Here is a 144,179-nt window from a genome sequence, read left to right as displayed (position 1 = left end):
ATGCGTACACGCCTACACAGCTTAGTAAAAGGGCCCCTCAGTAATCAAATCCAGATTTCCTGCATGGCACTGACACTGAGCCATCACAAATTCCATTTTAGGGAAGCCACTTTGTTAAATGAGATCTTTTATGCTAGAATTTCGAAATTAAGCGCATTACTATGTTCATTTCTTGTCACTAGATCATGCTAGCCTGCACCTTTTAAGACCTCATTATCTCTTATCAATATAATGGGTCATTCTGTTTGATAACCATAGAAGATGAAAGTGAGCAGCTTCTAACAGAAATAGTGTAGTGATTTCCAAACCCTTTGGATATGGAGAAAAAAATATGACATTCACTCAGGGTAGGCAATACGCCCTAGTACTACTAAGCATTTTCCCCATAAACCAAGCTCCAAAATGAAGATTCCTTTTCTGATTTCTGTCTACAGGAAACATTTAAAAGTAGGGTTGAAAATTGAGAACAATACACTTACAGGCTGATTGAAACCCCTTCTGACTGCACATATTTCACCTACTGAGGACTGGCCACTGACAAGTTGGCAACTCATAAAATGTTACTTTCCATAGAGGTTCCTTAAAGACAGAAATCATTTAAAACAGCTCTTTCATAAATAAGATAAGCTCAATGGCTACCTCCAAAATAGCAGAAAATAACATTAGGAAACTCATTGCATAAGGGAAAGAGGAACCCGAACTATAGCTGCATAATGCAAGGTTCTATTTTGGAGTCGCCGACCAGGAAAGGGATCTAGGCATCATTGTTGAAGATACATTGAAACCCTCTGCTCAGTGTGGCAGTGGCTAAGAAATCAAATAGAATGTTAGGTATTATTAGGAAAGGAATGAAAAACAAAAATAAGGATGTTAGAATGCCTCCATGGTGCAACCACACCTCGAATATTGTGTGCAATTCTGGTCACAGTATCTCAAAAAAGATATAGTGGAATTAAAAAAGGTACAGAGAAGGACGACAAAAATGATAAAGGGGATGGGACAACTTCCCTATGAGGAAAGGCTAAAGCGGCTAAGGCTCTTCAGCTTGGAGAAAAGATGGTTGAGGGGAGATATGATAGAGGTTTATAAAAATACTGAGTGGAGTGGAATGGGTAGATGTGAATCGCTTGTTTACTCTTTCCAAAAATACTAGGGGGCACGCAATGAAGCTACAAAGTAGTAAATTTAAAACCAATATTTCTTCATTCAATGTGTAATTAAACTCTGGAATTTGTTGCCAGAGAATGTAGTAAAAGCAGTTAGCTTAGCAGTGTTTAAAAAAAAGGTTTGGATAGCTTACTAAAAGAAAAGTCTATAAGCCATTATTAAAATGGACTTGAGGAAAATTCACTGCTTATTTCTAGGATAAGCAGCATAAAATGTATTGCACTTTTTTGGGATCTTGTCAGGTACTTGTAACCTGGAATGGGCGCTGTTGGAAACAGGATGCTGGGCTTGATGGACCTGTGGTCTGTCCCAGTATGGCAATACTTACGTACTTAAATTCTTTATTATTATTTTTATTATTTTGATAACAATTTTAAATTATCTCACTTGCAAAGATTCTACTAGCTACTTAGAATCACAAAAATGTAATTAATTTTACCAGAGATTATAAAATATCTGCATGAATATGTATTTTTAACAAAACATAACCCCCAGCAACATTAATTCTAATAAAGAAAACTCAGGAGGGAATTCATCAAGCAGTATTAGGGCCTTAAGTCGTGTTATTTGGGCATTAGCCCAACTTAAACAGCCCTAATGCTGCTTAACCAAAAATATCGCAGTGATATTTAAGTTGCTGCGAGTTACGTAGTAATGAAAAACAAAATATGCAAATGAATGTTTTGCATCTCATTACTATTCAAATATCATAACACGACTTGCGGTGATGCACTGCATGTCACGTTAGGATCCAGAAATCATAGTAAAATAACCCCAGCTTTCATCATTTCCTGTCTGGCGGGACCAGGCAGATGGAAGCCTGCAGGGCCGGCGCAGGCAGCAATAACTGAATCACTGCAGGTGCTGGGGACGCATGTAAGGTACTACTACTACTACTATTTAACATTTCTAAAGCGCTACTAGGGTTACGCAGTGCTGTACAAGTTAAAATAGAAGGACAGTCCCTGCTCAAAGAGCTTACAATCTAATGGACAAATGTACAGTCAGTCAAGTAGGGGCAGTCAAATTGGGGCAGTCTAGATTTCCTGAAAGGCATAAAGGTTAGGTGCCAAAGGCAACATTGAAGAGGTGGGCTTTGAGCAAGGATTTGAAGATGGGTAGGGAGGGGGAGGGACGGGGGGGTTCAATGACGGGCAGGCAGATGCCAAGGCGCTGTGGAGAAGGAGAGATGTTGATGTGGGGTAGGTGAAAAAAATCTATATATTTTTAAATATCTCCGGGGGGGGGGGGGGGGGAGGCGTAGAGTGCCGTGCCATGGAAGGGCCATCTAAATTAGCTCTGGGCCCATAAAAAATACTGGGTCTGGATATGCCAGTGTCTGAAATAGGTCTAAATAAGGACATACTTTTTTTTAGAAATGGATGTTTCTTCCCCTTCAGTAATCACGCTTGGATATCCAGATTTCAGGCCCTCCCTAGTTCTGCCCAAAACACACCCACAACACACCCCTCTTGCTATCTGGACATACTGCACTGTTGGACCTCCCTTTTCTGCCTTTGCAAAATTGGTACTTGGACGTTTCAAGCACATGGACATCCATTTCAGCCTTTTTGAGACATCCATATACTTACAAAATAAGCACTAAAGGGATCAAATATATAGAAAATTCCTGAGTAGGTGTGAAGGAAAGTTCATAGCACTGTAAGTCTAATAAAGTCTCAGTGGCGTTCCTCGCTCAGCTGCCACCCGGGGCGGTTCGCTGCTGCGCACACCCCCTTCTCCGGGTGCAGCGTCATCTGTCCTCCCCCGGGTGCAGCATTCCCCCAGTGCATCACCGTTCCCCCCAGCACATCACCTCCAAGCCCCCCCCACACGGGTGCATTCTTCTTACCTGCTGGGGTGCTGGGAGAAGCTGCGTTGCTGTCGACTGCGCAGGTTCCCTGCTCCCTCTGCCCCAGAACAGGAAGTAACAGCAGAGGGAGCAGGGAATCGGCGGAGCCGACAGCCACGCAGCTGCTCCCTGCACTCCTCCTGTAGTGTGCACCCGGGGCAGACTGCCCCCACCGCCCTGCCCTCGGTATGCCACTGTAAAGTCTGTTTCTAATTGAGTTGCAAAACAGGCTCAAGAATGGCAAAGCACTATGTATATTTATCAAATAAAAATAATGACTGATATTAGTCCAATATTTTTATGGTTTATGCTCATGATGAAAATAGAATACAACTTAAAAAAAAACCTGCTATGAATGTAGCTAGGAATACAAATTATCCAGTTAAGGGAATTTAGAACTATTTGTTCAGTCAGAAGTGTAAACTGAGCTTTCACATTTAGAAGCGTACCAGAACACAATATCATTTATATATTCATCTTATATTGTCTAGGGAAATTGCTGAGAAAAGAACATTTTGTTTTGTGAAAGAAAGCATGGGATACTCCTACTCCTTGTAAATTTGTATGCTTCCAGATACAATATATTGAGTCAAACTGCTTCCCCAGCATCTTTTCTTCTTGTGTAAAAATAGATTAACACAATTCTACAACACCTTCAAGGAGGCTGATATACTAAAGGGAACAAAATTTGACAATTATTCATGCAGAAAAATGCAAATAATGCGCATTGGGGCCCTTTTACTAAAAAGAGTGCTAAGCCCTAGCACATTTTCCCCATGATTCTATAAAGGTCGCCAAAAATTGCACGCACAATTTTAGATGCGTTCCCGATTTGTGCGTGCAATTTAATAGAATGAGCCAATTAGTGTCAATAATTGGCTTTTTATGAAGCAATTATTGGCACTAAGTAGATTTAATTGGGACCAATGTGCATAAAGTTAGGCGCAGGAGCCATACCTAAATTTTATGCACGGTCCAAAAGAGGGGTTGAGTAAATGGGAGGTTCAAGGGCATTTCAGGGTGGAACAGGGGTGTGTTAGTCATGAGCTTCTGTTGGTGCGGCTTCGCTCGTTTGGAATTTCAGGTTGTGTTTTGGCCTAGTCTTTTCTGATGGACCATTCTTTTCAGGTGGTGCAACATACTTCCGTTTCTCAGTGGGCGCCTGTGGTGTCTGGTGTGCCACAGGGGTGTTGCTTATCGGCATTGTTGTTTAATTTGTTTGTGTGTCCTGTGTGTCAGGTGTTTGCTGACCTTGGTGTCAGCTATCGTCTATATGCAGATGATGGAGGAGATTGTTGACTTGGTAGAGTATTGTTTTCGGAAGGTGAGAATGGACTGCCTCTAAATGTGGCTAAAATGCAAATTTTATGGCTCTCCTGATTTGGTGAGCCATGTCCAGTTGCTGGGCTTACCTTGGAGTCCGTTTTTGTTTCAGTGGTCTCTAAACTTCATAGTTTGGATGTACTCCTGGATACGAGGTTGTCTCTTAAACAACAGGTAGCTTTGGTGGTTAGGACTGTTTTTTTCAAATTGCGATTGGTGTCTAGTCTTCGGAATTTCTTCTCCCTAGAGAATTTTTCTACTGTGCAACAGAGTTCCTTCATTTTGTCAGGCTTACCTTAGGCATGGCTTATAGAATATTGTTTACATGGGTATTTTTCAGCACCGATTTTTTTTTAGGTGCCATATATAGAATCTAGCCCTTAGAGCATGAAGAACAGACTACTGCAAAACACATTAAAGCATTTTGTGATATTTTGCCTGGATGTGCACACTAATCCCCGGATTCTATATAGGCCACCCAGTGGTGTGCTGGTAAATTTTTAACAACAGGCTCTCTCCTTGGTCCACCTCTGCGCCCCCCCCTGTCCACCTCTGCGCCCCCCCCCCCCCGTCCACCTTGCACCCCCCCCCCCAAAAAAAAAAGAAATTTGCACAGCTGGCTATATCCGGGGAGAGTGTGCTATCAAACAATCCTTACATCCAAATTTACCTTCTTTTAATGTAAAAAAAAAAAAAAAAAAATCCTTTATCCTCCATCTTTTAAGACACTGCCTACCTGCTGGATAGTGATTGCACAAGGAAAGCTAAATCAAAATAACCTGGCTGTTCCTTATCTAGGCCGTAGTATTACCATATTGAAAATGTGACCATACCAAGCCACAAAACAACCTTTTATGGTAGATAGTGTTCACAATGAGCTCCTTTTATTACCGACCAGACAGAGATAAGAGTTTTCAGTTTTGGCACAGTATAAGTTATCACAAGAACAAAATATAAGAAAACCAATATGGGCTGCATTAGGGGCTTATATAGCCCATTTATGTAAAAACAAAAGAAATCTGCATGAAACAAAATTCATGCAGATTTCTTTTGTTTATACATAAATGGGCTATATAAGCCCCTAATGCAGCCCATATTGGTTTTCTTATATTTTGTTCTTGTGATAACTTATACTGTGCCAAAACTGAAAACTCTTATCTCTGTCTGGTCGGTAATAAAACCACTTCCCCCTGAAACATGTTCAAAACAGAATAATCCATTTATGTATCTAAAAGGTAAACTTCTTCAAAACAGATGAAGATCTGATTCCATGTGTGCCCCAAATGAAAGGAGAGTTTAATTCTACTTCCATTTAATTTCAATATTCCATCAACTTTATAGATTACAACAACAGTTAAGACGAACCCAGCAGGAAACAGGATATCCTCACTGAAATTTGGCCATGCATGCCCATTGCCATTGTCCTCTTTCTCCCATCCAGATTAGTGCTCTATCTTGCCCCCCCCCCCCCCGGGCCTCCCTTCCTTTTCACACTTTATGATCCCCCCCTCCCCCCTGGGCCCAGCTGCAGCTTGCTGCTCTTGTCATAGTAGCACTAGCAGCAGCAGCAGAAAATAGAATGAAAAATGTTTTTAAAAGTTAATTTAAATAAATAAATATTAGATCGCTGCGGGGCCTACCTGGCTGGAATGGAAGTGATTCACAGTGAAGATCCAAGATTCTTCTGCGACGATAGAAGACTGGTGGCCAGCAGCGGCAGGGGTGTGAGGAGACAGAGACACGGAGACAGAGTGCACTAGCAGTGCAGTGCAGGAAGCAGAAGGCGCCAAACATCTGCAGGACTCAGGACAGAGCCGTTACCCAAGTAAGAGAAGGGCGCACTCACTGGCGCGCAGGCAGTGTTGCCAGGTGGAAAATTTTTTTCCCACCCAATCCAGCACAAAAACCGCCCAAAACCCGCCCAAACTCAAACCCCACCCCTGACACCCCCACCCCCGCGTCATCACCCCCACCGTCATCAACCCCGCCCCCGCCGTCACCGGCCCCGCCTCCCCCGTCATCGGCCCCGCCTCCCACATCATCGGCCCCGCCTCCTACGTCACTAACCCCACCCAAAACGTTACTAACCCTGCCCCAAAACGTCACTAACCCCACCCCCCGTGGCCGAAAAAGCCGCCCAAAAAACCGCCCTGAAGCCCAAAAAGCAGCCCAAAAAAACGCAACCCGCCGCGGGCAAAAATTTCCCGTGGCGGGTCGCGGAAAACCGGCCAATTGGGCGGTAAAACCACCCACCTGGCAACACTGCGCGCAGGGTGCCGCAGGGGGAGGAAGCCGGCGTCATCATCATCATGGGCGGGACTCGAAGACCGGAGAGGCGGGGAGAGAGCGAAAGCAGCTACAGAGGGAGGAAGCGGCACTGGCAGAGGCGGAGAGAGTTCGAGTCAAAACCGCTGGGAGGAGGCAAGTGAGCGGAGGCAGGTAGGTAGGTCAACTTAAGGTGCGCGCCGGTGCAGCACAGATGGAGCAGAAGTTAGGACACCCCCCCCCCCCCCCCCATATTGGTTTGCGCTTTCACCCGGGGCGGTCCGCCCCCACTGGAACCAGCCCAATGCAGTACGAGGAGCCCTCCCACGTTGGGAAAAAAAAACTTTCTCGTCCCTGCTGACAACAACCGGCTCGCAAAACTGCTCAAAAATTAACAACCGGCTCTGCAGAGCCGGTGCGAGCCGGCTCCAGCACACCACTGAGGCCACCCAAATTTGGGCATGTATCCCAGATGCATGCACAAACTAATTAGTCAATTAGGTGCTAACAATCAATTATGAGGTTTAATTGGAGTTAATTGGCACCAATTTGGATTTGCAGGTGCATCTGCCCTAGTCACTATTTTATAACATCCATGCCTAGATTTCATAGCGTGCAACTCAAAAGGGAGCATGGGCAGTTGAGGGGCATTCCCAGAAATAAGGTGAGATGTTATAGAATGCTTAGATTTGTGTGCCCAACTGCCATCAGTTTGGCACGAGGATTTACCCCAGGTTTCAGCAGGCCTAGGTCCTGACGTCCAAAGTTAGGTACCGGAATCCGCTCCAAGTACTAATCTATAAAGGTTGCTTAGCGCTAAGTGACCTTTATATAATGATGCTGAATGTGGATCTTAATGTCACCTAACTTTTGGTGTCATGTACTAAATCCAGCCCTGAGCCTGCATTAACTATTTTTCAGAAATAATTTTTTAGAGGTGTGTCATTTGCACATTTCAATGATTTAGCAGCCTTTAACATGCCTGCCAAGTCTCCCACATTCAGCAGGAGACTCCCACTTTTGCATGTCATCAGCAGCCTTCCCTTCCATTGGCAGCAGGAGACACACCAATAACATGTCATGTCCTGCTGCCTCAGGATCAGCCTCATGATAAGAGCTTTATAATCTCACAGCTCTTATTGCAAGACTGATCCCATGGCAGCAGGAAATGATGTAATATTAAGGCATCGCCTGTAGCCATGAGAAACTGCAGGAAGAGAAGGCTGTGGAATTGAGGTGTGCCACAGAGTAGAGCCTAGAGGCAGAGTAGGCAGGGCAAGGCAGGGGCAGACTGACCATTCAGGCAACCGGTCAGTGCCTGAGGGCCCATAGGCTCCACCTTCTCCCCACCGCCGCACACTACAGCCCACCGAGCCTCAGTGGGCCCTCCCTGAACCCACCTTGCATGGCCCTGGTGGTCTAGTGGCCTCTGTGAGGGCAGTAAAGGACAACACTCTTTTTTGCCCACTGCCGCTATTCTGCCTGGCATTGCACCACCTTGTTTTAAAAATAACTGTCGAGACTCCCTGCGGCAGTCTCATGAGACTGTCTAGACCCTGAGACTACAGCGGGAAGTCTCGGCATCCATTTTGAAAACATGGCAGTACTGGACAGAATGGTGGTAGTGGGACGGAAAGAGTGGGATTCTTTCCTGCCTCCAAAGAAGCCACTAGACCACCAGGGCCCTTCAAGGTAGGACTGTAATGTGTGAGAGGGGGCAGCAGCTGCAGCAGTGGGGGGGGGGGGGGGGGCGGCAGTAGTGTGGCGGTGGGGGAGCGGTGCGCCCAATAACCTTTACTGCCCGGGGACCCAGATCACTGTCAGTGCACCCCTGGGGCTAGGGCAGGACTGGGCACATTGGGACGGGGCTGGGGCTTGTCCTAAAATCTTCCTCTCAAAAATTGAGCCCCCTGGCAGCGGTGCTGTTGCTAGTATAAACTGTTTCTCAGGCATCATCCATAATTATTTTCTGAGCTCTTTTCATCAGTTCTCTGGTGTAGCAGTTTCAGCCTAACCTCTTAAGTGATCGCTTGAGTGCAGTCTTTCACACTGAACATGATGCAGCTTTTCTGAAGTTTCATTGCACTTTGCTACTTGAAATTCATTCTGAAACAAAGAAAAAAAGCCTTTTGTTTATATGGGTCACTTTCCTATGGTCTTTAGAGTACTTGTCGCTAATATGCTCACAGCTATGATTCAGTGTTTTGCTTTGTTTTGGGTTTTTTTTTTCTTTTAGCATGAAAGACATTGTTACATATAGAGTAATTTCAGACTTAAGATTACTATAGTAAAAACCAAAATGCCAGTGTTCAAAATATTTGCAAACACAAGCCCCCTAATTCTATAAAGTTGGAAGCCCAACTTTGCAACTATCATGCAAAGTTGCACACGGAAGTTGTAGAATAAAGGCAGTTGCGTGCATAACTTAAGTAGCTAGCAAGCTAATAATTGCCATTAATTACCAATTAGTGGCTACAGTTGGTGTTAATTGGCATTAATTAGACCTTACATGTATAACTTTCCCTAGTGGGTGTTCTATAAATGGAGTGTGCAAATTCCAGAGCATGCAACTGCAAGGGGGGGAGGGGGATGAGCCATTTAGATTGTAAGCTCCTTGAGCAGGGACTGTCCTTCTATATTAAACTGTACAGCGCTGTGTAACCCTAGTAGCGCTTTAGAAATGTTAAGTAGTAGTAGGAGGAGCATGGGCGGGTCCCTATTATTTTCTCTTTTACCACAACAGGACTTTTCAGTCTGTTTGAACTGCATAACTTGATTCCTTCACTGCTCTTTCAGTCTCGTGAGGAAAAAAAGTGCGTGTTTGGGAAATACACGGTTCAAACTTAAGACCTACATAGCACAGGAAGAAAACAGAAGAACTGTTATGTATGTAGTGCCAGCAGCAAGTCTCTGGACAAGGTGGGGAGGGGGGGGGGGAGAATGCATATGGGAGAAGAGTCAGAGGGACACATTTAGGGTCAACGGGGGCCACCACTGGTCCGAAGGCCTTGCAATGACCAACACTTTTTTTTAGTGTTTTGCATTTTCTGCAGCTGTCCTTTGTTGTCTTCCAGAAGCTGCTACCCTAGGCAACTGCTTAATCTTGTCTAATGGTTGAGTCAGCCTTGGAAGGGAAGGATGAGTCTAGAGCGGTAAAAGCACAGCAAAGAACAATTAATCTGTTCTAATCCAGCCCCTCCCCTCCTATCCTGCGCTGAGGAAGAAAAGAGGGGCTGCTGTAATCCAGCCCCATCCCTTCTGTTGTTTTCCTTACAGATCCTTCCCCTTCCCCCCCCCCCCCTCAATCAACGAGGGAGTCTCAGAACCAAACCCTGGCATCAACTGTGAACCCCTCATCCTTAGAAAGGGGTTGCACCTGGTATGCTGTGAGCATTGATTATGAAACAAATCATTCTAACCTGTTTAAGAGGAAGCAATTAGAAGACATCAACACTGTTTTTCACTATTATTTATTAAAATAGTAGGTTTTAGTCTACTAAGTAATGGGCTTCTTCTATAGGTAAAAACCATTTAAGCAAAAAAGCAGTGTTGGTTTGTCAACAAATAATTTGAATCAACACATTTTATTATGAGATTTTGGTGAGCAATGGTGAAAAATCAGCTCACAAATACTGTAGATTAGAATGCTCACAAACATGCTAGATCGTCAAATGAAATTAGTGCTCAGACAAGGGTCTTCCAAATAACAGCCATCTAGCAATGGAAAATATTTTGGGGGTTATGCCTGAACCAGCAGTAAATGTTGGGTATTGCTTATTCCCTTTATCATAGGAACCAACTTCTTGAAACAACGAAAAATCTCTCTCTGGACCCAGTTACGGAGTTTGTCTAATACTGGGGGTGCACAAACACCCACTGCACATACTGTGCTAGTGCCTAAGGGGTCCTTTTACTAGCAGCGGGAGCCGTGTTTCCCATGTGCCAGGGCCCTTTTTACCTCAGCAGGTAAAAAGCCCCTCCCTCCCAAATGGCCATACGGTAAGATAATTCTTACTGCACGGCTATGCGGTGGGGAGCACTTACTGCCACCCATTGAGGTGGCGGTAAGGGCTCCCACGGTAACCTGGCGATAACCGGGCAGCACACGGCGATGCCCGATTATTGTCGGATTAGTGCTGCGCTAGACAAAAACAAATTCTGGGGAGTGCCCTGGCGGTAGCTCAGTTTTAGCATGCGGTAAGCCCATGTCGGGCTTACTGCCGCTTTGTAAAAGGGCCCCTAAGTCTGTTACAGAAAATATTTTCCTTAAAAGTAAGTAAAAAACAAACAAACACAATAAAGTATGTTTTGGGAGCATCTTACCCTGGTGTTTGGATTGATCTCTTGAAGTTCCTTTTCCACTTTTTAGTGTTGTTGCCTTAAAAGTAAGTGACACATTTTGTTTGATAGTAACTGTTGTTATTTCTCAGTAGTTTTGTGCACAAACATAATTTCTGTAATATTTTTAACAAATGTTTTAATTAATATGCCAGCTGGTATATATGATTTTGTTACCACTGAACAGATCACATGTCAGGCATACAATATATTTTTAACAACATTGAGCGACATACATTTAAAGTTGCTACTTCTGTACCTTTTAAAATAAATTGCAATATGATATGTGATCTGAAAATACATCTCTGATTATGCCTGTTACATCACCAGATTAAAATGTACCAGAAAATGTGAGAAACATGTTTAATTTTCAATCTGCACACAACAAGTATATAAAGTGGCTAGATACTGTAATTCCAGCTCATTCTGTCCCCATGAGTTAACTCAGGGGGTCTTTTACTAAAGCCGCAGTAGTGTTTTTAGCTCTTGGTAGAAATCAGCCAGTGGTAAACGCTGAGACACCCATTATATTCCTACCGCAGCTTAGTAAAAGACCCCCTTATTCAATATACATGTTCAATAGAAAAGAATCCTAGTCATACCATTTTTATTAAATATTTCTGTTTATTAATATTTTCAAGTTGTGTTATGACAATAATGCCACAAAATGGAAAATATGGAGAAAAAGGGCAACATGTGGAAAGCCGTGTATACTAATGTCCATAGATTGGGAAATAATGTTTCGATCTATAGGCTGTGATGACACAGACTGATTTGGATTTAATGGTAACCATGGACAAAGGCCAACCAAATTTTAGTTTTGGTTATGATTACGCTGCCGAAACCAGCCCCAAATCCTTTTTCTGCCCAGTTTCAGTTTTACCCAAAAGGTTATTTTAATTTTTGGTCATGTTTTCGGTTTCTGTCAAAAATGGTCATGTGTTTTCGGTGAAAGCCAAAAATTTGTGCTTTGGCCCATTAGTCTCCCTCATTCCCCCTTCACCCCAAACAGGTGTTGCCCCTCCTCCTGGGCCCCCTATTTTAACAATCCCTGCAGGAGCAATCCCCAGACACTCCTGCCCATTTTGGCTGTTCTTTCAAAATGGCTGCCATGACTGGGGCATTACTCCTGCTCTGACTACACCACTAGACCACTGGGGATTCTAAGGTAGCCCTGGGAGTGGGGGGGGGGGGGGGGGTCTACTCTTTGTATTCATTTTTGTACTATGATTGTAAGTAATGCAGCTATGATCTTGCACAATAGTTTATATGATAGAGTGCTCCAAATAAATGCTTTGATATAAAAATTTGGTAGAAAGGAATTAGCTTCTCTGTAGAGTTATGATGTCAACTGTCACTCCGAGTATGGCGCAAAGTCAGCCACTGTGAAAACACTGTGAGGCATATTTTCAAAGCACTTAGCCTTCCAAAGTTCCATAGGTTTCTATGGAACTTTGGAAGGCTAAGTGCTTTGAAAATATGCCTCTGTGTCTTTTATTTTCAGTTTTCAATAGCTGCTGTCCACGTGTGTGGAGACTATTTTGTTTGGAGGGTAAATATGGTCTTTCATAATTTAAATTATATTCTGGCTTGGATACTGTAGGTTTAGCAGACAGCTGCAAACTGCAAGCTCTGATAATCCCCACTGGCTACCTGTTATGCATCAGGAGTCTCTATAATGAGAAACCGAATTTGTTGGTTGTCAGAGCTTATATATTTATTTATTTTATTTGTTGCATTTGTACCCCACATTTTCCCACCTATTTGCAGGCTCAGTGTGGCTACTCCTTAAGATTATTTCTGATAAAATTATTATTAAAAATGCTACTACTACTACTACTAATCATTTCTATAGCGCTACTAGACGTACGCAGCACTGTACACTTGAACATGAAGAGACAGTCCCTGCTCGACAGAGCTTACAATCTAATTAGGACAGACAAACAAGAGATAAGGGAATATTAAAGTGAGGATAATAAAATAAGGGTTCTGAACAAGTGAATAAGGGTTAGGAGTTAAAAGCAGCATCAAAAAGTTGGGCTTTTTAGCTTAGATTTGAAGACGGCCAGAGATGGAGCTTGACGTACCGGCTCAGAAAGTCTATTCCAGGCATAAGGTGCAGCAAGATAAAAGGAACGGAGTCTGGAATTAGCAGTGGAGGAGAAGGGTGCAGATAAGAGAGATTTACCCAGTGAACAGAGTTCCCGGGGAGGAATGTAGGGAGAGATGAGAGTGGAGAGGTACTGAGGAGCTGCAGAGTGAATGCACTTATAGGTCAATAAGAGGAGTTTGAACTGTATGCGGAAACGGATAGGAAGCCAGTGAAGTGACTTGAAGAGAGGGCTAATATGAGCATAACGACACTGGTGGAATGTTAGTCGTGCAACAGAATTTTGAAGTGCTCAAAAAGGTCTTAAATTAAAAAGAAATATTGTATGTAAATCCTCCAAAAGGGGAGGAGAGTGCTTCATATGCCTTTTTATGGACCAAACGTGTTAAAAAATTACAATTAAGTAAAAAATGTGTAATAATGGTAGCAATCAATAGAGTATCATATGCCCACCTAGAATTGATAAAAGATCTTCAATCATCAATGTTCCAAACACCCAAAAAATGCTAAAAAGTTTGAAAAACTCTGTGGAGCTTATTTTCAAAGCATATGGATGTCTCAAAATGCCCATATGGATGTCCATGAGCTTGAAACATCCAAATCCCAATTTTGGAAAGGCAGAAAAGGGACGTCCAACACTGTAGTACTTCCAAATAGCAAGGGGGCATGTTGTAGGTATGTTTTGGGTGGGACTAGGGAGGGCCCAAAATTAGGACGTCCAATAGCATTAATTGAATGGGAAGAAATGTCCAGCCTAAAAAGAAGGACCTTTTTATTTAGACCTGTTTCAGTCACTTCCTTGGTACAAATAAGTGCTCTGATTGAACAGCTGACCACTGGAGGGATTAAGGCATGATCCCTTGAGAATCACCCAGTGGTTGCTATCCCCCTCTCTCTCCTCTGAAAGTGAAACTGAAAGGGGCTACCAGTGCAGCGGACTGTAAATCAAGGGACCTAGGTTCAAATCACAGTTTAACTCTTTAATTTTTTTTTAAATATTGTGAGTCCTACAGAAATAGAAAAGTACCTACTGCACCTAAATTCAGTGGTGGTGGCCCTAACATTAGGCCAACTGAGGCTGGGGCCTCAAGTGGCACTCTTTATGAAGCGGCATCTCCTTCCTCCCTTCCTCAACTCCCCTCCCTGAGCCTACTTTCTTTTTTTGTTTTTCAAAAGTCGGCGGTGGCAGGAATCCCGTAACTATACGCTGCCCTGCTCCCAGCTTCAGCTTCTCCTCTATACTGTTTCCCGCCTCTCTAACATAACTTCCTGTTTCCTCAGAGGCGGGTCACAGCAGTACAGAGAAACCGGTGCCGGCAGCAGGGCAGCGCGTAGGATCGCTGCCGCTAATGACGTTTCAAACCAGCAAAAATAGAAGGTATGCTCAAAGAGGGGAGGTTAAGGAAGGAAGTGTTGGGGGGGGGGGGGAGAGTTAGTAGAGTGTGGAAAGATGTTGGACTGGGGGGGCACCATCTCATCCCTGCCTCAGGTGGCAGATTGCCTTGGGCCACCGCTGACTAAATATATAAGCCACCTTCAAGTCTTGCAAGGTTCCGCGTTAGGAGTTACGGATCAAGAAAGGGATCTGGGTGTCGTCGTCGATGATACGCTGAAACCTTCTGCTCAGTGTGCTGCTGCGGCTAGGAAAGCGAATAGAATGTTGGGTGTTATTAAGAAGGGTATGGAGTCCAGGTGTGCGGATGTTATAATGCCGTTGTATCGCTCCATGGTGCGACCGCACCTGGAGTATTGTGTTCAGTACTGGTCTCCGTATCTCAAAAAAGATATAGTAGAATTGGAAAAGGTACAGCGAAAGGCGACGAAAATGATAGTGGGGATGGGACGACTTTCCTATGAAGAGAGGCTGAGAAGGCTAGGGCTTTTCAGCTTGGAGAAGAGACGGCTGAGGGGAGATATGATAGACGTGTATAAAATAATGAGTGGAATGGATCGGGTGGATGTGAAGCGACTGTTCACGCTATCCAAAAATACTAGGACTAGAGGGCATGAGTTGAAGCTACAGTGTGATAAATTTAAAACGAATCGGAGAAAATTTTTCTTCACCCAACGTGTAATTAGACTCTGGAATTCATTGCCGGAGAACGTGGTACGGGCGGTTAGCTTGACGGAGTTTAAAAAGGGGTTAGATAGATTCCTAAAGGACAAGTCCATAGACCGCTATTAAATGGACTGGAAAAATTCCTCATTTTTAGGTATAACTTGTCTGGAATGTTTTTACGTTTGGGGAGCGTGCCAGGTGCCCTTGACCTGGATTGGCCACTGTCGGTGACAGGATGCTGGGCTAGATGGACCTTTGGTCTTTCCCAGTATGGCACTACTTATGTACTTATGTACTTATGTACTTTTCTGTTCCTGGAGGACTCACAATTACAAAATAGAAGAGTTAAAGTGTGACTTGAACCTGAGTCCCTTTGTTTAAAGTCCACTGCATTATCCACTAGACTACTCCTCTATTCGACAAATATATCTGTGTTGCCATTCTTCTAAGAATGCTGCCAGACATCCTTGTTCTTGCTTTTTTGCCATTCAGCCATTCATATGTTGGACATTCCAGTTTGTAAAATGGCTGTTCATGCTAGATATCCTCAGCAAACGGCTGCCCATTTCACGTATTTTTGAACAGGAAATACTGATATATTTCCTTTTAGAAAATACATGTGAGATAGACATTCGTTTTGGATGTTACGAACTGGCCATCTCTGTTCTCACTTGGATGTCCTTTCAAAAATGCCCCTCCATGTGTTCCTGCATCCATTTAATGCATTTCAATGATGCAGCAGTGACATCGTCAGCATCAGGTTAATGCAAAAAGCGGTATAAGAATCTCTTAAAAGCATTCATTGAATAAAAATGAGTAAAAACCTTTAAAATATGGTAATTTGAATGATAGCATAGCAGGATGATAGAACATGGTTTAAAGTTACTGGTCATGCACGCCTTGAGACAGCTCCAAGCAGCGAAACTCTGGCCATAGTCGCTGTGATTGACCGACCACATACACGTTTTTGCTCACCTGCAATTTGAAGCTTAAGGTAAGTAGTTCTTTTACTTCTTTCTGTGGATCCATTAATTGTCATTTTTGTGATGTTTAGCAATTTTGAACCAAATAATTAAGGGTTTTTTATGCCGATGAAGAGAGGTAATCCATATATTTTCCTCCACCTTTGTTTTTGAAAACACTGATTTTGCTTGGAGGTTGGGTTGGGTTCAGAAGCTTTTTCCCTTTTCTTATTAAGGTTCTATTGCACTTCACAGGATTATAGTCTTGTTAAAGTACTTTGCTATTTATGTCAGAGAGATAATTTTGTATAGTAATTTGAAAGATAGCCACACATAAAACAGCACAGACAACATATATGAAGAAATCTAAAAATCATGTGCAGAACTGCTTATACAAACAAACAAGATCACTGACATAAAAATATAAAAGCCCCACCTATAAACATAATAAAAATTCTACAAAATTGAATTAAAATTATGTACGATCATAGCAACTAACAACAATTCAGAAACAAGCATATTAACAATCTGACTCATATGTGATCATGAATATATAAATATGAAAAGGTATGCTCATGTGTGGCTCTATTTATAAGGTGATGTGCAATTGTCAATAGCATACTTGATACTGCAGAAAAAAAAAAAACCCCTGAAAGGTCCAATTCTTGATTTAGTCTATTTGGTGAAACTATATTGAATCTAAATATAAATGTTTATTCTTCCTGTAAAGGTAGTCTGTCAATATCTCCTCCTCTCCATGACTGAATATCTTTACTGATCACCTTGAAATATAATTGATCAAATGTGTGTTTGTTCTTGATACAATGTTCTAGTACTGGTTTGTCCATCACCTTGCAATTTATTGCACTCCTGTGTTTGATTCTGGTTGTAATCTGCCTTTTGGTCTTACAAACATATAGTAATTTATATGCACATGTTGCTAAATAAATAACATTTTTTGATTTGCAGTTAAAGGAATGTCTCAGTGCATAATTTTCACCTGTCATGGTTTGCTGGAATGATTTTCTTTTCCAATTAACAAACCATGTGGAGGATTGCCACAGGGACTGTTCTGGTTCCTTTCATAACATAGTTGGTAGGAAAGGCTGATGGGGGCCAGCAGGTCTTTTAAATATTTGTCTTTTGCAATCCACCATCAGCTCTTAGAAAAATGGCTGATACCTTGAATGATGTGCCAATATTTGCTCAAAATACAGATGATATCTCATGAAAAATGATCATAATGAAAGATGCATACCAATTTTTCACTCTTAGGGGGTCTTTAAAACTTAGCTCGAGTTATTCACAGCAGGGCCCATAGGAATAAAATGGGCTCTGCTGCAGATAACTCGAGCTAAGCTTTAGTAAAAGATCCCCTTAAGGCCCTGTTTCCTAAGGTGGGCTAATATTTTTAGTGCACGCTAAATGCTAGACAGGCTCATTTTCAAAGCACTTAGCCTCCCAAAGTTCCATAGAAACCTATGGAACTTAGCCTCCCAAAGTGCTTTGAAAATATGCCTCAGAGTCACCCATATGTTCCTCTGGGCGACTTAGCATTTAACGTGTGCTAATCATTAGCGTACACTAAAAATGCTAGCGTGCCCTTAGTATGGCTTAGTAAACAGAGCCCTTATAATGCACTGGAAAACAAACAAAGCAGAACAGTATGTGGAAAAAACCAAAATTTTATTGTTGAATGAAATTAAGAAGCCCAACATAGGCCGTGTTTCGCCCAACTGGGCTGCATCAGGGGCCATAAGACAAACAAATGTACAACAATTAAAAACAAATATACAGTTTAACATATAGTGATAACAAAAACTAATTGAAAAACATCCATAATTTAAAACATATGGTGTCCAAATTTGGGCATGATGCCAAGATGTATGTGCAGATTAATTGGTTCATGAGCTCTTAACACAATCAATTATTGATGTTAATTGGCTCTATTCTATAAGGTAGGACGCCTAACTCCCATGGAAGGGCATTTTCAATATGACGTCTAAATCCAACTTTGGATGTTCTGCTCAAAACGTACAGAATCGGAATAGTAAATATAGCCATTTTCAGAACAGCAACATTTTTTTTAAAATGGCCACTTGCTAGATGTTTTTGTGCTCTGTGCGTTTATCTTTCTGGTCCATTTTTTAATAAAAAACATCCAAGTGAAAAACACACAAAATCAAGCCATTGGCATGTAGGACGAGCCATCATTCTTAGTAGACTGGCCACACACACATCCCAGCAGAGCAGTGGGGCACCCTAGGGGGCACTGCAGTAGACTTCACCTAAGAGCTCCCAGGTACACATCTCACAGTTGCTGTCTTATATTGTAGAGTGAGCCCTCCAAAAACCTACTGTACCCAACTGTACAGCGTTACAATAGCCCTTATGGCTGCAGGTGTCACCTATATATGGGTACAGTAGGTTTTGGGTGGGTTTTAGAGGTCTCACACTTTCCACCACAAGTGTAGCAGTTAGAGTGGGATATGGGCCTGGGTTCCCATCTTTACAGTGTTCTGCATTGATCACTAGGCTACTACAGGGACCTGCTTGCTGCTTTAATAGGATTGACCATAACATCTGAAGCAGTCTTAGAGGCTGGTATGTAAAGGTGGGCCATTCCTTTATTTCTCCAGTGGTCATCACACTTTCCACCACAAGTGTAGCAGTTAGAGTGGGATATGGGCCTGGGTTCCCATCTTTAGTGTTCTGCATTGATCACTAGGCTACTACAGGGACCTGCTTGCTGCTTTAATAGGATTGACCATAACATCTGAAGCAGTCTTAGAGGCTGGTAAGTAAAGGTGGGCCATTCCTTTATTTCTCCAGTGGTCATCTAGTCATTTAGGACACTTTTTGTGGCCTAGTCATTATTAAAACAAGTCTAGCTCAAAACGTCTTAGTTTTAGTCCTGGACATATTTATTTTTTTCCATTATGGGTGAAAAATATCTAGGTCTTAGGAATGTCCAAATCCCACCCTTAACACAACTTCAACATGCCCCCTTGAGATCTGGATGCACTGCAGACAAACTGCATAGAAAAACATCTGGAAAATGGGTTTTGAAAATACTGATTTGGATGTTTTGGTGAGAAAAATGTCCAAATACTGCTTTATGCCACATTTAGTAATTTTTGGCTTTTGAACATGAGCCCTATAGCATGAACCTCAAAAGGGAGTGTAGACATGGGAGGGCCATGGGCTTGTCAGGGCATTTCAAAAAGATATGTGGGTAGTTACAGAACACCAAGTAAGTGCACTTAACTTGGTTGCCAGCATTTATACCGTTTCAGCAGGTGTAAGTCTGGCACCTAACATAGCCGCTGAGAGGGGGGGGGCAGGGGGAACAAAATTCCCCAGGCCTGGGCCTCCAAGGGGGGCCTGGCGCCGCAGTCCCACCCACCCTCCATCGTTGACCGTCTGCCACCGGGCCGGGCCCCCTGCAATGAAATCACAGCACCTCTTACCTCCATGTGAAAGCGCTGCAGGCAGCAGGGCAGCAAATCACCTCACTTCGGGTGTCCTTCCCTCCCTGTGTCCCGCCCTCGTCTGACGTAACTTCCGCGAGGGCGAGACACAAGGAGGGAAGGAGGGCCAAAGGGAGGCAATCTGCTGCCCTGCTGCCTGCAGCGCTTTCACACAGAGGTGAGAGGCGCTGTGATTTCAATGCTGGGGGCCCGGCCCGGTGGCGGACGGAGGGGGGGCGGTGGCGGTGAGCTTGGAGGGGGGTGGAGGGGGGAGCGGCGACCTCGGGGGTGGAGGAGGGAGTGGCGGGGGGGGGGCAGCCTTGCCCTGGGCCCAGTCCAGTCTCTCAGCGGCCCTGGCACCTAAGTTAGGCATGGTAATCAGCGCACACCCTTTATAGAGCTGTGTTTAGCACCGATTGTTTCCAGTGCCAAATTTTGAGCATCATTTGTAGAATTTCCTCCACACTGTACTTTCCTTTGCAAAGAGAGCACACTCTCGATGAAATTTGTTCTGGAGGGAGAAAAAAAACCTGAAAAAAATAGTACAACAATTTTTGGCTGCCCATCCCTATTAATTATACTAACTAATTTTCAAATCTCAGTATAGAAGGTCAGTTTAATAAATTCAATAAAATGATGGCATTTATTTACTCGCTGCTTCTGCTATTCTCCTGACAATCATTTGCACGGTGGAAAAAATAGTTTGTTTTGTTACTTGTCAAGTGTCCCTTAACCTATTGCAAAACATTTCTTCATTAAATCAATATCTGGGACACCATGTATCTCTCCATCCTCCTACACTCTGATGGAACTGAGACATAATCATTCCTCTTCCTGGCTATGAATCCATTTTCCAGTATTGCAGACCTCTACTTTAGCATTGTACTTAAATGTTTGAGTGCTCAAAAGGTTTACATTTTCTGCAAGTATTATTAGAAACAGACCTAGCCATAATAAATACATAAATAAAATGAATGTACTTACTATGGAATCCCAGGAAACTGTGTCATGCCAAATGATTTTAGTACTCTTCAATGCCTCTGAAATTTGTATTTGTTACTCAGATTTTATCCACTTGTGTTCCATGGGTAGACTAGAACACTTAAGTGGTGGATCAGTCCATCTAGATTAGGGTGGGGTAACCACAATCCTCGAGGGCCACAACCCAGTCAGGTTTTCAAGATTTCCAAAATGAATATGTATGAGATTGATCTGTATGTATGCTTCCATTGTTGGCAAATAGATTTCTACTACTACTGCTTAGCATTTCTATAGCTTGAATTGTATACGGTAGCGGATCGGGAGCCAGTGAAGCGACTTGAGGAGAGGGGTGATATGAGAGTATCGGTTCACGCGGTAGATAAGACGTGCGGCGGAATTTTGGATAGATTGAAGGGGAGATAGGTGGCTAAGCGGGAGACCAGCGAGGAGAAGGTTGCAATAGTCAAGACGAGAGGTAACGAGCGAGTGGACGAGGGTTCGGGTGGTCTGTTCAGAGAGGAATGGGCGAATTTTGCTAATATTATAGAGGAAGAAGCGACAGGTCTTGGCTGTCTGTTGGATATGGGCAGAGAAGGAGAGGGAGGAGTCGAAAATGACTCCGAGATTGCGGGCTGAAGAGACGGAGAGGATGAGGGCGTTGTCAACAGAGACGGAAAGTGGGGGAAGAGGAGGGTTTGGGTGGAAAGACAAGGAGCTCAGTCTTTGCCATGTTCAATTTCAGATGCCGGTTGGACATCCAGGCAGCGATGTCTGAGAGGCAGGCCGAAACTTTGGTCTGGGTTTCAACTGTGATGTCGGGAGTGGAGAGGTAAAGCTGGGTGTCATCGGCATAGAGATGGTACTAGGAACCATGTGATGAGATCAGCGAACCCAGGGAAGAGGTGTATATCGAGAAAAGAAGTGGTCCAAGGACAGATCCTTGAGGAACCCCAACAGAGAGCGGGACGGGGGTGGAAGAAGAGCCATTAGAAAATACTCTGAAGGTGCGTTGGGAAAGATACGAGGAGAACCAGGAGAGGACGGAGCCCTGGAACCCGAATGAGGACAGTGTGTCAAGAAGTAAATTATACTCATTGTGGAAATCTTGAAAACCCCATTGGGTTGTGGTTCTCAAGGGACTGTGGTTGCTCACACTTGGGGCCCTGTTTACTAAGCCACACTAGAGGCATGCTAACCATGTAGATACCTATAATATTCCTATGGGCGTCTACATGGTTAGTGCATGCTAATTTTTAGAACATGCTAAAAATGCTAGCACATCATAGTAAACAGGGCCCTTGATCTACAGACACAATAACTATTCTTAAATTGAGTAGATCTTGTTTGAGTTTTGCATAAAGGCCAACTATTACCTTTGTAGTAATTTGTGATGTGCTGAATATCTTTCTGTTCAGCTAGTGTCCCGGTCATACCACAGAGAAGGGCCAAAGGGAGGTCGTTTTTAAAATCTTTTTGACTAGTCCTCAGTATAAACTTACTACTACTACTTATCATTTCTATAGCGCTACTAGACGTACGCAGCACTGTACACTTGAACATGAAGAGACAGTCCCTGCTCAACAGAGCTTACAATCTAATTAGGACAGACAAACAGGACAAACAAGAGATAAGGGAATTACTAAGGTGGGGATGATAAAATAAGGGTTCTGAACAAGTGAATAAGGGTTAGGAGTTAAAAGCAGCATCAAAAAGGTGGGCTTTTAGCTTAAATTTGAAGACGGCCAGAGATGGAGCTTGACGTACCAGCTCAGGAAGTCTATTCCAGGCATAAGGTGCAGCAAGATAAAAGGAACGGAGTCTGGAGTTAGCAGTGGAGGAGAAGGGTGCAGATAAGAGAGATTTACCCAGTGAACGGAGTTCCAGGGGAGGAATGTAGGGAGAGATGAGAGTGGAGATATACTGAGGAGCTGCAGAGTGAATGCACTTATAGGTCAATAAGAGGAGTAAACTTCTATCACAAAGCAGTGTGACATTTGTTGTCCCTGATTTTACCAATTGAAATCAGTGCTCCTGGTCCCATAATGTACCAGAATGAGGCTTGTCAAAAATCCAGGACTGGTCAAAAACTTCCCTCTTGGAACTGGGTAACTGGGCAGTTCTATCAATAAACCATCTTGAGACTTTAGTCTCAGAGATGGTTTGTTATTGGAATGCTGTGTTTGTGGAAGTAGTTGATTGGTCACCCTTTTTACTACTAACTCAGAGGGTGGTGGACATACATCAACTTAGTTTAATAAGGTTCTCCTCCTCCTGAAGTGCCACTTGGAGGGGAGGCGGTAGAACTAGTCTTCCAAAAAGTGAGCTCTTTATAAAATATAAGGTAGGGATTATAAATTAACTGTTTCAGAAACAGAGGGGTCCTTTTACTAAGGTGTGCCCAAAAGTGGCCTGCGCTGGTATAGGCGCATGTTTTAGATGCAAGCTGGTCCATTTCCTGAGTGCGCCTGGAAGAAAGAGGATTTTTTTTTATGTGCCAGAAAATGGGCATACGACAAAATGAAAACCATCGAGCGTCCATTTTCGGCCTGAGACCTTAACACCACTCATTGACTTAGCGGTAAGGTCTCACATGCTAACCGGGCGGTAAGCGTGCAGTGCACCAAATGCCGATTACCACTGGGTAAGGGCCCTGCGGTAGAAAATAGAAAATATTTTCTACCAAATGTTTTGGATGTGCACCAAAAATGGAATTACCACCCAGGGCACACAGTAGCTGGGCGGTAGTGCCAATTTGAAGTGTGTAGGACATGCGTAGACGTCTACGTGCCTTTGTAAAAGGGCCCCAGAATGAAGTGTGTTGTCTCTCAATTTACTCTAGTGACCAATGCTTCAAAAATAATTGTTCCAGGTTTTTCACAGATGTATGACCCTTAACTTAGTAAGATGACATGGCAGAAAAAGACCAAAATGTTCCACCCAATATGCCCAGAAGCAAGTTGTCTACTTGAACAGATACACAGGGACATTTATTTATTTATTGCATTTGTACCCCACATTTTCCCACCTATTTGTAGGCTCAATGTGAACCCCAATCCAGACTCCCTTCCTTCCTATTCCTCATCTAAACTATTATATTAGTACTACTAATGTTTAGTTTTGCAGCTGCCACAGGTTGCTTTCTAGTGATTCCTGATAGGTCCACTGGCTTTAGGATTACAACTGCCCCTCCATGTAGGAAATCCACTGGTTCTATGGTTGCAGCTGCCACTCTGTGCAGTTCACAACCTCTCCATGTGGTTGGCGTGAGGGACATAGGATGCCAGATAAGTTGAAGCCTGATAATTTTGCTGAATATTTAATTATGAAGATTTCAGTTCTTCATGATAACTTGGTTATCCTGGTCCCCCTGTATGCGGTAGAGGTGAAGGGAAGGATGCATGTGGTTTATAGCCAAGGGGCAGCCTTTGGGGAATGTGGAGTCAAGTGCAGTGGCAGCTCATTGTGGGGCTTCATTTGCATATATATGGGGCATAAAAGAACTAAATATGTATTTATTTATTTGGATGTATCTTACAACTTTCTAGTAGTAGTTCAAGGCAAGTTACATTTAGGTATAACAGGTACTGAATTTATTGAATTACTGAGTTACATGGTAAAGAACTTCATGATGTTTTTCACCCAAAATGAACCACATTACAATAAGTACTTTAGACCTTATTCAAAAGGGACAACCCCCATTCTGTGCCCACGGAGAAAATCATTATTGAACAAGTTTCTGTGGCAGTTCTGTTTTCTATGAGCTTGCAACGCACACGCCTCTCCCTATGCCACCTGTCAGCTACTCCAGTCCAGCTCCATGCTGGAGGCTGGAACGAAGTTTCCATCCCAGGTAGCCAAAGATTCTAGGTAAACATTTGCACTGCTGGCCCTACAGACACATTTCCTCTACTTTCCCTATGCAGGTGAGAACACAGAATCCAATGGAGAGCTGGGAACCAGCAGGCATCAGGAGGAAAAAGGTGAATCGTTGGCTGCTGAGGGCTCACAAGAGGGCACTGTGAGAGAACAGCATGCCAAGGATTTGCAATTGGGGGCAAGTGATTTACTACCCCCCCCCCCCCCCCCCCATCCTTCATATGTGGTCAAATGTAGGCCATCTTCCAATATTCCAGAACTCTACTTTGGCATTATACTAATATGTTTGATTGCTCAAAAGGTTCACATTTTCTAAGGTATTATTAGAACAGAGTTAGCCATAATGAAAACATAAATAAATAATATAAACAACGTACCAAGAGACTAGGTACAAACAGCAAGTTAACTTAGCTCTTGCTATGTATGTTTTGCACTTGCATCTAGGCACAACAGAATTATTTATTTTTCTATATCACACTTGTGCCCATTTATCTCTATTTAAAGTATAATGGAATAGGATTCTAAAAGTGAGCATTCTGCTGATTTTCAAGCCTTTGGTACAGGTCATAGATTATTATTATATCTCTAGATTGTTTCCATCTGTAGCACTGCCTGAAGCAAACATTCTCTTCTGAGAAATTTAAGATTGCGCAGAACCAAATGGAAACAATTTGTCAAAATTAGATGAGATCTTTATGGCACCTACCACCTTTTAGTGTTTATCCCCCTAGCTATCTGTGGTTCAATGTGTATTTCTTTAAATACTGAGTGACACAAATGTGTTTATATATGTGCTAATTTCTTTCCATTGCTTTCTTCTAAAATTAGGATTTTGCAATATTTACAACCAAAAGATATTCAAATATTCTGAACTAGACAAGCAAAAAAACAATTTTTAAAAATATTTTCCTAATGATAAAGATTTGAAATATAAGAACATATTTAAGATGTCATACATAAGTACATAAGTATTGTCACACTGGGACAGACCAAAGGCCCATAAAGCCCAGCATCCTGTTTCCAACAATGGCCAATCCAGGTCACAAATACCTGGCAAGATCCCAAAAAAGCTCAATACATTTTATGCTGCTTATCCCAGAAAGAAGCAGTGGATTTTCCCCAAGTCAATTTAATAATGGTCTATGGACTTTTCCTTTAGGAAGCCGTCCAGACCTGTTTTAAACCCCGCTAAGCTAATCTCCTTTACCACATTCTTTGGCAACGAATTCCAGAGTATAATTACACGTTGAGTGAAGGACATTTTCTCCAATTCATATTAAATTTACTACTTTGTAGCTTCATCGCATGCCCCCTAGTCCTAGTATTTTTGGAAAGAGTAAACAAACAATTCACGTCTAGCCATTCCACTCTACTCATTATTTTATAAACCTCTATCATATCTCCCCTCAGCCATCTTTTCTCCAAGCTGAAGAGCCCTAGAAGCTTCAGCCTTTCCTCATAGGGAAGTCATCCCATCCCCTTTATCATTTTTGTTGCCCTTCTCTGTACCTTTTCTAATTCCACTATATCTTTTTTTGAATTGCGGTGACCAGAATTGAACACAATATTCGAGATGCGGTCACACTATGGACCGATAAAAAGGCATTATAACGTCCTTACTTTTGTTTTCCATTCCTTTCCTAATAATTCCTAACATTCTATTAGCTTTCTTAGCCACCGCAGCACACTGAGCAGAGGGTTCCAACGTATCATCAACAATGACACCAAGATCTCTTTCCTGGTTGGTGACTCCTAACGTGGAACCTTGCATTTCATAGCTATAGTTCAGGTTCCTCTTTCTCACATGCATCACCTTGCACTTGCTCACATTAAATGTCATCTACCATTTAGACGCCCAGTCTCATAAGGTCCTCTTGTACTTTTTCACTATCCTCTCGCAATTTAACAACTTTGAATAACTATCAGGCTTATTTTCAAAATCGCAAGATGGGCGTCCTCACAGGTATAATGGAAAGCCGATTTTGGGCGTCCCCAACTGCTTTCCGTTGTGGGGATGACCAAAGTTCTCGGAGGCATAGCGAAGGTGGGACTTGGGCGTGCCTAACACATGGGCGTCTTCGACCCATAATGGAAAAAAAAGGGCGTCACTGACGAACACTTGGATGACTTTACCTGGTCCTTTTTTTCTTAGGACCAAGCCACAAATAGGTCAGATGACCACTGGAGGGAATCGGGGATGACCTCCCCTTACTCCCCCAGTGGTCACTAACCCCCTCCCTCCCTCAAAAGAATTGTAAAAAATATTTTTTGCCAGCCTCAAATATCATACCCAGCTCCATGACAGCAGTATGCAGGTCCCTGGAGCAGTTTTAGTGGGTGCAGTGCACTTCAGGCAGGCGGACCCAGGCCCATCCCCCCCCCCACCTGTTACCCTTGTGGTGGTAAATATGAGCCCTCCAAAACCCACCACAAACCCACATGTAGGTGCCCCCCCTTCACCTGTAAGGGCTATGGTAGTGGTGTACAGTTGTGGGTAGTGGGTTTTGGGGGGCTCAGCACCCAGGTAAGGGAGCTATGTACCTGGGAGCTTTTTCTGAAGTCAACTGCAGTGCCCCCTAGGGTGCCCGGTTGGTGTCCTGGCATGTCAGAGGGACCAGTGCACTACGAATTTTGGCTCCTTCCACGACCAAAGGGCTTGCATTTGGTCGTTTCTGAGATGGGCGTCCTTAGTTTCCATTATCGCCGAAAATCAGAAACAACCAAGTCTAAGGACGACCATCTCTAGGAACGACCTAAATTTCAAGATTTGGGCATCCCCGACCGTATTATTGAAATGAAAGATGGATGCCACATCACATCCGCTAAACTTGTCTATTTAAATGGGATGTTTCCGTATACCACCATTTTGCCATAGTTGCATCATTTACATTGGCCGACTACACGGCTATTTTTTGCAGTGCATCCGAATAATCGAAGGAAAGCTTTTCCATCTTTCCTTTTTTTCATTTTATTTTACATTAGTTTCTTTATCCAATCGATTTATTAATCAGCGTCTTCAATTCAGTATTTACTAAAAAAATTTTAGGCACCACCGTTATTTTAACATCAGCTGTTTATCTGTTGGTATCACAGTGTTTATATATATATATATATATATATATATATATATATATATATATATATATAATGCATTCTCTTTTTGTGCCACATTCATTCATTATGCCTATTCTATTTAGCAAGTTTATATGTTTTTACCGTAATCCTTATCGCATTGACACACATTATTTTGCAACGTTTTTTGTCGCCTTTTTAAAAAATAGATGATGTAAACTGTCACGTCTGTGGCCGTGACCACCCTCATACTTACCCTGTTTCTGGGAGTCAGTGGCTGTGCTGGCTTCTGCTTGTCTCTGTGTCAGTTTCTCTCTGGCTCTGTGTGCTGATTGCCTTACTGGACCTCACCTGTGTGGGCTATGCCTTTTCCAAGATGGCTGCCGCCTCCTCTGTGCCAGCTTCCAAGATGGCTCCTGCTTGTCTTTCCTGTGGGCTCACTTCCTATGTGTGTCAAGCCTCTCTTTGGGGTCAGTGTACTTCCTGCTTCTGTCCTACTGCTGGTGACTCATCAGTGAGAGCCTTCATAAGGAAGTGCTGGGCTTGCAATCAGGGCCTTTGCATGAAGTGTTATGCTCTTAGGCCAGGTCAGATTAGTAAGTGTCTGCTGCACTACTGCTTAGCCTCTCTCTGGGTTCCAGCCCAGCTTCCTTCTGTGTCTGTGTCTGTTGTCTTTCCGTGGGGGGTCTTCCCTGCCTCTGTTCCTGGCTTACTCTGTGTTTGGGGGTGAAGCCTCTGTCTGTGTTTGTTCTCTGTCTGCATGTGAAGCCTAGGTGTGTGGAGCGGCTGTGGCTTCAGACCCTTGGCTTGATATTCCTGGTTTACTCTGTTTGCTCTGCTGCCGGCCAAAGACCCTTGGCCTGTTCTTCCTGGTTTACTCTGTTCGCTCTGTTGCCTATCCTGCCTTGCCTAGTCTGTGTGCTTACCCTGTTTGTATATCCTGAGTCCTACCTTGCCTAGTCTGTGTGCTTACCCTGCTTGTATTTCCTGAGTGTATATCCTGAATCCTGTCTCTGTCTAGCTAGTGTTTATTGCCAGGGCGTGGTCCCTGTTTCCTGCTGCTTCCTAGCTAGTGGGTTTACCCGCTGGGTATTCCCTGATCCCCAGTCTGCCTTGCTGGCATGTTGCCCTAGTCTTTGCTCCTGCTAGTCTTCGTTTGTCTTGTCTCCTTGGTCTGCCTTCTGGTTCTTGCTAGTGGCGGTGCAGCAGCTCCCTGTCTGAGTTTAGTTCCTAGTCTAGTCTCCCTCGTGTTTCCTAGACCCAGGGTGGGTCCTCTGGTTCTCCAGTTCCGGCCCTGTCCTACAAGTCCTGCCGGCCACCTGCACGCTAGAGCTCAACTCTAGCGGAACGGTGGCCAAGCGCAGGTGAAGCGGATCCTGTCCTGCCGGTTCCAGTTGCCTACTTCCAATCCCGAGTTCTAGTCCTGTTCTTCTGTATGTCCGGTTCCAAGATGGTCTTGCCTGCCTCTGCCGCTCCTCGGCAGGGGCCCAAGGGCTCACGATTCCCAGTGCGGCCCCGAGGACCTGACAGCATACCAAGGGCCTCGAGACCGCGACATAAACATCCCTTTGACTGTTCAGAATGTTACGCCAATTTTCTAGCTTTAGGCATCGCTGTGATTTAGATACCTTAATTCACTTACCAGCATCAAATATCTACTCTTTACAGTGCACGTTTTTAATATATATATTTTTGGTGCTCATTGTTCCACATGGGTTTTATTTTTCATTCATTTTCTTTTGCATTTTTCTTTTTTGATGTCCAATAGTTTTTACCACCTTTTTATTACTCATTTTATTTTATTTACTCAAATGTTTTTTGGCGCCTTTTTAAAAAAAATAGATACTATGATTTACAATGTTTTTGGCGCCTTTTTAATTAACGACATTCACTCATATGACATCTCAGTACCACCGACATTATAAATGCACTACTTTTTTTAGCCTTTTATATTATTAGGTATTAAAAGTTTTCTTTTTTTGGTCAGATTTGTTATCACTTACTTATACCATATTCTCGTATGAAATACTCACTGCTTCTTAGCCTGGCTATTTACCCATATCGCAATAAGATATATGCATTTATTCATCTATTATTTATTTATTCATCTACTATGTTAAGTTACTATGTTAATTCAGATTTCTGAAGAACTTCAGCACTAGATCCTCACAACAATTTATCCGGTCTTCAAGTCATACTTTACAACATCAAAGGTACCGATTATTTAATTGTTTTTTTTTGCACATTCACAGTCCATTTATCTCTTTTGGTTATCATATAATCTTTATTTCATTTTATTACATTTTTTTATTTTTATTCCCTATTGTACTTTCATAAAAATCTTTTTAATAAAAATTTGTTTAAAAAAATTTCATTAGCGATTCATTTTTTTAAGAAACATTTCATTACCGATTCATATTTATACATAATATGATTTACTTGTTGTCATTTTATCAAATTTCACCAATGTCATTGTATTCAATGTTTTATGTTTTACATCATTTGTTTCATATATATGTATGCCAGTAGTTTTAACCCTTAATGTTACATCATGTATTTATATATGTTTTTTAATCAGTATGATCCACTGTATAACCCAGCTTAGTGTTTAACTCTCTTTACAATATTTATTTATTTATTTGTTGCATTTGTATCCCACATTTTCCCACCTATTTGCAGGCTCAATGTGGCTTACATTATGCCGTAGTGGCGATCGCCATTATCAGAATGAGAAATACTACTACTACTACTTAACATTTCTAAAGCGCTACTAGGGTTACGCAGCGCTGTACAATTTAACATAGAGGGACAGTCCCTGCTCAAAGAGCTTACAATCTAAAAGACAAGTGAACAGTCAGTCCGATAGGGGCAGTCAAATTGGGGCAGTCTGGATTTCCTGAACGGTAAGAGTTAGGTGCCGAACGCAGCATTGAAGAGGTGGGCTTTAAGCAAAGACTTGAAGATGGGCAGGGAGGGGGCTTGGCGTAAGGGCTCAGAAAGGTTGTTCCAAGCATAGGGTGAGGCGAGGCAGAATGAGCAGAGCCTGGAGTTGGCGGTGGTGGAGAAGGGTACTGAGAGGAGGGATCTGTCCTGTGAATGGAGGTTTCGGGCAGGAACGTAAGGGGAGATGAGGGTAGAAAGGTAGTAAGGGGCAGCAGACTGAGTGCATTTCTAGGTAAGAAGGAGAAGCTTGAATTGAATGCGGTATCTGATTGGAAGCCAGTGAAGTGACCTGAGGAGAGGGGTGATATGAGTATATCGGTTCTGGCAGAATATAAGACATGCAGCAGAGTTCTGAACAGATTGAAGGGGGGATAGATGGCTAAGTGGGAGGCCGGTAAGGAGTAAGTTGCAGTTGTCAAGGCAAGAGGTAATAAGAGCGTGGACGAGAGTTCGGGTGGTGTGTTCAGAGAGGAAAGGGCGTATTTTGCTGATGTTAAAGAGGAAGAAGCGACAGGTCTTGGCTATCTGCTGGATATGCGCAGAGAAGGAGAGGGAGGAGTCAAAGATGACTCCGAGGTTGCGGGCAGATGAGACGGGGAGGATGAGGGTGTTATCAACTGAGATAGAAAGTGGAGGAAGAGGAGAAGTGGGTTTTGGTGGAAAGACGATGAGCTCGGTCTTGGACATGTTCAGTTTCAGGTGGCGGTTGGACATCTAGCAGCAATGTCGGATAAGCAGGCTGATACCTTTGCCTGGGTCTCCGCGGTGATGTCTGGTGTGGAGAGATACAGCTGGGTGTCATCAGCATAGAGATGATACTGGAAACCATGAGATGAGATCAGGGAGCCCAGGGAAGAGGTGTAGATTGAGAAGAGTGGTATTGCATTAAAGTTTGTAATGGTGTCACACTATGCATTCATTCCACATTTGGCTCACTATTCAATTATATATATATATATATATATATATATATATATATATATATATATATATATATATATATATGTTTAATTTCATACATTTATTATATGTGTTTATATTTGTGTATATCCGTTTTTTTTTGTAGATTGATCAGGACCCCTGAGGCAGGTCTTCGGGCTGAAACACGGCCCTGTCAGGCCATCATTACCCTTTACAATAAAGCATCTTTTATCCTCCTTGGACTTACCTCACTGGTTTCTTTTGTTTCTCTTGTAAATAATGTAACATAAGGTGAACAGAGTGATTATAAAGCAGCAGCGTTTTCACGGCCAGGTCTCCAGAAGAATCCATTGCAAAACGGATTGCCGTCTGGACTGAGGCCAATGTTACACGATCCGATACATCACGTTGTGAGTTGCAGGATAGCTCCAATGCCTAATGACAGGATTGATTATGATGCAGTGTGAAGAGAAGCATTGCCTCAACGCTGTGTAAATCTGACGCTGTGGAAAGAATCACCAAAAAGTATTTAAGCTAAGTGCGATTTTGATTTATGCATGTTTTGATGGTTTTTTTTTTTTTTCATTTATAAAATTTTTATTGATCAAACAGATTTACAACATTCAAGAACCTCAGGTTCCTTCAACAATTCAACTTATAAATATACGAACATTTTTCAACACGTCTCTTTTTTCCCCCCCCCCTTGCCCCCTCCCCTCCCCTTCCCCCCCCTTCTCTATTTCTTTAGTTTATCCCACCCTCCTCATTAAATTTCCCTTCAACCAGAAAGAAGAAACTTTTCCAAACGTACCCATTCCTCTGCATTAGGATTATAGCGCCCTTTGCGTTTATCTGTCAACTTTTCCATAGCTGCCATCAATCTAAATTTCTCTACTCATTCTGTCTTTGTGGGTCCCCTAGTTTGTTTCCATTTTAGTGCCACCATTGTTTTTGCAGCGGCCAGACCCATACGCAATATTCTGTTTTGCCATTTCTTCCGCCCTCTGTTTCCCCATCCTAGAAGACACCATTTTGGATCACGGGGGAACACTGTACCCAACATCTTAGTTAATGAGTTTATCACTTCTTTCCAGAACACCTGCAGGACTGGGCAGTCCCACCATATATGAAAATAGGTGCCTTTCTCTTTCTCACACCTCCAACATGTGTCTGAGGCATTGGGAAACATTGCCTTTATTTTATCCGGCGTGTAATACCATCTACTCAATATTTTGTAAGCATTTTCTTTGATAAGAACACAAATGGATGCTCTCTTAACTTCCATACATATTTTCTGCCATTCTGCTTCTGTAAATTCGGTCTCGAGATCTCGCTCCCATGCATACATAAATGGCAACTTTACAAAATCCCGTCCCTTGATATAGTCGTAAAGTTTGGTGATCCCTTTCCCTCTCAGGTCTATATCCCCCCACAAATTTTCAAACTTTTCACTTTTAATTGGGCCCTCTTTCATCCCCTTCTCTTTTATAATATAATCTTTCACTTGAAGGTATGCATACATGTCCGTCTCAGGCAAGTCAAATTCCCTTCTAATATCCGCAAAGTTTTTAATTGAACCATTGTCTAGGAAATCCCGGAATCTAATCAAGCCCTTTTGGAACCATGTGGAAAATGTCCTACCGTCCCTCCCTCCTGGAAATCCAGGTTCCTGGGTAATCCAAGCATAAGTAGATCTGTGCTGTGTTCCCCGTAACCGTTTCTTGAGCATTCCCCACAACATAAGCAGGTGTGAAACAAAAGGGTTTAATGCCATCTTCCTATAATTAACTTCTGGGGTAGAACCCCATAGAAGGGCATCAAGCCGCCCCCCCTGAACAAAAATCTGTTCCAACCTTGTGATAGGCGACAGATCCACTTTGCTCCAAACACTAATTTGTTTCAGTTGAGCTGCCCAATAATACCAAAAAATATTTGGCATACCTCTCCCTCCTTGCTCCACTGCCCTCCATAGTGTCCTCCGTGAAAGTCTAGCTCGCTGCCCTCCCCACACAAACCCACCCAACTCTGTTTGTATCTTTTGAAGCTCCCCCTTTGGGACTGGGATTGGTAGGGTTTGGAACAAAAACAATAATCTAGGTAGAATGTTCATCTTTATGGCTGCTATCCTGCCCCACCATGACAGCCAGCTCATCTTCCATCTATTTAGATCCTTTCGTATTTCTCTGATCAGGGGAACATAATTCAACACAAATAAGCTATCTAAGTCACATGGAATCCAAATACCCAAGTATTTAAAACTAGTGTTTACTACCCGGAATGCAAAATGTCTTCCCATTTGTTCTTTTTCATGTTCTGATATTGTTATTCCCATTATTTCAGATTTGTCGAAGTTTACTTTGAATCCCGACAATGCTCCAAATGCATCTAATTCCCTCATAATTATAGGTAATGTCAGCAATGGTGCTCCCACATAAAATAAGATGTCATCTGCAAATAATGCTATTTTATGATCCCTCCCCCCCATCCTAACCCCTTTAACATCCCTTAATTCTCTAATTCTTTGGGCCAGCGGCTCTATCGAGATCGCAAATAGTAGTGGGGATAAGGGGCACCCCTGCCTAGTTCCCCTTTGAATAGCAAATTGACTTGACCAGCCCCCGTTTACTTTGATCTTTGCCACCGGAGTGGAGTATAGGCCTTTTACCCATCCCACGAAAACACTACCCAATCCCATCTCCAGCATTACTTCCCATAAATACTCCCATTCAACCCGATCAAACGCTTTTTCAGCGTCGACCGTAAGGAGTGCGAGGGAGTCTCCCCTTTTCTGTGCCCCCCAGGTGAGATTTAGGGTGCGTCTAATGTTGTCTGCTACCTGTCGTCGTGCTATGAAGCCTGATTGGTCTTCGTGTATCAGGGAGGGGAGTATCTCCTTCAGCCTCTCAGCCATAATTTTCGCTAGGATCTTAACATCTATATTAATGAGGGAGATTGGTCTGTAGGACCCGCATACTGTTGGATCTCGGCCAGGCTTTAACAACACTGAGATCCCTGCTTCTCGCATACTAAGTGGTGGGTTGCCCTCTACGAAGCAAGCATTCCCTATCCTCACCAATAACAGCCCTAACTCCTGTTGGAAAACTTTATAAAATTTTGCCGTGTACCCATCTAAACCAGGTGATTTCCCTCCCTTTAGGCCTTTTATGACAGACAGTACTTCTTGTAAGTCAATTGGTGCTTCCAGAGCCTCCCTTTGCTCTGGTGTAATCCTCTGCAATTCTAAGTCCTGCAAATATTCTTGTAGTACATCTTTCTGGTGCTCTTTTCCTTTAGTGTACAATTTTGTATAGTATTTCACAAATTGCTCTCTAATGTCTTCATCCCTATAAAACATTGCATCTTTTGCTCCTTTTATTTTAACAATTGTGTTTTTCACCCTTTTCTCACGCAGCCTCCTAGCGAGCATGCTTCCCGCCCTATTGCTAAATTCAAAAAATCGCTGTTGTATCAAGCGTCTCTGAAATTCCATCTTTTTCATCTGTATAGTTTGTAACTCTGATCTCCACTTAAGGAGTTCCTGTAACTGTTGTGTGCCCCCTTCCCGTTGGTGCCTGGCTTCTTGCCTCACCAATTCTCTACGCACCTCCATTTCATGCTGTTCCCGTGTCCTTTTCTGATATGCTCCCTTTCGAATAAGATGTCCCCTGATCACCGCCTTCAAGGCATCCCATAAGGTCCCCTCCCTCACCTCCCCATTGTCATTGATTTCTAGATATTCTTTAATCGCTGTTCGAATCTCCTGACAATCCCCCTCCTGATCCAATAAGGTCTCATTAAGCCGCCAGACCTGTCCACCAACTCGGTGGCCCATGCCCCCCAATGAGATCCATACTGGGGCATGGTCAGATGCATGTATACTTTCAATTTCTGCATTGTTCACCACTCCCCATAGCTCCCTACTACACCATATCGCATCAATCCTTGAGTAAGAGCTTTGGGCATGTGAATAATGAGTGAATGTTTTTTTGGGCTGGATGGTGGAGTCGCCATACATCAATTAGATCTAATTCCCTCATCAATTTTAGTAGTAGGCGCCTACTATTCCCTCCCCCTCCCATCCGTCCTTTGGAATGATCCATTTCATCAACCGGAAAATTAAAGTCCCCCCCCCCAAAATGACCTTGCCTTCCACAAAGTTCGCCAACTCTGCTCTGATATGTTCATAAAACTTTCCCTGACCTACATTAGGGGCATAAACATTTATTAATGTGAGCGGACCCCTATTAGTCTTCCCCTTAATTGCAATACATCTTCCTTCTCCATCTCTATAGATGGCCTCTTTAACAAATTGCAAGTGTTCTTTCACGTAAATGACCAAACCTCCTGTTTTACTCCCTCTGGGATCAGCCAATGTAAAGCCTTCTCCTATACCCTTATTCAAAATTAATGGCGTGTCCTGTGTCCTAACATGGGTTTCTTGCAACATAGTAATATCCCATTTCATTCTACGCAATTCTCTAAAGATAATACTTCTCTTTTTTGGGCAGTTTAAACCATTAATATTCCACGATCCCACTTTTAACCCCCCTCCCGTCCCTCCCCCCCTCCCCAGAACCCCCCCTCCCCCCTCCCCCCATTGGGCCTGTCCCGTACCTGGCTGCCACCCTCTCCAGCCAGTTTGCCCTTAAGGAAGTGAATCCCCCCCAGATCCGGGCCAAGCAGCCTTTAAAGTGAAACCACTCTCTAATCAGCACTCCCCTCATTTTTCCACTCTAAACATTTTCCCCTCATGCCAGTGTCACAATTGTTCCCCCCTTCCTTCCCCTTCCAGCTTTCCCTCTATGCAAAATTATGTCCTGAAAGTCCGTACTCTATACTGTTCAGGTTCCATCTTCAGTCTCAAGGTCCTGTCGCTCCGCACTCTGTGAAAGGCGCTCCCACCGCCCCTGCACCTTCTGCCAGCCATTCTGCTCCTTTCTGACTGGGCTTCGTTGTTGCTGCTGCTGCTGTGTCCCAGCAGCCTCTTTCGGGAGGTCTGTACAGCCCATTTCACTCAGTACTTTCCAGGCCCCCACATGCGAATGTAGCCTCCGGGTGATGTTGCCAGCTGTTATTTGTATTCCAAACGGGTGCAACCACCGGTACCGCAACCCTGCTTTCTGTAAATAAGTCGTGACTTCTTTAAAATCTCTGCGCCTTTGCAATGTTTTTCGCGCCAAGTCCTGAAAGACTGTAATTTTCCCTGATTTCCACTCGACTACTCCCATGGCTCTCGCTTTCCGCCATATTGCCTCTTTAGTTGGAAATTTGTGGAAACAAGCTATTATGTCTCTCGGTATTCCACCTCTCTGCGGGCCTAAACTTCTATGTGCCCTTTCTATTTCCACCGTCTCCATTTCCACGGCCTCGCTAGAGCTACTGCCTTGTTGGAACAGGAATGTACAGAAATCTTTAACTGTTTGTACAGCGTCTTTAAATTGGTCTTCCTCTGGTATTCCCTTAAAGCGCAAGTTGCATCGTCGTGTGCGATTTTCCAGATCTTCCAATATTGCCTCCATCTCTTTTGTTGTTTGTTTCTCTGCTTTTAGGGACTTCTGGAGCTCTGTCACCTCTTCCGTTAAGGCCTCCGCCTTTTCCTCCGTCTCTGCCAGCCTGTTCCCGATCTCCAGTGCTTTTTTTGTAGAAAAAAAGGTGCCGGTACTCATTGTGGGCGGGGTCACCACACATGGCACCGCCCCATTATAGCCACACCCACATTAGCCACACTCCTTTTACCAGCCATGGCGCATATAAACAGACATCATTGAAAATATTATACTAGTATAGGAGAAAAAATAAATTTTTTTTTTTTCATTATAAATAATTTCTGTAAGCTCTTACAGCTCCGGTATACCCAGTGCAAAATAAGACAAATTCCAAACACTAAAATGAAAATAAAATGATTTTTTCTACCTTTGTTGTCTGGTGACTTTGTTTTTCTATCCATATTGGTCCCAGTCTCTGATTCTGCTGCTCTCTATCTGTTCTCTTAACTCCGTTTCCAGGGCTTTCTTTCCATTTATTTCTTTACTTTCCTCCTTTCTTCTTCTTTTGTTGCCCTGCATCCATAAGTAAAAGCTGGGTCCTCCTCCATGGAATTGACTGGAGGAGGTATAACATGGATCCAGCTTTTGCCTATTTTCTCCATCCATGTGCAGTTTTTCTCCTCTTCCCTTTCCCTCATCTCCATCCATGTGCATCTTCTTTTTTCTTTCCTCCCCTCCATTCATGTCCAGCACTTCTCCTCTCTCTTCCCCTCCATCCATGTCCAGCATTTCTCATCTCTCTTCCCTCCTCTATATCCATATAAAGCAATAATTCTCTCTCCCCTCTCCTCCATCCAAGTCAGCATTTCTCCTCTCTCCTAGCCAACTCCTCCATCCATGTCCAGCAATTCTCCTCTATCTCCTGCTCTCCTCTCCATCCATTTCTAGCATTTCTCCTCTCTCTCCTCTCATCCATGTCCAGCAATTCTCTCTTCCCTGTCCAGCGATTCTCCTCTCTCCCCTCCATGTCCAGCAATTCTCTCTTCCCTGTCCTCCCCTCCCCGTCCAGCAATTCTCCTCTCTCCCCTCCATGTCCAGCAATTCTCTCTTGCCTGCCCTCCCCTCCATGATCAGCAATTATCTCATCCCTGCCCTCCCATCAATGTCCAGCAATTCTCTCTACCCTGCCCTTCCCATGTCCAGCAATTCTCTCTCCCTTGCCCTTCCCTCCCATCCCATGTCCAGCAATTCTCTCTCCCCTGCCCTTCCCTCCCATCCCATGTCCAGCAATTCTCTCTCCCCTGCTCTTCCCTCCCATCCCATGTCCAGCAATTCTCTCTCCCCTGCTCTTCCCTCCCATCCCATGTCCAGCAATTCTCTCTACCTGCCCTTCCCATGTCCAGCAATTCTCTCTCCCTTGCCCTTCCCTCCCATCCCATCCTATGTCCAGCAATTCTCTCTCCCTTGCCCTTCCCTCCCATCCCATTGATTTCCAGCAGTTCTCTCTCCCCTGCCCTTCCCTCCCATTATTTCCAGCGATTCTCCGCCTCTCCCCTGCCCTCCCATCGACGTGCAGCGATTTTTCTGTCCCTCCCCTGCCCTCACCTCTCTCAGTCATATCCAGCGATTCTTCGTCCCTCAGCGTCCTCCTTCACTGCCTGCCAGCCAGCGTCGGACTCAGAAGCGAACGGTGCAGGCAGCGATTGGCTGACAGCGTCGTAGCTTCCCTCTGCAAGTCCCGCCTATGCGTAAACAGGAAGTTGTAGGCGGGACATGCAAAGGGAAGCTACGACGCTGCCAGCCAATCGCTGCCTGCACCGTTCGCTTCTGAGTCCGACGCTGGCTGGCAGGCAGTGAAGGAGGACGCTGAGGGACGAAGAATCGCTGGATATGAGAGAGGTGAGGGCAGGGGAGGGACGGAAAAATCGCTGCACGTCGATGGGAGGGCAGGAGAGAGGCGGAGAATCGCTGGAAGTAATGGGAGGGGAGGGGAGGAGGAGGAGAAAAAGGTGCCGGTACGCCGTACCGTTGCGTACCGGCACAAAAAAAGCACTGCCGATCTCCCGCATCTCTTCTCGCAACTCCGATACTGCAGTGTGGATACTGCGTCTCGTCGTTACCAGCTCCGTTTTGAGTTCTTTGAACCAGCGTACAAAATCTTGCTTACTGATCTCAGTATCGCTAGTCGCATACTCCTCAAGGTCTGGCTCCGAGTCATAGTCCTCAGCCGCCATCTTGGTCCCTCGTGTTACCGCTCGGGAACCTGCTGCTTTGCTCGCAGTCGGGGCCTCAGACGCAAATTTAAATTTGGCCAGTTTTTTCTTCGCTGCCATCGCTTCCGCGATTGATGTGTTTGAGGGGTTTTTCGCTTCGTTTTATCGGGGAGGTGCTGAGAATCGTCCCGGAATGGACGGAGCTCTGCAATTAGGCTTCCATCTCCAGGGGCTGACGTCACTTCCTCCCGTTTTGATGGTTTTTTTATGTTATTAAAGAGACAATTTAGTTGGAGGTTTTTCTGACCCATGATTACTTTTTGACTGGTTACAGCTGAAAGTGGTCACACTTGAAGTCTACACGGTAGTATTGTCTGTACCAGTTCAAATGACGTCTTTTCCTCCAGTTTTTGGATAATTGACACATGTACACATATGTTTCCTTGAGTTTTTTGATTACTTCACCAGTTTTTTAAAGGTATTTCTTGCTTTTTGGTTGGTGAAAAAGATCTTAATTGTGATATTTTGTCTTGAGAACATTAGTGCGTGGCCATTAATTAAAAAAAATTGGGAAATCAGCCATTTTACTGCTGTGGTAGATCATGGCCTTAGCGAGCAAAGCAAGGGCAAGCTAAGGCCACTCTTTCCTATATCTTTGTAAAAGGATCCCTTAATGTATAACAATCATTAGAGCCAAAAAACAATCCTTCAGAAAGTGGAGAAGAGAACCAACTGAAAGTAACAGGATAGATCATAAGGAATGCCAAGCCAAATGCAAAGCGGAGATAAGGAGGGCAAAAAAGGACTTTGAGAAGAAATTAGCGTTGGAAGCAAAAATACATAGTAAAAATTTTTTTAGATACATTAAAAGCAGGAAACCGGCCAAAGAGTCGGTTGGGCCGCTGGACGAAAATGGTGTTAAAGGGGCGATCAAGGAGGACAAAGCCGTAGCGGAGAAATTAAATGAATTCTTTGCTTCGGTCTTCACCGAGGAGGATTTGGGGGGGACACCGGTGCCGGAAAGAATATTTGAAGCGGGGGAGTCGGAGAAACTAAACAAATTCTCTGTAACCTTGGAGGATGTAATGGGTCAGTTCAGCAAGCTGAAGAGTAGTAAATCACCGGGACCTGATGGTATTCATCCCAGAGTATTAATAGAACTAAAAAATGAACTTGCGGAGCTACTGTTAGAAATATGCAATCTGTCCCTAAAATCGAGTGTAATACCGGAAGACTGGAGGGTAGCCAATGTTACTCCGATTTTTAAGAAGGGTTCCAGAGGAGATCCGGGAAATTATAGACCGGTGAGTCTGACGTCGGTGCCGGGCAAGATGGTGGAGGCTATTATTAAGAATAAAATTGCAGAGCATATACAAAAACATGGACTGATGAGACAAAGTCAGCACGGATTTAGTGAAGGGAAGTCTTGCCTCACCAATCTAATGCATTTTTTTGAGGGGGTAAGCAAACATGTGGACAATGGGGAGCCGGTTGATATTGTATATCTGGATTTTCAGAAGGCGTTTGACAAAGTGCCGCACGAAAGACTCCTGAAGAAATTGCAAAGTCATGGAATCGGAGGTAGGGTATTATTATGGATTAAGAACTGGTTGAAGGATAGGAAGCAGAGAGTAGGATTGCGTGGCCAGTATTCTCAGTGGAGGAGGGTAGTTAGTGGGGTCCCGCAGGGGTCTGTGCTGGGTCCGTTGCTTTTTAATGTATTTATAAATGACCTAGAGATGGGAATAACTAGTGAGGTAATTAAATTTGCCGATGACACAAAATTATTCAGGGTCGTCAAGTCGCAGGAGGAATGTGAACGATTACAGGAGGACCTTGCGAGACTGGGAGAATGGGCGTGCAAGTGGCAGATGAAGTTCAATGTTGACAAATGCAAAGTGATGCATGTGGGTAAGAGGAACCCGAATTATAGCTACGTCTTGCAAGGTTCCGCGTTAGGAGTTACGGATCTAGAAAGGGATCTGGGTGTCGTCGTCGATGATACGCTGAAACCTTCTGCTCAGTGTGCTGCTGCGGCTAGGAAAGCGAATAGAATGTTGGGTGTTATTAGGAAGGGTATGGAGTCCAGGTGTGCGGATGTTATAATGCCGTTGTATCGATCCATGGTGCGACCGCACCTGGAGTATTGTGTTCAGTACTGGTCTCCGTATCTCAAAAAAGATATAGTAGAATTGGAAAAGGTACAGCGAAGGGCGACGAAAATGATAGTGGGGATGGGATGACTTTCCTATGAAGAGAGGCTGAGAAGGCTAGGGCTTTTCAGCTTGGAGAAGAGACGGCTGAGGGGAGATATGATAGAAGTGTATAAAATAATGAGTGGAATGGATCGGGTGGATGTGAAGCGACTGTTCACGCTATCCAAAAATACTAGGACTAGAGGGCATGAGTTGAAGCTACAGTGTGGTAAATTTAAAACGAATCGGAGAAAATTTTTCTTCACCCAACGTGTAATTAGACTCTGGAATTCGTTGCCGGAGAACATGGTACGGGCGGTTAGCTTGACGGAGTTTAAAAAGGGGTTAGATAGATTCCTAAAGGACAAGTCCATAGACCGCTATTAAATGGACTTGGAAAAATTCCGCATTTTTAGGTATAACTTGTCTGGAATGTTTTTACGTTTGGGGAGCGTGCCAGGTGCCCTTGACCTGGATTGGCCACTGTCGGTGACAGGATGCTGGGCTAGATGGACCTTTGGTCTTTCCCAGTATGGCACTACTTATGTACTTATGTACTTATGTAATATGGATGCACACTCACAAATTATTTGGTTTCTCGGGGATGTATCAAAATACACACTCTGTGATCCTTCTGAACAGAGATTCTAGAAAAAAAGAAGGAAAGCAGAAGAACTGAGAGAATGGAGGTTTTGCTGGAAAATGCAACTCAATCTCTAATAGGTGTCTACTTTTCTTTCTAGAATACTACGTAGTGTAACTGTGCATAAGTGGTTAGGAGTAAACACTTACATTACAATGCTTGCACCTACATTCTGGACTTAAGCACATAAGTTATAGTATTCTATAAGTTATGAACACAAGTGTGAGCCCCTCATGCTCTGCCCATGAGAATGTCCACCCACAAACAATGCACTTTGGCAGATATCTATATAATTATAGAATAATGTATAGCCAGATTAGTGGAATTTATGCACATGTATGTCAGTATCCTGGTCATTTATGTGCATATTTGGTGCCTAAATGTTAGTGCCCATCGTAGTGGCAAAAGTTTGCTGCTGAACATAAAAAAAAATTTCCCAACCCACTTCCCATTTTTAAGTGTATAATTTATTTTGCCTGTTTTCTAGAGTTGATTGATGATCCATATGTACAACTAAACGTGGGTTTTTAAATCGCATGAGCCCTTACTGTAAGTGAACATGTGGTAATTTGACAAAATGGAATGGCATTAACCAGGGGCGTAGCTACGTGGAGCCACGGGGGCATGGGCCCCTGTAGATTTGGCCCTGGCCCTCCCCGCTGTCAACCCTCCCCCGCCACCGTCGGGTACCTTTGCTGGTGGAGGTCCCCAACCCCTGCCAGTCAAAGTCCTCTTCTCCGGCGCGGCTGCATTGCTGATCTGCAAGGGCAGGCTTCTGTTTCTGTGAGTCTGACGTCCTGCAGGACGTCACTCACAGAAACAGAAGGCTGCCCTTGCAGATCAGCAACACGGCCGCGCAGGCAGAAACAGAAGCCTACCCTTGCAGATCAGCAATGCGGCAGTGCAGAAGAGGACTGGCTGGTGGGGGTTGGGGACTCCCGCCAGCAAAGGCACCCGACGGCGGGAGAGGGTTGGCGGCGATGGGAAGAGGAGGTCGAAGGGGTTGGCGCTGGGGGGGGGGTCAAAGGTGGTGCTGGCAGTGGGGAGGTCAAAAATGGCAGGGGCGTGTCAGCGACATCAGGGGGGGGGCTAAAATGTGCCCCGCACCTTGAGCTCTGGAGCCCCCTCTCGCCTGGCTACGTCCCTGGAACCCCCCCCCCCCCCCCCCAAATAGGAAAAAGCCATTTTTTTTTTACGGCTGGGGTAGTGTGCAGGAACGTCCTGGGTGAGAATATGCTAAGGCCAGTTTTTACAGCGTACAAGGGCCCCAAAGAACTGAAAGATTATGAAAGTGAGAAAGCCTTTAAACGACTGAAATACCCTCCTAACAAGTGAGACGCAGAGCATGGCTGCTAGGTTATTTGGAAAATATTTTTAGCAGCTTTCTACAAAGAGTGAGGAGAATAATGAAGGTCTATTGAGACAGGGCTACCTTTTTTTCTTCTTTACCACCGGCGCCCAAGACAAGACCTTAAGACAGACTTCTCATCTCAACTACAACCATTACCCATCCCTCCCCCCGCGCGACGTCACTCAGAACCCGCTGCTGCCCGCCTTCTTCTGTGACGTCACCGGGAGCTCGGAAGCGCCTGCCGCCTGTGCTTATCAGCCGCGCACAGCAAGGAGGTTTGTGGCTATGGTGCGCATGCCCCATCATCAGGATGAGGAGGAAGTTAAAAAAAAACACAACTTCCTCTCGGCCGCGAAGCCGGCACCGGCAAAGGTCTGCAGTAGCAGCAAGCGGCCGTTACTTCGAGGTGCCTTGGTTTGGGCCAAGTAGGGGCTTGAGAATGAGTTCCGAACAATGGAGAAGCCGTGGCAAAGGCAGGGGCCGGGGTCGCGGAAGCCAGGGCAGGTCCTCGCAGCAGGGGGACGATGACGGTGGGGGAGGCCAACGCGTGCGGCCTCCTGCCCACCTGAAGGGCCGAGAGATCGGATTGTGGTACGCCAGGAGACAGGGCAACCGCTGCAAAGAGATGGAGAGGATGCAGGTTAGGCCACCTCTTTCCCTCTTTAACGTTTCCGACCGGCTTATGCGACGCGCCCCCCTCTCCTCACTGTGATTGAGTAGAAAGTATCCTCAAGGAACCTGGAACGTCTTTATCTGCGTGGTCTGGGTACATGCTAACAAAACAGTTCTATAGAGACAGCTTTTGAATAATTATCATTGTAGACTGTAGATGTCTTGGGGGGGGAGGGGGGTTAAAGTATCCTTTTGTCAGGGGATGAAGTTGGGTTAATTGTTTTCGTGTGATTGTTATTTTTTATCTGTAATATGTACCTGAATGCAGCTCACTTTGAGCTGCTGCTTGAAAAAGGCGTGAGCAAATCTAAAGTAAAAAAAAAAAATCTAAAATTGCATTTGAAAATTGTTTTATTTACCTTACCCTTTTTTAGTAGTAGCTCATGAAGTTACACTAAGGTATAGTAGGTTTCTTTTGAGTGTATTAGGTGTTTCCCTGTCACAGTCTGAGGGCTAGTTTTACTAAAGTAAAAAGGTCTTGTTGCATAAAATTCATGTGGTAAATAATGGTACATTAATGTGTGGGTGATGTATTAGCACCTTTTAATAAGTCTAGTTTTAAGTTTATACCTTCCTGTCTCCCAGACTCTCACCTATCCACCCCCATCCTGTTAGATTGTCACTGAAATGCTTTGATGTTTCTCTCAGATATACTGTCATTGCCCTCCTGTCTCCATGCATATAGACTGTCACTGAAATGCTTTGATGTTTCACTCATATATACTGTCATCTACCAACATTTGCTTATTTCCGATCTGACGAAGAAGGGCAGCCTTTGAAAGCTAATCAAGAAATGTATTTAAGTTATGTCCAATAAAAAAGGTATATTTTCTTTTCCATGTTTTATTTTGTTTTATTTTTATTGATTACCTTTAAAAGTGGACTAACATGGCTACTACACCTCTCTAATCAACTTTATACCTGTGACAGTGGAAGAGTAAGGTTTTTTTTTTTACTAAGTTAGAAACAGAAACATGATGGCAGAATAAAGGCCAAATGGCCCATCCAGTCTGCCCATTCTCTTAAACCCCTAACCTTTCCTTTTCCTATGCGATCCCATGTGCTTATCCCATGCCTTCTTAAATTCTGACCCAGTCCTCGACTCCACAACCTCCACTGGGAGGCCATTCCACGCTTCCACCACCTTTTCTGTGTACTTTCTTAGATTACTCCTAAGCCTGTTCCCTCTTAACTTCATCATATGCCCCCACGTTCCAGAGTTTTCCTTCAGTTGTAAAAGGCTCACTTCTTGTACATTAATGCCCTTGAGATATTTAAACGTCTCTATCATATCTCCTTTCTCCCTTCGCTATTCCAGCATATACATGTTGAGGTTCCTAAGCTTGTCCCTATATTTTTTGTGTTCAAGACTGCTTACTAATTTTGTAGCTGCCCTCTGAACCGACTCCATCCTGTTTATATCTTTCTGTAGGTGCGGTCTCCAGAACTGCACTCAGTACTCTAAATGAGGCCTCACCAGAGACTTATACAAGGGCACTATCACCTCCTTTTTCCTGCTGACATCCCTCTCCTTATGCACCCAAGCATCCTTCTGGCTTTGACCATTGCTTTTTCTACCTGTTTGGAAGCTTTAAGGTCATCAGACACAATCACCCCCAAGTCCCATTCTTCCTTTGTACACTGAAGCACTTCACCCCCTATATTATACTGCTCCCTCAGATTCTTGTGATCCAAGTGCATGACCCTGCATTTTTTAGCATTAAATCTTAGTTACCAAATATCGGTCCATTCCTCCAGCTTCGCTAGGTCCTTCCTGATGTCATTCATACCCTCCATGGTGTCCACCCTGTTGCAGAGTTTGGTAGTAAATGGGCTGAACATGTCCTTAAACGGGCCTTTCCTGCATTCTAAGCTCATTTCTAGTGTGGCTGTCAAAAAGGACTTTTAAAAAATATATATATATATATTTGTTGCATTTCTGCCCATGCAGTGATGTTAGTATTAGTGCCCAGCCATTTAAAAAAGGTAATGGTGGGGGACTTATCACATCCTATTTCTCATTTTCGATCCCTGACATGCACCTCTCAAAAATAAATGAATACTACGTGCTTAGCACGGATATCAAGACTAATGTGGAATGCTTTAATGTGTCCTGCATTAGATGTGCATTAGTGCCTAACGTAGCCTAGTAAAAGGGCCCATAAGTGACTTGCCAAGTCACAAGAAGCAACTGTGACTTTCTTGGTACTCGCCCTGCTTCTCTAACCATTAGGTTACTCTTGTATGCCAAACATGTTATATGCTCAGGCTTAGTGTCATCTGTTGGTAATCCACTGTGAGGCGCTGGGTATCACCTTGCTTACATCTCTCTCCATTAATATATTATGATCTACCAGATCAAAAGCATTGGAAAGGTCAAATTGTATTAGCAGAACCTGCTGACCATTATATGTGTTTGAATTTCTGATATGAGTATACTTAGAGCTGTTTTGGTACTATATCTACTACGAAATCCCAGTTGAGTTGAATGTAGGATACTGAAGCGATCTATTAATTGAGTAGCCATAATACCTTCGGTAACTTTCACAAATAATGGAATTGATGCAACTGACCTGCAATTTGGCACTTGACAAAGTTTGCCATTTTGATCTTTTGGTATCGGGGTAAGAATATTACCTAAGTGTGCAGGGAATGTACCAGCTCTAAAATTTTCCTCTAACCAATTTAGTAAAACTACCAATCATGCTCCTGGTCTCAGGCTGTACATGCACAGACTTCAGGACAAAATTTAAGACTTTCTTCACAATCATTTCCATAAAAGTAACTTTATGCCATGTTCTTAGGAGGTTCCAGCTGCTTCAGGACTGAAACAGCTTGTCACTGTTTGCAATGGTTTTGTATTTAATGTTGTGATTATTTGCACAGATAGTTATATTTGTTTCATTATTAGTTTATCTGTAGTATAGTTTTGAAGGTTGGTATATTAACTATCAAAATAAACTGTTGGCTGAAGTCTTCTCAAAACTTGGATGAGAGTAGCATAACATTTTTAAGGGGCCAGCCTTGAAATATTAGACCCCATTCAATTATTTTCCTTCTCTGGCAATATGCATTTTAAAAATATTTAGGACCCTGTTTACTAAGGTGCACTAGCGTTTTAGTGTACGCTAACCATGTAGACGCCCATAGGAAAATGTTATGGGCATCTACATGGTTAGTGTGCACTAATGCTCAGCGAGCACTAAAAATGCTAATGCACCTCTAGTGCAGCTTAGTAAACAAGACCCTTAATTTTTAAATTACTTAGGGCCCTGTTTACTAAACCATGTTATAGGCACGTTAGCATTTTTAGCGCGCGTTAACCGTGTACATGCCTACAATATCCCTATAGGCGCCCACACTGTTAGCGCATGCGCTGATTGTAGGCATGTTAAAACCATTAATGCGCCTTAATAAACAGGGCCCTTAAATTGCTCTCTTATTGCAAGTAATGTGCATTTATAGTGTTCTGTCGGTGATCTCTCTTACCTCGCAGGTACTGTAAAGTTGCCTTTTGATATTCATAATTCTGGTCCTGAGGTTGGCTTTGTTCACAATTAACATTTTAACTCTTTTTGATTAATCAGAGAGCTGTTGTTCATATGGACGAATCTAGAGAGGAGCACATTACGCAGCTGTTGAGCTCAGTCCAAAGTAAAAGCGATGACAGAGAGGTATCCTGGCGTTCTTCTGGAAATAAATGGTACAGCCATCCATTTTTCTCACATCTACAGATCGTGGTTATTTTGCAGTTGAAAATTATCTATATATATATAAAAGGCAACTCCAACGTTCTATGAAGCCTCCAGCCGGAAGTGTGAAGCGCCAGAGATATCCGGTTTCCCCATGAGTGAAGGAAAACAGCACAGCACGAAATCCCTCTCTCTGTAACAGTGAAGGACTCAGAGGGGGGATGGGAGAGAGACGCCCCGCACTCTCTCTGTAACACAAACACAGTACAGCAGGAAACAACACTGAAGGACTGGACTCGGAGGGAGGAGGGGAGGGAGAGAGGGCAGAGGGCAGGGACACTCCCACATGCACACTCTGAAGAAAACCTTGCTAGCCCCCCATTTAATTTGCATCAGAAACGGGGCTTTTTTACTAGTACATGATAATGCAATAAATGTGAGACATTATCTAGGATCTGTTTTTTTATTTTATTTAAAATCTGTAGTTTATTTTGTTCAAAATTATAGCAAGATGTTCAGTTAGACTCATGGACAACTGTAATTAAAGGAGTTACACTGGTTACCTATTTCACAGCGTATCAGATTTAAAATGATATGTTTGATTTTTAAAGCACTTTTTGGGTCCATTCAGAAGGGCTGCTAGATTTATTAGAGATTCCTTCTTCTACGAGAAATTTTTGTTATTATCGGACTTTAACATTAGGTTAACCGTCTATGAAAAATGTCAGATTAAAATCTATTCTTGAAAAATCATTTACTTTTCATTGGGCATGTCACTGGAACGCACTCTCCTTAAAACACAATCTTCCTACATATATTTTAGGAAGATTCTTAAGACCTATCTATTTGAGGTTAAGTCCAAGTTGGTACCATGTTCTCTTTTTTTTTTTTTTTTTTTTTTTTGTAAATTCTTCTCTTTAATGTTGAGATTTTTTTCTTATGTGAACCGCTGTGAATCCATTTTAGGAATAACGGTTGGTATATAAGAACTAGATAGAACAGAATAGTCTAACACAGCTGTGAAACTTAAGAAGGAGAACATCAAAATGGGAGTGATCTAAATCAGATGTTTTAAGGTTGCTGTCTTGTCTTACCTGAGAGCTCCCCCGATCCACCCCCCCCCCCCCCCCCCCCACAAGAGATCAGTTCTAGTTCCCTAGAAATCTGTTGGAGCATTGTTGGTTTACCTGCGGTTCACAAGAATCTTGTTCACATATACCACATATTTATTTTCCATTTACTGCAATGCTGTCTTTAAAAATTTTAATTTATAAAACTCATAGTATGGACATGGAAAGGCACAATAATATATTTTATACTGAAGACATTTTTTTTCCCCAGGAATAACTTCAGTGCACAGCCAAGAGAGAAAACATCTTCTGAGAAGACTAATCTGGATCAAGATTTAGCTTATGTTATACAAGAAAATGAGCCAAATACAGATTTAAACCAACAACTTAAAATTGAATTGCGTAAAAAAAGAACTAATTATAGATACCTTGAGATGCAGGTACTGAATACTATTTATGTACAATGTAATGTGTTAGCACAGTTCGGTGTTATTTATTTGGTAACGCTTCAATAAGAATGAACATACATTGGGGTTATAAACATGTATTCAGTGACTCTTCAAAGAAATGCAGTTCTAGAGAAGAGTTCTGAAAATTAGTTGGAAGAACTAAATTTTACATAAATGGGTGTGTGAGATGATGGGAAATGAAAGGTGTTTGTTAAAAGGTCTGGTCATAAGGGAAAGGAGATTTGCTGGTCATGTACTAAGATTTTGGTGGCTAACTAGATGGTTTAAGACAGTGATTCCCAAACTTTTTGGGTCATGGCGCTCCTAGGCTGCACATTATCCATTATCTCTCCAGTCTCCCTGCCCCATCCCCTGCCTCCAACATCATTGAGTCTTACTTTGCTGGTGGTGATGCCCAAGTCTCGCCAGCTGAAGAGGTCCACTGCCCAAGACCCAAGCTCCATGCTGGTTGTGCAACAAGCAAATCGGTGGCATGCTTCAGCCACCAACACCAATATAGCAAACTAGAACCAAGACTGAAAATGCTGCTTGACTTACAAGGCTAACAGCATAACAAATGCTTAATTATAACTAGCGATATCTTTTTTTATTTTTTCTTCTTATTAAAGAGTGCCCTCAACAAAAAACACTTTTTTAGGCCATGCATTTCTTTGCCCAGTGGTATAGCATTTCTTTCATCAGGTTTCTCTTTGTTTATATGTGTGCTATTGCCTATCTAAATGGTGCTATTCCTTAAATAAATAAATCAAAACGTGAACTTATCTTCTGAACGTTTTTTTCAACATGGACAATGTCTCCTCGCTAGTCACTTCACTCTCCTCCGCCACTTTCTCTGTCTGATTAATTGGCTTCCCCTGAAAACGCCCGACACCGCGGGTTTCAAAAACGTCTTTCATCAGGGACTTGGTGTGAAGCCATCTTTTCTTCAACAATACGTGCCTTTCAATAGTTGTGGCTTGATGAGAAAATATGCCGAGGCTCCCTGAGAGTTCGCTGCAACACACAGTTTGGGAACCACTGGGTTAGGATATATAATAAAGGCAAAAGAGATGGAGAAAATAAAAAATAGTTTGCAGAGATGAAATAAAATGGTCAAGATCCAGAAAAGCTGGCAGAGAAAAAATATAACTGGAGATTACTGATGCACCACTGTTGACAGTTTTAATATTGAAGGTGGCATTTGATGATGAAAGCTTTGAAATAGTTGTGCAAAATGATTAGTTAAGGAGTTGTACAGTTTGGACATGTTTGTTCTAAAGGCATTATTTGAACCAATGTTTTTTCTGATTTCATTAATAATATAATATTCTTGTAAGTTTTGTCAGTGGACTGAAATATATAGTAACCATTCACCTGCTGAAAATTGGAAACTGATACTTTTTCTGTCTTGACATCCTCAGCAGAAAGGTATAAAGGTGACTGATAAGCAATTTCACCATTGTTCTTTTTCTCACTAACAAGATCTAGCAGTACTTGAACTAAAATTCTAAAACATTTCATTTTTGTAAAGCAAAAATAATGAAAAACCATATATATTGGAACAAGAAACATAAGACCAGACTAGCATGTAATTTTAAGAGTGCTGCTATGCCAAACATCAACTGGGGCCTATGTTTCAGTAAAGTGATATAAAGTCCTTCCTTGTTCTGTTATCACTTTTTCATATTTATAGATCAGGCATATATAGTTTTATGAAGTATTAATAGATAACTCATCAGTATTCTTCCAGTTAATAATCTTCTTTAGAGCTAATTTAAGCAAAAGATCAAACAAATTAACATGACTTTTAGACAGTTGAAAAGTCTTCACCAAAGAATGGCAAATCACTACATTATAGGTTAAGAGACCAATAATTTGGAAAATGGCCTGCAATCTGTGCCAGATACCAGGCCAGTAGAGTGTCAGGGTATAACAATAAAATTATCATTTTCAAAAAGGTCCCTTTTTTGTGGTTACAAGACCAACAGTTGGCACTGCTAGTATTGTTAATCCAAAATGCCTTAATCAGTGTCCAAAAGGCCCTATGCAAGCAGTACTTTAATTTGAATTTTCTGTTTCTAATGCCATACACTACTGATGTAACTCATACTGCTGGAAGTCTAGTAGTTACTTTAGTTATATGCCAGATTTTACAAGGCATACATTTTTATTATCTACCAGATACGCATGAACCAACAAAATTATGATTCTAAACCCCTCCTCCGATTTGATTATTCATCTTCGGTTGTGTCCTGAATTGTCAAATTCCTCGACAAGTGATTGGGTTTAGGAGCAGAATTGTGGATTCTGTCTCTAAATGTTTATAATAAACTGCATTACAAAGGAACCAAGGTACAGAAGCTCATAAAATAGTGCTTTAAAGAATAAGGGCCCTGTTTACTAAGGCACACTGGTGTTTTTAGTGCGCGCTATAAATTAGCGCATTCTAATGCTAGAGACACCTATATTTTCCTGAGTGTCTCTAGTGTTAGGCACGTTGACATTTTTAGTGCGTGCTACAGTGTGGCTTAGTAAACAGGGCCCTAAGAGTATTATAAAAACTTGCATTTGTTTTAAGTATGTGACAAATTTAGAAACTTGAATTTTCATTTGCTTTCAGAAATTTCGAGAAAAACTCCCTTCATTCTTCATGAGAAAGGTAATATTAATCTGTGGTGGGGTTTTTTTTTTTTTTTTTAAATCAGTAGGACAGTTTTTTCATTGGTTAGAAGTTTTAACAAGGCTTGATAAATTTATTTCTACAGATGATCTGATTTTTGAATCAGAGGAATCTTTGTATTGAATGCTGCCATTCCCTTAAAAGCAGGCTTTTTTGGGATTTTAAACAAAAATCTAATTTTGTTGACCTATAATTGTGGTTAAAATACTAATCCAATCAAGGACTTAGTTGTTACAACTTTTGGAACCTTGCTGGCCAGTTTACTCATCCAAATTGTTTTTAGATTTTTTTAAAATTGAAACAAAACAAGAATAAATCTCTTTGGGCATCTCTAGTGTTTAGTGCCCGCTAAAAATGCTACCACGCCTTTGTAAAAGACCCTCTGAAACACCCTTTAATAAATCCTGAGCTATGGTCATATAAAAGTCAATGCTACATTTGAGATATTTGAAATGGCAATAAAAATAAAATCTACCCTGCTTTTCATTATCAGACCTCTTAAAAGGTCATCGGCTCATTTGTTCCATGTTGGTTTTATACTTGTTCTAACAGTGTTTCACTACCTACTAGTTGGCTTCAATATTTAACTAAATGTCTTTATTTAATAGGAGCTGGTACATTTGATAAATAACAATCAAGTAGTTGTCATAAGTGGAGAAACTGGTTGTGGGAAAACTACACAAGTTACTCAGTTTATTTTGGATGATTTTATTGAGAGTGGAAAAGGTTCTGCCTGTCGTATAGTGTGTACTCAACCAAGGAGAATCAGTGCTATTTCAGTAAGTTTTATTTAGAATTTTGCCGTACTTCCCCTTTATTTATTGTGACATATTTTAGTTTGGTAACATTCTTTGCATGAAGAAAACATGGCAATATGCTACTAAATATTTAATAGAAAAATGGTTATTTCCTTTGACACCAAGGTAGCAGAGCGAGTAGCAGCAGAAAGGGCGGAAGTTTGTGGCAATGGAAACAGCACAGGATACCAGATCCGTCTGGAGAGGCAAGTAATGGTGATTTTATGTAGTTCTATCAGGGCAGCCTACCAGAATTTTGTAGTGACTAATTTATAAGTACATTAATTCAAATACAGGAGATACGCGAGGATAAACTGGAGCAAATTTTACATAAATAAAAATATATTACTCCATAACTCAAAACCATGCCATAAAAAGATTTTTAATTATACATCATGTAGATAATAAATTATTACACCAAACACACTCAAGCCTTTCATTCATACCATTCAGACCACATAATCCAGTACAAAAAAATAATAAAAAGATCACAAAATCTTAATGAGTCCAATGTTAACTTGCCTATAAGTTTAAAATTTTAACTTATGGGCTAATTATGAAGATAACCCAACTCCATTGAGGTAACCTTGTCAAAAGATACATAGTCTGTTGAAATCACCACAACATAATCCCTTCAACTCATTGGGTATTTCTCTTGAGCACATTTTAAAGCAGCTGGACTCAGTATATCATTCTGTATAACTCCAAAGAAACGTAAGGTCTTTAAAACCATTGTTGTTATCTGGTCACATGGTGTGTAAATTCCAGTCGGCCTACAGACTGCCAGTAGTGAAGCTCAATTGTTCCCCCTCAAAGAGTATAGACATAGAGCCTTACTTAGGCCACTATCGCTCTTACCAGTGATTGTCTTCACACATCCTTGAGATACCACTGTGAACACAAACTCCTTATGGTGGCTAAAATAAGTAGTAAGTTCGCAGTGGGATCTCAAGGCTATGTGAATGCAGTCACTGGTAAGAGCGATAGTGGCCTAAGTAAGGCTCTATATCTATATTCTTTGAGGCTTTGGAATGACCCAGAAATGACATACTGAGACGTTCTATATTTTAATTTATTAGGTGGTACGTTTTGCGTGTGTCCAGCTTTCATTAGGACTTTAGTGGTTCACATATTTACTTTTTGAGATTTTTTTTTGCACAGATATATGTAGTATTCTCTCTGATCAAATTTTGGATGTTTCATATATTAATTTATAAGTAGGGATTTAAGAAATTCTGTTTGCTGCTGCAAATTCTTGGGAAGTCAGGTCAGAGAGAAAGTATGAAGATATGCTTCACCTAAAAAGAGAAGGAGAATCTTAGTTTGAAGCCTCTAGCTCAGAAAAGACTGGACATGCTGGGTTGAAAAGTAACTCATGGCCACCTCTTGATGAAAAGAATTATCTGCCAAGTTTGCTTGTATTTATTTAGGACTTCTTTTACAAAGCTGCACTAGTGATTCCTTGTCAACAAATGAGACGAAGCCCATAGGGATTGATGGGCTTTCTCTCATTTGCCGCTCAGGAATTGCTAACGCGGCTTTGTAAAAGAAGCCCTCAATGTCCAAATGCTTAAAGAACAAGCAAGTAAACAAACTTTTGAAAAGATATATAGATATGTCTACATATACAAAGTAGATACTTTATTTGAAGCCACTGATTTTTTTTTCCTTTTTTTCAAAATTAAACTCACATATGTTACAGGAAAACTTGAAAAACAAACATCCTGTGGGTTTTTTTTTCCTTTTATATATTTTCAGAGAATTAATGCTGCTCTTTCATGTAAAACATGCCTATATTTTCTTACAGAATGTTCAATACTACTATCATTATAATTATTACTTAAATTATTCACAAAACTTTTTACCATGGCAATGTGCATTTTTCCTAAACTTTAGGATGATTTTTTTTTGTCCAGTTTTGAAGGAAAAACTTTGCTCAGGTACACAGGTATTACTGTACTGTGGAAAGCTTGTTCAAACGCTTCCCCCCCCCCCCCCCCCCCCCCCCCCCCCCCCCCCCCAACAGTTTAGGTAAAAGTCCATGGAGGAGGAGAGGTTGATTTGGGTCAGGGGAGAGAAGTATACGCTTCAGTTTCATCATACTATAAATTCCTAATTCACTTGAAATACAATTTTAATATACAGCTTGAATATGTTTTCCCCTAGAAAACTAACAAAATAAAACATGGAAAAGAAAATAAGATGATACCTTTTTTATTGGACATAATTTAATACATTTCTTGATTAGCTTTCGAAGGTTGAATATATTTCCTGACACATCAAGGGAATTGCAGACTGGGAGGTGTGAAGTCTTGGCTTTTAAGCCAGGAATCATTGCCCCAGATGGGACCTTCCTAGCACGATTCCCTTGTAAGTGTTTTATTTTCCTTATTACTTATTTGTTTGAACCTAAGAAATTATAAGAGTTTGTGAAAACAGATGAATCCTCTGCAGCAACTTCCTTCAGTTACCACTGTACCGGCTGCAATAACCAATTAACCTTCCTCCCTCAGAAAATGTGAAGTGTAAGATTAACCATTTTGAGTTTCTTATTTTCTTTAAGATTGTGTTTTCCTGATCTTGGATCTTCCAATTGTGGACAATTATGTAAATATATATTGTTGAGAGAAAATGTTTTCCTTTTTATATTAATTTCTGTATTTCCTTAATTTATGTGATAAATGTGAATGTAATTAAGTAAAATGATAAAATAAAAGAAATGTATTAAGTTATGTCCAATAAAAAAGGTATCTTCTTATTTTCTTTTCCATGTTTTATTTTGTTTGATTTCTATTGATAACCTTTAAGAGTGGACTAACACGGCTACCACACCTCTCTACCCTAGAAAACTAAATGCATATGAAAGGTATTAGAAACTGGGGCCATGCACTCACCTATTCTGGAAGGTGGCCTCTCATAACCTCCGACCAGTGGGTTCTCCAAAAAGTGCGGTGCGGATACACCCTGAATTTGATCTCCACCCCACCAAATTGCCCACCGGGAGTTCAATCCTTCAGCTCCCACCACAGGCAGGTACTTGCAGAGGAACTCTCCGCCCTTCTCAGCGCCAATGCGGTCGAGCCCATCCCGATACTGCCAGCTCACAGACAGTATCTGCGATTCCATCGGGGACACGTCACTTCCAGTATTGTGTGCTGCCCTTTGGACTTGCCTCTGCTCTACGGGTATTCACAAAGTGACTCGTAGTGGTTGCGGCGTACCTTTGCAAGCTGGGGGTGCATGTGTTCCCTTATCTCGATGATTGGCTGGTGAAGAGCACCTCAGAGGTGGGAGCTCTTCGGTCCATGCAGTGTACTATTCAACTCTTTGAGCTGCTGGGGTTTGTAATAAATTACCTGAAGTCCCATCTCCAGCCAGTCCAATCTCTGGAATTCATAGGAGCTCTGCTGAACTCTGAGACGGCTCATGCCTACCTCCCCGAGGCGAGGGCCCAGAACCTTCTGTCCCTCGCCTCCCAGGCCAGAACGTCCCAGCAGATCACAGCTCGGCAGATGTTCAGACTCCTGGGCCATATGGCCTCTACAGTCCATGTGACTCCCATGGCCCGTCTTCACATGAGATCGGCTCAATGGACCCTAGCTTCCCAGTGGTGTCAAGCCACCGGGAATCTAGAAGATGCCACCCGCCTGTCCATCAGTTGCTGCAGTTCGCTGTTCTGGTGGATGATTCGGTCCAATTTGACCTTGGGATGCCCATTTCAAATTCCTCAGCCCACAAAAGTGCTGACGATGGATGCATCTCTCCTGGGGTGGGGGGCCCATGTCGATGGGCTGCACACCCAAGGGGTGTGGTCCCTCCAGGAAGCAGGTCTCCAGATCAATCTCCTGGAGCTCCAAGCGGTCTGGAACGCGCTGAAGGCTTTCAGGGATTGGCTGTCCTCCCAAATTATCCAAATCCGGACAGACAACCAGGTTGCGATGTATTACATCAACAAGCAGGGGGGCACCGGATCTCGCCCCCTGTGTCAGGAAGCCGTCGGGATGTGGTACTGGGCACGCCAGCACGGCATGCTTCTCCAGGCCACGTACCTGGCAGGCGTAAACAACTGTCTGGCCGACGGGCTGAGCAGACTCATGCAACCGCACGAGTGGTCACTCCATTCCAGAGTGGTACGCAAGCTCTTCCGAGAGTGGGGCACTCCCTCGGTGGACCTTTTCGCCTCCCACACCAATCCACAAGCTGCCTCAGTTCTGTTCCAGACTTCAGGCACACGGCAGACTAGCGTCGGATGCCTTTCTCCTCCATTGGGGAAGGGCCTCCTGTATGCGTATCCTCCTATACCTTTGGTGGGGAAGACCTTACTGAAGCTCAAGCAGGACCGCGGCACCATGATTCTGATAGCGCCCTTTTGGCCCCGTCAGATCTGGTTCCCTCTTCTTCTGGAGTTGTCCTCCGAAGAACCGTGGAGATTGGAGTGTTTTCCAACCCTCATTTTGCAGAACGACGGAGCGCTTCTGCACCCCAACCTTCAGTCTCTTGGCTGTCACGGCCTGGATGTTGAGGGCGTAGATTTTGCTACCTTGGGTCTGTCTGAAGGTGTCTCCCGTGTCTTGCTTGCTTCTAGGAAGGATTCCACTAAGAAGAGTTACTTTTTCAAGTGGAGAAGGTTTGTCGTTTGGTGTGAGAGCAAGGCCCTAGAACCTCGCTCTTGTCCTGCACAGACCCTGCTTGAATACCTTCTACACTTACCCGAGTCGGGTCTCAAGACCAACTCAGTAAGGAATCACCTTAGTGCAATTAGTGCTTACCATCATCGTGTAGAGGGTAAAGCCATCTCTGGACAGCCTTTAGTCCTTCGATTCATGAGAGGTTTGTTTTTATCAAAGCCCCCTGTCAAGCCTCCTGCAGTGTCATGGGATCTCAATGTCGTCCTCACCCAGCTGATGAAACCTCCTTTTGAGCCTCTGAACTCCTGCCATCTGAAGTACTTGACCTGGAAGGTCATTTTCTTGGTGGCAGTCACTTCAGCTCATAGGGTCAGTGAGCTTCAAGCCCTGGTAGCTCATGCTCCTTATACTAAATTCCATCATAACAGAGTAGTCCTCCGCACTCACCCTAAGTTCCTGCCAAAGGTGGTGTCGGAGTTCCATCTTAACCAGTCAATCGTCTTGCCAACATTCTTTCCCAGACCACATACCCGCCCTGCTGAACGTCAGTTGCACACATTGGACTGCAAGCGAGCATTGGCCTTCTATCTGGAGCGGACACAGCCCCACAGACAGTCCGCCCAATTGTTTGTTTCTTTCGACCCCAATAGGAAGGGGGTCGCTGTCGGGAAACGCACCATCTCCAATTGGCTAGCAGATTGCATTTCCTTCACTTACGCCCAGGCTGGGCTGACTCTTGAGGGTCATATCACGGCTCATAGTGTTAGAGCCATGGCAGCGTCAGTGGCCCACTTGAAGTCAGCCACTATTGAAGAGATTTGCAAGGCTGCGACATGGTCATCTGTCCACACATTCACATCACATTACTGCTTCCAGCAGGATACCCGACGCGACAGGCGGTTCGGGCAGTCGGTGCTGCAGCATCTGTTTGGGGCTAGAATCCAACTCCACCCTCCTGGACCCGGTTTTATTCTGTTCAGGCTGCACTCCCAGTTAGTTGTTTTTTGTAGGTCAATTTCTGTTATGTCCTCGCCGTTGCGAGGCTCAATTGACCCTGTTTGTTGTTTTGAGTGAGCCTGGGAGCTAGGGTACCCCAGTCGTGAGAACAAGCAGCCTGCTTGTCCTCGGAGAAAGCGAATGATACATACATGTAGCAGGTGTTCTCCGAGGACAGCAGGCTGATTGTTCTCATCTACCCTCCCTCCTCCCCTTTGGAGTTGCGTTTTTTCATCATTTCTTTGCTTGTCATCTAACTGAGCGGGAGCGGTCCCGCACGGGCGGGAAGATGGCCGCACATGCGCGGTGGGTGTGCCCTGCGTGCGGGACCTCCCGCGAAATTTTTCTTCTGGTTTGAGGGGCTGCCGTGGACGTCAACCCTGTCGTGAGAACAATCAGCCTGCTGTCCTCGGAGAACACCTGCTACAGGTATGTATCATTCGCTAATTCCAAAGTTGGTGCGTGCGGGGGGCGTTCCTGGCAGTAATCAGAAGCATGGTCACATTGCTTCGTGCTGCCTGGTTACTGCGGAGTTAGCGCGTGAGCCCTTACGCCAGATAGGAGGCGGTAAGGGCTCATGCGGTAAATGACAGGTGCTAATTTTGGACTTAGTGCCTGGCTATTATTGCCAGAAGTAGAAATTTGGCTTTTTGGTAGATGCACTAAGAGGTGCCCTGAGCACGCAGGAATATCACCCGTAGCGCAGGCCTCTTTTTAGTGCACTTTGTAAAAGTTCCCCATAGTGTTGAAGCTGACACTGATATCTGGTCCTGATCTACCCTGACGCAGCTATTAGCAAAATGCTGCCCACCGTCGGTGGGACCACATTAAGATTTATTTTTCTTTTCAATAAATTCTTTGTTTGAAGAAATGCATAAAAATTGATTGCAATATAAAATTTGTCTACTAAGTGGTGGATGGAAGTTTTTTAGTCTGTGAGGTGAATACCCTTTCTAGTTGCTGAGCAGAAGTTGAGGTTCTGAGGCTTTTTCTTCTGTTTTTAAGAATGTGAAAGACATTTTGGTTATCTCTATATTAATTTTGTCTAATTGTATGTCATTCAATTTTCCATTAAGAGCTTACTTTTGTTTAGTGGTATAGTATCTCATCCAGGGGGAGGGGAAGACAAAAAACACCAAGGCATAGGAGCCAGCTCTGTGGTTGCAAGTGGGTGCAGGGCACCTCCGACATTGAGCAAGCTCCTTAATGGTATCCAAGGAATGTTGGCGCTTTCTCATGGAGGAGAGAACAATAGCATAATAAAAGCCATTCTGCCACTGAACTTTCAAAGCAAATAAGACATCTTTTAAAAGGTCTAGGCTACTTAAAACATTTATTTTTTTATTCACAGTCGGTTACCAAGGAAACAGGGTTCTATCTTATACTGTACTACAGGAATCGTCCTCCAGTGGCTCCAGTCGGAACAGTAAGTGTGCTGTAACAAAAAAAAAAAAAAAAGACAAGGTGTATTATTAAAAGAAATGGAAATATTAATGTTTGCTAGAGCACTGCTATTCCACTTCTTTAAAAAAAAAAAAAAAGCACAACTTCAAGGGCCTTGTTTACTAAGGTGCATTAGCGTTTTTAATGCGCCTACAATTAGCGTGTGAGCTAACCATGTAGGCGCCTATAGGGATATTGTAGGCGTGTACATGGTTAACATCTGTTAAAGATGCTAACGTGCCTATAACGCGGCTTAGTAAACAGGGCTGCAAGTGTACTCAATTGTTGCAATGCACTGAACCAGATTTCACATATTCCCTTTCTAACTCCCTATCTCCCCAGCATGGTACCGTTACTCCCCACCCCCCCCCCCCCCCCAAAAAAAAAAAAAAAAAATTCTCTGTGAAACTTTTGTCCTTTCCATTCTGCACAGTCCTCATGTCCCTTCCCTGTGTGATTCCCTCTTAACTGCTACTCCTCCCAGAGTAATCCCTAATCTCATTCCTACCCTATCTGTATTAACATCTCCCCTGCATTATCATCTGTGCTTTCTCTTCTTCCTCCTGGCTTTGCTCTAATGTTTGAACATTCAGTGCTGGTTGGTCCCATGAGACAGCACATTTAAATAGCAAAGCAAAACCAATGAGGGAAGAGGCGGAGGCAGCGTAATGCACTATTTTCCTCCAGCTGGCTGGAAGGAGAGACAAGGATTGTCCTTGATATGCTGCTACCACAACACATCAAGGACTGTGCCATGACACACTGCCTAAGAATCAACACATTAAGGTAATAGGTAGATGTGCTTCAGTTTCCTTTACTTTTACTCCACTTTGAAATAAGATAAAAGTTTGCATATTTTCCCCTTCTATTTTAGGGACCTTTCTAGTGTTAGTCACATTGTACTGGACGAAATCCATGAAAGAAATTTGCAGTCAGATGTTCTTATGAGTATTGTTAAGGATCTCCTCACCGTTCGACCCAACCTGAAAGCGATATTAATGAGTGCTACTCTGAATGCAGAAAAGTTTTCAGAATACTTCGGTGGGTGAGGATCTTACAGTTTTCGGTTTATTTGTATTTGAAGTCTGTTGTGTTTGCTATACATATATGTATATAATTTTTGTGTTAGATTAGAAGAATATCTTATTTCACTATTGGAACATTTCCAAAAAGTTGCTCTTGGGAGCCCAAGTATTACGACTTTTTGAGGTGAATGCTAAGTGGAAGTTGGGAGCCGAAGTATGGCTATCGTATACATGAAGGCATTCTAGAAAATGTGTAGGTTTTTTTTTAAATAGTGGTAACAGTATAACTGTTTTGTATATGAATATAACATATGAACTTTTTGGGAGAGGATTTTTTATAATGTAAAGTTGAGTTTCCTCTGACTAGTGAATAAAAGATTACTTTTTTAGTGAAGTGTTCTCCATTTGCAGCTTTTATTAAAAAAAAAAAAAAAAGCTGGTAGTTTTATTTAGGGTTATTGTTCATATATCCAGTTATGGGCTTCTTTTACAAAGCCACGCTAGCAATTCCTGCACAGCAAATGAGAGGAAACTCATAGGTATTGAATGGGCTTCCTCTCATTTGCCACGCAGGAATCACTAGTGCGGCTTTGTAAAAGAAGCCCTAAGTTCATAATACAGTAAATTAAAATATAAACACAAACTGGTGTGAAACTTGGAGAAAAGAAACATGGTTTAAATTGTGTAAAATGAATAAATTCTAATAATTGCAGTAGATAGTTACACTTTTGGTTCAATTACATCAATTTCACAGATGCAGAAGATCAGTGTTATGGAGCGCTCCTATACATTATCAGTTTTGGACTAATTTTTTTGTGGTCCAATATGAGTTATTACAATCTGTAAAGGGAAATGGGACTTGATATACCGCCTTTCTGAGGTTTTTGCAACTACATTCAAAGAATCCACCCCACTTTATTTATTTATTTATTTTGAGAATCATTACACCTTTTACTAATATTTTTATTGGTACAAATGTTCATTTTGTGTTCTTTTTTTCTTTGTGTTTTTATTTTTTCTAACTGATGTTGGACTTTGAACATGAAACAAAGGAGGGGGAAGAAATTTTTTTTTAAAGCTGGTGTGTTCTAATTAATGTGTTAAGTTGGTCTTGAGCTACTGTAGCCATGGTCTCGGACCTAGCTGTCTTGATCACTGTGTCTTTTTCTTGTTGTCTTGGCTATAAACCCCAAATGAAGGAGGAAGAGTATTCAGTGGCAGAGCAGTTTCTGTGGGTTCATAGTTGTGATCTGCCATTGTCTCATTAAAGCTTCATTGGTTGGTTGATTACGAACATGTTTTATTTAAAAAATATGTTTTTTCTTCCACATTTCAAATTCATGGTAGTAGTATTACTGTAGTGATCATCAGGATTGTTAAAGCAGTGATTTTTTTTTTGTTTCAATTGTAAAATACCTCTTTAAAGTTGCATAGTTGTTATATAGAGAGAGACCTTGGCATTACTTGATTTTGTCTTTCTGTTACAGGCAACTGTCCAATGATTCACATTCCTGGATTCACCTATCCTGTTGCTGAGTATTTTTTGGAAGATATAATTAATATGATAAGGTAAATGTAGGATATTTAGTATAGGGCTCAGTATTCACAGTGATTTTAAGTGGGCCAGAGAGGCTCCGCCCACTGAGCCGCCCAACCGCTGATATTCAGCAGCACCATACTGGTCAGTACCGCTGAATATCGCCTCCGACCGCTCACCAAAAAAGTGGGCAGGTTAGGGGTGGCACTAGGGTGGAGCCCAAGGTTTTGTGGGTGCCAGAAGTATTCAGTGCCAACACCTATATCACTCAGTGGCCTAATTTAGTGAGAGGTTGCAGCAGCCATTTTTGAAGGGTACCACAAGGGGCAGGAGTGAGGGGGGCTGTGCTTCTGCCCCCAAAGACCACCATGGGCGAGGGGGAGCATTCCGGGGAAGAGACTGAATATCATGTGTGTTTGGGGGGGGGGGGGGGGTTGTGAACACACATGACAATAGTCTGACTATATTTAATTGCATGTTTTGTTTCACATTGAGAGGTAACTGCTCTTAAAATGACTTTAGAAACCTACTTTCTTGCTGTTGATTAGATTACAGCATACTAATTTTTGTTCTATTTTAATATGTTTATCAAGGATTAAAATAAAACATTTTCATGCTATGTAACATGTCTGGCTGTAGAGGAGGAGCCTTGTGGTTAGAGCACTGGGCTGACCACCAGGGAAGCCTGGTTCAAATTCTACTGCTGTTCCTTGTGACCTTGGGCAAATCACTTTAACCCTCCATTGCCTCAGGTGCAAACTTAAATTATAAGCTCTCTGGGGACAAGGAAATACCTAGTGTACCTGAATGTTATTTACCTGGTCCTGCTTCTGAACTGAATCCAAATGAATAAAATAAATTCCTTCCTTTCTTCCTGGGGATATCTGGTTATGGTGGGATATTAACATACTATCCCTGAATAGTTTGCCCATAAATATTTTTGTTTGAGCAGTGCTTGTATCAGCAGGCCTCATAAGTTCTGAAATGTTTGCAGGGAGCAAGTATGTAAATAAAGTTACCCAGATACAAGGATAGCAGCGTTGAAATAACACCTTCATGAACAGACCACTTTCTAATCAAATTTTCTGTACACTGCCATCTCAAGTGGATGGCACCTTCCAGAGTGTGGAGGGAGATCAGAGACAAGAAAAAGCTGATTACAGAAAATTTCCTAGATGCCTTGGACTGTCCACATTTGGATGAAAAGATAGCTTCAGTGTCAGAGCAGGTTAATATTTGGAATACACATTTAGCTAAGGCCCTAGAGACAATGCCACTTTTTTTTTTTTTTAAATAAGTCTTACACCCCACTCACAAATGCTCACTTTGGTTCTCTATAGAACTTTGGAACCTTAAGAGCAAATGTCGGAAACTTGAAGTAAATGAATGAGGACAGGTTAATCCATAGGAAACGCATGACAAAGTACTGCCAAGCTTTAACAGCAGCCAAATACATTATTTTTCTCAATGCATGTACCAGCTTTGACAGTTCAACAACCACTTATTCAATGTAGTAAACTGCCTACTGAAGTCCCCACAAAAGAACTAGCCGCCTCGGTGAAAACTGAACTGCAATGATTTTGCTGCTTATTTTGCTAACAAAATTGAGTCTTCACCAGGATTTACAGGCAGTCTCACTCAGTCTTCTGTCAGTTAACCAGGAGTACACAAACTTGCCCTCTCCTTAGACATATGGAATTCTCCTTACTCAATAACAGAGAAAGCCTTGACAAAATCATGAGAGGTGTTTGACAAACTTCCTGCTCTCTCAACACCTGCCTGTCAAAGAAACCACAATGGGTAAGAAGGGACCTGAAGGACAAGTCCATAGTCTGCTATTGAGATAGGCATGGGGAAACCACTGCTTGCCCTCGGATTGGTAGCATGGAATTTTGCTAGTGTTTGGGTTTGGTCTTTTTCTGCCATCATCTACTATGTTACTATGTTTCTGCCAGGTACTTGTGACCTGGATTGGCCACTGTTGGAAACAGGGCTAGATGAACCATTGGTCTGACCCAGTATGGCTATTCTCATAGGAAATTTAAGATCCTGCTAAAGACGTACTTTTTCAAAAATTTTCTTGGAGTGCGACCTTGAAGTCTGTTAATCTGATCCGATACTTGCTTTTACCCAGTGTGCAGAGTGATTTGTTCTAGTTTCTTTCTTATTTTAATTATCAGCCTTCCTTTCTATTATATAATATCTTCTCTATATATAAAAGGCACCACCAACGTTCTAAATGAAGCCTCCAGCCGGAAGTGTGAAGGGGGAGAGAGATCCGGTTTCCCCATGAGTGTCTGCCCCGCCCTCACTCTCTCTGTAACACAAACAGTGAAGGAAAACACAGCAAAGCACTCAAAACGCTCTCTCTGTAACAGTGAAGGACTCAGAGGGGGGAGGGGAGAGAGGGCAGAAGCCCTCACTATCTCTGTAACACAAACACAGCAGGAAACTTAACACTGAAGGACTCGACTCCGAGGGGGGAAGGGGACAGAAAGGACTGACAGCACAGGGGAAGGGAGAGAGGGCAGACACACACACTCCCACATGCACACAGAAGAAAACCTTGCTAGCCCCCGTTTCATTTGCATCAGAAACGGGGCTTTTTTACTAGTTTTTATATAAACCACTTTGATCTGTTTGTCAGCAAAGGCAGTATGTCAGACTTGAATAAACATAAGGCCCCAAAAATTGTGAACTCATCTCTTTCAAATGGGCAACTACCAACAGCATTAAAAAGGGCAATATATGTCCTAAAACATTTCTACTCTGTTCTGCAACATCTAAGGTTTTGCCAACCACTAACCTGTCTTGTTTATCTCAGTGCCACTGAAGTCATTTCTATATTAGAAGAATCTTCTTACCTTATCACCTTTTTTTTTTTTTTTTTTTGGAAAAGCTTTTGGCATGTTTGCAACTTCTGAAAGCTGTACAAATGCAATATTTAACAAAGGAACTTTTAATTAAAGAGAGAGAGGATGAGATTTGATATACTGTCTTTCTGTGGTTACAATCAAAATGGTTTGCATATTATATACAGGTATATATTTTGAACCTAGGGCAATGGAGGATTAAGTGACTTGCCCAGAGTCACAAGGAGCTGCAGTGGGAATTGAACTCGGGTCTCCTTATTCTCAGGCTGCTGCACTAACCGTTAGTCTACTCCTCCACAAAGTAAATACTTTGCATTGGAAGTGATTAATCACTATTTTTTTTTTGTAAGATATTTTCCAGAAAGTAAAAACCAGAGGCCACCGTGGAAAAGAGGATTTATGCAGGGACGTATGAAAAGACCAGAAGTCGAACAAAAAGAAGCTATTTATAGAGAACGTTTGCCTGACTATTTAAGGACACTTCGAGGAAAGTAGGTTTTTGTTTTGTTTATGTGCTTTGCTTTCTGTGCTGAGAATGTCCATCGTATTTTTAACTATCCTGGATTTTTAGCAGGTTAAGACTGTTTTTAGTGGTAAAGCAAACCTGGTAGTAGTAATTTAAGGGGTTCTTTTATCAAACTGCGCTAGAAAGTGGCCGGCACTTCGATTTAGTGCGTGGGTTTGCCGCATGCTCTGGCCATTTTCTAGCGCTGCTAAAAAATGTCTGCAGTTGGGGTTTAAAAAAAAAATAGTCATGCTAATTTCCCCATTAGCAAGTGACGGTTAGCACTGGGAGCCCTTACTGCTACCTATTTAGTAAGGATTTGACGTCATTCTCATCAGTGCTGAGAGGTTCTGATGCTGATGTTTCTTGGCCTTGCCCAATGCATGACATCTTTCCTTGTCAAAGCCTTTACCAATGCTAGACCTCAAGGAGTGAATCTGGGCCACGCTGCAAGAAGAGTTTGGGCACTTTCTTGACCCACGGGATGCTGGAACATTGAAGGCATTGATGTCAACCCCAGTGGAGCCTCAGTCAGTTCTGGAGGCCTATGTGACATCTGTCCTCCGCTTGTCAAAGCTGATTCTTCGAAGGGCAACGGTGTCATTGTTCCGTGTGTTGGAGGAAGAAGCTTTCTCGGAGCACAAGAGGACCTCTGTCCCGTGGCCTTCCGCCCAGAGCCTGGCCCTCAGGCTTTTGGTCCAAAGCGGGCACAGATTCAAGTCTCTTCTCAAGTCTGATTCAGATTCTCCTGGGAGCCTGATCAGGAGCCAGAGTTCCTTTCAGAGGAGAAGCCCCTTGAATGTGGTCAAACCCCACTCCACCTCATGAGGAGCGCTCCTTCACTGATTTTGTAAGGGAGATGGCTAAGTTCTTCCCAGTTCAATTGGATGTCGAAGATGAACCCAGGACAGAAATGTTGAAGATCTTGACTTTTGATGCGTCTCCAAAGGAAGGTGTGACAGTGCTCTTGTACAGTATCCTTAGGGAGGTACAGAGGAAGCAGTGCGAGATCCCCTTCTCTGTACAGTCAATTGATAAGAAGGCTGACTTTTTGTATAGAATTCAAAAGGCTCCCAGATTCTAGAAGCTCAAGCTTCCACACCACTTTATAGTAGTTGAATCTGCCCCCAGAAAAGCCAAGAGCTCCAAGACTCGCTTCGGTGCCCCCAGGAATGGAGGTTAGGAATTTGGAGTCTTTTGGGAGGAAGGTGTTTCAGAATGCTTTGCTACTCCCACCCCCACCCCATATGTTCTTATGTCTCTTCATGAGCATTCACTTGCGGAACCTAGTGCTTAATGTGACAGAATTAGCAGAGACACTACCACTTAAGAAGGCTGCAGAGCTCTGCCAATAGTAGCTAAGTAAGAGTGTAGAAAGCACATAGCTCGGGCAACCTATGATGATTTCTTTTGCGTTCATACCAGACCAGCCCAAACAAGTGGGTTAAGTCTGTCGACCAGCGGATACAAACAGAAAGAAAGTAATTCCAAGTGAAGGCGTCCAGGGCCTCCACAATAGGTGTCAGAATGTGTATACTCACTTGGCTACATGGCCTGACCTAGAACCAGCTGTTCAAGAGAAGCTGACAGTTGTCCCATTCTAGGGAGATAATCTGTTTTGATGATGGTGGTGGAGGCCACTGACCTCATCAAGAAACATAGTGATACCATGAAGTCACTTACTCGGCCTCCTGTTCCAGGAGGTTTTCAATGGGAGGGCAGCGGAGGTCCTACTACTTGCACAAATATAGGTATACTTCTCCATCTTGACCATCCCAAACAATCTAGAGTTCTTGCCCCCTGACAGAAGCAGCAAAGAACTCAAAAATCCCAGCCAGTTCCCCAGTCAGAGGTAGGAGTGGGCTTTTGACTGGCTCCAAGAGAACATAGCTGCATTCCAGATGACCTACCTCTAGGAAGGAGGCTGAATTTTTTTCCAAGCAAGGTGTGACCCCTTGTAACATCAGACCAGTTAGTTCTCAAAATAGTCCAGACAGACTTTGCCCTTCGTTGGTGGAAGAAAATTGCTCAGTGAAAGCATCAAGATTAGGCTTTTATACAATATTTGTATTCCACTGCACACCTGTTAGGCTCTGCTCGGATAACATAAGAGTACTAACCAGTTCTAGTGAAAATAAAACTCCAAGTTAAAAATAAGTTTAAAAATGTACTAAATCAAAAAAGTTTTAAAAAGATTCCTAAATTTCTGATACTTTTCACATCTAATGAATAGAGGAAGAACATTTCAGCATTTAGCTGCTTGGAATGCAAATACAGTATTATGATACAGCACTGGGAATTGCTTATGCAGGAGCTGTCTCCCTTTTACAGGTCCAATCAGTCAAACTTGTTCCACCAGGGAAAACGGATGGGATTTTACTCCAAGTACTTCTGATTCCCAAGAAAACGGGGGAATTTTGCCCCATCCTAGACCTTTAGGCTCCTTTTGGTTTCTCTTATTCAAGCAACCACAGTTAAACTTCTTCTTGGGGATGTCATTTTGATCGTGTCTCTCCTTACTAGATTCTCATCATTGGCTCCCCGTTTCAGCCTAGATCAGATAAAAAATCCTCATTCTGGTTCACCATGTTATTTTCTGTAACACTCCCTCCATACTTGGCCTGTCTCCTCTCACCTCACCTTATATTCCTTCTAGAGCTCTTTGCTCCTCCCAGGCTTCCCTTGTTTCTCTACCTCAGCCATCCTGTTTACAGCTGGACATTTCACATAGGTCCATCTTCTCTTACTCGTTTCTTTTCTTTGGATCTCCCGCCCCCTATATATATATATATATATATCTTACAAACTCCTTTCCCAAAAATTAATAAACATGGCTCATCAAGCATGGTTTCAGTCTTGCATCCATTGTTGGATAGTGGCATGGCATGGCCTGCCTCCCTCATCCTATTATCCCTCTTCTTCCTTTGCCTTGCTCATTTTTTTTTTAACCTGTTGAAACACAACTTCTTTCTTCTACCTTTTTTATGATTTGTTGTGAACTACTTTGCTGTTTGATGGACGTATATCAAATTCCATTAAAAAAAAATAAACATACAGACATCAAAGCAGATGAATCCAGAGACAAATGATTATAATCATCTACCAGCAGGTGGAGATAGAATTCAAAACTGAACTCTGATATAGGACGGTAAGCAGCTTGGTCAGACAGTATTTTACTCTATCTTATCCTGGATTCTTCTGGCAGTGGATCCTGTCCTGGTTCGCTGGTTCAGTTGAGCCCAGGGGTATTTAGGCTTGCACTGATGCCTTTTGGGGGTACACCTGATGGCGCTAGGTCCTTCTCCCCCCTCCAGCTGTGGACCTCTCCCTCCTCACAGTTTAAAAAAAGGAGAAGGCTGTACATTTAGAAGCTTTGTCTTCAGGTCACATTGGAGGGGGTGGGAGCAGTACAAAACCCAGCAATTTTCCTTATACTCAGGCACAGGATTTCACTGGGGTGAGTACACCTTTACATTTTTTTTTATATTGCCATTGGATTTTGTCACGGTTTTATTTTGCTTTCATTTTCTTACCAGCAGGGCTTGTGTTCAGCGGTTCCCGGTGTGTGCAGCACTTCAGGAGCATCGGGGAACGGCGGAGGATGAGTTGTGAGGCTGTTTTCTGTTATTCTTGTGGGCTCCGTCGATTTCCCATGCGGGTCTTGGTGTGGTTCAGTCTCCTCGTGAGGCTGCTGCAGAGTATTCGATTCTGCAGCCCCAGCAACCGTTTTTGGTTCCCGCAGAGCAGAGGCTTCATCTTTGCTGGTTCCTCCCCAGGCTTCCCTTGCAGGGTTGATTCAGAGCTTCAATTCTCTGCACCCTCTCCAGATTTGGATTCTCAAGAGCCCTTTTCTCCAGAGTTTGTGCTCCTTCTCCACCAAGCCTTTTTACGAAGCAGGCTCAGGCTCCAGCCAGGACTCCTATTATGCAGTCTGCCAAACAAAGGCATTTGGAATCCCTTACAGAGATGGATCCCATTTCTCCTCCTTCCCTGGGCCTCTCAGAGTGAGGAGTGTCTACTGTTTCTGTGCAGTCCTTGCTACCTGAGGAGATGGAAAGAGTTGCCTGTGGATGAGGCTGACTCTCTTATAGCTGTCAGGATGTTCTAAAAGGAAGAACTGCCTGCTTTTATGACTAAGGCATTTGAGGTATTGAACATTTCTTATCCCCCCTCTCAGTCTGTCTCAGCTGCCAATCCTATGATGGCTAGCACAAAAAGGCCCCCTAAGGCCTTCCCAGTCCACGTGGCTATGCAGGAGTTGATCTTGGCTCTGGGTCTCTCCGGACGCAAGCCTGAGAGTGACTAGGGCCACGATGCATCTGTATCCGATCTCTCCTGTGGAATTGGAGAATTTGCAGTTATCTAAGGTGGATGCCTTGTTGCAGCTGTTACCAAGAAGACCATTCTTCCAGTGGAAGGGGGTATTGCTCTTAAGGATGCCCAGGGTAGGAAGCTGGAGTTGTCGTTAAAACTGTCTTTTGAAATCTCTGCCCTATCTTTGCTCTGTTTGAAGGCCCAAAGAAGGGGGATGCGGCCTCTAAAGTTACGATTGCACGGTGGATCAAGGAAGGGATTTCGGGCGCCTGTATCCTTGTTGGTAAACAGCCTCTGGTTTTATTGCAGGCACATTTGAATGGAAAGGACGTAGAATCGTCAGCTGTAGAATCGTCCACTTCTTGGGCTGAATCCCTGGGGTTTTCTGTAGATGAGATCTGTAGATCTGCCACGTGTTCTTCACTGCACTTCTTTGCAAAGCATTACTGTCTTGATGTGGCTGCTAGGTTGGAGGCGTCCTTGAGTGTCAGTGCTGTCATCTGGTACTTTGATTGCCCGTCCTCCTTGAAATTTGCTTTGCTACATCCCATTTGTCTCTGGATTCATCTGCTTTGATGATAAGGAAGGAAAAATGATACCTTACCTGATAATTTTCTTTCCTTGAATCATTGCAGATGAAAGTAGAGGCCCACCCTCAGCGAGTGTTTTGTGTCCTGTTCTCATCATGTTCCTCTGTTTAGGATTGTTGGTGAAGGTTTGCATTAGTTTGGGGATTTCTATTGTGTTTGAGTCATGTTGGTGTGAGGAGGGAGCAGATTCCTGTTGGGATATTCATCCTTCTGCTTTGTTACCTAAAATACTGTCTGACTAGGCTGCTTACTGTCCTAAATCAGAGTTCAGCATTGCCCTCTATCTCCACCAGCTGGTAGACCGCTCATAACTATTTGTGTCTGGATTCATCTGCTATGATTCAAAGAAAGAAAATGATCAAGTAAGATATAATTTTTCCATAAAATTACATGTTAGCTTAACAAAAAACAAATTTGTTACTTTTAAAATTAATTCAGAATGTATGATTTATATTTTGTATAACTTTTTCTTTCAAGTGTAGACCCTAAATGGCAAGTATGATTTTTCCTACTTAGATATTAGGACACCTTAGTAAAAGGACCCCTAACGGATTTAGCAAGCACTAACCGCCATGCAGCCCATTGTATACAGTGGTGGAAATAAGTATTTGATCCCTTGCTGATTTTGTAAGTTTGCCCACTGACAAAGACATGAGCAGCCCATAATTGAAGGGTAGGTTATTGGTAACAGTGAGAGATAGCACATCACAAATTAAATCCGGAAAATCACATTGTGGAAAGTATATGAATTTATTTGCATTCTGCAGAGGGAAATAAGTATTTAATCCCTCTGGCAAACAAGACCTAATACTTGGTGGCAAAACCCTTGTTGGCAAGCACAGCGGTCAGACGTCTTCTGTAGTTGATGATGAGGTTTGCACACATGTCAGGAGGAATTTTGGTCCACTCCTCTTTGCAGATCATCTCTAAATCATTAAGAGTTCTGGGCTGTCGCTTGGCAACTCGCAGCTTCAGCTCCCTCCATAAGTTTTCAATGGGATTAAGGTCTGGTGACTGGCTAGGCCACTCCATGACCCTAATGTGCTTCTTCCTGAGCCACTCCTTTGTTGCCTTGGCTGTATGTTTTGGGTCATTGTCGTGCTGGAAGACCCAGCCACGACCCATTTTTAAGGCCCTGGCGGAGGGAAGGAGGTTGTCACTCAGAATTGTACGGTACATGGCCCCATCCATTCTCCCATTGATGCGGTGAAGTAGTCCTGTGCCCTTAGCAGAGAAACACCCCCAAAACATAACATTTCCACCTCCATGCTTGACAGTGGGGACGGTGTTCTTTGGGTCATAGGCAGCATTTCTCTTCCTTCAAACACGGCGAGTTGAGTTCATGCCAAAGAGCTCAATTTTTGTCTCATCTGACCACAGCACCTTCTCCCAATCACTCTCGGCATCATCCAGGTGTTCACTGGCAAACTTCAGACGGGCCGTCACATGTGCCTTCCGGAGCAGGGGGACCTTGCGGGCACTGCAGGATTGCAATCCGTTATGTCGTAATGTGTTACCAATGGTTTTCGTGGTGACAGTGGTCCCAGCTGCCTTGAGATCATTGACAAGTTCCCCCCTTGTAGTTGTAGGCTGATTTCTAACCTTCCTCATGATCAAGGATACCCCACGAGGTGAGATTTTGCGTGGAGCCCCAGATCTTTGTCGATTGACAGTCATTTTGTACTTCTTCCATTTTCTTACTATGGCACCAACAGTTGTCTCCTTCTCGCCCAGCGTCTTACTGATGGTTTTGTAGCCCATTCCAGCCTTGTGCAGGTGTATGATCTTGTCCCTGACATCCTTAGACAGCTCCTTGCTCTTGGCCATTTTGTAGAGGTTAGAGTCTGACTGATTCACTGAGTCTGTGGACAGGTGTCTTTCATACAGGTGACCATTGCCGACAGCTGTCTGTCATGCAGGTAACGAGTTGATTTGGAGCATCTACCTGGTCTGTAGGGGCCAGATCTCTTACTGGTTGGTGGGGGATCAAATACTTATTTCCCTCTGCAGAATGCAAATAAATTCATATACTTTCCACAATGTGATTTTCCGGATTTAATTTGTGATGTGCTATCTCTCACTGTTACCAATAACCTCTACCCTTCAATTATGGGCTGCTCATGTCTTTGTCAGTGGGCAAACTTACAAAATCAGCAAGGGATCAAATACTTATTTCCACCACTGTACCTGTGGGCTGCATGGCACTTAACACACACTAATTTGTTAGCGTGCACTAAATCCGTTAGTACAACTTAGTGAAAGGACCCTCTATTAACTCTGAATTTGCTTTCTGAATTTTTATTTAAAATTTTTATGTACTTCCTACTTTTTTCCTTAGAAACCATCGAAGCAGTACACAGTAAAACATTCTCATAATCCCAATAGAAACTGAAAACTGACATACGGTGTAAAACTCAAATCTTGTCTTTCAGACACTTGTTTTTAAAAGGTTAATTGACATTTTGACAATTTATACATTGTAAGTGATTTTTTTTTTTTTACATCTCGTCATCTTATTTGTACTAATTGCAGGTATCCCTCAAGTGCCATTGATGCACTAGAAATGATAGAGGATGAGAAGGTTGATCTTAACCTCATTGCTGCACTTATCTCTCACATTGTTCTGAAAGGAGAGGTGAGCTTTTTCTCTTGTTATATATGTTTTGTTGGTGGTTGTTGCTCTGAGGTTTTCCCTGTGACAGGTTGTCAGTATAAGAACTGATCAAGCAATAGCAAGCACTCAAGAGCCCGCATATTTGAAATGTTCTTTTTATAATGCTATTATTGTATACCGCTTTTATGACTTTCTTCCTTAAGTGGTTAATCAAATACAGTGAACCTTAAACGTGAAAAAATCTCAACCTAAATAAACTTGTTCAATGTTGCTCCTGCAAAGGGAAAAGATGAAATTATATAGGAGACAAATGCTGAATATTTTTAGTATGTGTTTCTAGGCTAAGACCATGAAATAGGGAGATAGTATTGGGAGAAAAATGACTGGATAGCAAATATGGCTTATTGGTGCTGTTTCTTTGAATCTTAGCAATTGTAATTGGTATAGGTAGTAATGTAGCTTGGGTAGTGTAGTATGTGGGACTTGGGGAGAGTCCAATAAGAAGTAGTATAAAAAGCAATACAGGAATATAGAAGAGCTAGGCTTTAAAAAGGGAGCAGATACTGACTTGAATATCAATTGTATATTTTTACAATACTGACCATTAACTAATTTGAAATTGCTTATGCTTCACCTTGATGATGTATCTGAGCCATATTAGCTTCAACTGACGGGGCCCTATTTTAGGTCCGTCTACTGCAGGTCTGTGGCCAAACAGGACCTATTTGGATTGTTTGTGCTTAACTTGTTCTGCTGCTGTTTTTTGAGCTCAGTTTATGGCGCAATTCTGTTTTTGGCTTATGATGTGAATTTTTCCAATAAATGTATGCTACCCTATTTATATAGGAAAATGAAAACCATGAATTTCAGCATTTGTTGTATATTTCCTTCCTTTATTCTAGTTTAACAAATATTGCAGTAGTACATCTTCTACCCCCCCCCCCCCCTCCACCTGCATTAAAACTCATATATAATAAAAATAAATGTATTTAGTACATGACAAAATTATCCCTCCTGTCCACCTCCAATTCCATTTATGACCCCTTTGTCACATACTCCCACTCTTTCCTTATTACCCATCCAACTTTTCATTTTTCTGACCGTGTCCCTTACCCTAGGTTACACCCCATTCTCAGTTCATTACAAATGCCAAATGCCTGTCGAAATTGGCAGTTCTAACGTTCTTTCAGAATTGGTGGTAATTCTGTACTGCCCTTAACTGCATTTGACAAACTGTTCTGCAGTGTAGGCCTACAACACAAAAAACTTTCTGAAATGCTCCAAATGAATTTTTCCTTTCTAGAATCTATATAAAACAAACAAGAAACAAAAACTTGGTATGAGGTTTGCTGAAAGAGTTTGTGTGGAACCAAATCTTCCTTTAAATACTTCGATCCCAACTTATGTAATATTTGTAAGACCAAGATTAAGATCATTCTTGCAAAGTGCATACCAACCTGGTTGCAGTGTCCTGTATTATTTTAACCTTCTGAATGACTTTTTGGCATACACAGCATTTTACTGTAATAGTCCAACTTAATGACCATCAATGAATACATGAACAAAACTAAATCTCTTTTGGGACAGAAAAGGGCACCATTATCTAATTTTACATAACTGCAAAAAAAAAAAAAAAACCCAAAACACTGCATTGACCTTTGTAGGTGAAAATGGATTCTAACTGGATAAAGTATATGGTTCTTGTATTGGTTCATTAAAAAAAATTATTAAATAAAAACAACAAAACAAAATATAAGGTTATACCTTTTTACTGGACTAAATACATTTTTGACTAGCTTTCGGAAGTGAAAACCTCCTTACACAGATTAGGACAGAATCATTTCTAACTGGGTAATCCCCAATTCATCTAAACTGTGAATTGGGGATTACCTTCTTTGTGTAATACTTACATCACATTTGTTGTACATTCGGACATTGGAAAGTGCAACACTGCTAGATGTTCAAATATTTGATTTCTCTGTCATCCTACAAGACCAGTCGAGAACTATGGGTTATGTCCCTTTTATTAACAGATAGAGATCTGAATTAGAGGGTTGCACGGGGACAGAAATCTAACCTGTCCCCACAAGAATTTAATGGTACCTAAAACAAATTCCGGTCGGCTCTCTGTCTCTGGGTTTGAGCCAGTCGCGATTCTTTTCCTCAAGTGTTTTCACTGTCAAGCTTTCATTGTTTTGAACTTCGCCCATTTGATGGTGATATTACTTAAAGCTGGACGCTTTTTGGAATTCATCCAAATTGACTTATAGATCTACCTTTAAGTAATTAGATTCCTGAAGCAAGCACCTAGTGCACTGAAACGTAGGACTGCATCAAGTCTTTTTAAGGTGGTTTCTGTATTAGTATTTTATTTATAAACATCCATGTGTTAGAACTTCAGTGGTCTTTCCCGTTTTGTTCTTTTTTTGTTATCTTTGATTTTACAAGGGGTTCCTTCTGCTTTTTGCTTGTTTGGGTTCATTCCCTTACTCCACCAGGTCTCTGAGATGCCTACCATCTACCTCTTCATTTGGTGCTATATACTCTTAACTCTCCCATCTTATTTTTTTAAGCTTTTAGCATTTGTATACAGACATTTCAAATTGTACTTTTTCTTGCATCTAGAAGATACTTAAAAGTTGATGGGGGATAATTTTCATTCTTTACTCTGCTCTCCCCTTAAACACGCCTGACTTTCTTTCACCATTGTTGAAACTTCTCAATTGGGATTCCCTAAATGTCCTTTTTCAATAGTATCTTTCAAGGATACTCCACACCGAGCCATGTGCTCCTGGGCAACGGCCCCCCCCCCCCCATCCCATTTTAGTTTAAAAGCTATTCTATTTCTTTTTTAAATGTTATTGCCAGCATCCTGGTTCCATCCTGGTTAAGGTGGCGTCTTCCTTTTGGAGTAGGCTCCACCTTTCCCAGAAAGTTGCCCAGCTCCTAAGAAAACTAAATCCCTCATCCGTGCACCATCATCTTAACCACACATTGAGACTTGGGAGCTCTGCCTGCCTCTTGGGTCTTGCACATGGAATGGGAAGCGTTTCTGAAAATGCTACACTGGAGAATCTGGAGTTCAGCTTTCTACCTAAGAGCCTACATTTGGCTTCAAGAACATCCCTCACACTTTTCCTATGTCATTGGTACCCACATGTACCAAGACAACTGACTCTTCCAACACTATGTAAAATCCTATCTAGGTGATGCATGAGGTCTGCCACCTTCGCACCAGGCAGGCAAGTGACCAGGCGATCCTCATATTCAACCACGTGCTATCCTGTGATAACCACAAGAGACCTCTCAGCTCTTTCTAGGTCTCATCTGCACTTCTGCTGTCGGTACTTGCTGTTACCATGGGCCCACTTGCAACGCTTGTAAAGTATATATCATCTGTGGGAAAACCCTGCCAGGGTTGTAACTCTTTGAGGTGGAAACAGCAGTTCTTCACATCAGCATATCCCCATTGAAATATGTATGAAAGAAATTTGCATGCATTGTCTCCATTATGTGCAAATCTATCTCAAGTTTGTTGATTGGGGATATCGTGAAAACCCATTTGGATAACAGTATCCTGGGATGGAGGTGAGGGGGGGGGGGGGTTTAGGAGTTGGTATAGAAAACATATGTGATGCTCCTGCTATATATCTAAATGGTAATTTTGACTTTTGTATTGTTAATATATTTGTAAAACTGACATTTTATACTAATAGTAGAACTGCTGAGTACATAATTAGGTTTGTTTGTACAAACATGTCTAGAGGGTATGATTGAGTATATAATATACTTTTGTAAATAAGCCAATGTTTATTTTAATATACAGGATGGTGCGATATTGGTTTTTCTCCCAGGGTGGGACAACATTAGCACGTTACATGAACTTTTGATGTCACAAGTCATGTTTAAGTCAGGTATGTTAATTTTATATTTCAACTTCAGAACTAGAGTACATATATTCTCTGAAAATAAGCAGAATTAATCACAATAGTGATTGCTATCAAAAGATGAAACTGATATATTAAAAAAAAAGGCTGTTCAGGTTGCGTTATCAGGCCTCACCAAGAAAAATCTTGACGAAAAGGTCCTGCATCACAAAAGGAAAAACAAATTGAAACTTCCAAAAATCTTTTGAAGATGCTAACACCAAAGTAGTAGCAGAAATCCACTGAGGATGCCCAGTTTTTTTCTGTCTGTAAAAGGGAAATGCACATTTGATGTTTACTAACCAAAGAGCTCTGAGCAAAATGGTATCCTTATGCGAAATCCCATGTATACCAACAACAAAAACCTTTTAGGCATTTTCAGAGCTCAATGCAAATTGCTGTATGTCATCATTTTTGGATGACTTAACCCTCTTGCATAATTATCCTGTTTGTCCTCAGAGAACACCTTTTACAGGTTATCATCTTTGTATTTTCTTATTTACCTTTCGGATAGGTTTGTCCCTCCTCTTGTTTTGGAGGCTACTATTTTTTTTTCTTTTGAATGCCTCCTTTGTGTAATGGTTTTTTTTTTTTTTTTTTTGCATTCTCAATGCTATGTTATTGCTTCTTCAGTGAGTCCCTCTTTTCTGAGCATTTGCTGCTTTCCTTTATATTGCCAGTAAAACCCACAGTCTGGTTCGCTAGCAAAATTATTCTTGATTTGATTGTATTATAGCTATAGCTAAATTGGCAAGAATTTTAAAGAAAAAGAGCATTGGGCTCTCAGGAAGGTAGAGTAACCTGTAGATGACGAGGCCTACCAGCAGAGGTGATGGAAGCTAATGTATTAACAGGATTATTCTGGGCTTTTTTTGAAACTGATATACAGGATACTGATAAGAAAATGACTGAAAAGATAAAGTGGAGGGAAATAGTAGGGAGCTAATGTTATATTTGTCTATGCAAAATGAAAGAATCTCATCTGGGAGGACCAGATGGACTGATTTGGTATTTCATCCATCATTTGCTATGTTGCTTCAAAGACAATTGGAATCATCATTCATACCTGTGGGTCACATCGTTGCACTTGGCACCAGTTGATGTTTTTCACAGCTTTCTTCAAAGTGTTGATAATACACAGTAATTCTTGTTCTGCTGCTGCAACCTTGCAGTGTACAACAGGTTTTTATTTTTCCTGGTGGCAAGTACAGAATTTGCTGTAGTTCAGAGATCTCCCAGCTGTTGGTCCAGCAGCAGAACACTCATATCTTTCTGATCTCAAGTTGATTTTGTTCAAAATTGTAGATTTAATTTTTTACCAAGTCCTATCAGTAAGCCCAACATATTGTGGTGGACTTTGGTCCTGGGGAACTGAGGAACTGAGTTTGATTCCCACTTCAGGCACAGGCAGCTCCTTGTGACTCTGGGCAAGTCACTTAACCCTCCATTGCCCCATGTAAGCCGCATTGAGCCTGCCATGAGTGGGAAAGCGCGGGGTACAAATGTAACAAAAAAATATTGAGGCTATAACGCCTTATGACAGACTGTTTATATTCAAAATCTTACATACTGCTTATCTACAATCCTGGGTAGCTTAGGTCATCTTGAACAAACAAATTTCTTCTTGTTTCGATCTTGTCTCAATATTTTTTTGCAGAGTCTGGAAAGAAGTTCAGTCCTTAGTGTAGACAAAAGGGCCCCTCTAGGAGTGTCCCATGGGGAATTCAGGTGGATGCAGGGTCTCGTTACTTAGATTAGTAGGGGCTGAAAAGCAGAGCATAGGGTGAAAAACACAGTTGTTCAGTGGTACGGACCGGCCCTGGTTCCATCAGAACTTTACTAATTTGCTTTTAAATACCTGAGAAAGCTGAACAGTGTTGGGATTCCAAAATAAAACTACAAAACTAGTGTGGTCTACCTAAGTTTCTGAATTGATATTTCATCCTGTCTGTGGTGAGCTTCTGAAGCCAGAGATGATTTGAGAAATTTAATTTAAAACAGCATCTTCAGAGAGAGCATGATTTCTTATCTGTAATGGATGTTCTGAAGAACGTGGAACAATTAACGACACATTTCCCTCCTGCCTTCCTTTCTGGAGTAGAGTTCTTTGAGCTAATTAGTAAGAACTGAGGTGTACTGCTGGGCTCTGGAGCACAGGAAGTACCACACATGCTCAGAAATGTTTTATCAGCACTTTGATGAAAGCTGTGGAAAGCGTGCAATCTACAATGATCACCATCTTGCATGACTGGTGATTATGCTCTCTTCAGAGAACATGTATTAAAGGTAAGCAAATATATTTTATGAAATGATAGAAATAAAGGCTCCTATTAACTTGATAAGGGGATTTTGGCTGCCTCAGTTGTCTTGTGCTTTGAACTGTGCTATGTAGAAAGATTCTGTGAAACTACAGAGGAGTGGTGAGCCTTTAGAAGGCCGAAAGAAGCCCTGTTTAGGGAGTACCGGCTATAATGTAGAATTCATGATAGTGCAGTGTTTTTTACCCACTGATTTAAAGTGTGGGAGTTCTGGAATGTTTCTCTACTAACTAATTTTTTATGCTTATTTTATATTGTGTTTGATATGAAGTTTTATACCATAGTATATAATTTCTCTCTTTTTTTTGTTTTTGTTTTAGATAAGTTCATTATTATTCCTTTACATTCATTGATGCCAACTGTAAACCAGACAGAGGTATGATACTGAAAATAAACAGCAGCTTGTTAGTTAGAGTGGTTCTCAACAGCAGGGTCTCCACAGCCAGTTTGGTTTTGAGAACATCCACAATGAAATAGGCATGAGATGTACAGCAAACATATTCATTATGGGTATCATTTTGAAGAATAAACTGAGTGATCGCACAGGGCTCTGAAATGTAAAAGTTTTAATTTGTCCTCATTCCTTCCCAGTTCATTGCATATTTTGTTCATAACAGCATGTTTTTGTCTTTTGCAATTTTTACATTAAATGAAGCATAAAGAGGGCAATTTTCAAAGCCAATCTCCCCCCCCCCCCCCCCCAAGGTAAGTTAGTGCCCTACCTGTAGAAATTGACTATTAGAAAATTTACTACATGGTTTATGAGGGAGAAATATATGCAGGATTCTACAATGTGCATACTTTTACCACAGATTTTGGGGATAGGGCTGGAGCAAGAACTGAAATAACATTCAACAGCTAGACCACTGGTTACGGTAAAGGAAGGTTTCTAGTCCCTCCTTGGCAGCCTGGAACCTCAGCCTACAAGCCTTTGCTCTTTATGCTACCCAGCCAAGCAGCAGGGGTAAATTCTCACTCCCCTCTCAGCTCTAAAGAAAAAAAATATTTTTGCTGTGGGGACTAGCTCTTGCTCCCCGACAGGAAATAACAGCTTTAAAAAAAAAAAAAAAGAAAGTGGTCACTGTATCTTAAAAAAGATATAGCGGAATTAGAAAAGGTTCAAAGTAGAGTGACCAAAATGATGAAGTGGATGGAACTCCTCTCGTATGAGGAAAGTTAAAGGGGTTAGGGCTCTTCACCTTGGAAAAGAGACGGATGATGGGAGATAAGATTGAGGTCTATAAAATCATGAGTGGTGTAGAACGAGTAGAAGTAAATTGATTCTTTTTTTTTTCTTTTGTTTTACTTGTTCCAAAAATACAAAGATTAGGGGACACTCAAGGAAGTTACATGGAAATGCTTTTAAAACAAGTAGGAGGAAATAGTTTTTCACTGAACAAAGTTAAGCTGTGGAACTCTTTACCCGAGGATGTAGTAACAGCAGTTAGCATATTTGGGTTTAATAAAGGTTTGGACCTTTGGTCTTTCCCAGTATGGCAATACTTATGTACTTATATTTGTGACTTGATATGCCGCCTTAATTGTCGAGCAGAGCAAAGCGATTTTTCAAAATTGAAAAACATTAAAGTAAAAGAAAAGAACTACAATAAATTGATAGGAAAGATGATACATTCATAAAGATACTTGAACGAATTAACGGCCCCTTTTACCAAGCTGCAGCAAAAGAGGGCCAGCACTGGCATCGGCGCGTGTTTTACATGTGCGCCAAGGCCCCCTTTTACTGCAGCTGGTAAAAGGGAAGATCTCGCTTTTCTGCAGAACATGACTGGACAGCAGGTAAAGCACTTACCACGCAGCCATTTAGGGGAGGGGAGCCCTTATCGCCACCTATTGAGGTGGCGGTAAGGGCTTCTGTGCTAACCTGGTGGTAACCAGGCAGCGCGCAGCACTGTCCAATTACTGCCGGGTACAGTCCGGCGCTACAAAAGTAAATACATTTTTGTAGCACTGGAAATGATGGTGCGGTGGGCGTGAGAAGTACCGCCGGGCTGCTACGGTAGCCCGGCGGTACTTCCGTTATAGTGAGTGGTAAGCCCGCGTTGGGCTTACCTCCGCTAAGTAAAAGGAGCCCTAACACGTTATAACAAATAACATCAGTTTACTGTCTCTCCCAAGTACCAGAAGCCCTATGTGACCCCTCACTCGCCAGTATAGGCCTGATTAAACAGCCATCTTTTCAACAAAGATTTAAATTTCTTAATTTTAAGTTTGCCACGCAATGACAAATGTAAAGAATTCCAAAGTTAGTAAATAAAACTTGTACGAGTTGAGTTGACCTGTTTCTATTGAGTATAAAGTGTTAAAAAAACCAAAAACCCACTAGCATTGCTGTAAGCAAAGCTTCTTTGTATTTGATACTTTTAGTATTTTTAAGTATTGGTTTTTAACAAAATATGTTTTTCTTTTAAAACAGAGCCTGTGTTCAGTTATCATATCATATGCTTCTTGTAATGAAGTGACTGAAAAATATAGTAATCTGGAGTTTTTGATTTGTCAGATGTTAATTATGTACACATGCATTTTCAGGTTTTTAAGAAGCCACCTCCAGGAGTTCGAAAAATAGTGATTGCTACTAATATTGCAGAGACCAGGTAAAACTCCTGAACAATGCCTGATACTAAGTGAGTTATTAGTATGACGTATATATATATATTGTGATAAAGTCACCTCCAGGATAGTTGGGTCAAGGCAGTTTCAGTCTGAAATACAAGTCCCAGAAGGCATTGCAGGCAAGGAGCCAGAGGGGGAGATGAAGAACCTGGACTGGACTCCTAGCTGCAATCAGGGAAGACATGGGTGTAAGCTGGCAGGTTGTGTAGAGTGGCTGCCACTGGGCGGAAAGAAAGTTAGGAAATCCTGTGTGCAGGAGCTCATCATTGGCCTCATTAGTTTAATGCTCAACTCAGCTGGTATGGCTGTGGGGAAACTAATGGAAGGAGAATGATTGGTGGGGGTAGCTGAAGCCAGCTGATTAGGCAGGTGGGAAGGAGTCCCAGCAGTTCAGTTCAGGAGAGAGAAGCAGAAGCAGAGAAGCAGTTGCAGGTTGAAAATCCTTGGGCAGGGAGGTCCCTAAAGTACTGAAGCAGGCTGAAATTCCTTGGGTGAGAGAAAGTCCCAAAAGTATTGAATTCACTGTGAAGCTGATGCAGGGGAAAACCCTTGGGTAGAAGGAGTCCCTAAAATATTGAACTCTCCTGTAGGTAAAGAGGACAGAAGGTAGAAAATGCTGCTTGGTGACTGAACTGTGATGATGAACTGAAAGAACTGTTTGTCTTGGGAATTGAATTACTGTTTATTGTGCACTGGATAAAGAGCCTATATATATATATATATATATATATATAAGCTCTTTATCCAGTGCACAATAAACAGCATATATATAGTAAACAGCATATATATATAGTAATAGCTTGTGTAGTGGAATGCTTTGGATCTGAAGGAAAAAAAATATTGTCCCCTTTCTATGAAAATGAGGCATCAGATTTAGCTGTGGTTCTTTTATAATATCATTTGGTTACAGATATGTGATTGTGTATTTTAAGTTAATTATGAGTCATTATGAATATGAGAAGACTAATCAATTAAAATTCTGCCATCGGATTTAGAGCAGTTCACTCTGCCTAAGATAGATTCCCTTATTACGACGATTTCTAAACGTACCACTATCCCTGTTGAAGGCAGCACTGCATTAAAGGATATGTATGACCACAAGCTTTAGGCTTCCTTGAAGCTTGCCTTTCAACTAGCTGCGTTAAATTCTCTGGCAGCAGTCGCTTCTTTTGTAGCCAGGGCTTCTTTATCGTGGAGTCAACAATTGTCCACGTTGGACTCTCCTCAAGATTTTCTCCCTATCCTAGAGGCAGAGTTGTCCTATATGTCAGATGCTTTTTAGGATATTCTCCAAGCGTCAGCTAAGGGTATGGCCTTGGCTGTTTTGGCTCGACGCTGGCTATGGTTGAGGCGTTGGGCCGCTGATATGGAATCCAGATCTAGTCTGGTGAAGTTGCCCTTTCAGGGGAAACTACTATTTGGTGCGGATTTGGAGAAGATTGTTAAAGACCTGGGAGGTTCCATGGTCCAATGGCTACCTGAGGACAAGTCTGAGCCTCATCTCTGAGTGGCTAAGTCTCATTTTTGAGAAGCGCGGAGTTTATAGACCAGAGTAGGCTAGTGCTTCTGCTTTCTTTCCTCAGACTCGATCTTCCTTGAAAGGTAAGAAGCCCTTTTCCTCTTCTTCAAGAACCTCTCCTCTTCACAGCCCTTGCAATGACGGGGTCGAGGTACTCCCTATACATAGACATAGGTGGACCTCTTTCCTGCTTTCACAAGGAGTGGACCACCATTACTGCAGACCAATGGGTCCTCGATATCATTCTCCGTGGCTACAAGGTAGAATTTTCAAAGCCACTCACAGATCTTTTCTTTCTGTTCCCTTGCGGCAGCTCTGCAAAGAGTCGTGTATGGTAACTACCTTAACCTCTTTAAGGCAACTGGGGGCCGGCCATTCAGCCCACTCCTCTGGCAGAGAGGGGCATGGGTTGATATTCCATCTATTTTGTCGTCCCAAAGAAAGAAGGCTTTTTTTTCAGCCAACTCTGGATCTCAGAGGGTTGAACAAGTCTCTGAATGCTGCACTTTTACATGGAGACTGTTCTGTCATAGCCTCTGTCCAGCCATGTGAGTTTCTCACCTCATTAGGAGGCTTATTTTCATATCCCAGTTTGGCTTCCTCACAGGAAATTTCTCCGGTTTGTGATCTTGGGAGATCATTTTTAATTCAAGGCCATGCTTTTTGAACTTGCCACTGCACCTTGCACATTTTCAAAAGTTATGGTGGTGGTGGCAGCCTTTCTTTGCTGGCAGGGATCCAGGTACACCCTTACCTGAACGATTGCCTAATTCGGGCACCTTCTTATCAAGAGAGCCTTCGCAGTACACAGACAGTCCTGTCTCTTTTTTTTTATGCGCTGTGTTGGGCATTGAATTACAGCAAGACTCATCTCAACCCCACCCAGACTCTGGAGTTTCTGGGAGTGTGCTTCAGTACCCAGGTGGGGAAGGTTTTCCTGCCTCAGCATTACCAGCTCACGCTCAAACAGCAAGTTCTCAGGTTTTTCTCTCTTCCCTGCCCGTGGGCGTGGGATTAGGCTCAGTTTCTCGGTTCTATGGCATCAACTTTGGATGTTCTGCCTTGGGTGAAGTTCCACGTTCGTTGTCCCTGTTGAGCCATTGGTCTCTGGTCTCGGGGACTTACAACCAGCTGGTGCCATGGATGCCTCAAATCGGACAGAGTCTGACTTGGTGGCTTCTCCCTGTGCACACTCAGGCGGGGTTGCCCTTATAGTCTACCAGTTGGTGTGTTCTCACCTCCGATGCCAGCCTCTTCGGATGGGGAGCCCATTATCTCCACCACTCTGCACAGGACCCGCTTGTTGAGAGCGGAAGCTTCCTGGTCCATCAACAGATTGGAACTTCGAGCTGTCTGGAAAGCTCTACTAGGCTTTGCGCCTCCTCTTCACTGGAGGCTGGTGCGTGTTCTGTCGGACAGTGTCATAGCCATGTCTTATATCAACAGACAAGGAGGCAGTGCGTCTTCTTTTTCAGTGGGCGGAATTGAACGTTCCAATGATTTCAGTATCTCACTTAGTGGGTTCACTGAACTCGCAAACAGATTTCCTTAGCAGTGTGTCTCTGGACCTAGGGGAATGGCAACTGTCAAAGACTGCATTTCACCTCATTTCCACACAGTGGGGTCTTCTGGTTCTGAACCTCATGGCATCCAGACTCAGTGCAAAAATACACAGATTTTTCAGCCTCTTCAAGGAGAAAAACTCCCTAGGAATGGATGCACTGGCACAGCCTTGGCCGTCAGATGGCCTTCTTTATGTGTTTCCTCCGTGGCCTTTCGTGGAAAGGACATTGCACAGGATTGCGTGTCATCCCAGAAAGGTCGTTCTTGTAGTTCCGGACTGGCCCAGACGTCCTTTGTATGTGGACCTTATCTGTCTTCAAATCGTTGCTCAGTTGACTCTTCCTCCACAGACAGGCCTATTGCACTAAGGTCCAGTAATTTATGGAGGATTCCTCCTGCTTTGGTCTTAAGACCTGACTCGAGAGGGTGCGATTGAGGAAGAAGAGTTACCCGAGTGATGTTATTACTTTCTTGCTGCAAGCCCGAAAGTGGTCCACTTCTTATGCTAGAGTGTGGAGAACTTTTTTGAGACCTGGTCTGCACAGAATGGTGTTTCCATTTTGTGCATCCTTGTCTTAAATTTTATCCTTTCTTCAGGAGGGATTCAAAAAAGGCTTGACTTTCAATTTGCTCAAGGTTCAGGTGGCAGAGTTGGCATATCAAAGAGGCAAGATACAGAATGCCTCATTGGCTGCTTACACTGATATAGTGTGATTCCTTAAGGGTGTCACTTATCTGCACCCCTCCTCCTCTGCAGTATTTGTCCTCAGTGGTTCATGTGATTCTTAAGGCTCTTCAGTCGGCCCCTTTTGAGCCCCTTTGTTTGGCAACTATCAAAGATCTTACTTTAAAGGCAATATTTCTAGTTGCCATTTCAACAGCACAGAGAGTTTCAGAGCTTCAAGCTGTCTCTTGCAGGGATCCCGTTCTCTGCATTTCTGACTCGGGAGTTTCTATACAGACAGCTCCATCCTTTTCATGTCATGTCAATCAGACTGTTTCTTCTTTCTTTTTCCAGGGAGGTCTGTTCTGCAGAATACGCTTCCCTGCGACTGTTGGATGTGAAGCTTGTCCTTATTCACTATCTTACCACTTCCAACGATTTCAGGTGGTCACATCATCTTTTTGTCCTCTTTGCAGGATCCCGAAAGGGTTTGCCAGCCTCCAAAGCGACAATGGCTTGATTGGCTTAAAGAGACTATTTCTTTGGCTTACATTCTGAGGGGTAGATCAGCTCCCGTGCACTTCAAGGCTCATTCTAACAGGTCTTTGGTGACTTTTCTGGCAGAGTCTAGGGCAATTTCGTTGACAGAGATCTGTCTTCTCATTTCTTTGCTAAGCATTACTGTTTGGATGTGTGTGCTCGAGCAGATGCTTCCTTCGGGGCTATGGGTCTCGCTGCAGGGATATCACAGTCCCTCCCCTCATAAGGATTCCTTTTGTGTATCCCATTTGGCTGGACTGATCCTTGGGACGTAATGAAAGGAAAAATTAATTACCTGATTATTTTCTTTCCTTTAGTCCAGAGCCCGCCCTTTTATTATTATTATTTATTACATTTGTACCCCACGCTTTCTCACACAATGCAGGCTCAATGCGGCTTACGTAGTAATTTGAAATACAAAGTTAAAAATAGAATTTTCAATAAAACAGTATTCTGTGATGATTTCAGTTTTTCTGGGTTTTATGTAATTTTGGGTGTTTGTATTGTTCTGGTTCCATTATTTCTAAGGCACAAGTTTTGTCCTTTATTTCATAGTTCTTTTTCTATCTAGATGCTGGAGTTTTTTCTCTGGAAGTCACTGTTTTTCACTACTTTGTTATGGAATACTGACTTGGTTGCTAAGCGGGGGAGCTTATAAGGCACAACTCATTAGAGTTCTCTATCTCCACCTGCTGGTGGATGGTCACAACCCATTTGTCTGGACTGATCTTTTGGTCTATTATCAGATAATTAACTAATTTTTCCATAACTTGATGCTTTAATAACAAAATGTACAATCATTAACACTAGCCTTGCTACAAGGCAGCATAAGTATTTCTAAAATCTAGGATTGATGTCAAATTCTTATGAGTTGCTGGAAGTGTTTGGTTCCAGAGAGGCCGCTGAATGTGATTGACCCTGTATGAACACTGTGGCATAAAGGTTTGAGAGCCCCCTGCAAATTAGAGAAAAACTCCCACAGTTGTATCTCCCCATTTTCCTGTCTTCACTGTTTTCTGCTGTTATTTACTTTTTTTTTTTTCCAAATTCAACTCTGTCATCTCCTGTTTTATCTGTTCCATTGCCCTCTCCCCCTTTATTTATTTATTTTCAGTATTTATGTACTGCCTAGACTTAAGTGGTTTACAGGTACTGGCACTGTCTTTAATGGGCTCACAATAAGTATACTTTTCTTTTCCTCCTTGCTGTGTTCCTCTTTCACTCACTCCCCTCCACGTGTATCTTGCGAGCTACCAGATTTTATTCCCCCTCCCCTCAAAAAAACCCAAAATTGGCTATATATATATATATTTTTTTTTTTACTAATTGGTACTAAATGCAGGAGATGCATCAGAGTTGAGCAGTACCACTTTTCAGTAATTGCACTCAGTGTTTAAATATATAATTAATTCAACATATGGTACTTGCTGCTGAAATTACATTCAATCTGCACTAGTAGCAAGATTAATTCTCTTTTTCTTGACGGAGGAAAGACTTCAGATGCTCTGCATTCACCCTGTTTGTATTGACGTGAATGACAGACTGCCTCCTATCCCATGCAGGTCATTTACTGCTGTAATAGGATAAGGTGCAGGCTCCTCAAGTCAGAAAACCTCCATTTGGTACTGTAAATACTATTTGCTGCAGTTATGAGTTATCGTAACTGAATAAAGAATTGAAAATAGCACTTATCTGGGCTGTAGCTTTGTCAGTAGGGAATGCTCGACAGTGTGCCCCTGTTTCTCAAGTGCTTCTTCATTAGCTGTGCCCTCAGTTACTGGATTTGCCCTAAAATAAATGTGCCAACATAACATTGGAGAGAGAGAGGACTGAGGACACAGGGCTGTAGTGAATAATGCAAGAAGAAGCCTACCTTTCGTGAGTCCGGCTCGTTTCTACTACGGGACTTCTAGTAAACAAAATGGCGCCAGTTTTTAAACTGACGCTGTCCAGCCCTTCCAATCAGAAGGGACCTAACATTTAAAGGAACTTCTCATTTACAGCAGACTGCTTTCTCTATAAGAATTACAGAAATGCTTTCCACTCTATACGATTATTCAGACCCAAAGGGGCTAGAGTGTTTAACGTAAAAATCCAGCGTTGTTCTGTTTGGACCAACATACGGTCCCGATTTCCTCCCCTAATTGATTTAACTACGTGATCTATTGCAATACACTTGAAATCTGTAAAAGTATGAGATGTTTCCATGCAATGAACCACCAGGGAGCTTCGTTACGCTGGTGAATAATGTTAAATTTATGATCAGCCAGTTGCTGTTTTAGTGCACGAGTGGTTTTTCCTATGTACAATTTTGGGCAAGTGCACATTAGAACGTAGACTACATGAGTACTATTGCAGCCAATGTTGTGTTTCAACTTGTAGCTTTTGTGATCACTGGGGTTGATAAACACGTCTGTAGCTGTCATATTTTGACAATATATGCAGTTGCTGCAGCTATTGTGGCCGACATTTTTGGTGACATTTCTGTCATTCAACTTAGGTTGCATTATATTCTTCACATTTTTTCCCCTGGAAAAGGCTATGTGTAGCTGGTGGTCACGAAATGCCGGATGTGCTTGTATTATTCTCCAGTGATATTTCATTATCTGTACAACTTCTCTGATGCTGTGGGTGTATCTTAAGACACAGGTTTGTAATTGCGAGTCTGGAGATTTTGTTCTAGATTGTAATAATATGTCCCTGTCATTATATTTAGCTCTAGTGTAGGCTGTTTTTAGAATCTCTACTGGATAATGCCTTGTGTTAAATTTATGAAGTAGAGTCTTAGCTTGTTGTTTGAACATTTTCCTATCACTACAAATTTTCCGGTATCTGAGGAATTGGGAGAACGGCAAGCTTGTATTTGTAGTGATAGGCATCTGAAGTCTTTCCTCCGTCAAGAAAGAGAGAATTAATCTTGCTACTAGAGCACATTGAACTCAATTTTTAAAGCAAAAAAGTACCTATAACTTATCTATTTTTGTAACCTTTGAGTGTTTTAAAATCAATACAATATAAATAAGCTTTTCTTATACCTTTGTATATTTCTTATGTTTTTTTGCTTCTCCTTTCTTCTGACTCCTTTTGTATTCATTTTATCTTTTCATCAGCCACTTCTACTGTCAGGTCTGACATGTATTTTTCTTCCATGTCACTTTTTTCTGTCATGCTTCCTTCTTTACCATTTTTGTACATATATTCTTCTTTATCTTTCCCCATCTTTTATTTTATGCATCTCCCAGTCATTTCATTGTAATTACGTTTTCCTTCATTTCCCACTTTTCAGTCTCTTCTTCTCCGTCTTAATATTGACCACTTTCTAGTTCCTCTGTTAGCTCTGTCTTTCAACCATCTCCATCTTCTCTTTCCTAAAGTGATCCTTTTCACTTTCAGCTTTTCCTGTCCCACTCAAGATATCCTGTAAGGCAACATTAAAAGTCATGACTGGAGTGGAGGAGTAGCCTAGTGGTTAGTGCAGTGGACTTTGATCCTGGGGAACTGAGTTCAATTCCCACTGCAGCTCCTTGTGACTCTGGGCAAGTCATTTAACCCTCCATTGCCCCTGGTACAAAATAAGTACCTGAAAATATGTAAACCGCTTTGAATGTAGTTGCAAAAACCTCAGAAAAGTGGTATATCAAGTCCCATTTCCCTTTTCCCTTTCTGCTGTTATACTCAACCCATATAGGCCAGTTGCCAGGCAGTAAATCCCAGTTGTCATGGTGACCTGACATCTGGGATTTCAAAAGCCGTGCTTTGCTGTGAAAATACTAGTTTTGATTCCAAGTTTTCCTTACATCTTAATGAATATAGATTTGTTATTCAGTTACATGTTTTGATCTCTTTTCTTCTGACTTTGAAACAACACTGATATCTTACATTCTGGTGAAATTTTTATAATAAAACCAAAACAGTGGTGTTAAAAGTGGTTGTCATAATTAACTAGTTAATCACATTTCTCCGAGGACAAGCAGTCCTATAATTCTCACATATGGGTAACACGGTGTCCGCATTGCCGGTCCGGAGCTTGTAACAAGCTTAAAATAGGTCTTTGAGTGCGAAATTCGCTCCACAGTGCACGTGTGAGTGCCTTCCTGCCTGCCATGAGAGCGCGGGACCAGCAGTTCTCTTTTTTTTTTTTTTTGCAGTAAGGAGAGGACATGTTTGTTTCAACTCCTCACAGCTGGTTCAGACATTTGGTCTTTTTGTGTCTTCCTTTTTCTTATATAGTACCTCTCTCATGGGTTGTCTTTATTTTATTCCTTCCCTGTATTTTTGTTAGAAAAAAGGCAAAAGAATAATCTAAGTTTTCTTTTACCGCACTCGCTATGCCATGTTTAGGCCTGAGCTCTGAGATGCTCTCCCCTTTTTTAGCATCATTGAGTCGTTTGATTTGGTCTTGGCTGTTTTTCCTTTCATGTCATCAAAGGTTCCCAGTGGCTTCAAGCGCTGCACTCGATGCAACAGGGACAACATTGGTATCTACAGTCCCGGCATCCGTGTCTTCGACATCAGCATTGGGTGTTGCATCTGTATCAGGTGCGTCAGTCCATATAGCTGAGAGACCCTTGCATACTGGGAGTGACCGTGCATTGAGTGGGTCTCCACCTGTCTTGACGCCAGCTGCTATGCAGGCCCTCCAGGAACGATGGGCATCGGACTCAACCCCGAGACGACAATAGAACTTGACATCATCCTCTTTGGCACTAGGGAGCATCGATGCCAGGCATTGGAAGAAATATCGACATTGATCCCCCTTGATGCATGGTACCAGGTGCACTGGGGCACCGAGGGTTTCATTGGTCCCTGAGAAATGTTGGCGCCGAGAGGACCGCTCTCCCTCCAGGAGGTGCCAATACGTGGGTCTCCACACAGCCAGAATCAGGCACCCACTTTGACCCCACAAATTCAGCAGCCTGCTTCTACACCGGCACCCCAGCCTTTCCCAATGTCGACCCCCCGATGAGCACCTCTGGGCCTTGTTCCCTTAGCTGTTGGGATTCTTGCAGAGTACATTGGCATCTGGAGTAGTTGCTCCAGCCATGCCTCCTACTATAGTCCTACATGGCCATCAGTCTGCGGTGAGGTCCCCTCTGCCGAAGCAGCTTGCGTTCTTGGCATCGACTGCCACCCATGTTGGCACACCCTCAATGTTGGTGGAGGAAGCTTCTCCAGAGCTGACCCTCTCGGGGTCATGGTACTTCTTCATTGAATTGGGCTTGGTTTCAGCCCTCCCATGTGGAGATCTTTGCTGACACCAATGAGGAGAGCTCATGGGACTCGGAAGAGAATCCACCGTACTTCTCGGAAGAGGAGTCCTATGGCATCCCATCTGATCCCTCCTCTCCACAAGAAAGGAGGAAGTCTCCACTTGAGAGCCTTTCCTTCCTCTCTTTTTTGAAGGAGATGGCGGCTGCTATCCCAATTCCTTTGGAAGTGGAGGACGCGCCCAGGGCTAAGATGTTTGAGATCCTGGACTACAACTCTCCTCCTAGAGAGGCTGTGATGGTCCCACTTCACGAGATCTTATAGGACATTCAAGTGAAAAACTTAGAGTCCCCTCTGTCAGTCCCTCTCCTCCCAAGAAGATTGACACCGTGTACCGGATTCAATTTTCCCCTGGGTTTGAGAGGCCCCAGTTGCCTCATCATTCCCTAGTGTTAGAATCCATGCTCAAAAGGGCCAAGAGTTCTAGGGACTATCCTTCAGCACCCCTGGCAGAGAAGCTAGAACCCTGGATTCTTTTGGGAGGAGGAGGTATCGGGCCTCCATGCTCATCTCCCGAATCCAATCGTATCACCCCGTGTAGAGCTGGTACGATTGGATTGGTCCTTGGTGTGCAGTATGTCTGATTTGGCAGACTGTCTCCCACCAGCTGTTCAAGCAGCAGAAGGCGTGTTGCAAATTCTTGGCCAGGGGTGCCTATGACACTTTTGATGTGGCCTCTAGGATCTCCGTCCAGAGTATAGCGATGCACAGACTCTCATAGCTGGGTGTGACTGACTTGGACCCGGTGTTCCAGCAGAGATTGTCGAATGCCAAGTGCTGGGGGAATAATCTTTTTGGAGAGAAGATGGAGGAGGACACTGACTTCATCAAGAAACGCACTGATACCATCAGTTCTCCCTCTGGGCGCCTTCTGCATCTGCCTCCTCTAGGAGGTTTTTTGTCAAGTCAGAGGGGTACACTTATTACTCGCAGAGGCGTAGGTACACAACCTTCTTGCCAGCCTTAGCTTGCTCAGCCCCAGCGAACTCGTTCTTGTCAACAGCTTGTGCCTAAGGCCCAGACTTCTCCCCAATCAAAGCAGGGGGTGAGCTTTTGACTGGCTCCAGCAGAGCATAGCTGCTGTAAAAGAGACCATCTCAGATAACTTTGCCGGTTGGGAGGAGGCTGACTTTTTACCAAGAAAGGTAGCCCCTTGTAGCCCCTGACTGGTGGGTTTTTCAAATAGTCCATCTCGGTTATGCCCTGCATTGGCTGCAGAGACCACCAGGTTGCCCACCGAGAGCACATCACTTCAGTTCTTAGCACAAGCAGGTACTTGGAAGAGGAACTCTCTGCCCACCAGGGGACAGAAGGAAGGGGTTCTATTCCAGGTACTTCTTTATGCAAAAGAAAACAGGTAGGATGCGTCCCATTCTAGACCTAAGGGGCCTGAATAAATTCCTGCTCAAAGAAAAGTTCAGGATGGTTTTCGTGGGCACCCTGCTTTCCATGCGTTAGGAAAACAATTGGCTATGCTTTCTGAATTTAAAGGATATTTATACTCGTATCCCGTTGCTTCCAGTATCGCATATCGCCTTTTGGCCTCACGTTTGCTCCCAGGGTTTTGATTAAGTGCCTTGCAGTTGTCGCAGCATTGCTACGCAGACTGGGAGTCCAGGTGTACCCTTATCTCGATGACTGGCTTGTGAAGAGCATGTCGCAGGACTGTGCTCAAGAGTCCATTTGGAGGACTATTTGGGTGTTAGAGCTTCTAGGATTCATATCTGCTCCCTGTCCAGCGATTGGAATTCATTGGAGCCTTGCTAGACACTCAGCCAACTCAGGCTTTTCTCCATGTGTTGCAGGCAGATGTTCTTGCCACCCTCGCCACTCGAGTCTGAGTAGCTCAGCAGGTCACAGCCTGGCAGATGTTGGTTAGGCCATATGGCTTCTACTATTCATGTTACACCCATGGCACGTCTTTACATGTAAACTGCCCAGTGGACCCTAGCTTCCCAGTGGTGTCAGGCCACAGGGAACCTAAAGGATGTCAAGTTCCGCCAGAGCTAGTTCAGTCCTTTAAGCTGGTGGACAATTCAATCCAATTTGACTCTGAGACTCCCATTCCAAATTCTACGGCCCGCGAAGTTGCTGATGACGGATGCATCCCACCTAAGGTGGGGAGCTCATTTAGATGGGCTTCACACTTGAGGTGCTTGTCCAGATCTTCAAATCCACCTTCTGGAGCTCCGGGTGATCTGGAACACTCTAAAGGCTTTCAGGGATCAGCTGAACAATCAGGTTGCCATGTACTACACAAACAAGCTGGAGGGCACTGAATTGTACCCTCTGTGTCAGAAGGCTGTTCGGATGTGGCATTGGGCACTGCAGCATGGGATGCACCTCAAGGCTGCTTACTTGGTGGGCAAATTCAACAGCGTGGCCAACATGCAACTGTACAAGTGGTCCCTCAGCATGGGCATTGTCTGCAAGATCATCTGAGGGTAGGGCACCTCCTTTGGTGGATTTCTTTGCCACTCAGTCCAATCATGAAGACCCTCCATTCTGTTTCAAGCTCCAGACCCACGACAGACTAGTGTCTGATGCATTCCTTCTTCATTGGGGGACAGGACTTCTGTATGCGTATCCTCCCATTTCTCTTGTAGGGAAGGCTTTGCTGAAACTCTAGCAAGACTATGGAACCATGATCTTGATCACTCCCTTTTGGCCTCTGCAGATCTGGCTCCCTCTTCTTCTAGAGTTATCCTCCAAATAACCATGGAGATTGGAGTGTTTTCTGACTCTCATCATGCAGAATGAGGGATCTCTTATCCATTCCACTCTCTGGCTCTCACAGCTTGGATATTGAGAGCTTAGAATTTGCTTCCTTGCATCTTCCTGAGGATGTCTCCAGGGTTTTGCTGGCTTCCAGAAAAGATTCCACTAAGAGGTGTTACTTTTTCAAATGGAGATGGTTTGCTATCTGGTGTGAGGGCAAGGCCTTAGATCCTATTTCCTGCCCTACACAGTCTTGAATTCCTTCTCCCCAAGTCTGGTCTCAAGACCAACTCTGTAAGGGTTCATCTCGGTGCAATTAGTGCTTATCATCAACATGTAGAGGGTAAGCCCATCTCTGGACAACATCTAGCTGTTCGCTTCATGTGAGGTTTGCTGTTGAGAGAGGCTTCTGTAAAACCGCCACCTGTGTCATGGGATCTCAACGTCATCCTCACTCAACTGATGAAAGCTCCTTTTGAGCCACTTGATTCCTGTCATCTGAAATAGTTAACCTAGAATGTCATATTTTTGGTGGCCATTACTTCAGCTTATACGAAGTTTCATCATAACAGAGTAGTCCTCCGCAGGCTAAGATGTGTTGAGTTCTGTCTGAACCAGTCGATAGTCTTGCCAACATTCTTCCCCCGACATCATGCCCATCCTGGTGAAAGTACAGTGCATACCTTGGACTGCAAGCAAGCATTTGCCTTTTACTTGGAGTGGACTAGGCCCTACAGACAGTCCACCCAACTTTTCGTTTCTTTTGATCCCAATAGGATGGGATTTGCTGTTGGGGAAACACACCATTTCCAATTGGCTTTCAGATTGCATTTCTTTCACTTATACCCAGTCTGGACTGACCCTTGAGAGACATGTCAGGGATTACAATGTCAGAGCCATAGCTGCGTCAGTAGCCCACTTTGAGGTCAACCTCCATTGAAGAAATTTGCAAGGCTGCAACGTGGTCTTCAATCCACACATTCATATGTCATTACTGCCTTGAGCAGGCTACCCAACGTGACAGTCGGTTTGGACAGACAGTTCTGCAGAATTTGTTTGGGGTCTAGAGTCCAACTCCACCCTTCTAGGCCTGTTTTGTTCTGTTCCGTTCCAGGCAGCTACCTTACTCAGATTGTATATAGTTTCAGGTTGTGTTTGATTATTTTCTATGAAAATGTTAATAAACAGAGTTATACAGTGATATGTTTTATATACTGCTTTACTAATATAAAATACTAATCAAAAAAGTTAATAATACAGTTCGATATATAATATGAATATAAGCAAACATAAAAATACAAAAATATTAACATCAATAATTTATCTATAGCTAATATTTATAACAGCATCAGCAAGGTATAAGTTGTAGTAATCACAGTCTGGTTCACCTCCTCACCATAACAACTTGTACCCCAAGAGCAAAGCCTTTAAAGTAGCTCACAAAGGGGCTGATGATAGCAACATCTACCAGAGTTGTTTAGTTCTTTGCTCCACCTTGTAGCTGGAAACTGACCTAGTGCTCATGTTGGCCATTTTTGTGACTGGCCATTCACCAGTCTTCACGGAATATCTGTAGGTCATTATCCCCCATTGCTTCTTGTACCCACTTAGTTCTGTGAATCAGGGTTTTATTGTACCTGTGTTGAATTTCTTGTGAAGGGCTGTGGCTTAGAGTGCTATGTAAATGCCTAAATTTCCCTGTTAGAAGCTGTAGAACACTGGCACTCATTTGAGAAGCACAAATATTTCATGGTTTCAAAATTTTAAAAAATAAGTCTACTGTTTATATGATGGCAATTTACTTAGTATAGAATGAATTCACACAGGCTGGTTCACTTACAGGAACTGAGTAGTGCAACTTATATTTTATTCTTTGTTTTAGCATTACTATAGATGATATAGTACATGTTATAGATGGAGGGAAAATAAAAGAAACCCACTATGACACTCAGAACAACATCAGCACAATGTCAGCAGAGTGGGTCAGCCATGCCAATGCAAAGCAAAGGAAAGGACGAGCGGGAAGGTAAGCGAGAACTTTTTTGCAATAGTTCATTTTTAGTTTAGTTGTATTTAAGAGTTACTGCTTCAGAGATTTTCAGTAGGTCCGTAAAGGCATATAGTACTACTGCTAATCATTTCTGTAGCGCTACTAGGCATACGCAGCGCTGTACATATTATATGTAGGTAGTTTTTCTGTCCCTAGAGGGTTCACAATCCAGTTGTTGTACCTGGGTCAATGGAGCGTTAAGTGACTTGCCCAAGGTCACATGGAGCTGCAGTGGGAATTGAACCCAGGTTACCAGGATCAAAGCTGCACTAACCATTAGGCTACTCCTCCACTCCACATATAAAGATATGTGTCTAAATAAATAGCTTAATACAGAGCTAGGTGTTAAGTGAACCGGTTTCTGGAGAGACTCAATCAGTCCCAGATTTTGAACCTACATTTTTATTATATTTGTTGTTGAGCTTCTTCTATGGGACAAGTACCCAAATGCTTGAGAAGAGGATGCCAAAGACTAGGACTGACTCAGTCTTTCTCCAAAAACTGGATTATTTAAGCAACTGTGTTAATGTTTGAAAATCTGTTTTGGCCTTGTGATGTATGTAGTCTATGGATGTGACTGCTAACCAAGAGCTTGGTAAAATTTCATCAGTAGTAAATGTACTGTATGAATGAAACAAGAATAACAGCTCACAAGTTATGTCTCTGGATTCAACCAATATTTAATCATTTTGACTAAGAGATTTTGTGAGTTCTGTTTCTTGAACTGTCTTAGGGCCCTGTTTACAAAGCTACGCTAGATGCCCATAATATTCCTGTGGGCGTCTACACGGTTAGAACACATTAAAAACTTGATTGCGCCTTAGTAAACAGAGTCCTTAGCCTTTTGATTAAAATTGAATACTTAACCATCTCTATTATTTAACACATGCCAACCAGCTCCTTTGGGGGTGAAAATATGTAGTGGCCCAGCAGCTCAGGTAGCAAGAGTCTGTATTCTGCTTAGCTGGGGATGTTGGCAAATGCAGCATACACATGGGAGGGAGAGAGGAAGGGATGATGGAAGTTATGGTCAAGGGTGATTACTCTTGGCTAGACTTAGGACCCATGATTGTAGGTTTCCATCACTGCCCAGGGCAGTCACCGGAGTGACTGGATTAAGTATGTTACGTAAGTACATAAGTAATGCCACACTGGGAAAAGACCAAGGGTCCATCGAGCCCAACATCCTGTCCACGACAGTGGCCAATCCAGGCCAATGGCACCTGACAAGCTTCCCAAACGTACAAACATTCTGTACATGTTGTTCCTGGAATTGTGGATTTTTCCCAAGTCCATTTAGTAGTGGTTTATGGACTTGTCCTTTTGGAAACCGTCTAACCCCTTTTTAAACTCTGCCAAGCTAACCGCCTTCACCACGTTCTCCGGCAATGAATTCCAGAGTTTAATTATGCGTTGGGTGAAGAAAGATTTTCTCCAGTTTGTTTTAAATTTACTACACTGTAGTTTCATCGCATGCCCCCAAGTCCTAGTATTTTTGGAAAGCGTGAACAGACGCTTCACATCCACCTGTTCCACTCCACTCATTATTTTATATACCTACTACTACTACTACTATTTAGCATTTCTATAGCGCTACAAGGCGTACGCAGCGCTGCACAAACATAGAAGAAAGACAGTCCCTGCTCAAAGAGCTTACAATCTCTATCATGTCTCCCCTCACCATCTCTTCTCCAAGCTGAAAAGCCCTAGACTCCCTAGTCTTTCTTCATAGGGAAGTCGCCCCATCCCCGCTATCATTTTAGTCGCCCTTCGCTGCACCTTTTCCAAATCTACTATATCTTTCTTGAGATGTGGCGACCAGAATTGAACACAATGTTGGAGATGAGGGAATGTAAATTAGAACAGTCCCTAGGTAGTTGCAAATAACAACGTATGGCGGCAGATCCCACCTCTGGTTCCAGTTGAACTGCAAGTAACAAGGGGCAGGATTAAACTGCCTAGGACAAAATAGAAAATTTCTCCAACAAGGGATGGTTGATGTCTGATAGTACCAAGATAGGTTTTTCGAAGCTTATCTTGTGAGCATACATTGAAATTCCCACATAGCTGCCTACCTGTATATCTCCTTATTCTGCTTCATTCTGATATTCAGACATGTTTTTGGTGTTTTGTTTAGATTGTTTTCTTTGCTCATGTTTATGTTCTTTTGTTTTTTCTTTCTCATACCTACCAGGCTATTTATCTTATTTTCTTCGTTTTTCTTAAGATTGAGTTTAATCTTGCTGCATTTTTGTTGGGAATGGAAGATAGTAAACTGGGCTTCAGAAGATGTCTAGAAGCTAAAGTTAATCACTGATGTTGGCTATGTGCATTTTCAATAAAATTTATATAATTTGCCTTCAATTTAGCCACCCGCCTTTGTCCTATCCAGCTTGTCCATCTATATATTTCAACTTCACTTGCTTCCTTTGATCTGTGCACCAGATAAGGTGGTATATCAAATCCTAATAATAAGCATTTTATTCATTTATTTATTGCAATTTACTAACCAACTTTATAAAGAGATTCACCCAGGGCAGTATACAGCAGGTCCAGCATGCATAAAACTTGCAATTTTGTTAATAGCATAGCAGTAGTGAAATGATCAAACACAAGCGTAAATACAATCAGTGAAATAAACTTGGAAATGGCAGACTGAATCCTAGAAATAGGAGTAACATGATACAGTAACAGAAATATACCCACTGAACAAACATGTAATAGAAATACAATAAGTGTCAGCAGTGTACAAATGATACAATAATAGGAAGCATGGAAAGAACATTCATATAACAGAAACAATGCTTATGATGTCAGCACTATATAAATGAATCATCTTAATTGGCATGCTTTAGAACATTCAAATAACATAGATATAACTTTTTATTTATGATTATGTACATTAAGATCAGTATAACACTTATACAGACTAGTCACAATGGGGAACACCAGAAATGCGTAAGTCAAAAATATCATAAGTAATTAGGAAAAACACATTGCTCTAAGTCTACAACAGTAGAAGCTATCCGATTCATCCAGGACGCAGAATTTAACATCTAAAGGGTTAACTCATTACAACACCAGGAGAAGAGGTCTGACTCCCCCCAAGACACACTCCTGCTAGAAATAAAAAGTAAATAGTTGTGCTGGATTAAAGTAAACATACTTAAATGACTGATATTTTACAACACATTTGTAAGGAAATTTTAGAAAGAACAAAGCTCCCAATTGCTGAACACCAGGCCATAACTGTTTCTTCTTTTGGGTCTTCTTAGAGATGATAGAAAAGATCCTGGCCTTGAGATTTATAAACAATCTGTCATGATGTTTAAAAAAATCATGAAGAAACCATTCCTTTCCTAAAGCCAAATTCAGAGTGACCAGCATTGTAACTCAGATGATTCCAATAAAGCAGATGCAACTAAAACTTTCATAGCTTGTGGTTCTTCCAGTTGACTACCACCTTCCACTCTTCTTGGTGAAGGTATATAATAAACTTTGATAATTGGTGGGACATATTCAGAAGAAATGTTCAAAACGTCTATTAAATATTTTCTTAAACATCTCCTTAAGAAATGAATCAGTTTTAGATTACAGCTTCTAGCAGCATTCTCCAAATTCTCAACTTTTGGCTTGTAAAACTAAATTATGTTTCACCAAAGCAGTCTACAATGTTTGAACTCTCTACGGTCCTCTCCAGCTTCTGTATTTTACCATCATTGTTTAATATCTGCCGCATTCCTATTCACTTTGGATTTTACCACCTGGAGTTCCTCAGGGTTCTCCACTCTCACCATACTGTTATAATGACTATATGAGCTCATTTGTATGAGGTTTTGTTGATTGGGATGTTTGTTCTAGTCATATTCTGATATGTTCCTATTAGTCTCAGTCTAAATGAACCAGTGTATCTTGCTGATCTGGAAGAATGCAGCAACATTCATAGTCTTAAACTTAATAAAGATTTTTTAAAAATTTTTCTTTGGTTAAGCCGTTCTGATAAAACCATCCCAGAGAAAATATTACCAGATGGTTTCTCATTTGAAGTGGAGCATACTTCAGAAATATTGGGGATCCTTTTGGATTCAACTTTATCATTTGAGCCACAAGTTAATTGTATTGTCTGTTACATTTTTCTAAAATTGCAACAAGGAATCTAATTGCTCATTGTTATCTGAAGAGAGCTTTTCTCTATTAGAGCGTTCATTTTATTTTATTTAGATTATTGTAAGAGTTTATATTCAATGGTTTTTGAAGAAATTGTGCACTAAGCGTCAGATAATCCAAAATGCTGCGCCATATAGATTTTTTACATGAAGAATTTTGATAGAGCAAATCCTTTTTGATTCATTTGCATTGGTTACCTATACAGGCTGGCATTGATTTTAAGTTAGCATGCATTGTTTATAAGATCTTTGCCGTCACTAGCCTGCAATATTTAATAGGTTTATTTTCTTTTCCAAATAACCTGAGATCATTGAGAACAAATGAATCATGCCTACTTTATTTTTCCTTAGCTTTGGAAGTGTACTACAATAAAACTTTTTAAAATTCTCTATATTACAGAACTATTCAAGTTTGGTGCTCTTTACCCAAAGTAATTGAGAACTCTGAGCTCTTATTTCTCCTTTCGGAAACATTTAAATACATTTCTGTTCAAAAAAATATTTAATGTAATCTTGTGGGGGGTTTTTTTGGAAACATTTATTTTGATATAATCCGCTTTGATCGGTCTACTGAAGATAGAGGAATACAAATGATATATTACAGTAAGGCTGTGGGCTCCAAGAGAAAACCCTTGTCTTCCAGTTGACCATTCTAGTGATAAATATTTTAAAGGAACAGCTTCCTATTGGGCTCCAAGGACAGCTGCGAACTTGGGGTGAAAGCATTATAATATCATATATGACAAATATCTACTGGTGTATTATAGTTGGTGATTGAGCTATCAAAAGATCTTATTTGAACACCAGAACATGTGTTCTGGTGTTCAAATCAAATATGATCTTTTGATAGCTCAGTCACCAAACATACCCTCTGCTTAGTGTGCAGCAGCTAAGAAAGCAAATAGAATGTTAGGAATCATTAGGAAAGGAATGGAGAATAAAACAGAATATTATAATGCCTTTGTATCACTTCATGGCATGACTGTACCTCGAATATTCTGTGCAATTATGGTCATCACATCACAAAAAAGATATAACTGAATTAGAAAAGGTACAGAGAAAGCAACTAAAATGATAAAGGGGATGGAATGACTTCTCTATGAGGAAAGGCTTAAAGAGGTAAGGGCTTTTCAGACAACTTAAGGGAGATATTAAGAGGTATATCAAGTTAATAAATTCAATCCAATGTATAAAGTGAGTGGAGTGGAGCTGGTATTCGTGACTCACTTCTGTACTCTTTCCAAAATTACAAGGACTAGGAGACACACAATGAAGTTTGTTAAGCAGTACATTTAGAATAAATCAAATATTTCTTCATTTATCATGTAATTGAGCTCTGAAATTCATTGCCATAGAATTGGTTTGGACAAGTTCTGGAATAAGGATCCATAAACCATTATTAATGTGTACTTGGTGAAAATGTACTGCTTATTCTTGGGATAAGCAGCATGAAATCTATTTACTCTTTTGGGATCTTACCAGGTGTTTGTGATCTGGATTGGTCACTGTTGGAAACATGATACTGGGCTTGATGGACCTTCAGTCTCTCCCAGTACAACGGTGATTATGTACTGATGAGTATTTTTATTGCTCATACAGAGGATCTAGACTTTTGAAGTCTATTTCATGCTTTTCAAGTTTTGCAGCTTCTGAAAGAGAAACTAAGAGTACAGATAGTGTAGCTAATTGAAGTTTCCTTGACCTTTTTTCTGCAACTAAGGTCTACCATCAAATCTTCATTACATTGCTTATTCAGTATGTTTAGAAACCCATTTTGAACTGCAAAATAAACTTCATGTAGTAGTAATAGAATGAATCTAAGACCAATCTGAAACTGCCTAAAGGTATTATTTTATTTAACTTTTTGAGAAAGTTAAATAAAAAAAATAGGAAGCAATTTTGAATTAATTTCTCAAAAATTACTGGTACAGATTTTTCTTTTTTCTCTTAGAATTGTTGACAGTTTGATATAAAACAGAGGTTCTCAGCCCAGTCCTTGGGACACAACCAGCCAGTCAAGTTTTCAGGACACCTACAATGAATATGCACAAGATAGGACTGCATACAGTGGAGGTACTGGATGTAAATGTATCTCATACATATTCATTGTGTGTATCCTGAAAACCTGACTGGCTGGGTGTGTCCTGAGGACTGAGTTGGGAACCTATGTTTTAAAATAACGCATTACTACACTGGTATTTTTCTGCCACTTGTGAAAATAACTAAGCAGCTGCAAAATAACTTTTGTAGTGTTTTGAGGTAAATTGTCTAGTCTTGTTAATCTCCAGTTAGAATTACTGAATTCCTTTAGGAAAATTAAATGCATTTAAACATTGATTTAAATTTTACTGTTCAGAGTTCAACCTGGTTACTGCTATCATCTGTATAATGGTCTCAGAAACAGTCTACTGGATGACTACCAGTTACCGGAAATTGTGAGAACACCTTTGGAAGAGCTCTGTTTACAAATTAAGGTAAATGTTTAATAATGAGCATCTATGCATGCTGTTCACCGTGGGGCCTATTTTCTAATTTGCAGTAAGTGCCAAAATTAACACACAGAGTTACAAAACCTGTATGTCAACTTTTAGGGACATTCCCAGCAGTTCCCTGTTCAGAGGAAAACTTGTTAATGTGCGTTAACTGCATTCTCAGAGGACAAGCAGGCTGCTTGTTCTCAGGGTCGACGTCCGCGGCGGCCCAGGAAACCGGCAAAACTTTGCAAGCAATACAAAAATCTCTCTAGCGCGGCAGAGCACACCGCACATGCACGAACGGCTTCCCTCCCACTGCACGAATGTGACATTGTCAGTTACTTTTTTTCCGCGACTGAGGTGACACGGATTTTTTTTTTCGCTGTTACCTTCAGCTCAGGAGATCGTAGCGTTACCGCTTTCCCTTTTGCTTCTTTTTGTTTAGTTTTTTCTCAGAATTAAAAAAAAAAAAAAAGTTGTTTTTAGTCCCTTACTTTCTTAGTTTTTCTCACTGAGTATGTTTTCTTTCTTTTCGTTGAGGCCCTCGGGTTTTCTTTTTCCCGTTTTTTGTCCTTTTTCCCTTTTTTTGTCCTTTTTAATTGGCACAATCGCGTGTTTTAATTTCACAGCCGCCGTATTTCCATCCATGTCATCGAGGACACTCAGCGGCTTCAAGCGTTGTACTCTGTGCAACCGGACCATCTCGGGTACCGATCCCCACTTGTGGTGTCTCCAGTGCCTTGGGCCCGATCATCTTCCAGCTACTTGTAAGCTGTGTCCTTTAATGAAAAAATGGACCCAAGTGTCTCGGGAGACTCAACGGCAAAAACGTTTTGCTGATCGGTCCGGTCCTTCGACGTCGTCTTCGGTACCGAGGTCGGCTACGTCGACGTCGAGGGAAGCATCAACTTCGAGAGCACAGGTAATGGCTGCCGAATGACCACATTGCGCTGTTAGCAGCGAGGCATCGAGTGAGTCTCTATTTGTCTCGAGACCTACTGCTATGCAGGCCCCTCAGGACAGACCTTCGTCGGTCCCGGCCCCGAGGCGGTGTGAGGATTCCACGTCCTCCGATACCGAGGAGTCTCGATGACATGTGTCGAGCGAAGGCTAAGAAACACCGTCATCGATCTCCTTCCATGTGCGGTACCGAGAGCTCTGGGGAGCCGAGGGATTCGGCACCAGAGAAGCATCAGCGCCGGGAGGACCGCTCACCCTCTTATACAGGAGGTGCCGATGCGTCGGTCTTCTGGCAGCCTGGTACCGGCTCTCGAGCCCCCTCAGATTCTACGCCGGCTCCTGCGTATCAGGGCCCTTCTTCCAGAGCTTCTGGAGGGATTGCTGCGCCAGTCTACTTTGGTAGCAGGGGTGCTTTTGCCTTCCTCACCGTCTGTTGAGGCGGCATCTGGTACTTCGCCTGTGGTGAGGTCCCTGACCTTGGTGCCGCTTACGGTATCGGCGTCTGCTGCCACCCGAGTTGACTCTCCGTCGGCGGAGGAAGCTTCACCACAGTCCAGGCAGGGGTCGACTTCTCGACATCCCCCTCGAGGTCGTCGTTCCTTGACGTCGAGACAGGCTCGGGTTCGGCTGCTCTTAGAGAGCCTTTGTCCGATACCGATGATGAGCGCTCATGGGAGGAAGAGGAAGATCCCAGATACATTTCTGCAGAAGAGTCCTATGGGGTCTCCTCTGATCCTACTCCGCCCATTGAAAGAAGGATGTCTCCGCCTGAGAGTCTTTTTTTTTTCCTCCTTTGTTCGGGAAATGTCAAAGGATATTCCCTTCCCTATGGAGGTTGTGGATGAGCCCAGGGCCGAGATGCTCAAGTCTTGGATTATCCTTCTCCACCTACAGAGTTTGCAACGGCTCCCTTGCATAACACACTCAGGGAAGTTCTTATGCGAAACTGGTCGTTCCCTCTCTCTAATCCAGTGGTCCACAAAAAAGCTGAGTCCCAGTACAGAGTCCACAGGTTATCCTTCTCCACCTACAGAGGTTGCAACGGCTCCCTTGCATAACACACTCAGAGAAGTTCTTACGCAAAACTGGTCGTTCCCTCTCTCTAATCCAGTGGCCCCCAAAAAAGCTGAGTCCCAGTACAGAGTCCACGGAGAGCCGGTGATGGTGAAGTCTCAGCTACCTCATGATTTTATGGTGGTGGATTCTGCTCTCAAGAGAGCCAAGAGTTCTAGAGACTATGCCTCGGCACTCCCAGGCAGAGAGTCTAGGACCTTGGATTCTTTTGGGAGGAAGACGTATCAGGCCGCTATGCTCGCAGCTTAGATACAGACATACCAGCTCTACACGAGCATCCACTTGCGGATCTTGGTGAGGCAACTGTCCAGTTTGGTCGAAACGCTTCCTCCGGAGCTCACCGAACCTTTTCACCAGGTGGACAGGCAGCAGAAGGCGTGTCGAAAATTCCTGGCCAGGGGTACCTAAGACACTTTTGATGTGACATCCAGAATAGCTGCTCAAGGTATAGTGATGCGCAGACTCTCATGGCTGTGTGTCTCTGACTTGGATCATAAGATCCAGCAGTGAATGGCGGATGTTCCTTGCCAGGGGATAACCTTTTTGGCGAAAAAGTAGAGAATGTGGTCGATCAGATCAAAAAGCACCATGAAGCTATGGATTCTCTCTCCCGCCGGGTGTCTTCTGCTACCACCTCCTCATCTAGGAGGTTTTTTGGAGGGAGGAGGAGTGCTCCCTATTCCTATAATAGGCGTAGGTACGCTTCTGCTTCTCAGCAGCCTACCCAGGCTCAGTCCCAGCACGCTTGTTCTTGTCAACAGCGTGCGCCTAAGGCCCATGCGGCTCCCCAGCAAAAGCAAGGGACGGGCTTTTGACTGGCTCCCGTGCAGCATAGCCACAGTGCAAGTGTCCGTTCCAGACGACTTACCGGTTGGAGGGAGGTTAATATTTTTTCACCAAAGGTGGCCTCTTATAACCTCCGACTGGTGGGTTCTTCAAATAGTCTGGTTAGGGTACACCCTCAATCTGGAATCCAAACTTCCAAATTGCCCACCAGGAGCTCATTCTTACAGCTCCCAGCACAGGCAGGTACTTGCAGCGGAACTCTCTGCCCTTCTAAAGGCCAATGTGGTCTAACCTGTTCCACCAGGGGAAGAAGGGCTGGGATTCTATTCCAGGTACTTCCTTGTGCAAAAGGAAACAGGGGGATGCGTCCCATCCTAGACCTAAGGGCCCTAAACAAATTCCTAGTCCGAGAAAAGTTCAGGATGGTTTCCCTCGGCACCCTTCTTCCCATGATTCAGGAAAACGATTGGCTATGCTCTCTGGACTTAAAGGATGCCTATACCCACAACTCGATACTCCCAGCTCACAGGAAGTATCTTCGATATCGGTTGGGAACTCGGCACTTTCAGTACTGTGTACTGCCCTTTAGCCTCACGTCTGCACCCAGGATTTTTACAAAGTGCCTGGCTGTTGTCGCAGACTGGGAGTGCATGTGTTCCCTTATCACGATGATTGGCTGGTGAAGAGCACCTCGGAGGCAGGCGCTCTACAGTCCATGTGGATGACTATTCGAGTGCTAGAGCTACTGGGGCTTGTGATCAATTATCCCAAGTCCCATCTCGTTCCGGTTCAAACTTTGGAGTTTATTGGAGCTCTGTTGGACACATGGACGTCTCGAGCTTATCTTCCCCAGGCAAGGGCAGACAATCTCCTGGCCCTCGTGTCCATGGTTCGAGCATCTGAACAAATCACAGCTCGGCAGATTTTGAGACTCTTAGGACACATGGCCTCCACAGTTCATGTAACTCCCATGGCACGTCTACATATGATATCAGCTCAATGGACCCCAGCTTCCCAGTGGTGCCAGGCTACAGCGGATCTAGAGGATGTTATCCATCTCTCCACCAACTTTTGCAGTTCCCTTCAATGGTGGACCATTCGATCCAATTTGACCTTGGGACGTCCATTCCAAATTCCTCAGCCTCAAAAAGTGCTGACGACTGATGTATCCCTCCTGGGGTGGGGAGCTCATGTAGATGGACTTCACACTCAAGGATCTTGGCCCTTTCAGGAAAAGGTTCTTCAGGTCAACCTCCTGGAATTACGAGCGATCTGGAATGCTCTCAAGGCTTTCAGAGATCGGCTGTCCAATCAAATCATTCTGATTCAAAAATTCAGGTTGCTATGTATTACACCAACAAGCAGGGGGGCACCGGATCTCGCCCTCTGTGTCAGGAAGCCGTCCGGATGTGGCTTTGGACGCGCCGTCACGGCATGTTTCTCCAAGCCACTTATCTGGCAGGCATAAACAACAGTCTGGCTGACAGGTTGAGCAGGATCATGCAACCTCACGAGTGGTCGCTAAACATGGGCATTGTCCACAAGATCTTCCGAGCATGGGGCCCCCCCTCGGTGGATCTTTTTGCCACTCAGATCCAACCACAAAGTCCCTCAATTCTGTTCTAGACTTCAGGCCCACGACAGACTACCGTCAGATGCCTTTCTCCTGCATTGGGGGACAGGCCTTCTGTATGCTCTCACAGCCTGGATGTTGAGAGCTTAGAAGTCGCCTCTTTAGGTTTTTCAGAGGGTGTCTCCCGAGTCTTGCCTGCTTCCAGAAAAGATTCCACGAAAAGGTGTTATTCTTTCAAATGGAGGAGGTTTGCCGTCTGGTGTGACATCAAGGCCCTGTATCCTTTTTCTTGTCCTACACGGACCCTGCTTGAATACCTTCTACACTTATCAGAGTCTGGTCTTAAAACCAACTCCGTAAGAGTTCACCTTAGTGCAATTAGTGCTTATCATCAACGTGTAGAGGGTAAGCCTATCTCTGGACAGCCTTTAGTTGTTTGCTTCATGAGAGATTTGCTTTTGTCAAAGCCCCCAGTGTCATGGGATCTCAACGTAATTCTCATCCAGCTGATGAAAGCTCCTTTTGAGCCACTGAATTCCTGCCATCTGAAGTACTTGACCTGGAAGGTCATTTTCTTGGTGGCTGTTACTTCAGTTTGTAGAGTCAGTGAGCTCCAAGCCCTGGTAGTGCATGCACCTTATATCAAGTTTCATCATAACAGAGTAGTCCTCCGCACTCACCCTAAGTTCTTGCCGAAGGTGGTTTCGGAGTTCCATCTGAACCAGTCAATTTTCTTGCCAACATTTTTTCCCCGTCCAGGAGTGGCCTAGTGGGAGATTTGTAGCTCAGCAGGTTTGTTTGTTTTTTCTCCCTGTACCATAGATAAAAGGCGCTGCGTATGCCTTGTAGCGCTATAGAAATGCTAAATAGTAGTAGTAGTAGTAGTACTTTGGTCCTGGGGAACTGGGTTCGATTCCCACTGCAGGCACAGGCAGCTCCTTGTGACTCTGGGCAAGTCACTTAACCCTCCATTGCCCCAGGTACAAATAAGTACCTGTATATAATATGTAAGCCGCATTGAGCCTGCTATGAGTGGGAAAGCGCGGGGTAAAAATGTAAGAAAAAGAAAATACCTGTCCTGGTGAAGACAAGTTGCACACCTTGGACTGTAAGAGAGCATTGGCCTTTTATGTGGCGCGGACAAAGCCCTATAGACAGTCCGCCCAGTTGTTTGTTTCTTTTGATCCCAACAGGAGGGGAGTCACCATGGGAAAACGCACAATCTCTAATTGGCTTGCGGATTGCATATCAGCTGGGCTGACTCTAGAGGGCCATGTCATGGCTCATAATGTCAGAGCCATGGCTGCGTCAGTGGCTCACTTGAAGTCAGCTTCCATTGAAGAGATTTGCAAGGCTGCAACGTGGTCATCAGTCCACACATACACATCTCACTACTGCCTTCATCAGGATACCTGACGCGACAGTCGGCTTGGGCAGTCGGTGCTGCAGAATCTGTTCGGGGTTTAAAATCCAACTCCACCCTCCTAGGTCCATTTCTGTTCTGTTCCAGGCTGCACTCTCACTTAGTTGTGTTTCTTTTCAGGTCAATCTCTGTTATGTCCTCACTGTTGCGAGGCCCAATTGACCAATGTTCATTGTTTTGAGTGAGCCTGGCTGCTAGGGATACCCCAATGGTGAGAACAAGCAGCCTGCTTATCCTCGGAGAAAGTGAAGATACATACCTGTCGCAGGTATTCTCCGAGGACAGCAGGCTGATTGTTCTCACAGACCCACCCACCTCCCCTTTGGAGTTGTTCTAGTTCTCTGGTTGCTTTTTATTAAACTGACGATGTCACGCTCGTGCCGCGGGTGTAAATCCTTGCGCCCAAAGTTTGGCATGGAAATTGGAGCTATTCTATAAACAGTGCAACTCGCCATTTATAGAATAGTGCTCCCTGTGGATTTTTTTTCAGCACTCAGCTGTGGGTGCCATTTACTGAATCTAGTCCAGTGTATGTTATCTAATGTTTTGAATATGGGCGATGGTACTCTGGAATAACCCATTGTACTAACATATATTCATAATTCAGAAGTTTTATAATGCCTACTATGTACTGTGTTGTCCTCTACAGCCCAGAGTGACTTGACATAAGAAATGTGGATAGTGATCATGGGGTCCATCACAGGGGCGGCTCTATTTTCTATCCTAAGGCATCCTTCGCTTTACCTTCTAAAAGGAAGCTGATTCCCTCCCTGTCTACAAAAGAAAGATCAGGCCTCCAGGGCCTCACCATTCCCCATAGTAGATCAATAACTGAAATAGGTTTCTTTTTTGGAGGGGGGGGGGGGGGGCTTGTGACCATTCCTTCCACCACAGCCCTTAATGTTATATTTTTACCGCTAAAGCGGTATATCGAATTCTAAATATAAACATAAATTTTATTTGTTATTTGGGAATAGATATAATATTAAATCTTTAATATCAATATCGTAGAACATTACAATTGAGAACATTTTAGTACCTTTGTATAATGGAAATCTACAGTGACCACTAATTGTAGGGGAAGACTATAATCCTATCATGTATACTGCTTGTCTACTGCTTTTATTTTTGTATATCAGTGACTACATATTGCATTTTTCCCCCAGATTTTAAAACTTGGTAGAATTGCTGATTTCCTAAGAAGATTAATGGATCCACCATCCCAATTAGCTATTGAATTGGCTATTAATCACCTAATAGAACTGGTAAATTCCAATTTGTTTCCTATGCTAAGAATACACCTATATCTTATGTATATAATGTGAAGTTGATTAAAATTGTAAACAACAGCACAGAAAGATTGATACTGTTGAATTTTGAATTATTTTTGCAGTAATATGTATTAATGAGGAGCATGCAGTATCAGTTTTGGGAGATTTGTAGCTCAGCAGGTTTGTTTTTTTTTTCCCTGTACCATTGAGCTTTAAGGTTTAATTAGAATCAGGCTAGGTTCCCATCTTTAATATTCTGTCCTTGCACAGTGGCCCTAGTCATTGCAGCAGAAGTCTCTAGCCAGGAACCATGCATCAGAGTTCTTTCTGGAACCTTACAATCAAGGACCACTAGGAGGCATATTTTCAAAGCACTTAGCCTTCCAAAGTTTTTATTTATTTTATTTTATTTATTTGTTACATTTGTATCCCACATTTTCCCACCTATTTGCAGGCTCAATAGAAACCTATGGAACTTTGCTTTGAAAATATGCCTCGAGGTCTAACCTGTTGCACAATGATTGGGAGTTTCTTTAACCAGTGTACAGTGTTAAGGTAGAAACTGTAATACAATACGGCCATTCCGCCATCCATAAAAGTATAATCTAGAGGATTAATGGAGTCGACCTTGATACTGGAAAGCTTTCTGTTTTGAGCCATTTTGTTTACTTGTTAATTTTCTGGGGGTTTTTTTCTTTTGTGGGGGGGGGGGGGGGGGGGCAAGGGCAAGTTTGGAGGCCAGGAGACATATTTTCAAAGCACTTAGCCTTCCAAAGTTCCATAGAAACCTATGGAACTTTGGAAGGCTAACTGCTTTGAAAATATGCCTCTAAGGTGGGATTTTAATTGACACAGATTATCAGTAGAATTGATTGACAGTCTTTCAGAGCTGGATGCTATTTTTCGTTTGTGGGATACATAGAGCCTGTTTTTTATTTTAATGACAAACTGTTTTTATAAATGGTTAACTCTGTTTTCCTTAATTTAAGCTATGCTGTGTCTTTTTTTTTTTTTTTTTTTTTTTTAATTTACAGAATGCTCTGGATAGACGGGAGCAATTAACCCCCTTGGGTTTCCACTTGGCTCGATTGCCAGTTGAGCCACACATTGGGAAAATGATACTTTTTGGAGCCCTGTTCTGTTGTTTAGATCCAGTGCTCACAATTGCAGCCAGCCTCAGCTTCAAAGATCCATTTTTCATTCCATTGGTAAAGTGTCAAGTATACTAATTGCTGTTTTACACTGCTAAACTAGTATATAATTCATTGCAGTTTTTAAAGTAATTAGGTATACATTTGCAGTTTTAAGCTTGAAAGACTTTCCATCTGTTAGTGTTATACATTTGTATTGAATCGGAGCCTAAAGTTGGTACTGTAAAATGTATTTTAAAAAATCAAAATATTTTGAAGGTTCCTTAAAATAGAAAATTAAAAGTATGGAGATAGAAATTTGGGGCAGCAAATGACCATAACCAGTAAACCCTAATATTTTATATATTAACAACTTTAATGTAGGTATAAGTTATCTTTTCTACCACATGCTGAATTCTCAAAATGAATTCCACTAGTGGTTCATCAGAGAATGAACTATAAGTAAAGACACTCTTTTAGGTTTCTGTCTTTGTCTGCTTTTCTGACAGCAGTTTCTGAGGACAAGCAGAATAGCAAGTCTTCCCAGCATGGGTGATGTCACCAGTGGGGGCCCACATGGGAGAGTTTCTCTACCTTAGTACATACTTGAAGCTTTTGAGTTGCTTGACCGCACATGCTTGCCCTTCCTTCCTACCACTGTCCTGCCCCTGTCTTTATCTTTCTAGGTCAGAGGAGCTTCCTTGAAGATGAATCTTTCTTGATATAAATTGCGTTTTTTTGTAAGTTTTCTCGAGTCCTGTTGCTGTGGTACAGTACTTTTTACCATTAATTCTTAATTAGGAAACATGAAAAAGTCCAAAAACCTTTCTTTTTTTTTTGTGTGTGTAGCCCGTTGTGGGCTTCAGTGGAACTCTGTCTCCTAGTCAGGATACTTCTGTTGAAATTTGAGTCACTTGATTTTGCAGCAGAGGCTTTCTGAAGTGCACCTGGTTTTACAGGACCACCATGTCCATTACAGATAACCATAACTGGTGCCTATAATTCCTGGAGACAAATCATGATCCTTTTCATTGTAAATTATATTCACAGATGTCCGAGAGAGGTCTTTGTGGTTGGGAAAGCAGCACAAGCATATTTTTGGCACCGAGAAGTCTGGTCCATCAACTTTGGTATCAGAAACATCAATCCCTAGGGATCCTGCAGCTGTCAGACCATTCACCCTCAATTCTGAACATTGATTGAGGCTATTGGGACTGTTCATTTTTATCTGAACCCTGTCCACAGAAGAAGAATTCATCCTTTATTTCCATGCTTAGGTCTCATGATGCCGAGCACATTGACGTTGCACCTCATTGGAGCACAACATCTGGCACAAAGGTCACCAGTGTTCTTTAAGTACCCCCCTTCTGCATCTTGAGGACTGCACATCCTCCTCAATATTGGAAGAGTGTAACAGCTTCAAGGGCCTGAGACCTGGTTTCTGATATTTCCCAGGTGACATATCAGGATAAGATCACACCTACTGCTTTCACCATGCCTTTGACAACAGTAGCTTTTGATGAGCAGCTCATGAGAAGATTCTGTGAGTTGATGGATTGCTTCTTTGCTCAATACCGTTGATGGTAATAGAAAAGCATCCAGCTGGTCCTTGAGTTTCACGCATTGCCTACAGGGGAGACATTGACAGAGATCTCAAACGGCCTCAGGGTCAATGTTTACTGCACAGCTGACAATTTCCAGTGTTTCAGAAATGAATGCTTCACCAAAACGTTAACAACCACCCCTGGGTCCAATTTTTCGAAATAAGATGAGTATTTAAGTATAGAGTTAAAAGAATTTGTATAAAAGAAAAATATAATTAAAAAATGTGGCATCATGGTGAGCCGATGAAGAGTTGTGTGCAAGTTCTTTTGCCATAAAGTTGAGTTGGCAATATGCACAGCTGAGGTTCCTAAGCTACTATAAGAATACCCTAATGATTGGATGAATGTATGCGGTTGATAGATGAACAGAGGAGAGGGAGTCATTGACAATATAGAAGGATATAATTTCCGGACTCCCAAGAGTGGTTAAATTAATAATTAGCCGAAGAGACTGGACATCCATGGTGCCTCGGCACTCTCGCCCAAGGCCTGACTTGCAGTGTCAGATTGAAACAGGCAGAGGAGACCCATACTTCTCCTCTGAAGTATTTCTGATTATGAATCAGATGTTGTTGTTTTTTTTCTGAAGAAAGGTCAATTGACTTACCATCAAACCTATCACCCCCTCATGAAAGAATAAAATCCCCACTGGAGGAGTACTTATTGATTTATGTTTTTGTTTTTTTGAGAAGGAAACAGCTGAGACCATTCCATTTAAGTTAGAGGCTGTGGAGAAACTCAGGACAGAAGTATTGAACATTCTCCAATTTCTGGATGTTTCCTCCCCCCCCCCCAAAAAAAACCCCTGAGGCTCTGTTGTTGCTTGTCCAACAAATCATAAAGGTCAGGCAGTTGAGAATGTAGGAGACATTCCCCCCTCTCCCCAGTAGCATCTATTTACAAGACATGGAGCTTATAGATAGAGTCCAGAAGGCTCCTGGATTCAGAAAGCAGCAGCTTGAATCTGCTGTCAAAACAGCCAGAAGTTCCAAGACTTATTCCTTGGTGTCCCTGGGGAGAGAATCTCAGACATTGGATTCCTTTGAGAGAAAAATGTTTTGAGTTCTCTGCTCGATTCCCAAATAGTTTCTTATCAGTTGTTCATGGGCATGTACTTGTGAAACATTGTGTTCAGTAGTAGGGCATTTGCTGACGCTCTGTCTGGGGAGAAGGCAGAGCAACTTCTTTCACTAGTGGAAGAAGAGAAGAAGTGTAGAAAATATATGATCTGAGTGACCTATGATATTTTCAAGAGCTTCCGAAATAGGTATTGTTGCCTAGAGATTCACTTGGCTCTGAGCTTCAAACCTTAGATATAATGTGCAAGAAATGCTTGCTGACGTAGCGTGCCATGGAGAAAATCTCTTTGGAGATAAGAAGCAGGAGGTGACTACCCTAATCAGGCAGCACAGTGGCACTCTTAAGATTCCACCCTACTCCCATGGACCCACTTCTAATGTGGACTCCTCATCTAGGTGGTACCAGAATGGAGGGCAAAAGGAATCTCGCTCTTGACCCAGACAGCAGAGGACCCAGAAGACCAAACCAGTGCTGCGGCAATCTAGTGTCCATGGCAGTAGAAATATAAGTCAGCAGACATTAGCATGTGTTTAGGATTTTGGACTACGTGGCCACAACAGTGCATGTAATACCCCTAGCACATCTTAAAGAGAAACAGTCTCAGTGGTTCGTATGCACACATTGGACTCGGGCCATTCACAGGCTGCAAGATGTTGTATCTGTCACAAAGCCCTTTGGGGCTTTGTGTTGGTGAACAGTGCAGGCCAATGTGGCAAATTCCATAGTATCAAAACCGTCAAAAAAGCAGGGAGGAACAGGATCATGCTTCCTGTTTTGGGAATCTGTCAGGATGTAAAACTTTGCCATTCTCCGAGGACAAGCAGGCTGAATAATCCTCACAAGTGGGTCTATTAGATTGTAAGCTCTTTGAGCAGGGACTGTCTTTCTTCTATGTTTGTGCAGCGCTGCGTATGCTTTGTAGCGCTATAGAAATGCTAAATAGTAGTAATAGTAGTAGCAATCCGCGCCAGCTCGGGAACTGGCATTCCAGATTGCAAAAATCTGTTGCACCCCCATCATTGCATCACTTGTCCTCACAGCTTGGATGCTGAGGGAGACAGTGGCTCCTTAGAACTTGCTTGACAGTGTGTTTTGGTGTCCAGAAGAAATTCCACTAGAAGGCCGTACAAGTTTAAATGGAGGTGGGTTGGTGTGGTGGTAGAGCCCTAGACCACTTTTCCTGTCCCATGGAAAAACTGCTTGAATATGGGATTAAGACCTTAAATTGTAAAAGGAACTGTTCTAATTTGAAGAGAGTGTCGCTACAGACTTATGATTCTGATTTATTTACTTCCATTCCATATTTTTATATAAATATAAGCAGTACTCAACAAGATAGAGCTAAGTTAAAGATTTGCTAAATGAACATAATATAGGTATATTATTTATAGCAGAATCTTGGTAGACTGTAAAAGATGATCCCAGGTTAAGTGAATTATGTCCTTTGGATTATAAACTAACTAATGTACCAGGACCACACAAACGTGGAGGAGGGATTACTTATCATTTTTAAGGCTTTCTTTGATTTAATGGTTAGAAATATAATAAGTCTTTCTGAATTGGAAATCTTGGCTTGTGAAGTTAAGGATGACGCTTTTAATGCTAACTTATTGTCCACTGGAAAAATGGCCAGCTACGATAAATATTTTATTGATTTTATTTCTAGGAATAGCTCATTTTTAACATTAGGAGACATTAATTTACATTTGGATATTAGGAGACATTAATTTACATTTGAATTAATTTGAATGGGCTGTATCAGCATGACCACTTCAATCAGGACAGGTTTTACATCATGGCAGTGATGATTGCACAGTGTGAGCTCCCCTTGAGCTGTAATTTGGAAAGACAAATAGTTAAATCCAAATCCACCATGATTTGGCGACATCAGTTATGTGCATAATCTGCCTAGGACCCAATGTTAATTTGGCCCTGTTTCTGGACAGCACTAACTGTGTAATATTAATGACTCTGTGATTTTTCAATTCAGTGTATCATTGCCTTATTTGGATGAATGATACATTTATAAATGTGTTCTCCTTGGACAGCTAGGTTCCGTTTATCACACAGATGCTGATGTCATCACTTACTACCAGAGCTTTGACAACTCTATCAAAGCATTGTGAATATGAGCATGTGTCCTTGAGCCACCAGAAACAGCCGTTAAGAAACGGTCATGGTTGTGTTCAGAAGGACTTTGACTACTTGCTTACATTTCAGTGTTCATTTCTGCTCAGTTGTGTTTTTTTTTTTTTTTAACGGAATAATACTTGGTCTGTCGAAGATGAAACCTGACTTTGGAAGAGGTGTTCAGTATGTGAAAGGAAGCTGTTGTTAACAGAAGCAGTACTTCTGTTACACGAGTCAAAGCCATCAAGTGCAAGATTGTGCAAGATTGTGCAAAATGTGTCAAGATGTCTCCTCAAACAAGAAAGATCTGGGGCATTTAAATGAGAACCAGCACTCTTCGATGAGGCATAAGACCAGTAGCCATGTTGGTATGGCTGAGCACTCAAAAGTATTTGCACAAATATTTGAGAGAAAAACATTTCACATTACTTAAGTTGGGGCCTAGATGTTTAAAAGCAAAGCTTGCAAACTAAAGTATATAGTACTGCTTCGGGCTTTGACTCTGCTCTAAGGATGTTTCAGATTCGTTTAGGGAAAGGGCTTCCCCATGTCGATGCACCACCTGTGGAATGCCTTTAGCTCCAACTGACAATGTCAGCACCAAGGAGGCAAAGTTCAGCACCAGGTCTTCCCCAGAATTCCCTTTAAAGTGGCGCTAACTCAGTTCATTAACCTTAGTGCTGGCAACCTTGCCATGAATGCATGATGAATCAAGTCCTGTAAAGGATTTTCTTGATACTACTTTCTCTTTAAGCATAACAGAGGGGATACAGTAGTTTCTGGGCATTTAGGTGATCTCCCACAGCAATTTATTCTCAAGTTGTTTCTTCAGGATCTTCTTAACAGCCCATTCCAATGTGTACTGAGATATGAAGCAAATTTCTAAGGGAAAAAAGTTTCTAGATGCTTTGAAATATTTGGATGTTCCAAAATAGGTGATATCCTGGCTGGTACATGAAATTCTTCTTGACTTGCAAGAAAAGATTTGGCAACAACCTTAACTTTTCCAGCCAGCATCTAGAAACGTAATATAGGATACATCTAGAAATAAAGTATAGGATACAGTCTATCACAGGACATGAAAAGTTACTATTCCTCATTAATTGGTAGTATAATCAGCATTGAGAAGATAACAAGGGCTTTAAAGTTCATTCTGATAAACCTCCATGAAAGATCCAAGATTGCTGGATTTCATTGGAAAAAAAAAGATTTATCAAAATATGATGTTTAATACCAGCTTAGCTGTGCATCAATATCAGGTGACTCAGTATCTCTACGGTACTATTGTGAAGTTACAGAACTGTTTTACATTCATTTCTAAGAGAGAGCCACAGATGCCCTTTTTATTCTACAGGATTTGGAAGAATGTACTAAGTACCTTATTTGATCGGCATATGACACTTTTGATATAACAGGAAGAGGAGTAGCATCAGTAATAGATAGTGGATGTTTGGCATGGTTAAAAGTACCAGAGCTTAAGGAGGATGTGCATGACTGCATAGCTGATAACCCTGTGCAAAGAAGAACATTTATTTGGTGAAAAGGTCCAAGAGATAGTGTCCATGGTAAAGGACAACTACTCTACTATGCAGTCTTTTGCTGCTGATAATATTGAACAAGGTAGATACAACTCTTGTGGACAATATTTTACTTATATGAAGAGATTCACCTAAAAAAAAAATGTCAAGCTCAATGCAAAAGGCAGTTCACTTTCTCACTTAATCAAAAGAAGTTGGTATTTACTCTAATGCAATTTTTGGAATCCATTGGAGCTGAAATCTGCATACAGCATTGGCCAGTTTTCAAACAAAAGAGCAGAGGGTGATAATAGATTTGGTTAACAACCTAAGAAACTAACAAGAGATTGGTGCTTCTGCAAGATAAATTATGAGACTGATAGGCCACATGGCATCAACCTTCTATGAAATACCACTAGCATGTTTGTTTATGAGAAAGACGCAGTGGCACCTCAAAAAACAGTGAAATTAACATACACAGTTCTTATACTTTTAAATATCGATCACAAAAGAGTTCAAAGAAGCGATGGTGGGCAGAACCAATGAACTTACTCCAATGGAAAAGTGTGAGTGTCCCTTATCCATGGATAATTTTAACAATAAATACATCCAAGACCAGATGGGGAGCACATATATTGATGGCAAATTGAGGGATTTTGTTACTGAAAAAGATGCAGTTACACAGCGGTCATATGGATCTGAGAACAGTTCATTATACCATTCAGTCATTTCAAAATCTTTGGCCATCTCTGTCCTGCAGATGCAAACAGACAATCAAGTTGTGGTGTTTTACATCAACAAGCAAGGAGGTCTAGGATCTTGAAAGTTATGTTAAAAAGGACTTCACATTTGGGAAACAGCACTCAGAATGCTTACTCTTTCTAATAGCTTCATGGAGTCTGCAAACGCCTCTCCGGTACTATGTAAGTGAGCCTACAAATAGGTGGGAAAATGTGGGATACAAATGTAACAAATAAAATATTTACCGGGAATCATAATTAACAGGCAGACAAATTGGTTGTCAGTTAAATCCTAATGAATGACCCTCAACAGTTAGTAGTGAAATATTTATTTTCTAAAATGGGGAATTCCATCTATAGATCTCTTTGCAACAGAAAAGAACTCTGTGTCAATTTTTCTGTTCACAATTGAGAAGATTAAGAGCAGATGCCTTTGCAGTCTCATGGAAGGGGAAATTCTTTATATGTATGCCCTTATTCTACTAATATCCAGCATTGCACATAAAGTATGGGATGAATCAGCTCATGTCATTCCAGTAGCACCTTATTGGCCAAGGCAAATTTGGTGCTCATTTTAAACTCAGATTGCAATAGAATGGCCAGTGATTGTTCCAAAAAGAACGGAGAACCTAATACAAGATATTGTATTAGATCATCGTCGGAAGACATTTGCAGAGCAGCTACTTGGTCCTTTGTTCATACCTTCACTAAACATTGTTTAAACCAGTAATCAGATTCTGATAATACATTTGCAGAAATAGTGCTCAGTAATTTTTCTGTTTAACACTTAAACGATTCTTCTCTTCCTTATTGCTTGATTTGAAAATAAACCAAAAAATGTGGAAACAAATTCTAAACTTATATAATAATTTCCCAACACAACTCCAAATGTATTGAACTTTTTTTTTTTTTATAACTAAACTTTTAATCATTTACTAAAAAGGAGGAGAAAAAGCCTCAGCAGTCGCAGGTTGATGCTGTGGGCCCTGTTCGTCTAACCCAGTAAACTCTCAGCATGGGAATCACAGTTCCTGAGCATCTTTGCCGGTAACGAAAGGTCTCAGCAGCATGGTGAGAACTTATAAGATAGACAGTTTCCCTGAAGCAGCCCGTGGTGGTGAAATGGTTCTTCGTTGGGATCAGGATGAAGTTGGAGCACAATTAAGCTGTGTGCTTTTTTGCTGTGTGACTAGACATCAGAAATGCAATTATATGTTTGCTGCAAGATTTTGAAGAAATTAAAAAGAATGTTGGGAGGTTTTTGCCGATGATTGGTCTGAGTCAGAAGGAGCTGTGGTTCTCACTCTGAGAGTTTACTGGGTTAGATGAATAGTACCCAGTTCCCACAGCGTCAACCTGCAACTGCTGAGGCTTTTTCTCCTCCTTTTTAGTAAATGATTAAAAATAAAAAGAAAAAGTTAAGGAAGTAAGAAAAGTTACAAAAAAAAAAAAAAAGGTTCACTACATTTGGAGTTGTGTTGGGAAATTTATTATTTAAGGTTAGTTTGTTTCCACATTTTTTTAAATTTAAGCTGAACTTTTTTTGTGTAATTGTCGGTTGGGCCGCTGGACGAAAATGGTGTTAAAGGGGCGATCAAGGAGGACAAAGCCGTAGCGGAGAAATTAAATGAATTCTTTGCTTCGGTCTTCACCGAGGAGGATTTGGGGGGGACACCGGTGCCGGAAAGAATATTTGAAGCGGGGGAGTCGGAGAAACTAAACAAATTCTCTGTAACCTTGGAGGATGTAATGGGTCAGTTCAGCAAGCTGAAGAGTAGTAAATCACCGGGACCTGATGGTATTCATCCCAGAGTATTAATAGAACTAAAAAATGAACTTGCGGAGCTACTGTTAGAAATATGCAATCTGTCCCTAAAATCGAGTGTAGTACCGGAAGATTGGAGGGTAGCCAATGTTACTCCGATTTTTAAGAAGGGTTCCAGAGGAGATCCGGGAAATTATAGACCGGTGCCGGGCAAGATGGTGGAGGCTATTATTAAGAATAAAATTGCAGAGCATATACAAAAACATGGACTGATGAGACAAAGTCAGCACGGATTTAGTGAAGGGAAGTCTTGCCTCACCAATCTAATGCATTTTTTTGAGGGGGTAAGCAAACATGTGGACAATGGGGAGCCGGTTGATATTGTATATCTGGATTTTCAGAAGGCGTTTGACAAAGTGCCGCACGAAAGACTCCTGAAGAAATTGCAGAGTCATGGAATCGGAGGTAGGGTATTATTATGGATTAAGAACTGGTTGAAAGATAGGAAGCAGAGAGTAGGATTGCGTGGCCAGTATTCTCAGTGGAGGAGGGTAGTTAGTGGGGTCCCGCAGGGGTCTGTGCTGGGTCCGTTGCTTTTAATGTATTTATAAATGACCTAGAGATGGGAATAACTAGTGAGGTAATTAAATTCGCCGATGACACAAAATTATTCAGGGTCGTCAAGTCGCAGGAGGAATGTGAACGATTACGGGAGGACCTTGCGAGACTGGGAGAATGGGCGTGCAAGTGGCAGATGAAGTTCAGTGTTGACAAGTGCAAAGTGATGCATGTGGGTAAGAGGAACCCGAATTATAGCTACGTCTTGCAAGGTTCCGCGTTAGTAGTTAACGGATCAAGAAAGGGATCTGGGTGTCGTCGTCGATGATACGCTGAAACCTTCTGCTCAGTGTGCTGCTGCGGCTAGGAAAGCGAATAGAATGTTGGGTGTTATTAGGAAGGGTATGGAGTCCAGGTGTGCGGATGTTATAATGCCGTTGTATCGCTCCATGGTGCGACCGCACCTGGAGTATTGTGTTCAGTACTGGTCTCCGTATCTCAAAAAAGATATAGTAGAATTGGAAAAGGTACAGCGAAGGGCGACGAAAATGATAGTGGGGATGGGACGACTTTCCTATGAAGAGAGGCTGAGAAGGCTAGGGCTTTTCAGCTTGGAGAAGAGACGGCTGAGGGGAGATATGATAGAAGTGTATAAAATAATGAGTGGAATGGATCGGGTGGATGTGAAGCGACTGTTCACGCTATCCAAAAATACTAGGACTAGAGGGCATGAGTTGAAGCTACAGTGTGGTAAATTTAAAACGAATCGGAGAAAATTTTTCTTCACCCAACGTGTAATTAGACTCTGTAATTCGTTGCCGGAGAACGTGGTACGGGCGGTTAGCTTGACGGAGTTTAAAAAGGGGTTAGATAGATTCCTAAAGGACAAGTCCATAGACCGCTATTAAATGGACTTGGAAAAATTCCGCATTTTTAGGTATAACTTGTCTGGAATGTTTTTACGTTTGGGGAGCGTGCCAGGTGCCCTTGACCTGGATTGGCCACTGTCGGTGACAGGATGCTGGGCTAGATGGACCTTTGGTCTTTCCCAGTATGGCACTACTTATGTACTTATGGTTTGAAAATATTAATAAAGATAGTTTAAGCTATGTGTATCTATGTATATATCTAGCCTTGCAGCCCTTAGCTAATGAGTCACAAGGATGTTATAAATAGCCCCCATATAACCTGAGAACCTATACAAAAATAGGACTCATAAAATCAGATTGATTGAACCAAAGCTTAATTAAGCAATTTATTGTTCAAAAATCAAAAGTCATCCTTTCAAGAATGAGGTGTATCCCTGCAGCTCTAAACTGGGAGCTTGCATATATACACACACACACAGATTTCTATAAGATGCCACAGATTTTATAGTTACATTTAAGTGTCTGCCCCTAAGTTTTTCTCATTGGCCGATGGTCACCTGCCTGTCTGCTAGTTTGCTATTAACAGCAGCTGGGACTTCTCACTCTCTTCCTCTCTGTAGTTTCTTTCTTCATAGTCCCCTGCTATCTCACTGATGTCCAGTGTTATACCTGATTTGGCCTTGGGCTGGTATACATCCCCCCCACCCCCTTTTTCCTGTTCCTGCTTCTTACAGAAAAACACAAGTCTTTTAGTCTAATAATTCAAACAGCTATAATGTACTTCTTTCTGTTACAAAGGAGCTAGTTAGATCCTGAGTTATACCTTTACACTGTTATATGGAAACACAATACTTTTATTTCCAACAAAGGAGAAAACAAAGTTGCATAGACAGCAAGCTCCTACAGCCTCAAATTCCCACCCATCCGAGGTTGAAGTGCGCTTCAGGAATTGACTACTTCCTTATGGCTGTTGCTTTGTTAGAACTGTGAAAGTTTTATAGTAAGCCCTTTGTCTGGCATTATCAAGATGTCACAATCTGTGTGTGTAGGGTCCTGCAGTCTATGAAGAACATGCATTACAGATATGCAACTTCGTTTTATTAGCAGCAGAATATTTTCAACTTTGAGAATAGAGAGAGCATGAAGTTTCAATATAAATGTAAAGCTGTGATAACGTTTTAAGAAATTTTGCATTTTTTTGAAAGGGCAAAGAAAAAGTGGCAGATGCTAGAAGGAAAGAATTATCAAAGAACTCTAAAAGTGATCATCTGACTGTGGTAAATGCATTTATGGTAAGTTTTTATTTGTTTGCTCTTCAGTGTCAAGTTAAAATTTCGTTTTTCAGGGTTTTTTTTGAATTTAAAAATTTTAACTTTTCTGCTTTTTATATATTTTTATATAAGTGATGCATTGTAAAAGTGTAACTTAATCTACTTGGAATATCATTTATCGTCTCCTGCAACCATCAAATGTTAAAGATGTTGAAAGTCCCTGGGGTTATTTTAGATTGAGTCAGAGACATTAAAATAGTCATTTTACTCACTAATTCATACTAAAAAGCCTACAGACTTACAGAAAACTTTCTTCAAGGACAAGCAGGATCAAGAATTCACACTGATGTGTGATGCCAGTGAGAGAGCCCCAATGAGGAGACTTTCCCCAGCGTTCTGTTTTTAGAAATAACCAACTGTGCATGCCTTCCCGCCTGTCATTGCCTTGCCAGGAGATGCTAGTCTCTAGTTTTCTGTGGAGCAAAGAGGTCACATCTTCTTGATCTCCCCTCAGCTTTTGCCTCCATTGCAGTTTTTTTTGTGATTCGCCTGTTCAGTGCATTTCAGTTGTGTAAGTGTCCACGCAAGACCAGTGCCTTCTTTCCTTTCCTAGTGTCCCAATTAGATTTGTTAGCATTTTGAAGTTTTCTTTCTTTTGCCATAGCTCACTAGACCCTCTTAAGCCTCAGGCATATTGGTCAGGTTGAATTTATGTTATCATAGAGTTGTTTGATTTCACTTCGGCTATTTTCCCAACTATGTCCCAGAAAATTACCAGTGGTTTTAAAAAGTGCTCCCGCTGCTGGAGCCCAACTTTAATCTTCTTTGTAGACGCTGTTTGCAGATGTCAAGAAGAAGTATTAGAGGTTGTGAACAGTGCACACTACGTTTTGACACTGAGAAGTCTGATCCATCGACTTTGGCATCACCAGCATCGGTCCCGATGACATCCGGGCCTGCATCAGACACTGGGGGACACATCGATATTGAGTGTTGGTAGTGGCCACCGGGGTCAAACATTGTCCAGTCACGCATCGAGGACAAGGAAGGATTTGTCTCTGCCCCCACCGTGCATCAGGCAGAGGCCAACAAGCATCAGCATTGGTCCCCTTGGGAGTATGGTATTGACACCATTCATACCCAAGAAGTGACTGCACCATGAGGGCCACTCACCCCCCAAAGAGCTGGAGCGGGTGCAACAGCTCCATTGAGCTGAGACTGGGCTGTCAGTTCGACCCCCACGACTTTGAGAGAGCTGACTGCACTGGGTCAACCCCCACCATTGCCTATAGTTTCCCTTGAGGAGCATACCTGGGCAGTTCTCCAGGAGGAGATGGATGCCTTCTGGCTTGACAGGATGCACGTGAATTGCGAACCCGCTAGAGTTCCAACACCTCCTGGAAACCCACGCTCTACCTATCGCACATTCATCAACGCCAGTGCCCCACAAGGTGTCGGAGTCTATGCCTGTGGAGACAGGTGTTGTACATTCCTAAGCACAGTATCCTTCAGTCTGTACAGATGAAGTGATGGGAGACCTCCCTCTCTATAGAGTTGGCCTATTCACAAGAAGGCCAACTCTATAGAGTCCTGAAGGTTTCCGGATTCTAGAAGCTCCAGCTTCCTCACCATTCTGTTGTAGTTGAATCTGCCCTCAAAAGAGGCAGGTAAGACTCGCTCCTCAGTGTCCCTAGGGAGAGAGGTTCGGACATTGGAATCTTGAGTGCGGAGGGTGTTTCAGACTGCTTTATTACCTTCTCACATACGTTATCAGTTCTTCATGAGCATGCACTTGTGGAACTTTATGAATGTTGTGGCAGAGTTTGCAGACACGCTGTCTGCAGAGAAGGCTGCAGAACTTCATCAGTAGCCAGGAGGCAGGACTGCAGAAAACACTTGGCATGGGCAACCTATGATGGTTCCAGTGTGACATCCAGGGCCTCTGCAGTGGATATTGGGATATGTAGTCTCGGCTGGCTGTGTGCCTCAGATCTAGAACCAGTGGTTCAGGAAAAACTGGCAGACATTCCATACTGGGAAGAGGGTGGAAGACCACCTCTTTGGTGACTAGGTGGAAGAGGTTGCAGATCTCATCAAAAACATAACTGATACCATCAAGTCATTGCCTGGCTCAACCTCCTCTTCCAGAAGGTTCTCTGATAGAGGAAAAGGAAGGCCTACTTTCAAAGATGCAAATTCCCTTCACCCTCTCATCCACCCCAAGCTTTCCAGAGTTCTTTCTTCCATTCATGGCAGCAGAGGACCATGGATGGCTTAGTGTTTGGAGCACCCATCTTGACATCCTGGCTGGTTCAAATCCCACTGCTGCTGCACTGTAATCTTGGGCAAGTCACTTAGGGCCCCTTTTACCAAGCTGTGGCAAAAGGGGACCTGCGCTGGAGTCGGCGTCTGTTTTTCATGCGAGCTGAGGCCCCCTTTTATTGCAGCGACCATTTCAGGAGGGAGCACTTACCACCACTCATTGAGGTGGCAGTAAGGGTTCCCGCACTAACCCGACAGTAACCGGTCAATGCGCAGCACTTCCAGATTACCACCGGGTACACACTGGTGCTACAAAAATAAATATATTTTTGTAGTGCCCGATATGACAGCAGGCTGGGGGTGGGAAGTACCGCCAGACTGCATAGTTAATCAGTGTGCTTTCTGCTCTGGACAAATCTTGATTCATGGCCTGAAAATTGAAGATGCAAGTCATGTATTTCAAACAAATATACTACTTTGAAAGAGCATTAAAGAGGCATATTTTCAAAGCACTTAGCCTTCCAAAGTTCCATAGGTTTCTATGGAACTTTGGAAGGCTAAGTGCTTTGAAAATATGTGTCTACTAATGGCATACATGTCTGAGAGGTTGGGGGAGCGGAGCCAGCGATGCCTCCTAAAGGCATATCAAAATATCAAGAGCAAAGCGCAATCATTCTGCTATCTGCCTGAACAAGAAGAGATATGGAGGAGTGGTAGACTTCTTGGCAGCTAGACTTCAATTCAAAAACTTGCAGAGTTGTGCATTTAGGATTTAGAAGTTTGAGGGAGCAGTATGTGATGGGAAGGAAGTAGGATATTGATGTGCAGTAAACAAAGGGAGAGGGGATGAAAATTTCTGATCTCAAAATAGTGAAACATTACAATACAACAATGGCTAGAGTTGGAGGAATGCTAGTGTGCAAAGGAGAGGTACAATAACCAGTAGAAAAATAATGGCAATGCCTCTGTGCAAGATATAGCAGATACCTCATATATGCAGTGGCATATTTCTGACTCCATTTCCCCTCTGTTAATTAGACTGCACTGGCTTCCAGCGAAGTTCCGTATTTGGTTTAAAATTCTTTGGGGGTCTTTTACTAAGGTGAGCTAGCGTTTATAGCATGCGCTAAAAATAAGCACACGCTAAACGCTAGAGATGCCCATTGGAATACATTGGCGTCTCTAGCGTTTAGCGCATGCCTATTTTTAGCATGTGCTAAAATCGCTAACGCACTGTAGTAAAAGACCCCCTTTGTCTTACTGTTCATAGCTTTCCTTCTGGTTTTCTCTCTTATCTTGCTTCCATGGTTATTCCTTACATTCCTACACACTCCTTCCATTCTCTTGACTCCATTGGCTTGTTCTCCCTTCCCCGAAGCAGGCCTGTTATGAACCTACAAGACATTCTGTTTTTTTTACTTAACTCCAAAGCTATAGAATAACTTTCCCCATTCTCTGAGCTCAGAGCTCTCTCTTCCATGGTTTGTCACTGCTGAAAACTCGTCTTTTTTCGCTCTTGCCTTTGACACCCCACTTCAGCAGTCATAGCAGTGGAGGCTGTATGATACCGGCAGGCAATGATTGGCTTTGCTCTTTTCTATTGTTGATTGTTGTTCTTGGCGAATGGTTCCTCTCCTGTTTTAATATGGTGTTCCTTTCAATTAATGCTTTATTTGTTTTTTACTTTGTAAACCGCTGTGACCTATGCTTAGAAATGGCAGTCTATCAATTTTAATAAACGTACACATTTCTGAGAAGTTAGCTCCCAAAGGATAGAGATACAAAAGGAAATGGTCCAGATAAGGTCCACCGATATGATGCAAGATCTGCATCAAACATCTTTTGAGATGAGACTTAAGGATCTAAAAAACAAAAGGAGGACAGGGGAGCTATGATAGACATTCAAATGGAATACTTTGCAAAAGTCTTTACACCTTTGTACATTTTTCACGTTCTCCTCCTGTAAAACATATAATTCAAATCCAAAGTTGTTATGGCAAGAACAAAATTTAGCAGTTTAGATGGGCCCTGTATTCCTTAACTGCTGTCATAACTTGTATTTTTGTTTTTTATTTATAAACTACTGTATAGCATAATCATAGATTAATTCAGTGATTCTAAATTTTTAAGGCAAGTCACTACTGCTACTACTACTTATTTCCTTAGCGCTACTAGGCATAGCAGCATTGTATACTGAACATGAAGAAACAGTCACTGCTCGACAGAGTTTACAATCTAATTAGGACAGACAAACAGGACAAATAAGAGATAAGGGAATTACTTAGGTGGGCATGATCATTGCTCTGTTCATAGCGTTGTGCACATTTCTAGATTGTCGATTATCCTTGTGAATGACACAATTTCATCAAAAGATTAACGTGCATTCAGACAGTGATCTAGAATAATTAAATATTTTATTTAATTATACCTGTTGATAACATATTAAGATCTGACCTTTATTGCTTGTCATTTTCTAACCAGAGACACTACACTTTTATCTTTTTTTGAAACTAAAAGCAGGGGAAAAAAAGTTTCTGCCATTGATTCTCTTCTCTTTAATGAACATAAGCTTTTTTTTTTTTTTTTTTTACACAAAGTCATCATTGTTCTGTTTTGTTTTTTAATTTTTCAGGGTTGGGAAGAAGCCAAGTGGATTGGTTATTATGCAGAGAGAGACTATTGCTGGGATTATTTTCTGTCTTCCAACACCCTCAAGGTACCTTGATATCTCAGTAGGTTCTGAGATCTTTTAAAAGACCAACAGAAAGATGCTTTGATAAATAAGCTTTTGAAGCCTTGAGGGTCCCTTGAAATGCTACACTGTGATGTCACTATTGGATGTCATAGGCTTACTATTCATGAATGAATATATATGGCTGACTGTATATGCTTAATCAAGGACAGTGCTTAAATTATATGCACTAAATTTGATTTAAGAACATTCAATTAAATACCCTCAGTAATTTGTACTACTTGGTGTTGTGTCCTAGATGCTGCAGAACATGAAAGGACAGTTTGCTGAGCATCTGCTTGTGGCTGGGTTTGTGAGCAGCAAAAGCCCAAAAGATCCTAAATCTAATACCAACTCAAGTAAGCAAAAAATTAGGGCTGCATTTCTGAAGTAGGCTGTGAAATAGTTTATAGCTATTCCTGCAATCTGTTTTAGATTCTTTAATTTTTAATTTTTCAGTTTCTAGTTTGTACTTTTTATTTTCACTACTTTTTACATTTTTTAATCATACTTACAAATTTTAATCAAAATTTAATCACGTAATTAACAGTATGTTATTTATGTATTTTTGTTTCCACTTCAGCTCCTTGTGACTCTGGGCAATGTAGGGTTAATTGACTTGCCCAAAGTCACAAGGAGCTGCAGTGAGAACAAAACTAAATAAATAAAATACCTTTACTTGCGCAATTTAATCATGATTAAAATTTTAATCGAAATACAGTCCTACAAAAAAATGAAAGAAACCCTCAGGAAAGTTTAACTCCATTCGTTTCCTGTTACTCATTTCAGGTAATGAGAAGTTGATTAAAGCTGTCATATGTGCGGGTTTATATCCAAAGGTTGCGAAGATCCGACCAAGCTTTAGCAAAAAGAGACAAGCGTAAGGACTTTACTTTCTAAATGCCTGTTTTTGTTTGCATGTGTTTTAGGCTATTATGAATCAAAAAAAAAAACCACACCTTGAGCCAGTCCTTTCAAAAATTTAAGTATCATATGCTAAGGTAATTCTTATGCAGTGCAAAAAATGAGTTGCTGAATCTCATTTTGATACTATTTGTTAGAAACTGTTGAATTAGGAAATCAGATTTACTGGTTCAGATATATTGAAAAATACCAGAAACCTTCATCTTCCTAGAAAGTATGAATTGACCTTTATCACATGTAATAGACATTGTTTTGTTGTTTTAAGGTAAAATATTAATTCAGAGACCTTTATTTATTTAGTTGGATTTTTTATTATTTTATTTATCATTTTAATCAATTACATTCACATTTATCACATAAATGTATACAGAAAAGCAAGAAATTATAATAAGGAAAAATTTCTCCCCTCTAAACAATACTATACGATTGTCCACAACTGGAGGACCCAAGATTAGGAAAAGCGAAAAAAAAGAAAAACTCAAGCTGGTTAATCTTATATTTAACATTCTCTGAGGGAGGAAGATTAATCGGTAATTGCAGCCGGTTCAGTGATAACTAAGGGAAGTTGCTGCAGAGGATTCTTCATCTGTTCCTTAAGTTCCACAAACTCTTGTAGTTTCTTAGGTTCAACAAACAAATAATTATTAGAATCCAAAGATTTTGTTCACACCTTTTTTTTAGTAGTAGCTCGAAGTGAGTTTACATTGAGATTTGTCTGTTTCACTGTAGTGTCATTCCTTTAGGATTACTGATAACATTTGGATAATTGTTTATTAAATATAACCTTATCCTATAAAGCAGTGACAACTTAAAATTTAGCTAGCTAAATCCAGCTAAAAACCAGCTCAATCCAAACATTTTTCCAGAGGCAAAGCATCCCCCATATCTACGTTTTTGTGGTTAAAGCTTACTTACTGATTTAATCATTCTTGAACATTAACACCGTTCAAGGAGTATTCTAACTAAATTAAAATGGTCATGTGGAACCTTGTTTTAAAAGATATTTGAACATTCTTGTATAGATCTTTATTTTTATAACCACTGTCCTAAGTTCCATTAGCAACCCTCCATTATACTTGTATACAGTCCTTTTTTAAATTTGTAGAACTATACCATAGTATACCATATACGTGCCAATAATGAGGTATGAGTACCCCAAGGGGTACACAAGACCTTGGCAGAGTGTATGCAGTGCCCAGTATAAGACCTTCCTCACCCCTGCCCACTGTCAGTGTTGTTCAAAGTACTTAAGTAAAAACAATTTCATATTTTAATGCTAAAGTGAAGAACACATTAAAAAATGTACTTAAGTAAAAGTAAAAAAGTTATTGCTTACTATAATACTTTTTGAGTAAAAAGTAACTACAATGAATGCAACTATTATTAACCGTCTTTACCCAACAACCTTATTGCTCTGTAATTCAATCAACTTTGCTTTTAGTAAAACTACATTTTTTAAAATGACTGTCACTTATGCGAGTGCGCTTGTGAGTCATTAATCCAGCACAGCTAAAAAAGGTTCTACAGCTACACTAGCAGAAAGTAGATTGTTCAGTCTGATAAAAAGTTCCTTCAATCAGGCCAGTTTGCAGTACTACTGATGTCTTCTGACTGGGTCTGCAGATTATGTTCAAGGGAATTTCCATGTAGCAAAGAATACATTATTATCATTATAATCTGCATTAGAAGTAGTGCTATCTAATTTATCATTTGCATTGTCATCTTTATCTTCATTATCGTTGTTATGCTGTCCAATTACAAAGATGGCTTTCTGTTGTTGTTTTTCATCTGATGACAAACTGAATATCTTTGAGAATTGATGCAAGAATGTCAAATGTATTGTAACCCTTTAGACTTAAGGCCGGACAAGTAGACGTCCTCCCTAAAGACTCATCAATCCAGTGGACAGTTACCCCAATGTAAAATTTCCCATGGGATGACGTGCAGTCTGTTATGGTAGAGACATGTATCTGTTCACCAAGAATTGCCACCAGCTTCAGCTTCATCTCCACTTTAAAGTGACTCAACTCATCACTTTTCTATTTTGACTGGAGGCCATTAACCAGTTCAACAAACAAAGGCAACTCCACAATTCTTATAGACTATGTTCACTGAACAGCAAAATTTAAGATGAGATGATTCACTGTTTGCATGACAAGGTTTGCAATACCAAAATCCTGTTTTCAATTTTGCTGTTTCATTTGGTTTACTGAGGAATCATCATTTACATCTCCCGCTTTTACGTTTTACTTTTGACTGCAAGCATCAGATGTAAAAGTAGTAAAACTTGGCAAAATTATTACTTCAGTAAAAGTAACAAATGTTAATCCTGTATTTCTTTACAAGTAAGTACAGTAATCAGTTACATTTAATTTGTTACTATACAACACTGCCCACTGTCACCCCCACTTCTGCTGCTGCTTCTCTAAACCATCAGCAGCAGCAAAACAACATAAAACAGTCGCACGGCCACAGTCTCCATGCACTCAGCTCTGCTAGTCCCCGTCCCCTCTGACAACAACTTCCTGTTCCAAGTCAGAGGATCGGCAGAGCCAACAGCATGGGTATGAAGACTGTGACCGTATGACTGCTTTAGGTTGTTTTGCTGCTGCTGGTCTGGAGAAGCAACAGCAGTGGCCAAGAGGAGTGGGAAGGACAGAGAAAGTGAGGATAGACACAGGAGAAGAAAGAAAAGACAGTAGATGGAAGGAGAAGGGAAAGAGAGGGGAGATGCTGGATGGAGAGAGAAAGAAAGAGGGGAGATGCTGGATGGAGAGAGAAAGAAAGAGGGGAGATGCTGGATGGAAGAGGGAAGAAGAGTTAGTGAAAAATTAAATTGGGGAATAAGAGAGAGAATAGAAGAGCCTGGAAGAAGTTGTGTAAATGCAGTAAAAAGAGGGAAATTGAAGACTGGAGAGTAAGAATAAATTAAAATCTATACAGAAGCAGAAACATGACAAGAGTTAAGGGAAGATGGAAGAAAGCAGAAACCAGAGCTCAGACCAACACAATTAGAAAAATAAAATGACCAGACAATAAAGGTAGAAATAATTGTATTTTCTATTTTGTGATTAGAATGTCAGTTTCTGGAAGTGTCCATTTCAAAAAATCTGCTGATCAGAGCTCAGGGGTACTCAGCTGAAATTTGTTTGACCTGGGGCAGGGGGCAACTTGAAGTTCAGAAACACTGAACTATGCTGTCAAGCCTTAGGCCCCAAAACAGGAGTGTCTGCTAGTGTACCCGACATCTGTTTGCTGCTGCTTTTGCATTGGTATTTATACAAGCTATTTGCTCTTGTTTATCATAGGTCATGACCAATGTTATCCCAGTATTGTAATTTATAGTGTGCTAAATAATAGCATGAGTAGCAAAAGTAACCATGCCACCTATCTTTTTTTTTTTCTTTTTTAATTATTTATGAATTTTTAAAAAATGTTACAATTATACCAACTTGTGAAAGCATGGAAAATAAAAAGGTAATATATTAGACACAAGTAAAGCCACATCCTTGTAAAGTCGTCAGTCATAGCTGACAAAGAATTCCAAAAGAGAGAAGGAAAAGTCCTATTTAAATTAGACGTGAACAGAAACAAATATCTAGTTCCCTAACCATACCATTTGTAAATGAAGATTTACAAGAGGGATGCTGTATGTCTAATATTAAGCAGTAATCTCCTGAGAAGACAGAAGATGTTTATCACTTTAAAAAGATAGCTTTGGAGGATCAAAGAAAACATATCTTACATTTTTCTATTTCATAATACACTTGCAGGGACATAAAAAAAAATAAAAGCATCAGTCTGTAGAACTCTGGACCTCATTAGGAGGAACTGCTTCCTCTTTTTGAGTGGGCCTGGCCACAGCAGGAAAAATTGTGTTATAAAAAAAGCTGCGGCCTGTATTTTCAAGTTTAACCTGCATACCAAGCCTGGATCTGATTCAAGCAAATGTAGCAATCATTGTGGCTAAATTTAACCCCTCCGTGAATGATTTCAAGCAAACTGATCAGTCCAAAGTCTCCAACTGGTCAACAATCTGAGCCTCTTCTTTAGGTAAGGGGCTGTAATAAGCCTGAGCTACTGGTGGAAAAAATGAGCTATATCTTTAAGGTCTCAACCCTATGTTTTATAAGTATTTCTCTTGCAGATATTACCGTATTTTTCGGACTATAAGACGCACCGGACCATAAGACGCACCTAGGTTTTAGAGGAGGGAAATAGGGAAAAAAATGTTTTCCTTTTTCCCTCCTCTAAAACCTAGGTGCTCCGGTGCGTCTTGTCCGAATCCCTCCCTCTGAGTTCGGGATCGCCGTCAGGGTTACCTCCTCCCCCCCCCCCCCTCCCCCCCCCCGGCCCTGTCATCACTTCTCCCCTTACGCGATCTTCCCTGGTGGTCTAGTGACGTCGGGGCAGGAAAGAGCTCCCTCTTTCCTGCCCAGCGCACTGCTCTCCATCCTCCTGTATGCATTGCTGCCTGACGGTCTCGGCGAGATTCAAAATGGCCACCGAGAATTGAAGTCTCGGTGGCCATTTTGAATCTCGCCGAGACTGTCAGGCTGCATACAGGAGGATGGAGAGCAGCGCGCTGGGCAGGAAAAAGGGGGCTCTTTCCTGCCCTGACGTCACTAGACCACCAGGGAAGATCGTGTGAGTAGGGAGAAGTGGTGACAGGGCCGGGTGGGGGGGGGGGGGAGGAGGTAACCCTGACGGCGATCTCGAACTCGGAGGGCGGGCAGCCTGCCAGCCAGCCAGCCAAATCTACCTTCGGACTATAAGACGCACCCCTCATTTTCTTCCCAAATTTTGGGGGAAAAAAGTGCGTATTATAGTCTGAAAAATACGGTAATAGCATTTTTGGAAAATTGATAAAGTTAACATTTCTTATCCTTGAGACATTCACTTAAATACTCAAGTTTCTGATATATAATATTGTCCTTAACCAAAATAGCTTCATAATGCGTCAGTAGATTCCAATCTACAGTTATAGGAAGCAGTCCGTTGCATATGAAGACACTAGAGAAGTAAGACTTGAAACTTGTACCGCATCAGTTTTAAATTGTCCAGAAAGGGCCTTATAGAAACCGTCAGTCGCCAGCCATATAGCTTCCAAGGTAACAATCTGAAGCATCTCAAGATAAAAATCCAGTAGATTTTCCAAAGCAAAAATAGAAAACAAATCTATAGCCTCACCACCAGTAGCTCCCAAACCAGGAATAGATATAAGGGGAAAGGTTAGAGAAAATTCAGTCTCTGTGTTCCTGACTACCAATCCAGCAGAAACATCCATGGCAAAATGTCAGCCAAACACACTTCCACCATCCAACTTCCACAATAGCTGTTGCCTTCTGTCTTTGGAGCTTGAGAGTTTCACTTATTTTTTGACTATCTGTATCTCATGGGTTGCTTATGGTTTGTTCTAATATCTTCAGGCATTATTATGGTGAGGTAGAAGTAATAGTTAATGATCTGAGGAAGGGGGTTTACTCTCAAAAGCTAGTCAGAAAATATAGTCCAATGAAAAGGTATCACCTTATTCTCTCTCTCTCTTTTTCTTTTTGTGTTATTCTTTCTTTCTATATGTTAAAAGTATTTCTTCCCTTGCTCGATTTTTATTTATTATTTTTTTAAAGAAAATTTCAACACAAATGAATCTATTATCTTTTAAGTCTCTTTGTTCAACTTTTGCATTCTTCAGTGTATGTATATTCTTTCAATTAACTTCCTGCTAACAAGCTGAAGAACAAAAAAAAAATGTGTGTGTAAGGTAAAGAAAGAGGACTAGGACGGGACAGAATAGATGAGTTCTGAACCCTATAAATATATCCATTGTTTTCAGCAATTACTCTCTCAAAAAAGTCCATAATATTTAGAAATTAAATATTTGCTAAATGATACTTTAGAGTTCAAGTTGCCATAGCAACTCTTTGTAAGACAAATGTAATCCCACATGTGTCATATAAACAATGAGTAATATAAAACAAAGCTACAACAGTAAAACAAATTCAGACACATACCTAGTGTGTGCAGATTGCAAGTATTTGTCATATAAAATCTATAAAATATATAAAAAATTTTATTAATTGAAATAATACAGAACAAGAAAGAAACATAAACAAAAATGTCCTTTTCCGCCTTCCAATCTCTAGAAAAGACATTGGAAACCTTAAATTTTACAATGAGAAGAAAGAGCAAATAATACTGGCAGTACGCTGTCTGGTTCCAAACACAGTAGGGAGAGACCTTATTTCTGATGGTCTCTACGTACTGTAGCAGTGGTGTTTAAAAATTGTCATACTAGATCAGAGCAAAAGTCCATCAAGCCTAGAATCCTGTCTCTGACAGTGGCCAGTCCAAGTGAATCCCTAGGAATAGATCTATTCCATATTTCTCATACCAAGACTAGCGGTGGTTTTCCAAAGTTTCCATTGCTAATAGTGGTTTATGGATTTTTCCACCAGGAATTTATCTAAACCCTTTTAAAATGCAGAGCAAGTTCAAGCAGACAAGTTACCTTGGACTACTTAGCAAGGAATATTAGTATATATGTTTCATCATCTCCTGATTTTTGTATTTCTATGTATTTTTCATACTGCTTGTCTTCTGTTCTTTTTGTTTTTAAGGCCAAAAGTTTACACAAAATCAGATGGGAGGGTTATGATTCATCCTAAATCTGTTAATGTAGAGGAGACTGAGTTCCACTATACCTGGCTTATTTATCATCTCAAGATGAAAACTACCAGTGTAAGTAAAAAAAAAAAAAATCTTGTGTTTTGTTTTTTTTTGGACTTTTTTGATATACGAATAATATGGATAAGTGTGGCTCTTCTGCTAAACAGTCATCTTGCTGATAGCTTTTATCAGGGCTGTGAGATGTGTTCTTTCCGGCTGGATTAGCATAAATGAAAAACCGTGTTATTACAAGATGGGATGGAGAAATGTATTTTAAGTGCATAGAGATATCAAGACACTGCTGTTTCCTATGAAAAATCAAACCATTGTTGTTTCACAAAATTAGCTAAATATAGAAAGTTCTCTGGGCAAGTGCTTCATTGGTAGGAGATGATGACTTTAAACAGGACCTAAGCCAAAAAGGGGATATTAGATATGGAAGGAATCAGTCTGAGTTGTGCATTTGGATGGAGGGGACTTGTAATTGCAATGTAACAGATCCGGTCCTGTATCTAACGAATAATTATTTTGGGGCTAGTTGAGCTCAAAGCTTTTGTGTTGCTGATTCTCTCTTACAGATCTATTTGTATGATTGCACTGAAGTCTCACCATATTCTCTGCTGTTCTTTGGGGGAGATATTTCAATTCAGAAAGATCAGGAGCAAGATACCATTTCCGTAGATGAGTGGATTGTCTTTCAGTCTCCAGCCAGGATAGCACTTCTTGTTAAGGTGATTATTGATCTAAAATGGCATTGTTTTCCTCTTCCACTTGTAAATAGATTTCTCTTTTAAATAGATCAATTTAGTAAATATTATAAACCCGAGTAAAGTAGAATATAGGGAAGTCATTGCCAGAATAAGCATTGATTTGCTGATAAAAGTTGGCTTGTCCTTGAAACTCATTTCCATGTGTCTCAAAATGCCACAGAAAACAGACATTTAACTTAGAAGAATGTCAGAGAGGACAAGTTGAATTATTGTTAAAAAAAAAAAAAAGTTCCTTCCCCAAAGAGTTTACCGTTTTAACTGGGAGCCCGAGACAGTGGAACATAGTGATTTGCCCAAGATCAGAAAAAGTCTCAATGGGCAAAGGAGGATTTGAATTCTGACTTTTTTGGATCACAGTCCTTCTCCGAGGACAAGCAGGCTGCTTGTTCTCATGACTGGGTGACGTCCGCGGCAGCCCCCACCAACCGGAAGAAGCTTCGCGGGCGGTCCGCACGCAGGGCACGCCCACTGCGCATGCGCGGCCGTCTTCCCGCCCGTGCGCGACCGTTCCCGCCAGTCTTGTTTTTTCCGCGCTGGAGAGAGTCGTGCGTCGCCGCTCTCTCTTGTCAGCCCCGGAAAACCGTCGCGTTTTTGCAAATTTCTTATTTTTTTTTTTGTTTGTTTCTGGTTCCCGCGCGTTCCGGACCCTTTTCTTTTTCTTGTTTAAAAAAAAAAGTGAACGCGCTTGTTTTTCCCCTCGTTTTCTAGCGGTCGCGCGGTCGATTTATTTTTCGAGGTGTGATTTACCGCCACCATTGACGACTTTAATTTCGCCAACGCGATTTTTCCGTCGATGTCCTCGAAGGTCCCGAGTGGATTTAAGAAGTGTGGTCGGTGCGGCCGGCCTATCTCGCAGACCGACACCCACGCTTGGTGCCTCCAGTGCCTCGGGCCGGAGCACAATATCAAGTCGTGCTCTTTGTGTCTTGGTCTCCGGAAACGGACTCAGGTTGCGAGGCAAGTTCTTCGGGACCGTCTTTTTGGAACTTGCGCCGGCCCCTCGACGTCGACCTCGACGGCATCGGTATCGACGGCCGGTTCTTCGGTACCGGTATCGATGTCCGCGAAATCGGCACCGATGGCGTCGACCCCAGGAGCACAGGTCCCGTCGGCCCGCCGGTCCTCCGGTGAGGGTAGGGATGAGAGGTCGCGTGGGCAATCGGCCCCGGTCACTCCCTCTGCCCATGGCCCTCGGGACCGAACCCTGCCTGACCCGGTCCCTCGAGACCGAGGGGGATCGACCTCCTCCTCCTCCATTCCACCTGGCGCCGATGACGGGCACCGCAAAAAATCAAAGAAGCACCGTCATCGGTCGCCTTCGATGCATCCGGCTCTCGGTGCCGGTGAGGAGTCAGCGTCGAGAGGAGAGGTCCCCTTCGGTAGTGGAGGTACCAACGCGTCAGGGTCCCAGCACTTCGGTGCAGTCTCCTGGACCCGAGCAGCTTCCGGCACCGACACCTCTACCGGCCCCCCTGTCTTTCCCGACAGCGGGCCTGGACGAGTGCCTCCGAGCCATCCTTCCGGGGATCCTGGAAGGGCTGATGCGCCAGGCTGTGCCGGCGCCGGGGGTGCTTGCGCCCTTGGCGCCGTTGACTGTGGCGCCGGCGAGCTCTAGCCCGGTGCCGAGGCCTTCGACACCGCCGCCGCTTGCGGCGCCGGTCTCGACCGCCACGCAGGTGGAGTCCCCGTCGATGGAGGGAGCTTCGTCCCCGCCGGCGCGGGAGTCCACCGCTCGACGACACCGAGGCCTCGGTGCCTCGACGTCGAGCCGGGCCCGGTTAAGGACTCAGCTACATGAGCTTATGTCCGATACCGAGGAAGAGGCCTCGTGGGGGGAAGAGGAGGACCCCAGATATTTCTCCTCAGAGGAGTCTGTGGGCCTTCCCTCTGACCCCACGCCTTCACCAGAGAGGAAGCTCTCGCCTCCTGAGAGCCTCTCCTTTGCCTCCTTTGTAAGGGACATGTCCATTTGCATTCCCTTCCCCGTGGTCTCTGTGGATGAGTCGAGGGCTGAGATGCTCGAGGTCCTCAACTATCCATCACCACCTAGAGAGTCCTCCACGGTACTGTTGCACAATGTCCTCAAAGAGACACTGCTTCGGAACTGGATGAGACCATTATCTAATCCCACCATTCCCAAGAAAGCAGAGTCCCAGTACAGAATCCACTCGGACCCAGAGTTAATGCGGCCCCAATTGCCCCATGACTTGGCGGTCGTGGATTCTGCTCTCAAGAGGGCACGGAGTTCGAGGGATACCGCCTCGGCGCCCCCGGGGCGGGAGTCTCGCACTCTGGACTCGTTTGGGAGGAAGGCCTACCAATCTTCCATGCTCGTGACCCGCATACAATCTTACCAGCTCTACACGAGCATCCACATGCGGAACACTGTGAAGCAACTGGCGGACCTGGTTGATAAGCTCCCGCCGGAGCAGTCCAGGCCTTATCAGGAGGTGGTCAGGCAGCTGAAGGCGTGCAGAAAGTTCCTGTCCAGGGGTATCTATGACACCTGTGACGTGGCATCTCGTGTTGCGGCCCAAGGTATAGTGATGCGCAGGCTCTCATGGCTGCGTGCCTCTGACCTGGACAACCGCACCCAGCAGAGACTGGCCGACGTCCCTTGCCGGGGGGATAATATTTTTGGCGAGAAGGTCGAGCAGCTGGTGAACCAACTGCATCAGCGGGAAACCGCCCTCGACAAGCTCTCCCACCGGGCGCCTTCAGCATCCACCTCAGCAGGTGGACGTTTTTCCCGGGCCCGGCAGGCTGCGCCCTATGCTTTTTTGCCAAGCGTAGGTACACCCAGCCGGCCCGAAGGCCTCGACAGGCACAGGGACAGCCCCAGCGCGCTCGTTCTCGTCAACAGCGTGCGCCTAAGCAGCCCCCTGCGCCTCCACAGCAAAAGCCGGGGACGGGCTTTTGACTGGATCCACGGGAACATAGCCGTCCTCAAAGTGTCCGTGCCGGACGATCTGCAGGTCGGAGGGAGGTTAAAATTTTTTCACCAAAGGTGGCCTCTCATAACCTCCGACCAGTGGGTTCTGCAAATAGTGCGGTGCGGATACGCCCTAAATTTGGCCTCCCTTCCACCAAATTGTCCTCAGGGAGCTCAATCCTTCAGCTCCCATCACAAGCAGGTACTTGCAGAGGAACTCTTCGCCCTTCTCAGCGCCAATGCGGTCGAGCCCGTACCACCCGGGCAGGAAGGGCAGGGAATCTATTCCAGGTACTTCCTTGTGGAAAAGAAAACAGGGGGGATGCGACCCATCCTAGAACTGAGAGGCCTGAACAAATTCCTGGTCAAAGAAAAGTTCAGGATGCTTTCCTTGGGCACCCTTCTGCCAATGATTCAGAAAAACGATTGGCTATGTTCCCTGGATTTAATGGACGCATACACTCACATCCCAATACTGCCAGCTCACAGACAGTATCTCAGATTTCGCCTGGGCGCACGGCACTTTCAGTATTGTGTGCTGCCCTTTGGGCTCGCCTCTGCCCCACGGGTGTTTACAAAGTGCCTCGTGGTGGTGGCGGCGTATCTACGCAAGCTGGGAGTGCACGTGTTCCCATATCTCGACGATTGGCTGGTCAAGAACACCTCGGAGGCAGGAGCCCTCCGGTCCATGCAGTGCACTATTCAACTCCTGGAGCTGCTGGGGTTTGTGATAAATTACCCAAAGTCCCATCTCCAGCCAACCCAGTCTCTGGAATTTATAGGAGCTCTGCTGAATACCCAGACGGCTCGGGCCTTCCTTCCCGAAGCGAGGGCCAACAACCTCCTGTCCCTGGCTTCGCAGACCAGAGCGTCTCAGCAGGTCACAGCTCGGCAGATGTTGAGACTTCTGGGTCATATGGCCTCCACAGTCCATGTGACTCCCATGGCTCGTCTTCACATGAGATCTGCTCAATGGACCCTAGCTTCTCAGTGGTTCCAAGCCACCGGGAATCTAGAGGATGTCATCCGCCTCTCCACCAGTTGCCGCACTTTACTGCTCTGGTGGACCATTCGGACCAATTTGACCCTGGGACATCCATTCCAAATTCCACAGCCCACGAAAGTGCTGACGACGGATGCATCTCGCCTGGGGTGGGGAGCTCATGTCGATGGGCTCCACACCCAGGGTCTGTGGTCCCTCCAGGAAAAGGATCTGCAGATCAACCTCCTGGAGCTCCGAGCGATCTGGAACGCACTGAAGGCTTTCAGAGATCGGCTGTCCTGCCAAATTATCCAAATTCGGACAGACAATCAGGTTGCAATGTATTACACCAACAAGCAGGGGGGCACCGGATCTCGCCCCTTGTGTCAGGAAGCCGTCGGGATGTGGCGTTGGGCTTGCCAGTTCGGCATGCTCCTCCAAGCCACATACCTGGCAGGTGTAAACAACAGTCTGGCCGACAGGCTGAGCAGAGTCATGCAACCGCACGAGTGGTCGCTTCATTCCAGAGTGGTATGCAAGATCTTCCAAGAGTGGGGCACCCCCTCGGTGGACCTTTTCGCCTCTCAGACCAACCACAAGCTGCCTCTGTTCTGTTCCAGACTTCAGGCACGCGGCAGACTAGCGTCGGACGCCTTTCTCCTTCATTGGGGGACCGGCCTCCTGTATGCTTATCCTCCCATACCTTTGGTGGGGAAGACCTTACTGAAGCTCAAGCAAGACCACGGCACCATGATTCTGATATCGCCCTTTTGGCCCCGTCAGATCTGGTTCCCTCTTCTTCTGGAGTTGTCCTCCGAAGAACCGTGGAGATTGGAGTGTTTTCCGACTCTCATTTCGCAGAACGACGGAGCGTTGCTGCACCCCAACCTTCAGTCCCTGGCTCTCACGGCCTGGATGTTGAGGGCGTAGACTTCACTGCGTTGGGTCTGTCTGAGGGTGTCTCCCGTGTCTTGCTTGCCTCTAGGAAGGATTCCACTAAAAAGAGTTACTTTTTCAAGTGGAGGAGGTTTGTCGTTTGGTGTGAGAGCAAGGCCCTAGAACCTCGTTCTTGCCCTGCACAGAACCTGCTTGAATACCTTCTGCACTTATCAGAGTCTGGCCTCAAGACCAACTCAGTAAGGAATCACCTTAGTGCGATTAGTGCTTACCATTATCGTGTGGAAGGTAAAGCCATCTCTGGAGAGCCTTTAGTCGTTCGATTCATGAGAGGCTTGCTTTTGTCAAAGCCCCCTATCAAGCCTCCTACAGTGTCATGGGATCTCAACGTCGTCCTCACCCAGCTGATGAAACCTCCTTTTGAGCCACTGAATACCTGCCATCTGAAGTACTTGACCTGGAAGGTCATTTTCTTGGTGGCAGTTACTTCAGCTCGTAGGGTCAGTGAGCTTCAAGCCCTGGTAGCTCATGCTCCATATACCAAATTTCATCACAACAGAGTTAGTGCTCCGCACCCACCCAAAGTTCCTGCCGAAGGTGGTGTCGGAGTTCCATCTTAACCAGTCAATTGTCTTGCCAACATTCTTTCCCAGGCCGCATACCCGCCCTGCTGAACGTCAGTTGCACACATTGGACTGCAAGAGAGCATTGGCCTTCTACTTGGAGCGGACACAGCCCCACAGACAGTCCGCCCAATTGTTTATTTCTTTCGACCCTAACAGGCTAGGGGTCGCTGTCGGGAAACGCACCATCTCCAATTGGCTAGCAGATTGCATTTCCTTCACTTATGCCCAGGCTGGGCTGACTCTTGAGGGTCATGTCACAGCTCATAGTGTCAGAGCCATGGCAGCGTCGGTGGCCCACTTGAAGTCAGCCACTATTGAAGAGATTTGCAAGGCTGCGACGTGGTCATCTGTCCACACATTCACATCACATTACTGCCTCCAGCAGGATACCCGACGCGACAGTCGGTTCGGACAGTCTGTGCTGCAGAATCTGTTTGGGGTGTAAATCCAACTCCACCCTCCAGGACCTGCATTTATTCTGGTCAGGCTGCACTCTCAGTTAGTTGTTCTTCGTAGGTCAATTTTCTGTTGTATCCTCGCTGTTGCGAGGTTCAATTGACCTGGGTTCTTGTTTTGAGTGAGCCTGAGAGCTAGGGATACCCCAGTCGTGAGAACAAGCAGCCTGCTTGTCCTCGGAGAAAGTGAATGATACATACCTGTAGCAGGTGTTCTCCGAGGACAGCAGGCTGATTGTTCTCACCTACCCTCCCTCCTCCCCTTTGGAGTTGCGTTTCATCATTTTTGCTTGTCATTCAACTGGCGGGAACGGTCGCGCACGGGCGGAAAGGCGGCCGCGCATGCGCGGTGGGCGTGCTCTGCGTGCGGACCGCCCGCGAAGCTTCTTCCGGTTGGTGGGGGCTGCCGCGGACGTCACCCAGTCATGAGAACAATCAGCCTGCTGTCCTCGGAGAACACCTGCTACAGGTATGTATCATTCACTATCTCTGTAATCAATTGACCACTCCTCAGATGTTAACACTTGATAAGTAAGAGTTTATGTAAATGGAACAATGTGATATAGTTGCAGTGGGTGGAAATGACTTTTCACCTAGAAATGCCTAGTGTTCTTAGAATATTATTCTGTTTTCTATTACATTATCCATCGATCCATGGTACAGTATATTACTGGAAACTCTTATGGATTTTGTAGTGTTAAACTGAAGTGACTTTTTTTTTTTTTCAAGTCTGTGTATTTTAATAACATTCCGCTTTAGATTCTATCAGAACAATGAAGTGTGTGCTCTTCTAGAGTTGCTGCTTGAAGCCTCAGATGCCTTGTCTGCCAGTAAGGGGGTTGGGTTTTATGCTGATCTTTGTAGAAACATGCAATACTACACCATAAAATCCCATTTTGAAACTAATGGTAACAGGATCTGCAGATATTTACAAAAATAAAGATAACAATGAACCAAAGGTGACGATAACTGTTGGAAAAATTCTTGTAATGTGGATTTGAAAAGCAAATGTGAGTCTGTGACTTGTAATATCTTTGTTTTTTTTATCATAACAACCAAAAATAACAGCCTGTGTTTTCTTCCCTTTTCTGTAGAATTTGAAAGAAGAACTTGATGTTCTCCTGCAAGAAAAAATTGAAAAGCCACAACCTGTGAACTGGAACCAGACTGAATCCAGAGACTGTGCTGTGCTATCAGCTATTATAGACCTAATCACAACACAAGAGAATGGAACTGTCAAAAATTTTGCACCTCGATTTGAGGAGAGGCAATACCGCTAATAGCATTTCTCCATTGTTTAAGGGAAGCTTAGTAGTCTTCCTCAAATTTCTGTCAAGTATGGTTGGATGGAACATTCGAGGGGAAAATGGGTGGGGGGGGGGCTCTCATTTGCTTGTTTTCAAGAAGCCTCTATGTGGTGTTTGTGCATGACATCTACAATAATGTTTAACTTAAATTTGTAGGTTTATGACTGAAATACTTGTAATCTGCACAGACTAGTATGTGTCTGAATTTATTTGTCTTACTCTTGTAGCTTTTTGCATTACTCATTGTTTATATGACGTGGGATTACATTTGTTTTACAAAGAATTGCTATGGCAACTTGAACTCTAAAGTATCATTTAGCAAATATTTAATTTCTAAATATTATGGACTTTTTTGAGAAAGCAATTGCTGAAAGCAATGGATATATTTATAGGGTTCAGAACTCATCTGTTCTGTCCCTTCCTAGTCCTCCGTCTTTACCTCACACACACTTTTCTTTTTGTTGTTCTTCAGCTTTGTACCAGGAAGTTAATTGAAAGATTATATACTGAAGGATGCAAAAGTTGAAGAAAGAGACTTAAAAGATAATGGATTCATTTGTGTTGAAATTTTCTTTAAAAAAAAATTGAGCAATGGAAGAAATAGTAATTGTCACATTAAAAAGCTTTGTTACATTTCTACTTCCCCAAACCAAAGTGGATATTGATGCAGGTACCAAATCACATACATAAATAATTATATAAATAAATAAAGGGAAAAGGCCTCAGAAATCCATGGCAATACAGCACCCTACGGACCAGTCTGTAGAGTGCTCAATTAGAGCTATACTCACTAGACCCCAATCTATCATCGGCCTTTTAAGTCCGTTAATCGGCGGCCATTTTGTTTTGTAAAAAAAAACAAAACCCACAATTGAATTTATAATTCATTTTTATTATACAAATATAAAAGTAGATAGTTGATTA

The 144,179-nt window shown here is 42.6% G+C and overlaps 1 protein-coding gene across 1 annotated transcript; it reads left to right on the top strand.

Annotated features, from left to right (window-relative positions):
* Positions 1-43,512: 43,512 nt before the first annotated feature.
* Positions 43,513-143,242, top strand: DHX36 (DEAH-box helicase 36). The gene is made up of 25 exons (XM_030216102.1): positions 43,513-43,867; positions 47,487-47,602; positions 48,933-49,101; positions 51,731-51,769; positions 52,399-52,569; positions 52,714-52,793; positions 59,563-59,637; positions 60,529-60,695; positions 62,167-62,248; positions 65,440-65,580; positions 73,031-73,133; positions 76,939-77,026; positions 79,677-79,732; positions 81,904-81,968; positions 96,142-96,285; positions 102,832-102,949; positions 109,932-110,030; positions 111,071-111,244; positions 122,635-122,721; positions 127,595-127,678; positions 127,953-128,052; positions 128,483-128,573; positions 135,238-135,358; positions 135,865-136,017; positions 143,043-143,242. The coding sequence occupies exons 1-25, from the start codon at positions 43,538-43,540 to the stop codon at positions 143,226-143,228; spliced, it is 3,039 nt and encodes a 1,012-aa protein (XP_030071962.1). The 5' UTR covers positions 43,513-43,537; the 3' UTR covers positions 143,229-143,242.
* Positions 143,243-144,179: the final 937 nt, after the last annotated feature.

The sequence above is a fragment of the Microcaecilia unicolor genome, chromosome 10, assembly GCF_901765095.1.
Source record: "Microcaecilia unicolor chromosome 10, aMicUni1.1, whole genome shotgun sequence".
NCBI lineage: Eukaryota > Metazoa > Chordata > Amphibia > Gymnophiona > Siphonopidae > Microcaecilia > Microcaecilia unicolor.
This window is presented reverse-complemented; position numbering and strand designations above follow the sequence as displayed.

Bases quoted from the DNA above. Each gene is read 5' to 3' on its own strand.
- DHX36 (XM_030216102.1), top strand. From the start codon at position 43,538: ATGAGGAGGAAGTTAAAAAAAAACACAACTTCCTCTCGGCCGCGAAGC. The intron at 62,249-65,439 runs GTAAATGTAGGA...TTTTTTTGTAAG, and splicing joins GATATAATTAATATGATAAG to ATATTTTCCAGAAAGTAAAA. The intron at 96,286-102,831 runs GTAAGCGAGAAC...TTTACTGTTCAG, and splicing joins AGGAAAGGACGAGCGGGAAG to AGTTCAACCTGGTTACTGCT.